We start from the raw sequence: 144,179 nt of genomic DNA, 5'->3' as shown, positions 1-144,179 counted from the left end.
GAGGAAGAATGGAACAATAGGTACACCTGGATGGGTTTCATCAATATATAGTGAAGGGGAAAAATGGATCAAGATTCTAATAAAGGTGTTCAATCATACTCAGTGACGAAGACAAAATTCCATGGTCAAATAATTAACATTTTTTTTATAAAAAAAACCTAATATTTTAATTTAATGATTTATTATTTAAATCTCATTTCATTGTTTAGTTATCGAGTATGAAACAGAACACACAAGATACGATATGAGACAAGATATATAAATATATTAATTTTAATTTTTTTAAAATACAATAACACAATCTATATATATATATATATATATATATATATATATATATATATATATATATATATATATAGTACTTTTTTAAAAAATTGTAATAATGTATTGATATTTTATTTAATATTAGAATTAAACTAGTATTTTCAAGTATTTCAATGACGTTTTTTATTATATAAATTATTTAAATAATTTTTAGTTTTAATAAATAATAATATATTATTTTTAAATTTATTTTAAAATATATGTTAAAAATAAGGTTAAATATATTAATACACAATAATATTTAAATATTTTTAATTGTATTTGGATTACTTTTTATTTTTTTTTATTAAGATACACTTGAATATAAAAGATATGCAATTATCAAAGTTGCAAGAACTAAATTAGTTATTAAATCAGTTAAATAAATGGTTTAATGGTTCAATAGTCCAATCAAAATTTAACAATGGTTGAATTGGTTTAATTAAATATATAATAAAATTATTAAAAATTTAATATACAATTTTAAATACACAAATTCAATACTTTCTAAACTAATAAAATTCAAAACTTTTATAATTTGACATAATAACTTATTCATATTTTATCATTAAAAATCTATAAAATCAAAAATTTTTAATTAACTTCTAAAACATAATAAAATAATCAGCAAGAATACTCATTGCAACAAAAATTTAAAATCACAAACTTACACTCACACAAAAATTAAAACAATCAACAACAAAAAAATTAGAATCACAACAAATTTCAACAAAAACTTTTCAATTAAGTATTCAACAATAAAAATTCAAAATACAGAAAACTCAACATCCTAATCCAGAGAATCCAAAAACAAAAAAACTAAGCAAACACAATCCAAACTAAATTCAAAATCACATAAACAACAACCCAACTCAGAGCACAATCCCAACTCAGAATCTAATACAAAAACTCAACTCAAAAGCCAAAGTCTTAGAAATTAAAACTGAAAATGTAGTGGCTTACCGGAAACACAACAAAGGAGGAACGATAGTGACAAAGTGAGCTTAGAAGAGGATCAGTTTGTAACGACGAGGCCCCGAGCAGAGATTCCATGGTGAGTCTCCGGGCAAAGACTCACGAAGGAGAGGATGCGCTTGAAGAGGATCGAGGAGGAGGGGGACGATGGCACCCTCTATCACTACCACCGCCGACGATCACAGAGGCAGGCTTTACGACGAGCGCAAAGATGGTGAGGAGGAGAACAGTGGCGGTGGCTGGTGGGGTTTCGCGAAGAGCACAAAGACAGTGAGAAAGAGAAGAGTGGCGGCAGCTGGGGGATAACGGTGGCTAGTGGAGCTTCACGATGAGCAGGCGGGTTGGGGTTGATGGTGGCGACAGTGTTTGTTCTGATAGGGTTAGGTAGTGAGTGAAATAAAGGATTTTGGTGAGAATGTGAGAGTGAGAGAGAAGGGAGAAGAGATCAGGTGTTCTGTCGTTTATGGGTGCTTTTTTTTCTTTATCAAAATGACACTGTTTTGATGCTGAAAAGAAGAATTAGACTTTCAAAAAATCCGGTCAGTTCACCAATTAACTATTGGTTCGATCAATTTTTTAATTAATTTTTTAAAAGATGATTTTGAGATCAATTAGACCAATTAAAAGATCGATTTTCAATTAATTCAGTCAAACTGATCAGTCGCATTCGATTTTCAAAAACTTTATCATTATATTATTGAATGGTTATCAAATAAGTATTGTACTTGAAATGTATGCAACCAATTACCTAAGTCTATTCTTGTTTACTATAAAAAATTATGAAGGAAAATTTCATAAAAAGATATCAAGGATAATAATATAATTAAGAAAGAATTGTTATTCTATTGTGACTTACGTGTGTAGCAAGAGTCATAACTACTTATTAGCAAGAATTGTTATTCTATTAATACATTTTTCACAAATTTATAAAAATTACAAGAGGAGTCCTACGGATTCTAAATGCACATAAATCGTTACATTCCTCTAACGATTTATATTGACATTCGAAATGATCGGAAATCGCAATAGGAGTCCACCAGTTTTTTCATGTTTTGGCAAATATGCATAAACCGCAATAGAGTGTAGTGGTTTATACTGTAGTATAAATATGCTAGAGAGGGTTGCAGTTTATTCACTTTGCACCATTTTAAAATTTTTAAAGAGAGAAAGTGACGTTTTAGAGAGAGAAAGAGAGGAAATTTTGGTGAGAAAGACGAAGTTCTTAAGGCTTAGAGGATTTGGCCATTCGAATTTAGTTGGACATGGGACCATGGTGGACGAACGCAACCTTTACCGATTCAACGGCATTGCGCACATTGCCGGCAGCATCAACGAAGAAGTAAGTTTGTTTTCTTTTAGTTATTGAATTTCATATAACATAAAATGTAGTATTCGAGTGCAGTAGTTAGAATAGAGAATTTAGGATTGGCCGGTTTAGGATTTCAAAATTAATACGTAAAATGTAAAGGTAGGATCAAATGTTTAAGTAGAATGGTTATCCTCTTGTATTTGAGATATAGGGTTCAAATTGTAATGCTTGTATGGTTGTTGTTTAAGTATCGAATTTAGAAATTAAGATTTAAAATTTTAACTTTTAAATATTTAAGTTTAAATTTTAATATTATAGTTTTAGTTGTTTAGTATTTAAAATTTAAAGATTAAATTTTTGAAACAAAACCTAATGATTGTATTTTATATCCTTAAATTTTAAAATTATAAGTTTTGTAATTAAAAGTTTAAAATTTAAGATTTAAATTTTAAAATTATAAGGTTAGTATTTGATTATTTTAAATTAAAGATTTGAGTCTTAAATTTAAGTTTTATTATTTTAAATTTTATATTGTAGGACATATGGCCCTAAAAGTTAGACATTTTTCACTTGTTGTAAAAAATTTTTAGATATGTTTCAAACTGAAATGTAGAAGTTTAGTAATTTTGTTTCTCCAACTTAATAAAATTAGTTTGAAAAATAATGGTAACTGAACTATATCTGAAATGTTAGTTAAGATTGGATAGACATGATACTTGTAATATTTGTATCCGTTTATAATTTATGGTTTAAACTTGTAAGTGATGGAATCTCATTTGGTTTGGTTATTTTTCTCACATGCTACAGTCAAGTAGGTGTATTTATAGTGCCCGGAGGCAACAGAACTTGCCTTTGCATGATAGAATCATCCCCTATTTGGAGAGAGCTGGTTTGTACCACCTGACCAGACTCAAAACTAGGTGGTTCTGGTTGGATGAGCTCCTAGTCAGTGCATTCATTGAGAGGTGGCCTCATGAGACGCACACCTTTCATATACCATTCGGGGAGTGCACCATCACGTTGCAGGATGTTGCATACCAGCTTGGGTTGCCCGTGGATGGTAAGGTTGTATCTAGGTGCCTTACATATTTTAAGAAGTTGATGGATAATGGCAGACTCGTTTGGGAGTGATTTTAGGAATTATTTGGCGAGATTCCGCCGCCGAATAAGGTAAAGCAGTTTACAGTCCACTTCACCTGGTTCCGTGAGAGATTTAGGGTGCTGCCGCCGATGCGACTGAGGATACCATACGCATATATGCACGTGCGTACATTATGATGCTGCTATCCACTCAGTTGTTTAGTGACAAGAGTGGAAATCGAGTTCATATACGGTGGTTGTCCTTTATGGCGAGGTTGGACGAGATGGACACTTATAGTTAGGGTTCGGTAGCGTTGGCATGGCTATATCGATGCATGTGTCGGGTTGCCAACAGAAATGTGATGAACTTGGCAGGCCCCCTCCAGCTATTGCAGTCTTGGATTTTCTGGCGATTCCCTACTCTCAGGCCGTGGGGATTTGATGACTTTTCTTTTTTGTTGGCTTCCAGGTATGGATAGATAGGCACTTAGACTTTCAGTTTTAGTTTCTAGTTATTAACTAAGTTTTTCCCGGTTTATATATTCATATAACATTATCTTTGTTCAGATGGGCCACTTATTTACCGACATCCGACTGCAAGGAGGAAAAATTTATCCAGTGTTGCCTTGCATTGGACCGCTTAGGTGATCGAGATGTAAGTTGTTTGTGCTTGTCTCCATGTTTCACTTTTTGTTTGCCTACATGTTTAGTATATAATGTATTAATGTAGCATGTTGTAATCATTTGTAGATTGTTCGGGAACCTTATGTTGCGCTCGACGTGCTTGCCGTTGTTCATCCAGAGATTCTAGCTGAGGAGCACAGTCGGTTATAGCACGTATGTACCAACCTGATTTACTTCGCTGTGATTGAGTGGTACCAAGTGGATATGGTGTTGCCACCGCTCGGTGGTGTGCAGCACGTGCTTGAACCAGCCTTGAACATACACAGACTTCATGGCAAGGATAGTAGGGGTGGAGATAGGTGGCTCCCGAGTTATTTTCAGGTATGGCATTTGAGCTGGAAAAATAGAGTTTATTCTATTTTGAGTATCTCCCGAGTGGCTAATCTCGGGCCATCGGCAGAGTTCCTGGATTGGTGGTACTAGGTAGCCCACATGTTTCTGTCACCGGATGCTGTATTTGCTAATCCTAGGGCGGAGGAGATTCTTGAGGATGCCATCCGGAGAAGGTCATCGCAGGCACCCGCTAAGGTACCAGTGTCGGATATGCCTGACAACAGGCGTGTGGAGAGGCGACAATGCATTGATAAACGAGCTACTGACTGGGAGTGGCGATGGCTGAATGAGATGATGCAGGTTGAGGAAGCTGGTGTGACGGAAGAGGATAGGTCAACCATCGTGTCCATCGTGGACGTGTGAGACGTCGGGGTGGTGGACCAGGGGTAGGAGCGGCTAGGCCTGGTGATAGCCCCATAGGAGAGTCGGAGGAGGGGACTCAGAGGGGTACGTTTACCCATGCTTCGAGCTCCCAGGTATTCCATGAGAGTGGCCATCATATGTATGCTAACTTGGCAAGCACGACATTGACCATGGAGATGAACAATTATGTCGACAGTTTACAGTTCTATGCCGACTTCGCAGCGATCATCGGGGATGACGATGCACAGCATTACCAGCATCTTCTTAGAGCATTTGGGGACGACGCCTATGACGACAATGAGGACCACCAGAATCAGTAGTTGCTTATTTATGTTTAGTTTCATATATTTATGTATGCCTTATTTATGGTTATTTATGTTTACATTCATGTACTAGTCCATTTAAATTATTATGTTTATTTCGGGTTATGTATCTCATGTACTTATGTGCCTTATGTTGTCGGTATGCTAACTCAGATAGTCACTATTTATATTTAGACGCCAAATCATACATTGATAGTTGGATATAATGAAGAAAGTTTTTTGTACTCAACAGAATCACAAATGTAATGACAACAACTTTACTCAAGAGAATCACAACTACATAGAAAAACACAAATAATAAACACAGAACAATAAAACCAATGCAACAACATGGACTAAAAAAAAACCAACAACATAAAATACAAAAGGATAACATAACAAATAACGATAGAATAATGAAACTTAATCATAACGATATCATGACAGCTATCCATCACCTCCGGCCGTGGAGCCTCACTGAGGGCAACTCCTACGAGTGTGTCCTGGCTGTCTGCATAGGCCATAACGCTTTGGCCTACTAGTATCGGCCTCATCTATGGTATTACGGATTCTGGTCGACCTCATCCATGGAGAGCCTGAAAGTACCCGCAGTCACATGTGCGATCCCTGAGGGAAACCCGAACGTACCAAGCGAGAAGTTCTCGGTAGGAGTCGTTGACGATCGGATTTCCTGTCGGTAAAGAAATTCACAAATATAATCGCGTTGTAAGTACAGCTTCTAAACCAACAGAAAATCATTTCGTACAAACATTTGGTTGTCACAAGTAACAAAACCCAATAAAATTTATAACCAAAGTATTCAAAACTCGGGTCGTCTTCTCAAAGAATTGCAGGGAAGTATGATTTATTATTGGTTATGAAAAAAGATATATTTTATTTTGGGTTTTTGAAATAAGGAATAAGTAATTTGAATGACAAGAAAAATAAAATAATAATAATAAAATCTCTTGGCAAGGTATGAGAACTGAAAATCCTATCCTAGTTATCCTTATCAGATGTGATGAGAATTGTTTATTGCTCCCACTTAGTTAACCCTTACTAAATAAAGGAAAGTCAAGTGAACTAATTAATTTGATCCTCAAGTCCTAGTCAATTTCTATGGAAAGACTAGCTTGGAGATATCCAAATTAATCAGCAACTCCCAATTTCAATCACTGCTTTATTTTGACAACTCAAGCATTACCAATTACTCAACCAAAGCCAAAAGAGAAAAATCTAACTTAAAACATCAATTGATAACAAATGATAGAAGAAGTAATAAGTCTAAAATACCTCAAATTGAATTAATAAAGATATCAAACATAACATGAGAATTCATAAATTAAATTGGGAAAATAAATAAAAGGAACATTGAACCTGAAAATTGAGAAGAAGAAATCCTAAATCCTTTAAGAGGAATCCTAATCCTAAATCCTAAGAGAGAGGAGAGAACCTCTCTCTCTAAAAACTACATCTAAAAAATAAAAAGTAAATTATCAGTCATCTCTCTTCATTCCTCCACTTTTCAGCCCTTAATCTGTGTTTTCTGGGCTTGAAACTGGGCCGGAAATAGCCCAGAAATCACTGGGGGCGAAATCTGCCACGCTGATTTTCGTCACTGCGACGCGTTCACGTGGAGCACGCATTCGCGTCACCTAGCTGTACCACCACTATGGCAAATTATATATCAAATCGAAGCCTCAGACGTTAGCTTTCCAACGCAACTAGAATCGCATCATTTGGATCTCTGTAGCTCAAGTTATGGTCGTTTTAGTGCGAGAGGGTCAGGCTGACAGCTTTGCAGTTCCTTCAACTTCTTGTATTCCTTCCACTTTTGCATGCTTCCTTTCCATCCTCTAAGCCATTCCTGCCCTGGAATCTCTAAAATCACTTAACACACATATCACGGCATCGAATGGTAATAAGAGATGATTAAATTTAATATTTTTAAAGCATAGGAAACATGTTTTCACATACATCATAAAATGAAGAAGGAATAGTAAAACCATGCAATTTACATGAATAAGTGGGTAAAGATTTGATAAAACCACTCAATTGTGCATAAGATAAACTATAAAATAGTGGTTTATCAGTCGTCTCAGCCACAGTATAATCAAACTAATGCTTGTCAAACAGAGTGACAATGAAGCACCTTGAATCTCTTAAGTTGCGCTCTATCGCCTTAACCAGAGCCTGGCAAAACTGGTGCCCAGATCCCAATTGCGCCTCTGTCGTCTGTCCTCGGATGACAAAAAGCTCTGCTAGCCTCCCGTATGTGGACTTCACCAATGCAGTGATCTACAGATTTCGTGTGCCCTTCAATATAGAATTAACACACTCGAATATGTTTATCGTCATGTGGCCAAATCGTCTGCCTCCATCCTAGTGCTAGGTTCACTTATTGTACTCCATTCGGTTCATCTAATCACACATGGCTAGATTCTCAGTCCTCATAATATCAAATCAATAGTCAAACTCTGCCTCAGTCTCGGCATAAGCTCCATTCACGAGTAGCCGCCTCACATTTTGACCCTTGAAATTGAGGGCAAAATTAGCTGCAACGTGTTGAATGCAAAATGCTTGATATGCACGAGGTGATAGCCAACCACTATCAAGTGCCTCTAGTGCAGCCTTAATGCTATTGTGCCTGTCAGAGATCACCAGAATACCTTCTTGTGGGTCACATGTTGACGTAAATGGGATAAGAAAAAAGCTTAGGACTCCGCATTCTCTCTTTCCACAAGTGCGAAGGCAATGGACAAGATATTCGAGTTTCTATCTTGCGTGATAGCCAAAAGCAAAGTTCCGCCATACTTCCCATACAAATGAGTCTCGTCGGTGATGACTAGTGGCTTGCAATGTCTAAATGCCTCAATGCATGGAGGAAAAGTCCAGAAAAGATGATGAAAGTAGGCTTATCAACCTAAGCACCGACACGTACCGGAGAAGTCTTCAACAACGCCACGGTTCCATCCATCGTGAATTTCACACCAAGGATCCAACGGAGCAACTCGGCATACGACTCTTCTGAATCCTTGTAGATCTGTGCAACTGTCTTCTATTTTGTCATCCACACCTTCTTGTAACTAGACTTGAATCCGTAGGTTGCCTTCGTAACTTCTTACAACACTTTTATCGTAACCGCTACATCTGCTCTAACGAACGGAAAGATTCTCGCACAAATGACATAGTGATCAAGCTGTCGGTGATCGCTCAAAATCGAAGTGGCCAAGCAAGTGTGAGGTCCGTTGTACCTTCTAACCTCCCAATTACCCTTACGCTACCGAAGTGTGATGCGAAACATCCACATGCAACCGTTTCCAAACTCCTTGCATCTTCCATGATACTTCAGATAATCTAACTCTATCACCTAGTACTCAACTCCACGACGGATGCTATAATCCTTAACACTTAACACAGCTTCCTCCTTAGTCTGGAAAGATTGGCCAATCTGAAATTTTCCAGAAGGATTCCCCTCGTATAATCCTTGACCTCCGAAGGTGGGATCTATACCCAGTTGTTGGCCGACAGCTTCCAAGTTCAGCGTTAAGAAATGTGGCAGGTATTGCTGTGACCCAGAACTTGATGGCCTCTGACGTGTTGGTGGGCTCCTAGGAGTATCCTCATCACCGTCCCCCAAGATGTGAGCTAACTCATCATTCGAATCATCCTATCGCATCGTATTTTCAACCCGATCCGGTTCACTATCTCCTAAAAGACCGAAAATCATACCGGGTGACCTAGCTATCCCAGCTGGAACAGATGGAGGTTAGCCAACAGATAACCAAGTGCAACAACAGGCATCAAGCTAGAAGCACCCCCCACCGTTATCGACTGAGAATTCGGCGCTGATGCTCTGGAACTGTTGACACCATCTTCCAACTTGGCATATAGCTCGTGTATTCTCATTTCCGGAAAACTGTGCCGATAGTGAAACAAAACATGCATGTCTTCGTCTGACTCTATCACAAATGTTTCATACTGCACATCAGTTGACACAACCGCAATCGAAATTTTGTAGAACACCTTCACCCACTTGGCCCAACACAATCCTGCCTTTTGCAATATACTCGTCTTTAGCTATGACAAAGTAGATGTTGACCGGATAAAAATACTCACTGGTTCTTTATCAGTGAACTTAACATCGTATCTTTTGCTTTTTTTATTTTTTTCACAGCAATGTACTAGCACCAAAAAACTCTCTTCACTATCTATTTGTGAATTTGTGAAAATGACCCTCTACCGTCACACCACTTCCTCTTGATTGGTATTTAAAGTTATTTTTTGTGCATGCATAAACCGTTACACTCCTATCGCGGTTTATGCACATTTGCCAAAACTTGAAGAAACCATTGGACCCCTGTCGTGGTTTTTGGCCATTTCGAATTTTAACATAAACCGCTAGAGAGGTATAACGGTTTACATACATTTAAAATCCATAGGACTTCTCTTGCGGTTTTTATAAATTTATAAAAAATACATTTGTGTCTGCAATCTCCAAAAATTATAATCTAGTAAATTTGATTGCCAATTAATTTGTTTTGGTTATTTACCCGTAAAATATACTTGTAACATTGCAGCATATATATCTATATATATATAATTCAAGAATGTTGAACTGTAATAATTTTTGTCACACACATAAATGACAACAGAATATCAGATTTTTTTTTAACTTTTTTTCACTAACTAATTTACTATTTAGTTACATTATTATCTTTGACAAAAGAAGTAAAGGAATTGAACTTATCAGATTAGTTTGAGATGAAACTTAAGGCCTTAAAAACTTAGGTAGTGTTTGGTGGAAAGACAGAGACAGAAAGATTGAGACTGGAGACAGAAATTAGGAGATAGAGACTAAAATAAATTTCAATATTTTGTTTGGTGCAAAGTAGAAGATAAAAATTGAAACAAGAATAAAATTCTAATTTAATTGTACAAAGGGTAAAATTGGAATTAATTAATTGAAATGAGGATATTTTAGGTATAAAATGTTATTAAAGTTTCAGTCTCCATCTTTAAAAATTTTAGTCCCCTGTGTCCTACTTTTTAGAGGTACTGAAATACTGAAATTTTAGGAACAGAGACAGAAATTTTAGTACCAGTCTTTGAATATCAGTCTCCCAGTCTTTGTCTCAATATCTCAAAACAAATGCTACCTTAGATAATTATATAGAATCAATTAATTAAAGCTTCTCATACCACATCCCCGTGTGCAAAGATCTCATCATTGGCAACATTATTTTGAGATGGTGATGGTTGCAGTAAATTAACAATACAATTATACAAAGATTTTATAAAGTTAGACAATACTTAAAACCTAGGCTGCCAATCAAGAAGACCAGATGCATCATATAACTTGCTGTTTTGTCAAAGCGATAAATCAAAAAGTCAACGCGTAATAGTTAGGTTATTTGCATGAAATCGAGGCTCTGATGACTGCAAATTAGAGTATATGAAAAAAGATATAATAATGAAATTAAAATCGAGTTACACATTGTGTCTCGCGCAAATCCTTCAATTTTCTAATTCCAAAGTTTAACACTTTAAATCCACCGACGCGTTACGTACTTACGTTGTTGCGTTTGGTTTCAAGTTTTTTTCCCCCTTTTTTTTTTTCCTTCTAATTCTTCTATTATGGCCTGTCAACACTGTTGTTTGTAATTGAATATATAATACGTTATACGTAACCTCATTCTTCATGCTACAGTTAGTTTATTTGTGCATCAACTTTCATTACGATTTATGAACGCAAATGCGTGCCGTCTCAAGCTTCAAGCTAAAGTTGATTGTACACCTATCTCTTAAAGTAATGTGAATTAACATTCAAGTTATAGCCGCAATGGAAGTGTTTGTTGGAATATTTATGGATAATTTATTTTTGATGTACTAATAATTTAAAAAATTTTATACGATTATTATTGAATTAAATTTATGTGTTTAAATTATTCTTAAAGTAATTAGTATATATATACGTATACGGAACAATATACCAAAATATATAAAATAATTTATTTTTGAATTTTTAAAATAAAAATACGTATAATAATTTTTGTTATAAATTTTTTATAAAATTAATTAAACTTAAAGTTACTAATTTTAATATTAAAAATAATGAAATCAATAAGTAATAATTTTATATGTTTTCAAAATATAATAATTTGACAGGGTGAGAGATAATAAGAAGAGGAAAAAATATGGTATGTATTTATATTTAATTGAAAAAATTTATAAGTAATTGGTAAGAAAGAGCATATATGAAAGTTATAAGTAAAAATGAAAAAATAAAAGGAAATAGTGCCACAGAAATACAGACTGACGTAGAAGGGTATAGTAATTTCTCAATTACTCCAAGCATTAACAATACTTAAAATATTGGAAAAGAATAATAAATGAGAAAGGGAACAAAGGGAAAAAGAATAAGGAAGCAGAGAAGAAGGGAAAAGAAATAGCACAAGAAAGAGGCAAATGTACTAGCAATCACTACAGATCATAACCAACCAGCTTTTTGCTATTAATTCTCTCTCTAGTGCTTCTTCTTGGATCCGTATCATATTGATTGAGTGCCAACTGTTCTTCTGTTGTAACAATATTTTCTTCTAAGTTAAGTTTTTTAATTACGTGCTCTTTTTCATTCATGTGCTTAACATTACTCTCCTCATCAAAAGCAATCTTGTCCTCAAAGTTGAATTCGGGAAAGAGCTTGAGGAATTGATCAACATCTTCCCAACTCGTTTCTGTGATAGCACCGTGTTCCCACTAAATTTGCCACTATAAAACTACCTTGTCACCACGTAAGATGGAGCGTTGGGATAAAATCCGAGAAGGCTTCAGGATTGGTCTGAACTCCGTTGTAGTTAAAAGCAGTGGTAGATACTGGGATTCTTGATCACCACGAAATTTTTTGAGTGCCGATATATGAAAAACATTATGGATATGGACTTCTGGCGGTAATTCCAACTAATAGGATACCTCACTGGATTTTCTTCCAATTCTAAAAAGGCCAAAATAATGCAACCCAAGCTTCTGATGCTTCCACAATACCACCGAATATTGGTGATATGGCTGGAATTTGAGCACTAAATCGCCCTCCTGAAATTCTAAGTGGCGTTGATATCTATCCGCAGAATGTTTCATGAATTATTGGGATCTGCTAAGATTGAGTTTAAGCTGATCAAGAAATTTATCTCTAGCTAATAATAGTTTCTACAAGGATGCCTCATCCTCATGAGAGAGTTCATATCTAACAAGGGAATGAGGGTCTCGATCATAGAGTGCTTTGAATGGAGTCATTTTGATACTGCTATGCCAAGGAGAATTATACCGAAATTCAGCCCAAAAAAATAACTCTAGCCACTTCTTAGGATTGTCAAAATAGAAACACCTCAAATACATCTCCAGAGTTCGATTACATACTTCACTCTGGCCATCCGTTTGAGAATGGTAAGGCGAACTCATAGCTAAGCGAGTGCCCTGTAACTTGAAGAGATACTGCCAAAATTTGCTAACAAAGACTCTGTCCCTGTCGGAGACAATTGATTTTGAAAATCGATACAACTTCACCACATTAAGAATAAAGGATTCAGCCACTGATTTACTAGTAAAATCTAATTTTAGTGGACTGAAATGAGCATATTTGATTAAGTGATCAACGACAACCATGATCACAGAAAAACCACATGAAGCAGGCAAAGAGACAATAAAATCTATGGAGATATCCTCCCACACCTGCAAAGGAATGGGCAATGGTTTGAGCAGTCCTGCTGGTGCTTTAGCCTCATGTTTAGGTTGTTGGTAAGTATAGCAAGTGAAAACATAATGTCGAATGTCCCTTTACATGTTAGGCCAATAAAATTGAACACAATTTTGTTCTACTGTTTTTGCAATTCCCGCAGGGCCTTCCACCACACTATCATGATATTCACGAAGAATGAGCTTGATCAAGTGGCTATTTGGCGGAATAACCAAACAGTTCTTCCACAATAGCAACCTATTGTGACAAGTATAATTGGGATCCTCAATTGAATTAGAAGCACATTTTTGCATCAACTCAGAAAGAGTAGCATCTTTCTCAATTGCAACTCGAAGGTGCTGCAAGAAGTCAACATGAGGTATAGATCAAGCACCAGAAAACTTCTTGGTAAGACATCCGCGACCACATTCTTGATACCGGCCTTGTAATGAATTTCAAAATTGTAACCAAGGAGTTTGTGAAGCCATTTATGTTGTTCAGGTGTGTGCAAATCCTGCTCCAAAAGAGATTTCAAACTCTTGTTATCAGTTCGAATAATAAATTTCTTGCCCAAGAGATAATGTTAAAACTTAGAAATTTCTTCAATTGTTACATAAAACTCTCTAATATAGGTAGATTACTTCTGCAAGGTAGGAGGAAGTTTCTTTAAGAAATAAGTTATAGGATGGCATTGCTGAATCAGAATAGCACCAATACCCGTACTTGACGCATCGGTCTCTACTTCAAATGGAAGGTTAAAATTAGGCAGTGTTAGCACTGGTTTAATGGAAATCGCTTGCTGTAATTGATGGAATTCCAACGTAGTTTGATCAGACCAAACAAAAGTGTCCTCTTTCAACAAATCAGTAAGAGGAGCAGCTAAGGTTGTATAACCTTTAATGAAGCAGTGATAATATTTCGTGAGGTCTAAAAAGGAACGAAGCTGCTTAACACTACTAGGTTGAGACCAATATTGAATTGCTTGCACTTTGGGAAATTCCATGAGAACACCACCACCTGTAATCATGTGACCTAAGTAATCCACCTCATTAGTTCCAAAAAGGCATTTAGAGAGCTTGACGAAGAGAGTCTCCTATCTTAGAAGCTTCAATACCAATTCCAAATGCTCAAGATGACTATCAAAAGAACTATTGTACACCAATATGTCATCAAAGAACACCAACACAAACTTACGTAAGTATGGTTTGAAGACATCATTCATAAAGCTATGAAAAATAGCAGAGGCATTAGTGAGGCCAAAAGGCATTGCTAGCCATTTGTTCAAGCCATGATGAGTACGAAAAGCTATTTTAAAATGGTCCTCAGGCTTAACCAAAATTTGATGGTAGCCAAATCATAAATCCAACTTAGAAAAGACAGTGGCCCCAACCAATTCACTAATAACTCCTCAATAGTTGGGATAGGAAAAGTGTCTTTAATAATGACACTATTCAATGCTCTATAATCAGTACAAAATTGTCATGTGCCATCTTTTTTTTTAACCAAGAGGACTAGTGATGAAAAGGGACTCTTGCTGGGTTGGATTATCTCTTCTTGTAACATGTCTTGCACTATCGATTCAATTTGCGATTTCAAGCTATGGGGATACCGATAAGGACGAGCTTTCACAGGTTCAGCCCCAGCCATTAATGGAATGCTATGATCCTGAGTGCGCTATGGAGGGAGACGTGATGGCGTGACAAAAACAGCGACGTACTTATACAACAGGAAAGCCAAAGCAGGGTTTAAAGAAGTAGAAAGTGGTAAGCTGGGCTATGAGATATCAGCTGGTGTTTGAAATTCCAGAGTGAAGGCTTTGTCAATTGCATATGTAGAGACCAGCCTTTGAATGTGATGGAATTGAATCTGAGAAGCTACAAAGTTCTTCTCGTCCCAAATCGTTACAAACTTTTCTTGGTGCAAAAAACGCAAGAATGAGGCATCATAATCCACAATATGTGCTTTTAAAGTCATCAACCAAGTAGTCCATATGACCAAATCATCACCTGCCACATGAAGGACATATACCTCAGGTATTGAGATGGTACAACCTATCGCATTGATGTCTAGATTAGCAATTTTTTCTTCTACTGTCAGAAGATTGAAATCACCAACAATCACGTTAAGTTCCGGAGCAAGTTCGATAAGAAGAGTAAAAAACTTAGCGATGTGTGGTTGGATAGAGCTATCAGAGCTACCACCGTCAATTAAGGCATGCACCTCTAAGCCATTTATGGAAACTTTGACAAGAATGGTAGATAGTCCCGGGGTACCATGCATCGCATTACAGGACAAATGGTGGTCCAGCACCTGACATTCCAAGGACTCAAGTGTGCTATCCGGTAACACCGGTTCTGCAAGATCGCAAAAAGGGGTCATATTCTTGTCCAATTCTAATTGTAGCAACATGAATTGACGATTTGTGCAGCGGTGGCTGGCGGAGAACCATTCGTCGCACCAGTAACAAAGACCCTTCTCCCATTTACTCTGAATCTCAGTGAGGGTCAACCTCCAAACTGAATTTTTGAGTGGTGGAATGGGAGAGTGTTGTGATGCTGTCGGAAGTAATGTGGGAAGAGTGTTGCAATTGGGAGGGTGTGTGGGTGGAGAAGAATTGGGAGTTGTGAATTGTGGTTTGTGAGCAGCAGGGCCATATGTGGTTCTTGGCAAAGAAGACAATTTTTCTTCATAGAGTCTAGCTAAGGACATCGCCCTCATCAAAGATGTAGGACATTGAGCTTTAACCTCCCTTCGTACCTCAGGCTTCAGTCCACTAACAAAATAGTTTCGAAGCGCCTCAGGAGGATCAATGTGAGTACGATTTGCCAAAGCAACAAATTCTGAATAATACTCACTTACCGTACCACCTTGCTGCAATTTAAATAATAATTCTCATGGTGACTCAAAAAATTACGGGCCAAATTCGAGCTCAATCGCCCGCTTTACTTGGTTTCATGAGCAAAACTGAGCAAAACAATGGGACATTTGAAACCAAGGGATGGCAGCACCAGTCATATGAATCGCAGCAATTCTGATTCGTTATTCTTTGGGAACTCAAAAAAAATCAAAATACTTGTCCATTGAAAAAATTAATACCATCGAATTTTGACAAATCGAAATTCACCTGACGAAGTTGTAGAGACGAATGATGCTGCAGAACAACGCTTGAGTTCGAACCATGGGAGAGCTCAGGTATTTCAGATCGATGCCTGTGCTAGTCATGAAGGAGCTATGTAAGAGAATCCTGGATGGCGTAGATTTTGATATTAGTGGCTTCAAAAGCACAAGCGCGTTCAGACCTGTTCTCCTCCGTAATGGATTCAAACATCTGGAATAGCTTTTTAATGTCGGTCTCCATGCCTTTCATCTGCGTGTTGTCAGCTACGACCATTGTGATGAAGCACCAATTGATAGGGTGGAATTTAGAGATAATAAGAAGAGGAATAAATGTGGCATGCGTTTATGTTTAATTGAAGAAATTTATAAGTAATTGGTAAGGAAGAGCATGTATGAGAGTTGTAAGTAGTAGAAATGGAAAAATAAAAAGGAATAGTGCCGTAGAATGATGCAGAAGGGTATAGTAATTTCTCAATTACTCCAAGCATTAACAGTACCTGAAGAATTAGAAAAGAACAATAGATGAGAATGGGAACAAAGGAAAAAAGAAGAAGGGAGCAGAGAAGAAATATGAAGCATGAATTCTCTCATGGTGCCTGCGTATCTGTGTCGGACACGAATCCGACACCGACACTCGGTGGATACTTCAAACGAGCGTATCGGCGGCGTGTCTTCTTGCGGTGCAAAATTTTGGTGGAGCGGTCACGAATCTGAACGAGTCCGACCCGAATCTTGGTGGAGCGGTCACGAATCCGAACAAGTCCAACCTGATTCAGATGTTCATGAGACGGATCTTTCTGCTGGACTGCAAATCTTCAATTGATTTTGTGATTTTATGGCCTGATTAACTAATTTTTTTTTTTTATAATTGATTCATGATGGACTTGGAGGAGAAAAATTGATACATTTTCTGTTAGCGAGATGGCAAGAGTAGATTAAAATTTTTTATTTTTTTAATAATGGCATAATTTTAAGACTTTTTTATGCAATTATATTTACTCTTATATTTACAATATGATATTTTACTAATTTAATATATTATTTAAATTTTAATTCACAATGTATCCTAAACATGTCGTATCCAATTTTTTATAAAAAGAATGTGTCGGCGTATCCGTGTCGTGTCGTGTTCGTATGGTGTGTCGTATCGGTGCTTCCTAGGAGAAGAAGGGAAAAGGAACAGCACAAGATGGAGGCAAAGGTACCAACATTATTGTAGATCATAACCAACCAGCCTTTTGTTATTAATTCTCTCTCTAGTGCTTCTTCTTAGGCCTGTATCATGTTGACTGAGTGCTAACTATCCTTCTGTTGTAACAATATTTTCTTTTGAAGTTGCAAGTTTTTCAATTACATGTTCTTCTTCGTTCATGTGCCTAACAAAATTACTCATTGATAATAATATATAGTCTGTGATTAAACTGAAATATTTATATTAGAATTTTATTCTTTTAAAGATTTTTTAAATAATATTAGTGGTTGAATTTATAGATATTTTTCATAATTTATGAGTAAAACTTTTAAACTCTCTTATTCCTTTGTTAAAATTGATTTGAGCAAATACAATCTAACATAAAATAAAATTTGTCTTTGAATTATTTTTTTTATTATCATAACAATCTATATATATATTATGGTGAATTATTTTTGGTAAAATTTATCTAGAGAAATGTTTTATATTCTGATATCAAATTTTATTTTAAAACAAAAGTAATATGACTAACGTTGTTTTACCTGCTAAAATTTATCAATATATTTTATCGTTAAAATGGCTGCATTTATACTTAAAAATGGTTTTATGTTTTTTTTTCTTAGTTTAAATATCTACTAAAATTACTAAAGATAAGATGATTATTTATTGATGATAGCTTTTATATTTGACTTAAATCCACCTAAATAATATATAGAAGATAATTATTAACCAATAACCATTTTTGTCTTATGGTTCTTTTGATGAGTTTATATTATGGTTCTAATATGATAGGTTATGAGAAATCTGGATTTGATATCATGGACGAAGCTACCTATTATGGATCTTCTAGTTTAAGCAACAAAGTCTCTATTTTATTTATTTATTTTTGGTATACTTTGGTACATCCCATTGCAAATCTGCAATCTTCTACTCAGGTAAGGAAATTTCTTTACTTTAAAAGAAGCCAAAATTTAATAATTTTTTTTCAAAAATTAATCTTATATATGAGTAATCGATTATATGATATTGCTGAAAGGAGAGAAGTTCTCCAGTATAAAAGAGATTGAGCAAGAAAATTACAAGGGAAGTATTTTTTCGCACTATAAAGACATTATTCTCTATAATTTTTAATAAAAACACACAGCATTTAAACCTTTATATAAACCAAAACATACAGTAGAGGTATCTAAAAGGAATATTCTGATTTCGGCTCTCTCTTGACAAATTAAATTATTTGTGTAATTTTTTAAAATAATATACTAAATATACGTAATATCACATAGCAAAGAGTTTGATTGTGATATAACAACAATTGGAAATATAGAATAATTCCTTTAAGAGTTTAGTTAGTTAATCAATCTTTTTTAACTAACAAAAAAAATAATATGTAAATATTCTTTTGCTAACGAGAGAGAGAGAAAGATGAAAAAAATTAACAAATTAGTTCAATGGAAGTTAAAAAAAAAAAAAGTTAAATTTTCATTGTAATATTGCGATTCGTGCTTACATGCATGTAAGCATATGATAAATTATTTTAATTAAACTGATGTAAATTATATATTCATAGTGAATGCTGTATCATGCAAATGGAAAATAAAAATTGCAAAAATAGTAATAATAAAGAAAAGGGAAATGTACAAAAATAATGTCAAGAAATTTAACCTGTATAGCAATTATGAAATTCAATCATGATTCATGAGTGTATTAGAGAGAGGAAGCTAAGGTACAAAATTTGGTGGCGTCATGCGTACGTTATAAAATAATAATAATTATAAAATAATAATAATAAAAGGAAGAAGCGAAAGAAGTAATGGCCAAAATCCGAAAGAGCTTAGGAAGCCACCGACGAACAAAAGGGAAACATCAGTCCTTCGCGCCCACAGAAAATTTTATTCAATGTTTAGCTAATACTTTGTAATAAAACTATGAAGAATAAAAAAAATAAAGGATGAAATTTTTTTTATCGTGTGTTGTTATTGTATTATGAAAAAATAATATTATTTATTTATAATAATTATTAAATTAATTTTAAATTTTAAAATAAACTAAACCAATTAAAATTTTTAGATAATTTTGTTAAAAAAATAAATATAACTAACTTAAAAAAATAAATATAACAAATTTTATTTAAAAAAATAAAATAATAAATAAATATAACATAAAATTTTAATACTTAATAATAATAATAATTTATTTTTGATTAGTATGATTTAACATGATAAAGTTAATACTCAATTCAGTCTTGTACATAAGATTTTAATTTAATCTTTAAAATTATAATTATTATTATAAAAGTTTAATTTTTGGCATACAAATATTAATAGAACACTAATATAGACAATCAAATACCACACCAAAATTTTTAAAATAATGCAATTTTAATTTTAGTGCTCAAATATTTCAAAAACGATACTAATCATATCGTATCACTTGTTTTACGAGAAAACATTTTTATAAGCATCGCTTACCATATTATTTTTTGGTTATTTAAATGTCAAAATTCAAACGACGACATTTTACATAATTCAGTTTGACATCTGACTGTCTATGTAAACATTCTATTAACATTTATTCGTCGAAAAATATTTTAAGAACTAATATGAGTTATATTTATAAAATTTAAAGACTAAAGGCAACTAAAATTTTAGAGACTAAATTAAAATTCTTTTAAAAACTAAATTTAATATAATCTCAAGTATGTGTTTAAATAATTTTTTACAAAATAAATTAAAAAAGTCGTTATTTTTGTAACTGTGATCATAAATAATTGATCATATAAATTATTTTTTATTGACAATGTATAAAAGTTAAAATTTAAAATTAAAATAAATTAAATGTTAAATATTTTAAAAAAATTTTAATTGTTTTTAAAATAATAAAAGAATTTTAATTTTAATATATTAAAAATATAAAAGAAATTATAAGATCATTCAATCAAAATTTATATTAGTCACCAAAAATATCAAAATTTATATTTACATAAATTTTTAATTAATAAATTTTAAAATAACTATTTTTATTAATACGATGAAAATTAAATTCTAATAAATATGCTTTAACTTTAAAAGAAAAGTAATTTTAGGAAATCCCTACAGTTGATTACGTGGAAAATCATATTATTAAGATAAGATAAAATATAAAAAGTAAAATGAGAGAAAGAAAAAAGAAGGGAAGAAGAGCGTTAGTTAAGAAAAAAAATGATTGGGTGTGGGTGGTTGGTATATATAAAGAAGATTAGGAACATGAATGGCATAACTGGCATTACAACTCACTCAGTAACTTCTTTTTCTTCTTCTCCTCCTTCTCCTTCTAGACTCGGACTCGCCCGCGTTGACCCGGTCCGGGTTGACGCTCTTTCTTTCCCTGCTTAACTGTTTCTCTTTCCCTCTCTCCGGTTTTTATCTCTTTCCATCGTTCAACCTTATCGCCATCTTCAATTTCTTCATCCGAGGTAACTCGTCCATGATCCAATCATGGTTTTTCTCTGTGCTTGAATTTTCATGTGGCTATGGCAATGTGTTTCTGATTTCGTGAAATTCCTGCTCGATTTGTAATTCCTTTGTCTCTAGCTCTTATTTTCTTTTCGTAATTCTGAATTTCCGATCGAGTAATCACAATGTTGTTATCTCTGGGGAGATTTTTTTTTTCTTTCTGTTGTTTCATTTGTGATCTGAGTTGAATTTCTGCTTAAATTTTCCATTTTTTCTGTGTGCAAGTGAGATCTGTGCCTTTTATTTATCTATCTCTTTTTTTGGTATTTAGTCCTTTCTTTTTTTCTCCGTCGGATTGGTTCATCTATTCACTGATTTTGAGTTTTTCAGCAAATAATTCAATGTAAAATAAGTAAATAGACTAATGTGGACTAACGAAATTTGTTTTTTTCATTTGCAATAGGTAGGTTCAGCTGGAAAAATTACTCAACTAGAAAAATATGTTATTCTTTTGTTAGATTTATTGAAGCAAACAATATAAGTCAGAGCTCTTTTCCTCTGTTCTGAGATAAGACTCAATACTATTTGTTCTATGAATGCATATCAGCTCACTGCATGAAATTCTTGTTTACAGAGAGAGTTTGTTGCTCTTGCTCTGATCCATTGATTGCATACCAGATCAGCATTGTGGTTGTTAAGAATTTGAAGGTGGCTTGAAAATGTGGATGGTTAAGAAAAATAAAGCCGATGCAGCATGTAGTTGATGGATCTGAGCAAGAGCAAGAGCAGTGTCTTGTTCTCATAGTACAGAAGAATTTTTACACACTTCAGCCCTTCATTTTTCACATATTTCATCTTTTTCCTATAAATTTTACTTTTTTGGTGGTTTCACATATTTTTGTCCAAGTAAGTACTGGAAAAAAGGAGATTGTTGAACCAAAGCAAGGTGCTTTACTTTGAAGGGTTCCTAAGCATAATTCTTTTAATAAAAGCTACATATGCAAAATTACTCCATTTATGAAAGAAACAGCTGCATACTTTAAACCTTGTAGTCATTCTTATTAAACTCTAGTGCTTGCATATAGCTGGTTTTTGTCTTTTCCTTTCATATGGAGTAAACTATTTTTGCGTATTTTCACTTGCCTTTCTAGCTTATGGTTCATATGTTGACATGTACTGAATTTGAATCCATGTCTCACTCAATAGAACACACCATGGCTCACTTTCAATTGATTTGCCAGATGTTAACTTACATGTGTTCAGTGCAACTTCGTTCTTTCTTTCTTGGATGTCAATATTTATAGGAGAGGGTGGGATCTGTTTGCTCACATTTGAAATTGTTAAGTTTTCTCGATCTGTTTCTAAATTTATAAGCTTACAGGAAAAAGCAAAGGGCATATTACAATGAAGGCACTGATTCTGGTTGGAGGGTTTGGAACACGGTTGAGGCCATTGACATTGAGTTTCCCTAAGCCTCTTGTTGATTTTGCTAATAAGCCCATGATTCTGCATCAGGTAAAGGTTTTGGTAGCCTTTTTTTACTCTTCAAGTTTCACATGTGTTATGTATAGACTTTGTTGTTGGATGTCTTTTCTTCTCTTTGCAATATCTGAGTCCATTTATCCTACCTACCGAGACTTTGTCAACATTTTTTAAAATTAAACATTCTCTTATTTGTATTTTCTAGATATGTGATAAGTAACCTTTTTATGTATGTGTGTGAGTATGTATTTAGTTTGCATATCTCATACATTTCACTTAATATGGCTTAATAGACTATATTCCTGATTTACCTTTTGACTTGACATGCTTTTCAGATTGAGGCTCTTAAGGCCATTGGAGTTTCTGAAGTAGTTCTTGCTATCAATTACCAGCCAGAGGTTCCTTTCCTTACAACATTTTGTCAATGTTGAAAGTGATTTATATGGCTAAAGTTTCTCTCTTTTAACTTTGGTAATATTTCGTATTGCAGGTTATGTTGAATTTTTTGAAGGATTTTGAAGAAAAGCTTGGCATCAAGATCACATGTTCTCAAGAAACTGAACCACTGGGAACTGCAGGCCCCCTTGCTCTTGCTAGGGATAAGCTGATAGATGAATCTGGCGAGCCATTTTTTGTTCTCAACAGTGATGTTATCAGTGAGTACCCACTTAAAGAGATGATTGAATTCCACAAATCCCATGGAGGAGAGGCTTCTATAATGGTGACAAAGGTACCAATATTTATCCCCCCAAAAAAAAACATATGAATGTAAAAGCTAAATTCCATTGCAAGAATATGAGACTATACATTCCAGTTGTGGCATGTAATATTATTTTCCATGTGCTTGTGTAGGTTGATGAGCCATCAAAATACGGTGTGGTTGTGATGGAGGAGAAAACGGGGAAGGTTGAGAAATTTGTGGAGAAGCCAAAGCTCTTTGTTGGTAACAAAATCAATGCTGGAATCTACCTGTTGAACCCCTCTGTCTTGGACCGAATTGAACTGAGGCCCACTTCTATTGAGAAAGAGGTGTTTCCAAAGATTGCAGCAGAGGAAAAGCTATATGCAATGGTTCTGCCTGGGTTCTGGATGGACATTGGACAACCAAAGGACTACATTACCGGTCTGAGACTCTACTTGGACTCATTGAGAAAGAAGTCTTCTCCTAAGTTGGCTAGTGGTGCACACATTGTTGGGAATGTCATTGTGGATGAGACCGCCAAAATTGGCGAGGGATGCCTCATTGGACCTGATGTCGCCATTGGTCCTGGCTGCATTGTTGAGTCGGGTGTGCGGCTCTCACGCTGCACGGTAATGCGAGGAGTCCGGATCAAGAAGCATGCTTGTGTATCCAGCAGTATTATTGGGTGGCATTCCACAGTTGGGCAATGGGCACGAGTGGAGAATATGACTATCCTTGGAGAAGATGTCCATGTTTGCGATGAAATTTATACCAATGGTGGCGTGATTTTGCCTCACAAAGAGATCAAGTCGAGTATTCTGAAGCCAGAGATAGTCATGTGAGGTTAATGTTCAAAAGCAATATGATGAGGAGGCAGTAAGTTATTGAGTCAAAATTCTGTTGGTTTGTTTCATCTGTTTTCCTTTCATGCCTTCATTCCTTTTGTTTTCTCTTGCCCTGCATAGTGTACAAGTCAGTTCTTTGTTTAGAATGAATGATGCCATTGCGATGTTGAAAGGCCACAATCTTTGTAAATGGCATAAGTTTGGTCTTTTGTGTAAAAGTTGTCTCATTTTAAGTGTAAGTATAGAAATAAATTATTAATTAGTTGTTTATTTCCATCTGTTGGTAGCAAGGATCAAGAAGCCAAGGTAGAGTTCAATCATCTTTATAGGGAAATCTAAGGGTTTTAATGATTTGCATTTATGTTTTTATTTTTTTATTTTTTTTTTTGCTTTTAGAATTTTGTAAAATGAGAAAAAATAAGACAACAGTATAGACAACGAATTTTGTTTTTTGTTTTATTTCATTTTTTTTTTTACAAAATCTTACAAATGGGAAATATTTAAAATTAAAAGAGAAATTAAACATGGTAACCAAACTCGGGCAAAGTGGTTGAGAGCATATACTTTGCAGATTGGAGCGATGAATGCTAAATTAGAATATCAATATATCCTGCTGTTGGTGAACCATCGTCATCGAATACAGGTAAACTTCTATATTATGGGGCCTAAGGATTGTGGATCTTGATGTAGTTCCTGGATCTTGTATCATGACCATGTGAAGGAGGGGTCATACAAATGAAGTTGCTTAACAAACTATTTTCATCACTACTTTGTAAGCATGATTTTTACACTTCTTTTTGTGCAATTTTAAGTTGACTTATCTGGACACAGGTCTCAAGTTTTATCCAGTAAATTGCCAAGAATATGGTCAGGTATCAATTTTGATTTTTCACAGAGGAAAAGGTGTAAAGCTATTTTATCTTGAAATCTAAATTCTAAGAATATGTGAGTCGTACATTTGTGCATACAATGCACGTGCATCACCCAGAAATTCATCTGATTGCTTCTCAAATAGTTGTATATCACATGAGAAGTTGAGAAGAACAGAACTTTTGGTTACATGGCTTTTCCTTTTTGTTTGTCTTATTGTGTGTATAATAAGTGCCCCAACCAGATGACAAGACAAGAGGTGGGGGCAGGATTTAATTGGTGCTGCAACTGTTGGAGTTGGAGACATAAAGCAGCAAATTAGAAAAACGGTGAATTTGGTTAACTAATATGAGGCACCTAAAAAATTTTAGAGGCAGATAGATGATTTTCGGCCGTTGATAGAGTTTTCATTTTCTTATGATGCAACCTTAATAAAATCGACGGTTAAAATTCATGGTGAATCCATTATCCAGTATCCTCAACCTCCACATTTGTAGGGGCATTTAAGACAAGCATTCAATAATGGAGTTAAATGTGTCGCTTCATCACTTTATTTAATCCAAATCTGCCAAAGATTTGATGACAGCTATGTATGAAAGCTTCCTACAAGTTTTTTAATTTTTTAAAATAAACATTTAAAACAATACATATTGGTTATTCTATAGTAATTGACAAAACAATGAAATTTGAATAATCTCATATTATCAAAATATTAGGTAGTATAAAGTTATTTTGCTTTTTGTAACCGACAACAGCAACAACAACAGCTGTTAAGAGAAACTGCTTTAGAATATTCTTAACTATCTGTCCAAACATGTGGAAATGAACCAGAAACTGAGTTCTGCAACGAAGTCTTGGCTCTTGAATGTAGATAGATCTAGTTGGACATAAATGTCATGCCCCCTAGATGCAATCCAATTTTCTGTGGTTAATCTGAATCATCATAAGTTCATAACACTACTTCACAGCCTAAGATAAAAATTTTCCAACTACATCACTTAGAACTAAAATACAGCGATACTTGTGCTTTCAAGGAGTTTCTTTGTTTGGCATTGCTAATATCAAGAAATGATTACTAAGCAGTAAGCAATCTATATGATTGTCCCAGAAGACACAAACTCCATTATATCAAAAGAAAATTAATCAAAACAAAATCCTAATCATGTGGTCTTGTCATCTCATGCAATCAATAGCACTTGTAGGTTGGCATGAGCTGGGGAGAATGCATTTCCTTCAATAGCTAAATCTGCTTGCTGATTGGAATCACAAAAGAATTCAAGTTGGAATCCATAATAAATTCAAGTAAATTGAATACAAGGAATTCCATGCATAGAAAAAAAAAAGGTTGGAATTCATCCTTTTAACAACGATATGCATCAACAAGTATTAAGATTTCATATTTCCATACATTTGCGGGGCTATATATAGCAAAGCATCGAACTCAATAAGCTGAGCTAACCAGCAGCATCATGACACAGTTATCGAAATTATGTATACTAACGGCTCATCAGGCACGTTAACAGGCACTAACGTGCCTATTCAGTCTTTTTTCTATTATTTTTAAAAAATTAATTTTATTTTTTTATTAATATATTATTCATTCTTTAAATTTGTTAGATAAATATTTTTTTATTTTAATGTTGATCTGATTTTATTTATATAATATTTTATTAAAATTAAAATTACTATGAACCAAAATATAACTCAAAAAATAATGATAATAACGTTATTCTGATTCAAAAAAAGTATATATGAATCAAAATATATGTTATTTATTTACAAAAGATCACTTTTACTTAAATGACATGGATATTTATATTTGTCTTTTTTTTTTAAGTAGTAGACCAAAATATAAATCTAAATACGAAGAGGTCTTCATTTTTTTATAAATAGTGAAAAAATAGAATAAATGAGAATGCTTATTTTTTTCATTTTTAAATATCAAAATATAAGAATAATTAATAAACAAAATAGGAAAGTATAAAAATTGTGTATCTGAACAAAATTTTCGTAATTCAGCATACATCTTTTTATCAATAACTTCTTTAGTATTAAAAAACTGTCAGATTTATTGACCATAAAAATAAATATATAAACCCTTCAAGACTATTCAATTAAAAATTATGTGTAACAAAATCAAAATAAAAATTTAGAAACATTATTTACAAATTAACTATTTATAAACATTATTAAGTTTAATTATTTATTTTTAATTAGTATTTAATTTAAAGCCGAGATAAAAATTTATATTCAAAGCACTTTCTATCTTCATGCATAATTTCAATTGTTAAAAAATATTTTAATTTTTTTAATTTTATTTTTAATTTTTTAGATTATCTTTAATTTTATTATTTTTCAAAATTATTAATTTATATTTTTATTATATCCCTTACTATATCAAATACTATTTTTTCTCTTGCTATTATTCTCTATACACATACCTGTTATTGTCTCATCGCCATTATTATTATTATATTACCTTATTCTCCTTTCTCTTTTTTTTCCCCTTCCATCTTCTCTTCACTCGACCATCTGTAATTAATTATCACCAAGTATTATTATCGCAACTTTTAATCTTGTCTATCACTTTGATTTATAACTATCTATTCTGTTAACTTTTATGAGTTGTTGAAGTTTCGTTAAAAAAAAAATAAGACATAAAGCATTTAAAATTGTTACCCAAATTATCAAATTAACTTTTAGAATGTATAAAATTTATAAATTTAAATTAAATGAGATATTAAACAAATTTATTATGTTGTTATTATACATAACAAAATCAAAATAAAAATTTAGAAACATTATTTACAAATTAACTATTTATAAATGCTATTAAGTTTAATTATTTATTTTTAATAGTATTTAATTTGAAGTTGAGATAAAAATTTATATTCAAATGACTTTTTATCTTCATGCATAATTCGAATTGATAAAAAATATTTTATTTTTATTTAATTTTATATTTAATTTTTTTAATTTTTTAATTTCATTATTTTTTAGAATTATTAATTTATAATTTTTATTATATCCCCTTACTATATCAAATACTAGCCTTTCTCTTATTATTATTCTCTATACATATATACCTGTCATTGTCTAATCGCCATTATTATTTGTTACTTTGTTCTTTCTTGTTTTCTTCTTTTCCTTCCGCCTTCTCTTCACCCCACCGTAATTAATTATCACTAAGTATTTATATGTTACATTTTTTATATGTTAATCAAATAATCAGTGTCATATGCCAAACAACTGATTTTATAAAAGTCAAAATAAAATATATTTTTGTAATATAATTCATTTATTTTAGTTTAATTTAAAAATAAATATTCATATACTCAAAATTTTAAATATAATACTCTGTATAATTAATAATTTAAGAATTAAAAAATAATATTATCCCATATAAAGTAAGTTTAAAAAAATGAATTTAACAAAATATTAGACTATTTTAATTCAACCCTGTCACAATTCACACACCTTGTTTACTTGCAATAGAAGAGCATCTTGTTTGCTTGCAACAGAAAAGCATCTCAGCAATACAGTTCCTTCTCAGCCTGAACTCTTTGGGGCAATCAGAAGCCACCACCATGATTGTATGGTCAATTATCTCAAATTCTTTCCGTGATCGAATGACTTCATGATATTCATTCCTAATCAAACTCTTTAAGAGACTTCAATAAAAAATATTAATATTTATATATATTTACCGTATATTTTATTATATTTGTCCTAAAATAAAATATAAATGATTTTCTTATATTTTTTTGTTAAATTGTTTTTGTTAAACTTAACATATAATAATAATAATAATTATATTATTAAATTTGAGTTAGTATAATAATAAAAAATAAATAAATAAACTCAAAAAATAGTAATAATTTTTATTATATTAATTAATTAGTTAATAATTAAATTAAAACTTAATTTTTTAATTAAATATTGCTTAAATTATTAGTAATCTTTTAAAAAATTAATTAAGATAAAAAATATATTATCTATATATTAATATACTATGTTAATATTCATTATTAAAATTGTCTTAATTATAGTAATTACTCTAGTTAAAAATTTTATTTATACCATAAAGACTATAATAAATAGACTTAACAGTTAAATATGAGATAATAAAAATAAAATAATTATTTAAGAACATATATAGAAAAATAATATTATCATGTTATAAATAAAAAGAAAGCCATTATAAATTATTATTTTTATTATTTTGAATATTATACTATATGTGTGAAGTTATCTTTTTATTATTTTAAATACTATAATAAGTGATTGTGTGTATATTTTTAGTTTTTATCAACATGTATAAATAGCTCTAATTTAAAATATTTTAAATATATCTAAACCAATTTGGGTTGGTCGAATAAATAGCTTAATCGTCCGCTTAAACAAATGTTAGGAGTTTGAATTTTATCTCATATGTATAACAACTTATTAGCTGATTGCAGACTCTTAAATAGAACTCAAATTCATGACAGATTAGTTGTTAACTTGTTGGGTATTATAGAAAGCCAAAAAATTATCTATACTTAAATTTTATTATATTTTTGTCTCTATTGTAAAATTTTTCTAAGTCCGTCACTACTTACAAAGTGGCGGCATGGTAGAGCTTCGGGTAGAAGACTAAGAAGCTGCTGAATGTGAGAAGAAGGAAATCCAACTCCTTGTTTGGTTTGGGTTTGATTTGATGCGCATAAGATCCAGGTTTGAGTTGGGTTGTCAAGCTAACGTGTTAGCAAAATTTAATGTTGTTAGTGATAGAATAGATGGAGAGATAACGTGATTAATTTTAAATTTTTCGATAACGATTTTGATTAATTTAATTTTTTGGAGATCAATTTAAAAATCGAATAATCTTTAAGAACTAATTTGACTATTTATCCTATTTAAAAATGATAACAACAAAATTGTCAAACTTTTTGTTTAATATTGTTGTCATATAATTGCTTAATATATTTACGTCAAATATTCGTATGTATAAGATATAAAAGAATAATAAAAGTAATAATATTATTCATTCCATTAATTTTTTTAGTTTATATATTTAAAAAAAACTAAAACAATTTTTACTTTTAGCTATTATTAATAATAAATTAACAGTGAGATTTAAATAGTGTGTGTTTAATTATCATTTTAAGGAAGATAATAAAGTAGTCTCTTTTTTATTCTCTTTGAGAATTTTGACTAACTCTGAGAATAGGTTATCCCAAAACAAAAACCCAAATTCAAGTTCTATACTTTTTTTAACTAAGTAGTCTGCACATTTGTTGTCTTTCTTATAAGTATGTACAAAAAGAGTTCTCTAATTATAATTTTTCAACTCATCAATTCTCCTAATTAGAGAATTAGGGTATTTTTTCAACTTTTTTTTCTATTCAATAATTTCACCACTTTTTAGAGTTACATTCCATCAGCATTTTTTTCATTCCCATTCTCCATGCCAAATTTTGTTAGAAAACTCAACAAAAATTTAAACAAGAATTTGTTTAACAGTAAAGGCACCAAAAATAGTTTTTTTACAACTTGTGCGATTAAATAGGCAATACTAAAAATACTCTAAACAATAAATATAATAGCAGAAATTAAATAATCAGACACCAGAATTTTAACGTGGAAAAACTACTAAAAAGAGGGACAAAAAACCCACGGGACCTAGTCTAGTAAAATTTTTCACTATCAAAATAATGGGTACACAAGTAGACTTCCTAGTGATATTAGGGCATCTCAACAATCAACAATATACATCATCAAAACTAATGGAATCAACATAAATCCTCCACTAAGTGGGTATCTCAAATCAGACAAAAGAGAAGACAATACAACTAACAAGTTATATCCTAATGTTCATCTCTACACCAGAAATAACATACTAAAATTTCATAAGAAATGGAGTAAGTTTACCGGTTCAATCGAATAAAAAATGACTTGTCTTTTTCCCCCAAATTTTCTTCTTCTTCTCTGTGTCGAAGCGCTGCTTGTTTCCTTTCATAGTTTCATTCAAACTGAATGAAACTCTTCTCTCTCTCCCGTGGCTTATTAGCCACTTTCTTTTTTTTTGTTTTTAATAGTTGTGTGGGTCCCACTTGAGGTTGGAGACCCACCAACAAATCTCTCCCTCACCAACTCAAGTGGGGATACGCTGCTCTACCAAGTCTGCCTTCTCTTTGTAAGAATCAAATTTCACGGCAGGTAAACTCTTAGTAATCATATTTGAACCATTATCATCAGTATGTATATTCTCAAATGCATATGACTTCATCTCAAGTGCTTGACGTATCTAATGATACATCACCTCTAGGTGCTTCGATCTAGAATGAAACGTTGGATTCTTGCTGAGATGGATCGCACTCTGACTGTCACAGAATAATACAAACTTCTCTTGATTGATGCCTAACTCTTGTAGAAATTTCTTCATCCACAAGAGTTCCTTAGAAGCTTCAACAACAATAATATATTCTGCCTATATGTAGACAAAGCAACACATTTCTAAAGTCGAGATTGCCACGACATAGCTCCCTCTACAAAATTCATCATATAACTAGAAGTAGACTTCCTTGAATCCAGATCCCCAGCCATATCTGTATCTGTGTAACCATCCAACACAGGTTAGCCACTCCCAAAGCATAAACAAACTCTGAAAGTACCATTAAGGTATATGAGAATCCACTTCACTACTTGCTAGTGTTCCTTGCCAGGATTAGAGAGAAACCAGCTAACAACTCCAACGGCATGAGCAATATCCGGCCTGGTGCAAACCATAGCATACATCAAACCACCAACTGCAGATGCATATGAAATCTTCTTTATTTCTGCTTTCTCTTTCTCACTTGTAGGACATTGCTGCGAACTCAGCTTGAAATGACTAGCAAGTAGAGTACTAACAAGTTTGAAATTACTCATGATAAACCTCTCTAAAACATTCTCAATATGCTTCTGCTGTGACAACCACAGTTTCCATTCTTCCTGTCACGAGTGATACTCATGCCAAGGATTTTCTTTGCAGGACCTAAATCCTTCATAACAAAAGATCTGTTCAAATCTTTTTTAAGACTTTCAATCTTCTTAGTATCATGACCAACAATCAACATGTCATCAATATAAATCGAGAATTATAAAATCACCACCAGAGAATTTCTTAACATACACACAATGATCAGAAGAAGTTCTACTATACCCATGACCTTCCATGAAGGAATCAAACTTCGTGTACCACTGTCTTGGCACTTGCTTCAACCCTATAAGCTCTTCTTCAACTTGCATACAAGATGCTCCCTTCTTTTAATCTCAAAATCCTTTGGTTGCTCCATATAAATTTCTTTATCTATGTCACCGTGAAGGAATACAATCTTCACATCAAGCTGCTCAACCTCTAAATTCAAGCTAGCTGCCAATCCAAGCACAATTCGAATAGAGGACATCTTCACAACTGGTGAGAAAATCTCCTCAAAATCAATACCTTTCTTTTGCTCAAAGCCTTTCACAACCAATCGAGCTTTGTACCTTGGCCGTGAGACATTTTCATCTGCTTTCAATTTGAGCACCTATTTATTCTTGAATGCTCTCTTACCCTTCGGTAGCATCACCAATTCAAATGTATGATTCTCATGCAAGGATTTTATTTCTTCTTGCATGGCCTTCAACCAATCTTCCTTATGCTCATCAGACATAGCTTCCTGGTAGTTCTCTGGCTCCCTAGCCTCAATGTTCATCACATACTCATGAAGAGAGTATTTCTAAAAAGGATAAGGCTCTCTAGTAGATTTTCTCAATTCAGGCTCAACTGGTGGTTCAGGTAGAATTTTAACATCTGGTGGAACTTCTGCATCTGACACCTCAAGTTGAGGTGTAGGTTCATCATGCAAATCATCACCATCATTATCAACTTGTACATCTCCGCTATCAATAGGAGGTCTAGTGGAAAGACTAGGTTCATCATTAGTAGAACGTCTAACAGTTATTGTTGGCTTATCTATCTTATCAAGATCTTCAATAGTTTGGTCTTCAAGAAAAACCACATCTCGGCTTGTAATTATCTTCTTACTTACCAGATCCCATAATCTGTAACCAAATTATTCATGACCATAACCCATGAAGATATACTGCTTTGACTTTCCATCCTATTTGGACCTTTCATCTCTTGGAATATGAACAAAAGTTATGTAGCCGAACACTCGCAAATGACTATAGGAGACATCTTTTCCTCTCCAAAATTTCTCTGAAACATCACCATTTAGTGAAACTGAAGGAGAAAGGTTGATCAAATTTACTGCAGTTCTCATTGCTTCACCCCAAAAGGATTTATGCAACTTTGCATGAGAGAGCATACACCTGACTCTATCATTGATAGTGCGATTCATTCTCTCTACAACTCCATTATGTTGAGGAGTTTTAGGAACCGTCTTCTCAAACTTAATCCCATGTCCTTTACAATACTCTTCAAACGGACCCCGTATTTGGTGTGGTGTTTCTAACCACAAACTAACCGGCAAGTGCACCGGGTCGTAGCAGGTAATACCTTACGTGAGTAAGGGTCGATCCCACGAGGATTGATGGATCAAGCAACAATGGTTGATTAAATTACTTAGTTAGATAAACAGAATAGTATGTTGAGTGTTCAAAGAGCATTAAATAATCGTTCAGAAAATAAAATAGTAAAGTAAATAAGTTGGGAATAAAATATGGGAGAAAACAGTTAAGGCTTCAGAGTTATCTATTTTTCTGGATTAACTTTTCTTACTAACTATTTTAATCATGTAGAATTTAATTCATGGCAAACTATATGTGACTAGACCCTAATTTCTTAGACCTTCCTAGTCTCCTCTAAAATTCATTAACTGCCAATTCCTTCGTCAATTAATTCCAATTAGAAGGTGATGATTGAATTCCAGTTTATATGCCACAAAAATTCTAATTACCCAAAAATAAGAGGATTGTATGTCACGTATCCTGTTAAATCCAAATAATTAAAATTTAGGAGAAATTGTTTTCAAGCTGTTGTTCAAGTAAAGAGCTTTTCCAAGTTTTACAAGAACTCAAATAGAAAGAGGGTCATACTTCCGTTCCACCCAAATTCATGAGATAAAGAGTGAAAACAATTCTTAAATTATAAATCCACACATGAATTAAAATAGAAAAAGCAATAAAATCAATCCATACAAATAGACAGAGCTCCTAACCTCAACAATGGAGGATTAGTTGCTCATGGAATGTGGAATGTAAATTTGTATAGAATTCCCTAATGGAATCCCCCTAATGGAATGTAACCTTAGAAGAGAAGTCTCTCCTTTTTATAACTAATCCTAATTAATTTAAAATCTAATATCTAAAAGTAAGATAATATATTTTCCTATTTTCAAATTCAAATTTGAATTTAAATCAGAATTAACTAACTACTTCGCGTCTTGTAACGTGGGGACCACTTGGCTTCACTGGATCCGCGCCTAACTTGGGTTCTAAAATGGGGCCTAGAAATCACCCGAGTGTTTTCTACATTTTCTGCATGTGGCACATGTCACGCGTACACGTCAGTTACGCGTATGATGAGCGGATAATTTGTATGCTTTTTGGCATTATTTTTAGTATGTTTTTAGTATGATTTAGTTAGCTTTTAGTATATTTTTATTAGTTTTTAGCTAAAATTCACTTTTCTGGACTTTACTATGAGTATGTGTGTTTTTCTGTGATTTCAGGTATTTTCTGGCTGAAATTGAAGGTCCTGAGCAAAAATCTGATTCCGAGACCAAAAAGGACTGCAGATGCTGTTGGATTCTGACCTCCCTGCACTCGAAGTGGATTTTCTGGAGCTACAGAAGCCCAATTGGCGCGCTCTCAACGGCGTTGGAAAGTAGACATTCTGGGCTTTCCAGCAATATATGATAGTCCATACTTTTCCCAAGATTTGATGGCCCAAACCGGCGTGGCAAATCAGCCTCAGAAATTCCAGCGTTAAACGCTGGAACTGGCATAAAACTTGGAGTTAAACGCCCAAACTGGCATGAGAACTGGCGTTTAACTCCAGAAAACGTCTCTACACATAAAAGCTTCAATGCTCAGCCCAAGCACACACCAAGTGGACCCAGAAGTGGATTTTTACGTCATTTACTCATTTCTGTACACCCTAGGCTACTAGTTTACTATTAATAGGATCTTTTGACATTGTATCAGTACCTCATGAGACTTTACACGTTTTCTTTGTGTACCTTCCACGGCATGAGTCTCTAAACCCCATGGTTGGGGGTGAGGAGCTCTGCTGTGTCTTGATGGATTAATGTAATTACTACTGTTTCTCATTCAATCATGCTTGCTTCCATTCTAAGATAACACTTGTTCTTAATCCGGATGAATGTGATGATCCGTGACAATCATCATCATTCTCAACTATGAACGTGTGCCTGACAACCACCTCCGTTCTACATTAGATTAAGTAGTTATCTCTTGGATTCTTTAATCGGAATCTTCGTGGTATAAGCTAGAATCGATGGCGGCATTCAAGAGAATCCGGAAGGTCTAAACCTTGTCTGTGGTATTCTGAGTAGGATTCAATGACTGAATGACTGTGACGTGCTTCAAACTCCTAGCAGGCGGGGCGTTAGTGACAGACACAAAAGAATCACTGGATTCTATTCCGGCCTGACCGAGAACCGACAGATGAATTCCGCGTGCTGTGACAGAGCATATGCAATCGTTTTCACTGAGAGGATGGGAGGTAGCCATTGACAACGGTGAAACCCTACATACAGCTTGCCATGGAAGGAGACTTGCGTGTTTGAAGAAGAAGACAGTAGGAAAGCAGAGATTCAGAAGATGGAGCATCTCCAAACCTCAACCTATTCTCCATTACTGCAAAACAAGTAATCATTTCATGTTCTTTAGCTTTTCACAATCAATCCTGATAGTTTCTGATATCCTGACTAAGATTTACAAGATAACCATAGCTTGCTCCAAGCCGACAATCTCCGTGGGATCGACCCTTGCTCACGCAAGGTATTACTTGGACGACCCAGTGCACTTGCTGGTTAGTTGTGCGGAGTTACAAAAGTGTGATTGCAATTTCGTGCACCAAGTTTTTGGCGCCGTTGCCGGGGATTGTTCAGTTTGGACAACTGACGGCTTATCTTGTTGCTTAGATTAGGACTGTTTTATTTTTGTTGGTTTAGAGTCTCTTAGTTGAGTCTAGTTTCATATTCTAAGTTTGGTGTCAATTGCATGCTTTTGTTTTTTTTTTTCTTTTAAGTTTCGATTTTTGCATGTTCTTAGTCCCTTTTTGATTTATAAAAATTCTAAGTTTGGTGTCCTCTTTGTGTTTTTCCCTTAAAAATTTTCGAAAACTGTGTGTTTGATTTTCTAAAAATTTTAAGTTTGGTGTCTTTTTGTGTTTTTCTCTTTCCTCTTTTCAAAATCAAATCTTTTTCATAAAAATTTTTCAATCATATCTTTTTAATTGCTGTTTTCAAAATCTTTTTGATTAACTCATTGATTCAGTTTTCAATTTGCTTTGATCTTATTTTCTTTTTAATTTTTGAATTTTTATTTTAATTTTATTTTGTTTTATTCTATTTTTTTCGTAAATTCAAAAAAAAATAGAATTTATCTCCTTGCAATTATTATCATTTCCCTTTTGTCCATTATGGACTTAAGTGGGATCAATCAGTCCAAAAGGACTCTGGGGTCATATGCTAACCCCATTACAGCTGCATATGGGAGTAGCATCTGTACACCTCCCATCAAAGCAAGCAGCTTTGAACTAAATCCTCAACTCATTATCATAGTGCAGCAAAATTGCCAGTATTTCGGTCTTCCACAAGAAGAACCTACTGAGTTTCTGGCACAGTTTTTACAAATTGCTGACACAGTACATGATAAAGAGGTAGATCAGGATGTCTACAGACTATTACTATTTCCATTTGCTGTAAAAGATCAAGCTAAAAGGTGGTTGAATAACCAACCTACAGCAAGCATAAAGACATGGAAACAGTTGTCAGACAAATTCCTGAATCATTTTTACCCTCCAAAAAGGATGACACAGTTAAGACTGGACATCCAAGGCTTTAAACAAGAGGATAATGAATCCCTTTATAATGCCTGGGAGAGGTATAGAGGTATGTTAAGGAAATGTCCCTCTGAAATGTTTTCAGAGTGGGTACAGTTAGACATTTTCTACTATGGGCTTACAGAAAAAGCTCAGATGTCTTTAGACCACTCAGCTGGTGGATCTATACACATGAGGAAGACAATTGAAGAAGCTCAAGAGCTTATAGACACTGTTGCTAGAAACCAATATTTGTACTCTAGCAATGAGTTCTCTCCAAAAGAGGAAGCCATGGCAGTAGTCACTGACCCTAGTCCTCAAGAACAAATAATTGAGCTTAATCAACAATTGCTCCTGATGACAGAACAGTTAGCAGACTTTAAAGAGATGCTCCATGAAACTAAAGTTGCTAACAAGAGCATAGAACTGCAGTTGAATCAAGCAAAATAGCAATTATCTAAACAGATAACAGATGAATGTCAAGCAGTTCAATTGAGGAGTGGGAAGACCCTGAATAACACTGCTCAAAAGAGTAAAAAGCCAAACAAGGAACAATTGACAGAGGACAACCAAACCACTGTTCAAAATCCCTCTGAGGACAGTAAGAGCCCAGAGAGGAATGTCATTGGCGTTCAAACGCCAGAAAGGGAAGGAAAGCTGGCGTTTAACGCCCATTCCTTGCCCAGTTCTGGTGTTCAAACGCCAGAAAAGGGGGAAAAGTTGGCGTTAAACGCCCAGTTTCCACCCAATCCTGGCGTTCAGACGCCTGGGGAAAATCAGACACCCGAAAGTGCTGACAGTAATCCCTCTAACAAGGCTTCTTCAACCACTTCTGTAAGGAATAAACCTGCAGCATCTAAGGTTGAAGAATATAAAGCCAAGATGCCTTATCCTCAAAAACTCCGCCAAGCGGAACAGGATAAGCAATTTGCCCGCTTTGCAGACTATCTAAGGACTCTTAAAATAAAGAGTCCGTTTGCAGAGGCACTTGAGCAAATACCTTCTTATGCTAAATTCATGAAAGAAATCTTGAGTCACAAGAAGGATTGGAGAGAAACTGAAAAAGTGTTTCTCACTGAAGAATGCAGTGCAGTCATATTAAAGAGCTTACCAGAAAAGCTTCAAGATCCAGGGAGCTTTATGATACCATGCACATTAGAAGGTGCTTGCACCAAGACGGCTCTATGTGATCTTGGAGCAAGCATCAATCTAATACCTGCATCCACTATCAGAAAGCTTGGGTTGACTGGAGAAGTCAAACCAACCCGGATATGCCTCCAACTTGCTGATGGCTCCATTAAATACCCATCAGGCATAATTGAGGACATGATTGTCAAGGTTGGGCCATTCGCCTTTCCAACTGACTTTGTGGTGCTGGAAATGGAGGAGCACAAGAGTGCAACTCTCATTCTAGGAAGACCCTTCCTAGCAACTGGACGAACTCTCATTGATGTACAAAAAGGGGAAGTAACCTTAAGAGTCAATGAGGATGAGTTCAAGTTGAATGCTGTAAAAGCCATGCAGCATCCAGACACACCAAATGACTGCATGGGCGCTGACGTTATTGACTCTCTGGTAGAAGAGATCAATATGACTGAAAGCCTAGAATCAGAGCTTGAGGCCATCTTCAAGGATGCTCAAACTGATCAAGAAGAACTAGAGGAGGCAAAGGAATTTTCGAAAATTCCTCAGGAGGAGGATAAGCCTCCCAAGCCTGAACTCAAACCACTACCACCATCCCTGAAATATGCATTTCTGGGAGAGGGTGACACTTTTCCAGTGATTATAAGCTCTGCTTTAAATTCACAGGAAGAAGAAGCACTGATTCAAGTGCTAAGGACACACAAGACAGCTCTTGGATGGTCCATAAGTGATCTTAAGGGCATTAGCCCAGCTAGATGCATGCACAAGATCCTACTGGAGGGTAATGCCAAACCAGTGGTCCAACCACAGAGGAGGCTAAATCCTGCCATGAAGGAGGTGGTGCAGAAAGAGGTCACTAAATTACTAGAGGCTGGGATTATTTATCCTATTTCTGATAGCCCCTGGGTGAGCCCTGTCCAAGTTGTTCCCAAAAAGGGAGGCATGACAGTGGTTCATAATGAAAAAAATGAACTGGTTCCTACAAGGACAGTCACAGGGTGGCGCATGTGTATTGATTACAGAAGGCTCAATACAGCCACCAGAAAGGATCATTTCCCTTTGCCATTCATAGACCAAATGCTAGAAAGACTAGCTGGCCATGATTATTACTGCTTTTTGGATGGCTATTCAGGCTACAATCAAATTGCAGTAGATCCTCAGGACCAAGAGAAAACAGCATTCACTTGCCCTTCTGGCGTATTTGCCTATAGGAGGATGCCTTTTGGTCTGTGCAATGCACCTGCAACCTTTCAGAGGTGCATGCTCTCTATCTTCTCAGATATGGTAGAGAAATTTCTGGAAGTCTTCATGGATGACTTTTCAGTATATGGAGACTCATTTAGCTCCTGTCTTAATCACCTAGCACTTGTCTTGAAAAGGTGCCAAGAGACTAACCTGGTTTTAAACTGGGAGAAATGTCACTTTATGGTGACTGAAGGAATTGTCCTTGGGCACAAAATTTCAAGCAGGGGAATAGAGGTGGATAAGGCAAAGGTAGAGGTAATTGAAAAATTACCACCACCTGCCAATGTTAAGGCAATCAGAAGTTTTCTGGGGCATGCAGGATTCTACAGAAGGTTTATAAAGGATTTTTCGAAAATTGCAAAACCTCTGAGTAACCTGTTAGCTGCTGACACACCATTTGTGTTTGACACACAGTGTCTGCAGACATTTGAGACCCTGAAAGCTAAGCTGGTCACAGCACCAGTCATCTCTGCATCAGATTGGACATTGCCATTTGAACTAATGTGTGATGCCAGTGACCATGCCATTGGTGCAGTGTTGGGACAGAGGCATAACAAGCTTCTGCACGTCATTTACTATGCCAGCCGTGTTCTAAATGACGCACAGAAGAACTACACAACCACAGAAAAAGAGTTACTTGCAGTGGTCTATGCCATTGACAAGTTTAGATCCTATCTAGTGGGGTCCAAAGTGGTTGTGTACACTGACCATGCTGCTCTTAAATACTTACTCACAAAGCAGGATTCAAAACCCAGGCTTATAAGATGGGTGTTGCTTCTGCAAGAGTTTGATATAGAAATAAGAGACAGAAAAGGGACAGAGAACCAAGTAGCTGATCATCTGTCCCGAATAGAACCAGTAGCTGGGGCGTCCCTCCCTTCTACTGAGATTTCTGAGACTTTCCCAGATGAGCAACTCTTTGCCATTCAGGAAGCTCCATGGTTTGCAGATATTGCAAATTATAAAGCTGTGAGGTTCATACCCAAAGAGTACAGCTACGTGCAGAGAAAGAAATTAATTTCAGATGCCAAGTACTACCTCTGGGATGAACCATATCTCTTTAAGAGATGTGCTGACGGAGTGATCCGCAGATGTGTATCCAGAGAAGAAGCACAAAGGATCCTATGGCACTGCCATGGATCACAGTATGGAGGACATTTTGGAAGTGAGCGAACAGCCACTAAAGTCCTCCAATGTGGCTTCTACTGGCCTACTCTCTATAAAGATTCCCGAGAGTTTGTGCGTAACTGTGACAGTTGCCAAAGAGCTGGTAACCTGCCTCATGGATATGCCATGCCTCAACAAGGGATATTAGAGATAGAATTGCTTGATGTATGGGGAATTGACTTCATGGGGCCATTCCCACCATCATACTCAAACACTTACATTCTGGTGGCAGTGGACTATGTATCTAAGTGGGTAGAAGCAATTGCTACACCTACTAATGATACCAAAACTGTGCTGAAATTCCTCCAGAAAAATATCTTCAACAGATTTGGTGTTCCCAGAATATTAATCAGTGACGGGGGCACTCATTTCTGCAACAAACAGCTATACTCTGCTATGGTTAGATATGGAATTAGCCACAAAGTGGCAACTCCGTATCATCCACAGACAAATGGGCAAGCTGAGGTCTCTAACAGAGAGCTAAAGAGAATCCTGGAACGGACTGTGATAGCCCAAAGAAAGGATTGGGCAAAGAGCTTGGATGATGCTCTGTGGGCATACAGAACAGCATTCAAGACTCCTATAGGAACCTCCCCATACCAACTGGTGTATGGGAAGGCCTGTCATTTGCCTGTGGAACTAGAACATAAGGCCTACTGGGCAACCAGATTCCTAAACATGGATGCACAGTTAGCTGGTGAGAAGAGATTGCTCCAGCTAAATGAGCTAGAGGAGTTCAGACTCAATGCCTTTGAAAATGCAAAAATTTATAAGGAAAAAGCAAAGAAATGGCATGACAAGAAGTTGTCAACCAGAGTCTTTGAGCCAGGACAAAAGGTTCTGCTCTTCAACTCTAGGCTCAAACTGTTTCCAGGAAAACTCAAATCCCGGTGGAGGGGTCCGTATGTGATTACAGGAGTGTCACCATATGGATATGTTGAGCTTCAGGATACTGATTCCGACAAAAGGTTCATTGTTAATGGACAGAGAATCAAGCATTATCTTGAAGGAAACTTTGAGCAGGAATGCTCAAAACTGAGACTTGAGTGATTCTCAGTGAAGGTCCAGCTAAAGACAGTAAAGAAGCGCTTGCTGGGAGGCAACCCAGTCATTAGTAGGTTGTATGATTTGTTCTTACAGAGGCAAGTATCAAAAATGAAGGGATTCACAGAGTTACAGAAGGATTCAGCTCAAAAAGCAGAGAAAAAGAACTTACTGGCGAAAAAACGCCAGTAAGGGGCATTTTGGGCGTTAAACGCCAGAATGGGTATCATTCTGGGCGTTTAACGCCAGGAATGGTGCCATTTTGGGCGTTAAACGCCAGAATGGGCACCATTCTGGGCGTTTAACGCCAGGTGTGCAGCATTCTGGGCGTTCAGAAAAACGCCCAGTGCTAAAGGATTTCTGGCGTTTAACGCCAGCCAGGGCACCTGGCTGGGCGTTAAACGCCCAAAAGGGGTGCCAATTGGGCGTTAAACGCCAGAATGGGTGCCATTCTGGGCGTTTAACGCCAGAAAGGTGGGGGGACCACAATTTTGTTTTCAACTCAGATTTTTTCAAACTTTCCTTTTCTTTCCCATATTTTCCTACAAAAACACATTTCAATCTCTCATCATTCACTTTCAAATTTTCAAAATCATTCTTCAAATCTTCCAAATCATTCCCAAATTTTGTTCAAAAAACTCACCCTTCTTTCAATTTCTTTCCATATCTCCTCAAATCTCCTTTCAAATTTTTCTTTTTTTTTTTTCGAAAATCTCTTCCCCCCCCCCACTCTATAAAATAAACGTTTGGCACCCTATTTCCACCACACCATTCGAATTTCCTCTTCCTCTCTCTCTCTCCTCTCTTCTTTCTTTTCTTTTTGCTTGAGGACAAGCAAACCTCTAAGTTTGGTGTGCTTTTCCGTGATCACTAAGCCAAGATTCATCAAGATCATGGCTCCTAAGGGAAAACAAACCAATTTAAGAGGAAAGAAAGAGAATAATCCAAAGAATCTTTGGAATCAAGAGAAGTTCTTAACCAAAGAACATGAAGACCATTATCACAAAATAATGGGTCTGAGGTCAGTGATCCCGAAAGTTAAATTTGATCTGAAAGAAGATGAATATCCGGGGATCCAAGAGCAAATTCGAAACAGAGGATGGGAAGTTCTGATCAATCCTGAAATAAAGGTTGGAAGGAACATGGTTCAGGAATTCTACTCTAATCTGTGGCTAACAGATAAGCAAAGAATGACTGGAACTGCTTACCATACCTACAGAACCATGGTCAGAGGAAAAGTTATGTACTTCCATCTGGACAAAATAAGAGAAATCTTCAAACTACCTCAACTGCAAGATGATCCTGATTCCTTCAATAGGAGGATGGTGAGAGTAGATAAAGGGTTGGATCAAGTTCTAGAGGACATATGCCTCCCTGGGACTAAGTGGATAACCAACTCAAAGGGTGTCCCAAACCAACTCAAGAGGGGAGACCTCAAACCAATTGCAAGAGGTTGGCTAGACTTTATTGGGCGTTCCATATTGCCCACTAGCAACCGTTCTGAGGTCACCATCAAGAGAGCAGTGATGATTCATTGCATTATGCTTGGAAAAGAAGTGGAGGTCCATCATGTGATTGCTTGTGAGATCTACACAATTGCAAATAAGAATTCCACTGAAGCCAAATTGGCTTATCCAAGCCTGATCTCCTTACTCTGTAAAGAGGCTGGGGTGAAGATGGGAGTAGATGAGTTCATACCCATTGAACACCCAATCACCAAGAAGTCAATGGAAGGACAAGTGCAAGACAACTCTATCAAGAGGAGGGCGCAGGAATTCCTCCCTGAATTCCCAAGAATTGACTACTGGACCAGCCTAGAAGCATCTATTACCAAGTTGCAAGAGACTGTGGAGCAACTGAAGGAAGAACAGCAAAATCAGAACTGCATGCTCTGCAAATTGCTGAAGGAACAAGAGAAGCAGGGGCGTGAACTCCAAGAGTTGAAACGCCAAAAGCTCTCCTCTCAAGCTGAGGGAGCATCCACTTCTCAAAATCAAGGTTGTTGAGTCCTAACTCTGTGAAAACCTCTATCATTAGGAGCCTATGTTTTTGCGTTTTTATTGTCTTCTGTTTTGCTTTTATTTTTCATTTTTCTAGTCTCATTTTATATCTATTTTTGAGTCTTGTTCTTAATTCATGGTTAATAAAAATGGAAATTTTATGCCTTAAAGTTATGAATGTCCTATGAATCCATCACCTCTCTTAAATGAAAAATGCTTTAATCACAAAAGAACAAGAAGTACAGGATTTTGAAATTTATCATTGAAACTAGTTGAATTAGTTTGATGTGGTGACAATACTTTTTGCTTTCTGAATGAATGCTTGAACAGTGCATATGTCTCTTGAATTTGTTGTTTTGAGAATGTTAAAATTGTTGGCTCTTGAAAGAATGAGGAAAAAGAGAACTGTTATTGAGGATCTAAAAAATCATTAGATTGATTCTTGAAGCAAGAAAAAGCAGTGGATACAAAAAAAAAATATTTCAAAAAAAAAAGAAGAAAAAAAAAAGAAAAAAAAAAGAAAGAAATAAAGTTGTGATCCAAGGCAAAAAGAGTGTGCTTAAGAACCCTGGACACCTCTAATTGGGGACTCTAGCAAAGCTGGGTCACAATCTGAAAAGGTTCACCCAATTATGTGTCTGTGGCATGAATGTATCCGGTGGTAATACTGGAAGACAGAGTGCTTTGGGCCACAGCCAAGACTCATACACTAACTATGTTCAAGAATCATTATGCTTAACTAAGAGAATCAATAACACTATCTGAGTTTTGAGTTCTTATAGATGCCAATCATTCTGAACCTCAAAGGATAGAGTGAGATGCCAAAACTGTTCGGAGGCAAAAAGCTACTAGTCCCGCTCATCTAATTGGAGCTATGTTTCCTTGATATTTTGGAGTCTATAGTATATTCTCTTCTTTTTATCCTATTTTGATTTTCAGTTGCTTGGGGACAAGCAACAATTTAAGTTTGGTGTTGTGATGAGCGGATAATTTGTATGCTTTTTGGCATTGTTTTTAGTATGTTTTTAGTATGATTTAGTTAGCTTTTAGTATATTTTTATTAGTTTTTAGCTAAAATTCACTTTTCTGGACTTTACTATGAGTATGTGTGTTTTTCTGTGATTTCAGGTATTTTCTGGCTGAAATTGAAGGTCCTGAGCAAAAATCTGATTCCGAGACCAAAAAGGACTGCAGATGCTGTTGGATTCTGACCTCCCTGCACTCGAAGTGGATTTTCTGGAGCTACAGAAGCCCAATTGGCGCGCTCTCAACGGCGTTGGAAAGTAGATATCCTGGGCTTTCCACCAATATATGATAGTCCATACTTTGCTCAAGATTTGATGGCCCAAACCGGCGTGGCAAATCAGCCTCAGAAATTCCAGCGTTAAACGCTGGAACTGGCATAAAACTTGGAGTTAAACGCCCAAACTGGCATGAGAACTGGCGTTTAACTCCAGAAAACGTCTCTACACATAAAAGCTTCAATGCTCAGCCCAAGCACACACCAAGTGGACCCAGAAGTGGATTTTTACGTCATTTACTCATTTCTGTACACCCTAGGCTACTAGTTTACTATTAATAGGATCTTTTGACATTGTATCAGTACCTCATGAGACTTTACACGTTTTCTTTGTGTACCTTCCACGGCATGAGTCTCTAAACCCCATGATTGGGGGTGAGGAGCTCTGCTGTGTCTTGATGGATTAATGTAATTACTACTGTTTCTCATTCAATCATGCTTGCTTCCATTCTAAGATAACACTTGTTCTTAATCCGGATGAATGTGATGATCCGTGACAATCATCATCATTCTCAACTATGAACGTGTGCCTGACAACCACCTCCGTTCTACATTAGATTAAGTAGTTATCTCTTGGATTCTTTAATCGGAATCTTCGTGGTATAAGCTAGAATCGATGGCGGCATTCAAGAGAATCCGGAAGGTCTAAACCTTGTCTGTGGTATTCTGAGTAGGATTCAATGACTGAATGACTGTGACGTGCTTCAAACTCCTAGCAGGCGGGGCGTTAGTGACAGACGCAAAAGAATCACTGGATTCTATTCCGGCCTGACCGAGAACCGACAGATGAATTCCGCGTGCTGTGACAGAGCATATGCAATCGTTTTCACTGAGAGGATGGGAGGTAGCCATTGACAACGGTGAAACCCTACATACAGCTTGCCATGGAAGGAGACTTGCGTGTTTGAAGAAGAAGACAGTAGGAAAGCAGAGATTCAGAAGATGGAGCATCTCCAAACCTCAACCTATTCTCCATTACTGCAAAACAAGTAATCCTTTCATGTTCTTTAGCTTTTCACAATCAATCCTGATAGTTTCTGATATCCTGACTAAGATTTACAAGATAACCATAGCTTGCTCCAAGCCGACAATCTCCGTGGGATCGACCCTTGCTCACGCAAGGTATTACTTGGACGACCCAGTGCACTTGCTGGTTAGTTGTGCGGAGTTGCAAAAGTGTGATTGCAATTTCGTGCACCAGCGTACGCGTCGATGGCCTTTTTCGCGAGTCACGCGGACGCGTCACTGTGCAAATCTTCAAATCATGTACTCGTCACGCGCACGCGTCGCCATGGAAAGCTCCAAATCATGCGTATGCGTCAGTCACGCGTACGCGTCGCTCCTCGCTGCCATCTCCTTTGATTTTTGTGTTGCAGAAACTCCATCAAATTCCGCCGAATGCTACCTAAAATAAACAAAATTGCAAAAGACTCAAAGTAGCATCCATATTGGCTAAAAGATAATTAATTCTTTATTAAACTCAACAAATTAGATGCAAATTCACTAGAAAAAGATAGGAAAGATGCTCACGCATCAGTATATTCACCACCATTTTCTGCTCGAACACATTTTAATTTCCTTCCTGTTTCTCTTTCAACACTTGCATGAAAGTGTTTGAAGATTTCGAGCACCTGGTCTTTAGATTTCAAAACAAAAGCCCACACTTTTCGAGAATAATCATCAATAAAAGTAACAAAATATGATGCATCACCTAGTGTCTTAGCATCCATAGTGCAAACATCAATATGAACTAAATTTAGAACATGTGATCTCCTATGAGGTCCAGAACTATGAAATGATACTCTAGCATGCTTTCCAATAAAATAATGAGTACAATCATTTAAAGTTGCACCTTTCACGGGAAGTGAGTGCTTCTTGGCTAAGACGCTTAGTCCTTTTTTCGGTCAAGTGACCAAGACGTATATCCCACAAATCAGAATAGGAATCATTAGCTACATTCATCTCTTCTTTGCACAACTTTACTTGCAATCGGTAGAGAGTAGTAAGACTATTGTCTTCTTTAGCAACAATGAGAGCTCCTTTGGTAATCTTGCATTTTTCACTATCAAAGAAAGTGCAATACCCTTTTGATCAAATGCCTTCACTAAAATAAGATTGAACTATATATCTGGCGTATGCCTAACATTCTTCAACTGCAACTTGCATCCCATGCTAGTTTCAAGCCACATATCACCCATACCAATGATATCACACACTCCTCTATCTCCCAATTTGATCTTGCCAAAATTTCCAGTAGTATAGAAAGTGAAAAATTCATGTCTCGGAGTGACATGACATGAGGCACCAGAGTCCATAATCAAAGTGGAATCACCACAGACAAGATTCACATAATTTTCATCATATGTGATAAGAACATCTTCATAAACAATAAGCAGCAGTTTTTTTTATCACTATATTTACCTTTGTCTTTATTTCTTCCCCTTGATCGTTCTCTTTTCAAGAACTTACAATACTCCTTGATATGCCCCGACTTGCCACAATGGTAAGAAATGAACTCATTTCTTAGCTTGTACTTTCCTCTTGACTTGCTTGGACTCTTTGACTTGTCAGGACTATGAGGTTTTCTACTTTGACTTCTCCCATGTGACTCTGAAACAAGTGCTTCTGACTGGGAGGAGGCATTAGTCAAAACTCACTCTCTTCTTCTGGCTTTTTCATTCAACATGCTCTCTTTAACCATTGCTAACGTCAACTTTTCTTTTGGAGTTGAGTTAGTCAGTGTCACAACCAGAACTTTCCAACTATCAGGCAAAGAGCTCAACAACAACAAGGTTTGCAACTCATCATTCAAAGTAATTTCATTATTTGTCAGTTGGTTCACCGTCTCCTAAAATATGCTCAAGTGCTCCAACATTGATTTACCTTCAATATACTTCATATTGTCAGGCTTCCTAATCAAGAATGCTATGTTTTGTACATTCTTCCTCTCATATAACTCCTTCAATTTGTTCCACATCTTTTCGGCATTTGTTTCGGTGTCAACATGTGGATACACGCTAAGATCAAGTCATTGTCTAATTAAAGCAACTACCTTCCGATTCAGCTTCTTCCATTCAGCATCGGATTTGGTACCTTTGGATTTATTCCCCTCCACAGGATCATACAAGTCCTTGCTATACAACATATCTTCCATGAGGGTCTTCCAAATTGAATAATTTTGGGAATTCAATTTTACCATATTAGGTCCATGAGTATAATTTCCTCCATTTAATCAACACAGAGATAAACAACCAAAGCTCTAGATACTACTTTGTTGGAAAAACTCAACAAAGGTTCAAACAAGAACCTGTCTAACAGCGAAAGCACCAAAAATAATTTTTCCACAACTTGTGCGATTAAATAGGCAATACCAAAGATAATCCAAGCAGCAAATATAATGGCAAAAATTAAATAATCAGACACCAAAATTTTAACATGGAAAAACCCCAAAAAGAGGGACAAAAAACCCATGGCACCTAGTTCAGTAAAATCTTTCACTATCAAAATAATGGGTACACAAGCAGTCTTCCTAGTGATACTAGGGCATCTCAACAATCAACAAGATACATCATCAAAACTAATAGAATTAACATAAACCCTCCACTAAGTGGGTATCTCAAATCAGACAAAAAAGAAAGCAATACAACTAGCAATTTACATCCTAATGTTCATCTCTACACCAGGAATAACATGCTAAAATTTCATAAGAAATGAAGCAAGTTTACCAGTTCAATCGGATCAAAAATGACTTGTCCTTTTTCCTCAAATTTTCTTCTTCTCTGTGTCAAAGCGCTGCTTGTTTCCTTTCATTCAAACTAAATGAAACTCTTCTCTTTCTCCCGTGGTTTATTAGCCACTTTATTTTTTATTTTTTAAGAGTTATGTGAGTCCCACTTGAGGTTGGAGACCCACCAATAAATTTAGCCCCTGAACAACTTCTCAAATTTCAGCCACGAACCTTGAGTAGCACCCAAGATTGTGCATGAAGCTCGCAACCCAACCCCATCCTCGTTAAGTAGGAGACTACCACAACCTACCCTTTGAGAGTTTTCCAATGATGCCGCATTAATGTTCAACTTCACCCATCCATGCGGCAGACGCTTCCATCCTATCTCAGCAGTTCTTCTCGCTCGTCTTCTCTATTAAGTAAGCTTTTTCATAAGCTTGGTAAATTTTTTGAATATGCTTTATAGTTTTCTTATGTGGTTGAGCTGGTCTATTGTAAATTTGCAATTATGATCCTGATATTTTTTAATCCTCCAAATCCAAATTCTATAGCAAGTAATAAGGTACATATCATTTCAATCCTATTTTGGCCTAGCTGATTTTGGAGGTTCAAATTCATTGTCCATTTCCAACAAGCTTCATCGAGTTTTCCTGAAAGATAGGCCACAACTTAAGAATTTTTTTTCTAGAGGCCCGAGTTAGAACTGTTACTTTGTGTGCTATCATCTATAGAATTTCCATTACAATATTTGTGCTTCAAAACTTTAACCTACAAGTGCTCAGAATTTTCATTCATTTACCAAAGAATTTTGATGAGAAAGATGTCATTCATGGAGGATTACTTTCTAAATCCCAACCCCCTTTTATGTTTTGGTCAACATAAAGTCTTCCAACTGACTACATACATCTTTTTTTATTGGGTTCATCACATATTCTCTTAGAAATTCCCTCATGTTAATTTGGTAATTAAGAACTGGGCTGATAGTAGATTGCACTAGCATCATTCTTCTCGCCAAGGACAAATACTTACTCTTCTAACCTTTCAGCTTACTCTGAACTTTGCCCATGACATTCTTTTACTTCTCATTTTCTTTTATCTTGTTTGTGACAATAGCTCTAAGGTATTTTCCTAATTCTTTTTTGTTCTTTAAAATTGGTCAAACTTAAGATATCCTTTCTAGTATTTTCGGTCGTAACTTTAGGGAACACAATCGAAGACTTTTCTTCATTTATTCTTAGCCCTAAAACTTGGCGAAAAATCTATAGGGTCTCCTTTATTCTTTGCTTCTGGTTCTAAGTAGCTTCCACAAAAAGAAGAAGGTTATTCTGAAAGATGGGATATCTTTGAACCTTCACTACCTATTCTCATCGGCCTCCACTCCCCCATCAAGCACTTTTTCCTTAATGAGGTGAGAAAGCTTGCCTATGCAGATCACAAAGAGATAAGAAAAATGGGATTCCCTTGCAGTAGACTTTTCTTTAGGATAAAATCTTCTGTTCTATTCCCATTCTAAATCACATTGAAAGACATAATACTCACATAGAACATAATTATCTGAGTCTTCTTATTTGATAGTCCAAATTCTTGTGATCTCAACTTGACAAAATTCCAACTCATCTTATTATAGGACCTTTTAAAGTCTATCTTGATTGTCATAAATTACTTACTTTCTTTCATTCTCTTCATTGTGTGCATGTGCTCCTTTGCAATTATATTGTTATCTTAATCCTTCTACTTGATATAAAGTTGGATTGGTGTGCCGCGATTTTGTCATTCAGGTATGGCTTAATCTTTTCGATAAGAACTTTTGTTATAACTTTATAGCATATATTGCAAAGGGCTATAGGTCTGAACTAACTGATGAGCACCAGATTTTGTCTTCGGCACCAAAATTATGAGGGTAGTATTTTTTTGTCTAATAGTCTCTAAATTTCTTTAGCACATCTCAATGAATTATTAAACTTTTCCTTTTATGTTGTCCCATTTGTTCTTGAAGACAAGCGTAGGAAATTTATAACTTTCAGGAGTTTTTAAAGAACCAATGCTGAACATGGCTCTTCTAACTTCTTTTTTATTTGGTAGGGCTGAGAATTTTTTGTAAATATCAGAGTTAAAGTCAGATAGTGCATAATATTTTAATATAAAAGGAATAGTAGTTACATCTTCTTGATAAATTCTTTTGAAGTAGTTAACTATGTGGCTGTCTAATTCTTCTTTTTCTTTTATCCACTCTCCATTTGTGTTTTTGAGCTTCAAAATTCTATTTTTTCTTCTTTTGATAATAATTTTAGTGTAATAAAATTTAGTATTCCTAAACTTTTTGCAGTCAGAACACTTTCTTTTTTTTTCTAAAATGTCATCTAATTCTTTGTTCAAATTTTGTTCTAGCTCATCTGAGTAAAAATTTTTACTATAACTATTGCTCCTTTGGATATCTGCAATTCTATTAAGCAATCTCCTTTTGATCTTGAAGATGTTCCCAAATTATTTTTATTCCATTCCAAAAGGTCCCTTTGGAGGATGTTAAGCACAATCCAAAAGAGAAGTTGATTATTCCAACTAGCATTTAAATAAGAAAAAATAATCATTTGTACTCTTGAACTTTATAAACGCAAAAATATCCATCAAAATAGAAAACCAACATTGTACTCACAAAAGATGAGTTTCACGTAACAAAAATACTTAAATTCTAATTTTTTGTTAATTTTTTAATTAAATTTTTCAAATTATCTTCCGTTATCTTCAACTTCAACTCCAACCCCTCTCTTTTCTCACTCTCTTCGTCTTTCATGTATCCCAAATTTTTGCAATCTTCCATTGAAAATGAACTTAATGTAGATTTTGATTCAATAAGGGATTTAGCACCATATGCAACAACTACAACAGATCTAAATATATTATCTCTAAAGCATTCTCAATTTCACATAATCATTAAGACTCCAATAAATTAAGACACAGATACTCTAGATCTATAATTGGAGGAAGATGGTGGAACGCGACGCATAGCTAATAACAGCGTTGTTGCGAAGAGGAGGAGAGGTAACGCGACCACCACCGAATTGAAACTTGCACACGGTGGTCTTGGGAGACATAGAGGAGGTTGGGGTAGAGGTCATTGTCGATTTTCTTTATGTGGTTGTTGATGAGTTTGAGATGGTGCTTTTTGCTGTGAAAGCAGCACCAAGATTTATATTTTTGGAGGAGTTTTTTGCGAAAAGAGTGGAGGGATGGAGGTAGTAGGTGGTGTTGGGAATAGGGGAAAAAGCGCATCTGAGCATTGGCGAGGTGGAGGAATTGGTACTTGCGTTGGTTACAGACGTTATTGTTTTGGAAGTTGAAGAAGAGGGAGAGCCAGTTGAAGAGGTCCATGTCGGAGTGCCTTCGGGGAGAGAGGCGGAGGTCACCGATGGAGCGTAGGGCTGAGATGGTGATGAGACCTCCGGGTAACGTAGGAAAGGGTGTTGGTCAGAGAGAGTGGGAGAGAGAGATGATATTGAAGATAAATGGTGAGAATAATTTAAAAATTTTATTAAAAAATTAACAAAAAATTAAAATTTTAGTATTTTTGTCACATAAAACTCATTTTTCATTATTGCAATATTAATTTTTTTTATTTGATGAGTACTCTTCCTCTTGTCAGCGTTTCGCAAAGTTTATGATAAAAAGTAAAAACATTTGTTTTTCCTTTTTTTTTTGTCATGATTTTGGGCCAGAGAACTGACCCAGCAACACAAACAGAACAAGAAACCCAACCCCCCCCCCCAATGATCTTGTCTGACGGTGCCCGACCCGACGCAGTTAGTGCCCGCTTCTAAGGATGGAACTCGTGTTGTTCAACACTCTTTGATTGTGGTTGCCAATATCGCCGGGATCTCCATTGCGGGCTGAAGGAGTTGTTGCATGAATCTGAAGACTGCAGCGTTCGTACATCAATCGATCTGCATATGCCCGTAGTGAGCATGGGATATCCATTTCCGCCACCCATCGCCGACCGCCGCTGTTGACGCCCCTGGTAGTGGATCCGCCGTGAGGAAGTTCCTTCTTCGATCGTGTTTACCTCGCCGTTAATCCTCTGCCTCGCACTCGATTGCGCAGTTCTGGATCCGTCAACGATCCCTCTGTATACTCCTCTCCCTGAATCGAGTTTGTGGTTGCTGTTCTCTGAGGTTGGCTGGAGCACCGCGGTGGATCTCTGCTGCATCCCCACTTCCTTTTAACAATTATGGAAATCCGGATATGTTGGCTAAAAGTTTATTGTTGGCTATGTTAATACTCCTTTCCGTTATGGACCGGTCCGAAAAAGAGAATGGGCCGAAAACAAGAGAGCTTTACTTGCGTAACATTACTACAAATTTTAGGGTTTGAAAATTTCCCAATTCTCTTAAACCCTATTAAAACCTCATTCCCCCTTCGGCTGTTTTTCTCTTCCCCTCAGTTTCGGAAATGGCGTTCAGCTCGATTCTTCGCAGGTCTGGATATCTCGCAAGGCCTCTTGTGATTGCAGGCCAATTGTTGAAGAACACTCAGCGGCAGAGTAGCTACCGCACCGTTTTGTTGAGCGCCATCAACCAGAACGTGCAAAAGGACTCAGCGGTTCCAAAGTTCGGTTTTTCTTCTTTGGCTTATAAGAACAAGCCCACCTCCGACGAGAACCTTCTCCGTGTCATCGAATCGGAGATCACTTGCGCCCAGGAAACCGACAATCACACTGTAAGTTTCTTTGCTCTTCTTTCTTCGTCATTCTGTGAAATGATGATCTTGATAATGAAAGGGATTCGGTAATCAGCTCAATTCAATGATTATTATGATGGTTGATTATTATTTCTAGCTCCCTCTACTGGTTTTATGTTTCGTTGACTCAAAAATGTTGCTATAGCATTGTTTCACATAAAAACTTCTATGCATTATTTAATTTTAGTAGTGTCATTTTTCTTTTGAAGCGTGTATCGTAAATTTAGTGTTTTTTTTCTTCTTTCTTATATGTGATGTGCTTTACTTTTTTTATTTTGTTCTTGCCATTAAATACCAATATTGTGTTCTTTTCACCACTTGTCCCTTGAATTGTATTTTTTTATAATTAATTATTCATAATTTTATGAAGTATTGGTCCTTATAGTTTTATTTATTTGTTTATTTGGTCACTAAAGCATAAATTGTAAGAAACTATGTGGACTTGTACGAAAATACTTATGTTATCTGGACAGATCAAATTTGGATACAACTATAGGTACAAAAATTATATTTAAACTATGATTTATTTTGGGAGTTTCTTGTTGAAATTCGAGACAGTAGTTGTATGATCACACCTTTTTTTGGTTTTATGGAGACAGGTTGATGAGGCTCCAAGTAATTTCCCTTTTAAGATACTTGATCAGCCGGGACAGCAGACTATAATGCTTGAAAGGACATATCAAGGTGAGGAAATTAAGGTTGAGGTGCACATGCCTGATCTGGTCACCGGGGAAGAAAATGATGATGGTCGTGACGACGACGATGAGAGTGAGAGAGCATCTCAGTCAAGCATTCCGCTTTCAGTCAGTGTTTACAAGAAGGATGGGCCCTATCTGGAATTCAGTTGTGTGGCTTACCCCGATGAGATCGTCATTGACAGCTTGTCTGTTAAGAATCCCGAACCCCGCGAGGATCAGATTGCATACGAAGGACCAGACTTCCAGTAAGTCTCCACTACTTGCGCTCAGAATCTTTTCATTTCACAGTTCAATATTCTGGTAGTGTAATTTCTAGACCCTGTCTGAACTTCTTTTGTGTTCCTGTCTTACAGGGATTTGGACGAGGGCCTCCAAAAGTCTTTCCACAAGTACTTAGAAATTAGAGGAATCAAACCTAGCACAACCAATTTCTTGCATGAGTACATGATCAACAAGGATAGCAGGGAATACTTGGTCTGGTTGCAGAAGCTCAAGCAATTCGTTGAAGCATGAGACGTTATTTTAAGCAAGAACACGCAACACTGAAAATTTGTCTTAATAACCTGATTATATGCGTTGATGCCATACATTCAGAGGGAAATATAATTAGATACCCTGTCACTGTGGTTTAGTGATAGTTCCTATTAGAAGTAGGTAATGTCTCAAAAGTGCTTGGTTAATATTGTTTGTGTATCCTCTTTGGCGCATTTTCTTGTATGAGCTTGACAACTTTTTTTCTTTTTTGGGAAAATTATAAAGAAAGCCAAGTATTAGTCGTTCATTTCTTAGTTAATGTTTCATGCGTGCCTTTGGTCTTCCATCTTTTTATTACCAGAGAGCTCGAGTTAGAGATTTTGTCGAGAGTCGAGAATGAGAGCACTTATGGCTTTCATTAGTCTTGAAACTAAACCCTAGAAGTAAAAGATATGCTTAACGGAAGAATTATTATCGCTTGACTAATGGATCAATTAGGATTTTTATTCTTCTCTATTGATTTCAATCAAAGGGTTTGTGTTTACTTTCTGTTTAAGGTCTAAAAATTGTGCAAAAGCAAACCTATTTCAGATCGAAATGGATACATGGGCTTGTGCTTACAATTATATATATATATATATATATATATATATATATATATATTGTTAAGGAATTAATAAAATACAGCAAATATTTTTTTTTCTTAAAACATTCTATGAATCTCTTTTTGCCTGTGGCATCACCACTCCTTTGAGGAACATCCGCTTTGAGAATCATTTCAACCCGGATGTTCTTATACTCTTACAAACATCATTTCCATTCTATAGTAAGAAACCTAAAAAGTGATTTTATAATTGGATGTAACAAAAGGGAGAATGTAATAAATTAGGCGTAAATGTTAAAATACTCATTACAGCTTCAACTGGGAAAATCAACCGTGTCATGAGAGAACTGGGACATTACAATATCATCTTCAAAACGGAGATAACTTGGCTTTGAGCAAAAGAACTACAAGACTAAATCCCCTCCAGAAAAAAGAGAGAAGGAAAGATTAAACTGATATAGTATATTTACATAGAAACACGAGCTGTTCAAACATTACACAAATGCTACAACCTCTGATCCTTCTCGACTAGTAAATCCGAAAAACGCAAACCAGTTCTTCTAGAGACAATTCTGCTCGCATAAACCAAGCCAATGGTGTGCACCAGCAATAACTATGCAAAGAACCAAACCTTGATGAAGACTGCCAAAGCTATTTGCAAGAAAAATGCGGCAACAATAGCCACTGAAAGTTCATTGCCTTCTATGCAAGACTTCAAGTTTAAGGCAACAAAGCTAGCCGAGGCTACACCAGTAAGGATTATTATAAGCCACCGAAGAGCCTCAACCGGAATCAACAACAGAAACTGAAATTATCCCAAAGAACAATATGAATTAGATAATGATATTATAACAATACAAAATAAAAAATATATTATATAGATAATGATGTAGTTTTCCTATCAATTGATAGAAATTATGTATTAAGTTCGAAAAAAAATTGTTTTAACTTTTAATCATAAGAGAACTGTTATTTATGCTTAACGGCCATCTGAAACAAAATTTGTTGAACATGGATCCATCCTTTGCTATCATATTATCACCATGACCTTGGTTCTAATGGTTAGTTGCATGGTAAGAGACGCAAGTTTGAGATCCATGGCCTTATTTATGATGGTTAGTTTTGTATGTTGCATTTTGTTGAGATAGTTTTTAGCAGATCGCCCACATTGCAGATATGCACTTCATAATAAAAATAGATTTATGAATGTATTTATATAATAATTACACAATTCATCACAATGAAGAAATCAGAAACTTACAGAGGATATTATGAAAATGGAGAGGGAATATCCCCACATGCACCAGAACCTAATGAGGCTAGCATTGGAACCCATATACTGAAGGAAGAAGTAGTATGCGAGAGGGACCACTATTGCATAGCCATAGATTGCACATGCAGCCACATTCATATAGCCAACATCAAAGCTCCATGATGTACTGGTACCTGTATGTTTTTGCATAAGGTATGTAGCAAGATTCCCAAGTGCGGCAAGTACAAAAACCAATGTTGTTGAGACCCATATAAGGCCATATCTATAATAACATAAAAATAATTGCAATGTTAGGCATTAGATGCTGATTAATATGCATAATTTATGCTGTTGGGATTGGATGCTGAAAATGGAGAATAAATTCAGGAAATGTATACAAATAATAAGCCAAAAAAGCCAAGGTATGTTGGCAGGAGTTTAACCATAAATGTTAACATCCAATTCAATTGCAGTTTTGATCCAAGTATCATATTACAATATACAATCCAAGTAAGTCTCTGCATCGATGATAGAAAAATAGCAATACAAGGAAAGAAGTACGTACAGATCAGGGTTAGCATCTATCTTGCTGAAAAAGTCTCCACCGTATGGATTAAAGGAACTTATCAATCTGAATATGACAACATCTGTATCTACATTGAAATACTGTGTGTAGGATGAGACACTAAAGACTCCCCTCCAATTGTTTGCTGACTGTTGTTCAAAAGTTTCTGCAAGGATGAATAAACAAAATATTAATATATGACTCATTATACCAGCAGGTGCCAACGAAAATACAACTGGAAGTTATTCTAAAATATGGTGTAAAACTGGAATCAATCAGTGTTGTTGACTTGGTTAAAGATAGGAAAAAAAAAACAATCAAGATCATTCAATATCCAGAAAATAATTAAGTTAGCTGCTATTCAAAGAACAGGCAATGGAACAACTATATCTTTTCCGCCCGCAATTCTGGAAACATACCAGGTGGATTCTCAAGAGTATGATATCCTCGTCCTCTGTCTCCTGCATGGTTGGGAGGGAATGTTTGCATATTTGCATCAGTAGCTACAAGTAGGTTCATAAGTAAAATTAGGAGGACCTAAAGTAGGAAAGAATAAATATCTCGCAAGCAGCAACAAAATAAAAATCAATTTTATAACTCCATACCCTCTTGTTTTGCAGTATTATTTTCATCATTTGTGGCAGCCTGAACAACAAACACAAACAAGCACACACGCAAAGTTAATAAAATAAATTTAAACCAACTAAAATATGAAAGGGAAACAGAATAATTTTGATCAGTCAAGTTTGTAATCCAAATAATTATTCCTATGACACTAATCACACTATACAATTTACAAGCTAGTGAGACCAATTAAATGCTAAAGTCATAAACAGGTCAAAATTATGAAATCCATTAGACCTAGTCTAATCTTTGATTTGAGTCAGATAAGCTCACTACAGGAACAAAATTCTCTTTTAACACTAGTTTCAGATATTGAGAGTGAGTAACCTATTTTGAACAATGGAAGTGTTGGCAGTGTCCAACTTATTTTAGCAATGAATATTAATCTCCAGAATTCTTCAATATTTTCCCTAAAACTGGAACCACTGTTACAACCAATTTTTATATTTGTCTCTTTTTTTTCTAGAAATTCAAACATAATTCCCCCAATTTCCACAACGAGCCAACATAAATTATTAAATTCAAGAAATCAGTTTTGTGGCGCACATTATGCATCTAGCTAACAAGTATAAACTAAAAGCAGAAACGTAAAATCAAAAGCATGAATTAAAAGATTCAAAGAAAGTAAGAGAAAGAGATGCGTACAGGAACTGAACCGAGCAAGTGACTAGTTGGGAGACCGGTGTAAGAGTCCTCCATGGAACGCAGAATGCACCGCAGAGAAGCTAAAGAGAAGTTGACTCAAGTCACAGTGGGAGAAGAAGCATTGGAAGCTTCGGAGGGAGAATCTTGAGCCCTAGATTGGAAAATGGAAACTAGAAAGAAGAAAAAGAAGAGAGAAAAGAAACAAACCAAGGTTGTTGCTTTTCGTAGTTCGAAAGGAACGTGGGTGCAGGTGCAGGTGCAGGTGCGAGGCTGCAACGAGGACAGCGTGGTCTCTGCTGCACAGGATTTGGACCCGGCACCCTTCAATTTCACTCCCCTGCCACACGCGTTGCGTACCTGGTCTTTTATTACTTTTTTGCTATCTAATTCAAGAATAAATTATTATTTTAATTTTTTTAATATTTTAGACGTTTTATTTTAATTTTAAAAATTTTTAAATAAATTTTATATAGTTTTATTATTAAAATTAACACTAATAATTAATAAAATGAGTGATATAAATTTGATATTACATAACTAAGTCAATTTGATAATTAAATTTAATTAAATTAAAAAATAATTTAAAAATTAATAATTAAATATTTTAATTAAATAAAAAATATAAAAAATTAATTAAAGTTGATTGTAAAAATAATATATACAATTTACTTAATATTTTTTTTTTAAATATTATCTAATTTTTTTTATTATTAGCATGTGAATAACACTTTTTCTTTGTTCATGTTTCACAATATGCTCAAGAATTTTAAAAATTATATCTCAAATTAACTCTTAAAAAATTTATATTTGATATTTTAATCTTTAATAAATTTTAATTATTAAATTAATTTTTAAATTTTTATTTTATTAAATAAATTAATTTTCCATCGTATTGTTTGTCTTTAGACTTTATGACTATTCTAAAAATTTAAAAAATTCATAAAAATTATTAGATCTTTTATTAAATAAATAATAATTTTTTATCAAAATTTGATAAAAAATTAATTTGTTTAACAAAATAAAAAGTTAAAAATTAATTTATTAATTAAAATTTTTAGATAATCAAATTGTCTATTAAAATTATCTTGAGACAAGTTTGGGATATTATTCGACTTTTAATTTAAAGTATCAAAAGAATTTTTTTTTTTTTTGGTAATTTAAAATAAAAAGCCAAGTCTCTCGTGGCTATGGCTATGGTAACTAGTGGTTGCTAAGGTTACACTTTTAACTTAAAAGTGTAACCTTTCACAAAGAAAAGCGTCACCTAATGGAAAAAAGTAAATTAGAAGATTTAAGAGAAGAAATAATTAAGTTATCAAAATTAATAGATCAAAAATTAATGATTTTAACTAATGTCAACTGTAATGACACCGAATTCTTAAAATCAATACAAAATGATTTTTCTCAAAATCTTTATTTTACTATAAGTTTTATTGAAGGACTTCAAAAACCTGAAAAAACTTATTTTTCACACGGAATTTCTAAAAAATGTTACTATGGAAATGATTCCCCACACCGATATCATACTTTTAACCCACAATTAAATTCTATAGTAGATATGCTTGAGGAAATATTAACATCCATAAAATTTCAAAGAAATAAGGAAAAAGAGAATCCCAAGGAAGAAAAATTTCAAAACATAATTAACATAACAGATTTAAAAGTAAAACCACCACTAAAATTATGAATATTGAAGAAAAATTAGAAGAAGTTACAATGCTTTTTAAACAATTAAAAATGGCTCAAGAAAATAATATTATGGAACATGGTTTTCAAATAGAGGAAGAATTAGTAAATTCCGAAAATATAGAAAATGAAGAACACATTCTAGATTATTCAAGTGACGAAGAACCAGCTATTCCAATACAAGTAAAGAATGAAGCTGGAACATCTAAGGATAATCAATCTCAATTTAAATGGGAAACAGGTTTTGATAATTATGCTTTTAAAAAAGGGTTTATAAATAAAGATTCAAAATATGCAAAAATACCATCAAAATACGTTCCTAAAATCCAGGAAATGGAAGGAGAAAGAATGCTCGATTTAGACTGCAAAAAGAACGAAAAAGAAATTTTCGAAAATTGGTTGAATTCCTTCTTATTAGAAGCCTTTACTAATCCAAAACTTGGTGAATTATCTGGAAGGGATATTTGGAATTACATAGGGTTTCATACTAAAGGAACTATAAGAGATTATATGACATCAATAGAAAACCAAATAATAGAAGAATTAGAAACAAAAACAACACCTTATGATAAGATATTATATATAATGATGATTCTATATAAAGAATTTTTTGAAAAAAATATTATAGATCATAGACAAGAAGTCTATAATAAAGAATATCAAGAAGCAAAAAATCATTTAGCTAATATTCAGATATATGATTTATGTAATGTGGAGTCCTATATATGTGAATATAGAATACATTATTACAAATTAAAAGAAGAAGATAAAAATCATTATCTTAGTATGTACCTAACAAAACTTCCATATCCTGCTAATGAATTTATAATGGGAAGATTTATAAGAGAAATAAATAGAGGAACAATTGAAAATAATTTTGGTGGAGCAACCTCTGCTATAAGAGAGGAAATAAAAGAACGTTGTATGCAAGAAGCAACTCAAAAAAGATTTGCAAATATAATCAGAATTTGCTGTCAGGATAATGAGGAGATACCTCAAAAATATGGTCTTAATAAAAATCTTCAAAGAAAAAGAAAATATCAATTTAGAAGAAGAAAATACTATCCAAACTGGAGAAAAAAGAGATATTTTAGAAAAGAAAATAACAATAAAAACAAAAGACAAAGAAATAACTATTGCCCGAATAAAAAAGAAAATTGTAAGTGTTGGTATTGCCAAGAAGAAGGACACTACGCAAATGAATGCCCGAAAAAGAAGGATAAAAAGGATCTTACTAAACAAATAGAAATTGCTAAGTCTTGTTTCATGGAACCATTAGAAGAATCTGATGATAACTTAGACTATATTTTTGAATATGTCTCGGAAACAGACTCAGAGACTGAGTAATAATGCTACATTTATTACTATAAAAATAACAGAAAAGTTTATAAATGCTTTCATAGATTCTGGGGCAACACAATGCTTTGCTAGTTCAAGTATAAAACTTGATTGGAAAAAATTAAAGAAACCATTAAAAGTTAGAATAGCTGACAAATCAATACATAAAATTGACCAAAAAGCAGAGATGGTTGAAATTTTTATTCAAAATTATAGGTTCATTGTTCCATCTATATATATGTTAGATTCTGGAATGGATTTTATCATAGGAAATAACTTTTTAAAGCTATATCATCCATTCATTCAAGAATTAACATATATAGTTTTAAAAGCTCCACACGATTCTTTAATAAATCAAAAATCAAAACGTATAAAAATACCAACTACTACTATAGATAAGATCTTAAAGTTTAAAATATTTTCTATATTAGAAACATGTTATTTAAACCTATACTTTCAGATAAATATTCCAAAAAATAATCTTGAAATAAAGATAGAAGAACTCTTGGATGAAATTTGTGCTGAAAATCCTTTAGATATTAAAAATACAAATAACGAATTAGTAATCATTAAATTAAAAGATCCCACAAAAGAAATAAATGTCCCAAATAAAATTCCTTATTCTGCGAAAGATAGAGAAGAGTTCTCATTAGAGTGTAAAGACCTTTTGGAAAAAGGAATTATAAGATTAAGTAAAAGTCCTCATGCGGCTCCAGCTTTTTACGTTGAAAACAATAATGAAATTAAAAGGGGAAAACGAAGAATGGTAATAAACTATAAGAAAATGAATGAAGCAACTATTGGTGATGCTCATAAACTTCCAAGAAAAGATTCGATTTTAGAAAAAATCAAAGGAGCAACTTGGTTTTCATCTCTCGATGCAAAATCAGGATATTGGCAACTTCGTTTAGACGAAGAAACAAAGAAATTAACTGCTTTTACTTGCCCAACAAAGGAATCAACAAGTGTGTTGCTTTATGAATGGAATGTATTACCATTCGGATTAAAGCAAGCCCCAGGTATTTATCAAAGATTTATGGAAGAAAATCTAAAAGAGTTAAATGAATTTGTTTTAGTATACATAGATGATATACTAATTTTTACAAAACAGGATAAAGAAGATCATCTTCAAAAATTATTAATAGTTTTAGAAAGATGCAAGGAAAAAGGATTAGTTCTTAGTAAAAAGAAAGCAAGAATAGCAAAACAAGAAATAGAGTTCCTTGGATTAATTCTATCTACTCAAGGAAAGCTAAAACTTCAACCAAATGTTCTAGAAAAGGTAAATCTATTTCCTAATAAAATAGAAGATAGAAAACAATTACAAAGATTTTTAGGGTGTATAAATTATATCTCTGATCAGGGATTTTTAAAGAATATAACAGAATACACTAAAAGCTTATTTCCAAAAATAAGTACTAAAAAAGTATGGAAATGGGATGAAAAAGATAGCATACAAATTCAAAGAATTAAAGAATTATGTGAAAAACTTCCAGAACTTTATATTCCAGAAGAAAATGACTACTTAATAGTAGAAACAGATGCTTCAGACATAACCTGGTCAGGATGTCTAAAAGCTAAGAAAGCTATAAAAAGTTTGGAACAAGAAAAAGAATCACTAGATTCTAAATATCCCCCAAAGGAATTACTTTGCAGGTATATTTCAGGGACTTTTACTCCAACGGAACAGAGATATACTACTCATGAAAGGGAAACTCTAGCAGCAATTAAATCTCTTAAGAAATGAAAAATTGATTTACTATCTAAAGAATTTACATTAAGGACAGATTCAAGTTATTTAACAGGTTTCATACGATATAATTTGAAAGTAGATTATAATCATGGACGATTGGTAAGATGGCAATTATTTTTGTTACAATATCCAATAAAAATTGAATATATTAAGGGTGACAAAAATGTTATTGCAGATACATTAACAAGAGAATGGAGTTCGTCTACAACGCATTAAATCAAGAAATTCAAAAATACGAACAAGAACTCGAAAAATGCAAGCATTGTCAGCAAATAAGAACACAGATCCAATCCCTCAAGAAGGCCATCGAAGCAATAAAATCAACACAACAACCAAAACCATCAGAGTTCAGCCAGCTAAGCGTGGTGGACAAATCAGGTGAGGAAAAAATTCCAGAAAATAAAACAATTGCTGAAATTATCAAAAAATCCACCCAAGATAAAAAATATTATGTAATTTATAATGGTCCCATGAAAGGAGTATATGATGCCTGGGAAAAAGCAGCACCATTTACACAGCAATCAAGGATAATTCATAAAGGAGGGTTTTTAACACTGGAAGAGGCAAAGGAATCTTTTAGAGAATATGAAGCTCTTCATCCAGAGCAAACCCTAAAAAGAGCAGATAAAGCTCCAATTCAAACCCAGAGAACAGGGATAATAAGAAACATTCCTACAAGGGCTGAAATCAAGGAAAAGAAAAGGGTTTGTAGATCAAATCTCAGAGAAACCCTTAACATAGTCTTGAATTGGACTGAAGAAAAGAGGGCGATCTTGGGATATTATCCTATTGCCAAAGAACAGCTAACAAAGCTGGTTATATTTCCAGAGGCTTCTCCATCTGACACCTATCAGTTTTTCCAGTATGGATTAATTGATACAATCTTAATTTTTAATGATTTGAAAATTATTAGTGAGTTTCCTGCATGATTTATTGATGCAGTAAAAAGATTTAAAAATATGATTGACAACGTAAATCCAAGGGATATATCCCTAAAATTTACGAATAGTCAACCTATTTTTAATGAAGAAGAAGAATGCTTGGTTCCAGCACATCAAGTGATCTTCATGTCCGTCTTCCCAGGAAATTTTCAACCAATTGATCAAGTTCAAGATTTAACAATCTACAGTCATGAAGGAAGACTAGCCAGCACACTAGCAAGGGTCTTCGAAAGAACTCAAAAGATAACAAGGGAATCTCACACAAGAATCAATTATAAAAGCAGAAATACTTTGCTTGTGTCCAGTAAAAAGAATGAAATTGAAGAAAGAGAGACGAGACTCTTAGTGGAATTTGAATCAGCATTCTACAACTTATCTGGACTCTTAGAAAAGCTCCCCGAAGGGATAAAGAGGAATCTCTGCTATTTGATAAAAGACAGAGAAGACCACAAGTGCCAGCTATGTGTTTCAGAGTTATCTGAAGAAAGCAATAATAAAACGGAATCAACCCACATGATAAAGGAAGAAGACAACACATCTAAAGGTCACATGATGAAAGAGGAGGACAGCACATCTGAAGCATCTCTCAACATTATTGCATAGTGACGTAAGCGCTTAGGTCATAGAGCACCAACAATGTAGCTGGTGCAAGATAATAAACAATGACGTAAGCAATGACGTCATAAGAAGGGTAAGGATGGGAATTGTCCATCAGACCCAACCATTATAAATAGGTTGCTTAGGCAATTGTAGAAGGCATCAAACAATAGAAAGCAGAAGGCTAAGAGTACTCATATGCTAGGAGAGCAAGGAGGAAGCGGCCGAGGCGATTCTATAGTTTGAAGAAGAATTCCCTTAGGAAAAACCAATTCTAAACTCCCTTCTGGAGTTAGTATCTACAATCTCCCCTCTGGAGATAAAAACATCTTATGTAAAATATTCTAAATAAAAGGAGTTTTTCTCCAGAAAGGTACGCCTTTATCTTAATCTCATAGCCATGAATTATTTAGAAAGTTTAGAATTAACGGAAGAATCTGATTATTATAGATTATCTGCCTTATTAGATAATGAAAAACAGGCTGTTCTAAAAACAGAATTAAATCTCAAGTCAAATGAAAATTTTAATAAACAAAATCTTTTAAAAGAAGTTTTTAATAGAAAAAATATAATATACTATGGAAAAATTCAACTTGAAGCCCCTATAAAGATAAAATCTGCTAATGGAGAACTTGAAATAGCTCTGATAAATGATGAAGAATTGAGTAAACAGATTGAGAAAATTAAGGATCAACAAAAAAGATCTAAAATTGGATGGATTCATATTAGTACTATACAAGTCTTAATCAAATCTACATATATGAAAGGAATTAATTCACCAATAAGCTTAGCAATCTGTGACAAAAGAATTACTGATGACCCAATAGATCAAATAATTGGAATTGTTCATGGAAACTTGGCAAACGTAAATGTTAAATTCAATGCCCATCTTGGATATGCTATACCTTTATCAACTGAAAATCTTGGAAGATCTATAAGTTTGGCTTATAAATTTCACAGAAAGAATCTAATGGAACAAGACGATGAACCATTTTCAATTACATATGCAATAAATTATGCTTTAACAAATAGCCATCATAGTATAATATTTAAAAACAGAGAAAGAATTTATGTCGATGAATTATTTCAGAAAATTGTAAAAACAGAAATACCAAAATATAAAGCTATTGAAAACCCAGTTCTTTTACTAAAAGAACCATCAGGAAAATTAGTTTCATCGAATTTTCAAATAAGAGAATCCAAAATTAATAGCCCTTTAAGTTTATCTAAGTTAAAGATTAAAGAAGAAAATTCTGAAATAAAAGAATTAACAAAAAAGGTTGAAAAATTAAATGAAACCCTAAACACTAAGTTATGACAATAAATAAAGAGAAAATATATGTAACCTATCAAGACAAGAAACAAGAGCTCTTTGAAAGAGAAAATCGGTTGAATTATTTACAGTTTTCTGAAATAAATCAAAGAGCATTTGAAACTCTAAAAATAATCTATGACAAATTGAAAGGAGAAGTTGAAGAGTTAGAAAAATTAATAGAATCTCTAGAAAATAGTGATGAATCGATGATAGAATTTGCAGAAATTCTAAGATAACTAATGAAGTATACAAAGATTGAAAGACCAGAAAATAAAATAAAAAGAAAAAGGGCGAAAAAATTAAAAAGTAAAATAAAGGAGTATAAAAGAGAATTAAATAATCTTCAATTCGAAATTAATGACCTTATAATAAAAAGGATAGAAATAAGAACAAATATAAACAAGTTGGAGCTAAACTTAAAAAATTTATAAATGCCTGGAACACCATATTATGATTTAAAAGAATTAAAGCTGTTAAAGGAAAAAATGAAGAATGAAATTGAAAAATTAAATAGATATTTAGAAACAGGAGAAAGTGTAGAAATAAAAGAAGTTATTGAGGATTTGAAAAATTATATTAAAGAAAAAGACAAACAGATAAAAAATTTTATATACAATAATCCATGCAAAAAAAAATATTATAAACTAAAACAAGATTGAAAAGTTATGGTCAATACTTTTTATAAAGCACCTGTACAAATAGAAATTTCGAAAAAAAAAATTAAAAGAAAAATCCAAATTAAAAAATTGGTATAAGAGCCAAGTTAACGATTAAGAGTAACACTTTTTCTTTAAGCAACACTTTTAGTGATACGCTTTCAGTTGCCAAATGTCCACAACTAGTTGGTAAACCTATTTGTAGTCACCATAGGTACAATAAGATGATGAAGGCATCAAAATAAAATATTTATTAGACAAATTTTTTATTCCTCGTTTCCTACGCAGGCCTTGATTTACAACGAGGCTCATGTGATAGAAAGGGGGAATGGGCTCTTCTGATGGGCCCGGAACAAGAGGTCATGTGATGAAGTGGGTTATATTATCATAAAGGATCACGGTGGGGACAATTAACAGGCCCGTTTATTTGGGGGAAAAAAATTAAATAAATAGATATGTCTATTTACTAGAAAAACAGATATGTCTGAGCCCGGGTTCGAACCAAGGACCTCTAGTGTGTGAGACTAGCGTGATAACCAACTACACCACCCAGACAAGATAGAAGAGCTTTTCAGATGTCATTATATCATAACAAAGTTGTTATTAGTTATTGAAAATAAAATAAGAATACGTACACTTCAGTTAAGTTATACCATATGTTAAAATAACTTTATTATAAACACTCATTAATAATTTATTATTCAATTAATATATCAATTTAAGATTTATAATTTACACCAAAAATATCTAATAATTTTTCATAGTTATTTACTATGAAACACGGACACTTTGCTGAGTTGCCGTGTCTGCGTATCGGACACATTTCGGATACGACACTCACCGACACTCGTCCGACACGCGTGTCTGTGTCCAAACCGTGTCTCAATAAAAAATAAAAAATTCTTCTCCGGACACACTTGGACATACCTAAATATCATCACGTGTCAGCGTGTCCAATCTTATTCTTAATATATATTCTTAAAATAAATTTAGATATAGTATATATTATTATTTATTAAAACAAAAAATATTTTCAATACTTAATATAATTAAAATAAGACATTAAAAATAATTTAAAAAATTAATTTATATTTTAATATCAATAAAATATTAAAATATCATTACGGTTTATCTAAAAAATACTTTATATTTTATATGTATGCGTGTCCCCGTGTCATGTAAGATTTTAAAATTTGCGTGTCGACGTGTCCCGTGTCGTGTCATGTCCGTGTCCGTGTCAGTGTCCGTGCATCATATGTTATTTAAGATATCAGAGGATTTTATGTTTAGGTATCTCCATCTCCCCAAATGATCATATGCTGCAGGAACACGATGTTGACATTGTGTTACACCAAAAAAATTATATGACAAGTTATGGTTATCCAAATATTTAAAAAATGCAATGTTATACAAAGTATTAATCCCAATAAAATCTTAAATTACAAGTACTGAAGTACATGCCTCTTTTCTCAAAAACTACTCTAAGTTACATATTTTTTTATAAAGAAAATGATGTTTTCTACTTTCTTGTTTCCTACTAATAGTCTGATAGAGCCAAATTTGGCACATCAGCTAAAGATCAGAAAGGTGGATTGAATTCTTTTTGACACAGTATGAGTTTTGTCTTTTTCTTTTTCTTTTTTTACAAAAAGGCTAATTTATAAGTACTTTTTAAATATTTAGTGAGTTTAAAAATATGTTTTGCTCTTAATGAATTGAAGATGTCAGAAGAAAATATTACATAGTGTTATTTATAGTATTGTGTGTTTATACTAAAGTCAAAATAAGCAAATTTAAGTAAATCTCACATAAAGAATCAAAACTAAAAATAAGAAAGATCCAAGTGACTTATTTATGCAGTTCTCCTTTTTTTTTTTTCTTTAAAGTGTGGAAATGGAGCAGCAAGAAAGTCACCATCCTGAGGATGAACCAATGGACTTGGATGTATCATTTTTGTTCTTGGCAACAAAATATCAATATCACTTCAACCAGTATTAACTCCAGAGAGAAATCATCTTGAATATTAGCACCACATGTATTTAGAAATACCTTTGAAGGAAGCCTTCAAATTCATCCAATGAATCACTTCTTGACTAATTTCAGCACATCACCAACAAGATGTAAAGAACCAGTCACAAGGACCTGTTGTATCATCAACCACAAAATTTTGATCAGTTGGAAAATTGCAATCATTTGTAACAAGCGTAAATTACATTGACCGCTCCCTAAGATTCGGCGATATTAAAAATGACACTCTTCGCTTTCCAAAAATATGCAGTGACTCGCTTTAATATTTGAAAGACATGACACTCCCTTACCCTAATATTGTGAGCTTCAAGATTTCAAGTATGGTGAAGATTCAGATGTTGTTGTCTTCATTTGAAGTTGATAGCTGAGAACTGTTAGATGATTTGATATGTTGGACTAAATTACCATTTAATGATTTTTAATTATCAACTTGACATGAAGACAACTTCACGTGAATTTTCACCTTCAAGTATAACAAAAAGTGATTTAAAAAAGTGAGCTAAATGATGAGAATAACATGGAATAAAGCATATCAACTATCAAGGGAAACATTACATTACATTCAAGTTTAGTCATTAAATTCTCTTATCTTATGATAATTCTCCTTACTAATTTGTGTTACCTGAAAACGAACCGACTGATTTTGTTGCACTCTGTCTCTAAGCCATTTGAGAGCCACCGGCAATGACGGAAACACTGCGCTATGTTCACAATTACTAGCACTCATTTCCATATCTTCTTTTAGTTCTACCGAGGCTACATCCGTAATTTTGCCTGCCAAGATGTAGTCATCATGCATAGATTAAATTTCCGATAATTTCATAAGCTTTGCATAAGATTTTCCCACACAGGAGAAGAAAAAAGATTAACACCTTTGTTGACTTGCATAAGATTTTCCCACACTCTCTGGAGAGTTAACTGCCATGACAGATCAACATTCGAATCAATTGGTGCCATAGCCTGGGATCCAACTTTGTTATATACAGATACACTTGGAACGAAGAGGGCCTTCTTGAAGTAGACACCTAAAATTTTAATGGGAAAAAATTATGGATAGGTAAACAAATTTGCATTATTTTATTTATCCCTGATAAGACATAAATGTCTCAGACTTAATGCTGCCACTTATTTGCTAAACATTGTTAGTCTCCGGAATTATTTCTATCAATATTGAATTAGGATTCTGACATTATTGTGAAACTGTGATGTTAGAAAATCTATAGAGTATGGACTACTAACCATGATCAGCACATGTTTTCATCAAGCGAGGAAGAAGCAAATCCGGATCTCGTACGGTCAAGCAATTGAATAGCAATATCTGCAAGTAATTCAATGACTTAACCCAAAAATTTCCATGACATCTTTTGCAGTCTTATTTCATGAGCTTTTAAATATTCGAACAAAAACCGGCTTTCATGTCCAACTTTAACTGCTAATTTCTGAACTTCTATGAAATGATATTCCAGGAATAGCTTTTATACCAAGATATAAAAGTTGGAATTCTACCTGAGTGGATTTTCTGTCGCCATGATGCATCTTCACTACTTCAAGTGAGAACTTAGAACTATCTGGTTGCCGATTAAACAAGGTTTGGTCCGGGTTGTATTCTTTAATGGCAAGAGAAAACCAACGTGCACATACTTCCATGCTTTCAGGACTATGAGCCCCGTCTAAAAAGAAGACAAGATCATTTGATCTATCATTATTGATGAGTTGATCAGGAACAATCTGAGCCCTTCCTTGCAAACTCGCACTTGTTAACCCTTTTACGAATTGCTCCGGCAAAGTGTTCTTCTTGCAGGTATATATGTACATGTGAGGCACTGAAGGAAAAGAAAAAGAAAGAGAAAGAAAGAAGGAAACAAAAGCACTACTTTAGAACTTACAGATTGCTCCAAATTAGTGTCTCCAAGATGGCCAGTCCTTTTCAGCCATGTAGAGCACAGTGCGACAGCAAGACTGGCATTCAGATATTGGTGCTCACCTTCAAGACCAAGTCTTAAACCATTTAGCAAACTCGGTTCTAATGGGGTCACAACTTGAAGGGGTACCTGCAGTTACATATACCCGGTCTTTCAGATAGTCATTGACAAATGGAAAATCGCATGAAGATGAAAGCACAACCTGATCAAATGAAGAATGTATATGATAAGATATGCATAACTCCTTTCCAAAACAATGCAAATATTCATAATGATGATCTGGATATAGCCTCAACAAAGTAAATTAATGAACTTGTACATGTTCAATTGCTGCTGAACTCATCACATTGACACAAGATATTTCACTCTTAAAACAGAACGAACACATGGAACGTTGTATCATGTTACTTGATTTTTTATGTGCCAATGTTGTTATACGATTATGCCTACTGATGAGTTATTTAGATTCTTTTCAGGAAGCTAAGAACAAAATAGCCTCATGAAAGAACACAATTACATTCAATTGAGAAGCCTTCTCCTCAAGCACACGCATTGCTTCATCAGGCTGAGGCACTGTAAAAGCTGGGATTTGATCCTGCAGTGAGAAAAATAGAAAATATAGATTCCAATTGATGGATTTAGAAAGAAAGGACAGACAGAGAATTCAAAAGGCATTCATATTCAAAACTAAGAGAATATTTTAATCTAAACATACCTTAAATATACCAGCCTTCTCACCAGCAATTTCTCCAAGAGTATTCCCTGTTAACAGAATCCAATAGAAATAAACTGAATGAACAGTATCATTGGCGTTGCAACATCATGTTAGATATATTCTAACAATTCATGAATTTTATAAGGTATTATCAAGAATACAAAGATTGAAAACTAACCAAGAATCTCCATGTGGTCATACCCTAGGGAAGTTATACCACAAACAACAGGTTCTCGAACCTGAGGAGTCAACGATACTACATGAGCTTGTTTCAAGATATGAAATATGTTGAGAACATCGATGGAAATATCAAGAGTCAACAATCAAACAGTCTTTTAATCTTGTAATAATAGTGGGACAACAAATTTCAGTCAAAATGAAAATAATACGTACCACATTTGTTGCATCATACTTTCCACCTAATCCAACCTCCATTATTGCAACATCTACCTGCAAAGAATTTTGAAAAGAAGAAACCTCTATTCATTAATAACACAACATCTAACACCACCAACATCGCCCCCCCCCCCCCCCCCTCCTTCTTTTCTTTTTCCCAAAAAAAGGGGTTGTATCTATACCTACAAACTTGCATGGGAATTCAAAGCATAAATATCAAACCTGTTCTGCTGCAAATATCTTGAAGGCAAGTAAAGCAAGGAAGCGAAAATAGGGAGGCATTGGAATACTATCATCAGTTTTCTCCTGAGTACCACCAGAATAAGAAAACAGTTTTGTTAATATTATGAGCAAACATCAACAAATACAATAATTGGAAGTGTTCACTAAAGTAACCAGGCTTGCACACCATACATTACTATTATAATACACCAGAATTGCAATTATTATGGCTTAATAAAGTGTTATAAACGTACCTTTAATCTATCATAACACCACCAGAAATATGCTAAAAACTTCTCTTTACAAATTTCCATACTGCGTTAGCAACAAGAATAATGTTAACGAATCAAGGAACTGCAGATATATTTTAATTAATGGCACCATATAATATAATATATTTCATTAGGCCTAAATTTAGCTAAAGAACAGAGGTAAAACTACGAGGCGATTTCAGTAGCTACTTTACTAAAAGAATAAATTTTTGTCACAAAACAAGTGCAGTCCAGAACTCATAAGCTAAATGAGTGTGCACTCTTGACTAAGCAGCTGGAAACAAAATTTCAAATTACCTATTCCAAAAGATAATGAACTAAAAGATGATGCAACTTGATGGATGAAAAGTAGTAAAAGGAAATAAAATCAACAAATGAATGAAAGACTGACCCATCTAAACGAAATCTTTCTCGGATATCAATGAGGTGAGGAGAAGTGAAAAGGCCAGTGCGAAAGCCACAGTTACGTAATATAGATTCAGCAAAAGTGCATGTAGATCCCTAAGCAACGAAAGTTCAAAGAACAATTTCCATCACTAAAATAAGCATAGAATTACTAACTACAACATAATCAAAGTTTTAAGCGGAGATCCATAGCTACACTTTCTGTCTTAATTCTAATCTAACTTCCCAAACTACTAAATCACATTTGAATTCACTTAAAGTTTTGAATTGAACCTCTTATGATAGCTTCATTTCCAAGCAACCACCTGAGTTAAGAGACAGTACCTTCCCTTTGGTGCCAGCAACATGGATAATCTTCATATTTGAAATAGCTTCCTCCAAATCAAGCATCTATAGGAATTGCACACCATTGTTAACATGAGCAATCTCAACAAAGCTAACCCAAAATTCTCTAACAAAACTCAGAAACTTTGTTACCTTTAGGTACTCAAAAAGATGACTAAACTGATCCCCCATATTGCTACTATCAGCACGAGTGCGCCTAGTGATTAAAGATGACAGAGCATCCAATGCTTCTTCATAAGGGGTCAAAGATGAAGCTTTTGGGGACCCATTTCCACCTTCTGCAAAACCCAAAATTAAAAATCAGATTTTTACTTAAGCTGAAGCATCCCAGAAGCTGGAAAAATGAAGGAGAGGTGTTTGAGTATATGCCTTGTTCAGCCATGACAATTAAGGCTTGAATTCTGAATGAAACAGAAAAAGCAGAAAGAGTGTGAGAATTTGCGAAGTAGATAGACGATTGGTTCCGCGAAGATAGCAGAGAAAGGGACAAATGAGTTAAAGTGGAAGATGGGTTTGAGATTGAAGGATAAAAAGAAGTTATCTTTTTGTGGTATCTTTTAATTTGATTCCATTTATTTGGATTTTTGGTAAATTGCGGCTGTTGGACAGAAGAAGAGAGAAAACAATGAGTGAAGTCTCGAATCAGTTCTAAACTCATAGACTCTGAACAAAATCAATTTCTTTTGGACTAATCTTTTGAAATTGATTTTACAAACTTTTTTCTTTTAGACCAAATTAATGTTTACTAGTTACAAACTCTTTGTGGACAATGTAATGAGATAAATCTTAAATTGGTCTCTCTCATATTAGTAGCGTACATTAAAATAGTCTTTTAAATTTTAATTATATTTCTAAGTCCTTTTTTATTAATGAATTCATCATGTTGTTAGAAATTAAACATTATATACTTTTGTTAATTTCAGACTTTTTTAGTACAATTAATATCTCAAATACTATTTCAATCTTAAGATTACTTTAGAATTTAACTTCACTGTAATTGAAACTTAAAAAATGCAAATTCTCTTTAAATTTATTTTTAATTATCTCGGTGAATGGTGATTGTTAAAGGGAAGGATATGAAATGCATTAATTTTTGCACACTCACATATAGTCACATGTTTTATTCCTGTTAACTAATAAATGTATCAATTGAAAATTTTGTTTGGTAGTACATCAAGTGTGAATTTTCATCTTTATTAATGGAATATTTTTATGAGATCTAACAGCATAATATCATAGGGTATTTGAAAAGCCGTTGTTCCCGAATTCCTGTGATGCTGCTGTCTAACATTTAATGTTTCATCATTAAACACTTTCTGTCTCGTTAGGTCAGGACTGCAATGAAAGTGGCAACTTTTCTGTACTTGATCCATTCCATTTCTTCACGTTATGCTGTTGCCTTTTGGTTCTAATGGTTTTCAAATCCCACTAAATTCAATAAATTGGATTCCATAATTTCGGTTGGTTAAAACATTAGTTATGCCAGTAAACTATGTCAACCAATTATTAAATACAACTATATCAAACAACTCATTTAACCTCCAACAGAATTCAATCAGCTACCATTATAATCAAATTTGGAAATTCGCAATTATTCGTCTTTTGTTAACCAAGTTGGTCTAACATAACAAAAAGTAATTATGGCTAATATTATTACAAGCCTTATTGTTTAACTTGGTTAGACTTAATTCATAAAAAAACTTGAGATGAGCATTATTCTTGATAAAAACCTGGTACATCTGTTGAGCAGTTAAATTGTGTAGCTTTAAAATATTTCAATTGATTCATACATTATTTGCCATTATATGAGGTGATTGTCTATGTCTATATCTCACGCACCTTAACAAAATATCTCACATTATATGTACAAATAACAATTTCAAAATATCAAGCCTGCAAGCCATAGATAGCCCAACAAAGAGATTCCATTCCATTTTTGAAAAACTATCATCTCTGTACATATATTGAAAGCCTTCTCTCTCTTCCAGTAACAAGCAATTCAAACACCACCCTCTAAAAGCTAATACACAATCAAGAAGCCTATAATAAGACATACAATAATTGCCAATTTGTAAAAGAAATATCACAAAGGCAATCAGCAAAAACACAACAAAAAATGATTCAACTGTATTCACATCAATCATAGCATTTGTCTGAGCTGCTGGTTTTCTTTACGAAGAGACTTTACTTCTTTCATCAACTCAGCTTGGATTTCCAGAATGTCATTCATCTTGTTTGACATTTCCATCTGTCGAATTTGACAATTAATAAAAATGGGTTGGAAGAAATAAAAGAAAATCAAAATGACTGATTAACTCTAGAGGCAAACCTCTTGCAGATGGAACTGTCTTAAAATTTCGATATGAAGGTTTCTCATATCCTCGTGTATAGATTTCTGAAAGGAATCTAGAGTTTCTTCAAGAGTTCTTTGAAAGAGTTGAAGCGTGAATGATGATCCATGTCCATCTGACTGAGATGCTTTCGGTTGTGAGCTTATTCCCTATCATCAAATTTCATAACTCAATAAAGATAAGAAAACTAAAACAACTAATATAAATATGTATTAACATACTATCATACTGGGTTCAATGAATAATTTACAGTCAGAAGCACAGTAGCAGAAGATTCTACAATGAGAAAAATGTTCTAAAAGCACACATCAATACATGCAGTAGATGAAATCATCATATCTAATTATCTTGTATGCATAACTTACATTTGCAAGGGGAAGAGAGCCAGATTCTGTTGGAGCAGATATATCAGTCTTCATCAGCAAGGTATTTAGAAGTTCTTCTCTAGTTTCTGCACCCGATTTCTTAATCTTGGGTGAACCAGATACTCCATCACTGAATGCAGAGGTAGTGCTTATCCTTTCTGCATACGTAGAAAACCTCCGAGTAAAGGATGACATTTTGGGGAATCAAGGATTCTCGGAGAATCGCTATTTGCCTGACCAAGGCTAGATTTTGTATTGATAGACAGAGGCAAAGAAGTAGGGAACATGTTATCAGAAAATCCCAGTGAAGTCTCTTGGCCTGTAGAGACATCCTTTGCACGTAAATTGGCAAAACTTAGGCTTGAACTTGTATAGGAACTGAGAGCTGATGATGAGGATGGATCATGTAATGAAGATAATGTTGACCCTGCACTTTGACTACCAGAAGCCAACATCCCCAAACGAGATGGAGCATTGACAGGCTGACGTACGAAAGCGTATTTATCAGATAACTTCTCACCACCCCAAGCTTCCGGAGGCGTGATAGAAGATGAATCTTCATTCTTTGAAGATGGAGGAGTAGTTGACCCGACAAGTGGAAAGGAAGGTTGAGTTATATCCTACACAAAATTAGTTTGCAATATGATCAGTCAAACTAGGATAATCTACCAGGCAAAAGCTAAATATTAAACCGAACTTCCGTGTGGACTGAGTAAGTGCAACAACGAATTAAAGTCAGACAACAATTTATGAACCACTTTATAACACAACTAATTGATATTCTTACATAGTAGAATTTCATTATTTTTTTATGAATTCCGGGGGGAGAGAGAGATAGAGAGAGATGCGAATAAAGACTGAATATTAGTATGATCTGATGTGACTGAGAAAGATAATGTGTTAAATAGACAAAATCCTAAGTCATATTTATCATAGTACTATACTCTTAATCCTAGCTAAATACGAAAAATCATAAAATTAAAATAGATATTAGAATTGATTCTATGCTATCATCGCAGATACGTTTTGATATTCTAGGATATGTTATATTATATGATAATTGATATCTTATTGTCTTCTTTATTTCAAAGAAAATAATTACAATCTTGCCTTTTTTCCCCCTCAACAAACCAAGTTCTTCCGTTGCATGTTAGCAAATTTAAGTGCTAGTGTGCTACACATTAACAAGTTCACTGATGGCATGGAAGATGGAAGGCAGATTTTAAATAAAGATATGTTGGACCGTGAATTGAAAGTATATAGATTAGTGGAGCAGTTAAATTCAAAATAAGGGCAATGAGAGAAACGAACCTGCTTGGCGGTTGAGGCAGATTTCCAATCTAATATTGGATGATCACTAATTCCTTCCTCTGAATTTGGAAATTTTCGACTGGACGATGGAAACAGTGACGATGAAGGTTTCTTATCTCCAAATGGGCCATCCTTCTTTGATCCATTGTCATCCCATAGTGAAGATGCTATTGGCTGAACATCCACAAGTGGGGAGAATACCTCCATGTCATCCTTGAAGTTATAACTAGAGCGTGTAGCTTGCAACCTTGACAGGTGTCCACCTGGCCATAAAGGGTTTCGTAGTGGTGTTTCTTCTGCCGTAGATGAATTCAGTATGCTTGATGTGAATCCACCGCTGGATGCTGTAAATGATGATGTGTCAATGGAAGCACTCAAACGACTTGGATTCCTTGTAGTGGACACTGATGTTGACAGAGAAACACTCGACACAGTTGCAGAAGGTAAAGGATCAGGCATAAGGATTGAATCTTCAACTGCATCTCCCACAAGAGCAGTCTCAGCAGAGCAATTTTCGTTAACAATAACTGGTTTTGACCTTTGCCAGCACAAGCTTGTCACAGCCTGTTGCATGCCATAATAATTTAGAAGAAAAAGATGACACTAAGTTTCTGAAAATAAACCAGAGAGCAAAAATCAGGAAATCAATGCTTTTAAAAGATTTCTATATTTTGATTATTTCTATATTCTTGAATGACCAAGGAACATGGGAGCACCTTAGGACATCATTAAAAGACTCCCATTATTTAAAAGATTTTTCAATTTGCATTTTTCCGTAAACATACAGACACGTTATTTGACAGATCATGAGTATATTTAGCATAGATAAGGTCACTTGTTAACCCAGATCATCGCATTAGGGAATTAAAAGAAAAGGCACAAATAAATCCATCTAGTATAGAACATTATTCATATTGCCTAACTTGCCTCATTCAGGATTGAGACAAAACTCTATATGTAAATTGGAAAGCTTATGCTAGCTTAAATAGTCCCATTAGTCCATGTCAGCATAAGATGAAAAATGCATCAGCAGCACCCAAGTGCTTGCGCTTCCTTAAGTCAATCTTATTGTCAGGTGAGATCTAACAAATCTTAAATGGATTAAAACCAGCAGATGTAGATGAGGCAAAAGATTACCTCTGAACTACCATAAGCATGAAGAACAACAAAAGGTTGTGGTTTTCCCCGAACGTCATAGAATGCCACTCGGCCATTGCTAGTTCCAGCAGCCAGCATCCAACCATCATCTCTATAGGCCAATGAGGAGAAAGGTGCTTCATGGGAAATGCAAGATGAGGGTTTTCTAGAACTGGAGTCATAAGTATATAACTTTTTGTCAAGACCCACACTAGCAAAGATCTGTCAAAGAGAGAAATATGTCAAAAAGCAAGATCATCCCAAGTTCAAGACATAAAAGAAAGGCAACAGTTTCACTGTATATATCATATAAAATTAAAACAAGCCATGAAAAATGAAACCTTGTCGTTGGATGGAGAGAAGCTAATACCAGCAGTTGGAGCAGAATGCTGCTTCATCCACGAAACCTTTTTTCCCCCCAAAACAAAGGGTAAAAGAAGCATAAAATGAATATGATCAATTCAAATAGATCCATTTGAAATAATAATAAGAAATAAGAAAGAAAGAACTTGCTACAGAAGACGGTAACTCTGTGAACGACAACAATATTAAGCTGTTGATTAAGACATGATTTAGAAGATCATATAAGAGTGCATGAGTATGTTATTCTCTAAGACTATCTAAATAGACTGCACCTCCAATTGTAAACCAAGAAAAATGGCTATTCATATATATATGTATAACGTTACAGCATGCTATACAATTACAACACATGTCATACCTTAGGGCTACGACCAGTAGTATCCCACAAATGGACTGTCCCATCATCACCAGCCGTGACTAGAAGGTGACGACTAACTCGTGAATAATCAAGAACTCTCAACATCTGGTCTTAACATTTTAAAGAAGAGAGATTAGTCTGCAAACATTGATGCAATTCCAAACACTAAGGACATAGAAGCTTCAACAAAGCAGAGAAACCTGTTGATCGGGATCTTTGAGTTCAGCAGCCCTTGCCCCAGAGGCAAGGTTATGAAGTATAAGGTCCCCACTAAGGCTGATAGAAGCCAAATGTTCATCTTTACAGTTGTACATTACACCTGTGATAGCATTAGTATGACCCCGCAGCCATTTGATACAGCGTTTCTTTTGCAGATCCCATATCCTTACAACTTGGCCACTTCCTCCAGAACAAATATATCTGGATGCCTTATTACTGAAGCAGATAGCCGATATAGACTCCTGGTTTAAAAATTAAAGGGGAAATATCAGCATGATAAAACCCCAACAGAACCAAATGAACATGCTTGATTCAAATCAAGTTACTATCAGGACCAAAACAGACAAAAGGGAGCAACCATATAATAGTAGCAAATAAATTAATATAAACCAAATACTGTATGCATCTAAGTAAGCCTAGATGCAATACAATACAACACAGACAATCTACAGTCTTGCTCACCTCGATCTTAAAGAAATTTAGAATAGATACACCAAATAAGTAACACAAGTATCTTACGAAGATGCCTCACTGCCTTTGTCATTCTTTTCATTCTTTTTATTTTCTAAAAATGCAACAAAGGGCAAGTTCAGACAAGGTAGTCTTTCCCCTGATTCATGAATCTTTTTTATCAAAGTTTCCGTTGATTTTAACATTCCACCTAACGGGTCGTTTTACTCTTAGTTATCAATGTGTCCGATGCACAAGCATAACATGACTGATATATTTAATTCTAAGGGACTACATTATAGTTTCCCGCATTGATAAATGCATGGACAAATTTAGGACTTAGGAGTCTGCTCTCTCAACCTCAGGAACTATAATGAGGATTTAAACACAAGGGCAAAGTTGGTTCTCAGTGTTATGCATATATGGGAATTACATTCTCTAAGCCCTTAACAGAAGAAGATTACCTCAATGTTATCTCCACTATCAGTGCCAGAAATGGGAATGGTCCCCATGCTTTGCCCATTCTTCCTCCACAACGAGATCTTCTTATCATCCCCAGCACTTGCCACAACCAAATCTGCAAACAAAAGACCAAAATTCACTCAGAAACAAAAATCCCCTCAATTCTATTGAATCTTGAAATTTATATGCAAACCTGCGCAAGAAGAATCAGAAAAGGTTCTAAATTTTTTTATGAGAGAATTTTAGGGACTCACTGGTGTGGTTCCACTTCACAGAATTGACTTGTGAACCGGGAGAAGGGATGTAGCTGAGGGTGCAAGGGTCGCCGGGCTTCACGGAGCAGTCGAACAGCTTCACGGTGTCGCCGCCGCTCGCCGCCAGCAACGACGCCATTTCACGGATCCGCCCCCCCAAAAAAAAGTGAAAATAAAAAACCGTTGCTTTTCTGGTCACTGTATTTTGTTAAGAGGCTTTTCTGATTTCTTTGAAGGGTTTTTCCGTTTTGGGGGGGGGGGGGGGGAAATGGGTGGGATTTATGTTTGTTTTGCGATTTGGATTTGGAAATGGTGAACCCTACAGAGAGCGAGGAGAGAGAAGTTGAAGAGAGAAAAAGGAAGGAAAAATTTGAACGACAAATAAATAGAAAGTGAGCGCCTTTTATATTATGGTTTCCACTATTTGCGACTCTCAAGTGTTGCCTTTGCTTCAAACTTCAAAAAATAATTGATATGTGTAAATTTAAAATGGAATAACTAATTAAAATGAATAAAAACTAAAGATAATGACACAACCAAAGTTGATGGAAATATATATATATATTAAGTGTAAAACGTATTTTTCTAATCATTTAACCTACAATATGTGACGATGGAAATTTTGACTTATAAAATTTTTATGTTCAATTTACAGTAATATTAAACTTTAGAATTATGATCATTTTTTATTGAAACACAATGTCAGAAAGAGTTGAGCAACATTTGCTTTTATATATATATAAAGGTGGATCTCTATTATTTTAGGAGATCGATGTTACAACACATTTTATTTATCCCTATCGATTATCTTATCAGGTGAGATTTAAAGGGTTCGAACAGAATTTGTTATTATAATATTGAATCTTTTTTTCACTATGAAAAATTTTCGAAGATCCTATCCGTACCATATTCTGATGAGCAGGATTCTCTAAAAACAGAGACAAGCTCAGAGCATACTTAATTACACTGGATAAGAAAGAAGGAAATAACACTAGCTAAGCTTTCAGATAGAGAATGGAGATTTAGAACATTTTGTAAGAAAAAATGGATATATTACAATGTTCGCTGAGATTTGAATACGACTGAAGTGAGCTCCTCTTTTTATAGAGGTCTCTGAAGGACAACAATATTTTACAGAATTTAAGCAAGCCTATTAAACAATGCCAGCCGAAAGATAAGGATAAGCCTTATCTCTTTCTGACTTTACCTAGACAAGTGACAGAGATCACTTTATTTTAGTGCACTTAATAATTGTACATAGTGGGGCATTTGTTTTAATAAATGGATGGCTAAAAATAGTCTTCTAGAAAGGTCCCATCACCGTCTGAGAAGGATGATATCTCATCACAAGCCAAGTTGACTGCTCTAAAGTCTATATCCGGGTCTTGTAAATAGGTAAGTGGATCCTCAGTATTCGCTTCATTAGGATCTTGGCCATCTTGAAAATATAGGTCATATATGTCTGAATTTGGGCCTTCAGCATCATTTGGTATCCCTGCATAGATTCTGGTTGGGCTTGGTGGCAAGGCTTATACTCTAGAACTTAGATCTTCAGAATTTAGATCTTTATTATTTGGGAGATGTCTGGATGTGCTAAGTTTGATCAGGAAAGTTCTGCCTTGATCTTGGAGTGTAAAAAGAGTACTGTCTAAATTGATTAATTATCCCTGAGGCTATGAATCTGGACTAAAATTCTTGGAGTGTAATTGGCGGAACATCTGATCGGAATGAGAGTCCTTCAATTACATCTTTATCTCCATATATTCTAGGTTGCCAAAGTTGACAAAAGTATTTGGTTAAGGCATTCAAGATTGACTTTTCATATGTAGGCCATATGGTAGAGTATCCAACAATATCAATCCTGTTCATGGTGTGTGGGTTACCACCAGTGAAATAACTTCTCTGTAAGGTGACAAAACAACAAAATTTTTGTTTTGTCTGGGAAGGTTTGTCCCACAGTTGATGGCGGTCAAGCATGTTGTATAACATTCCTCTCTATGCGTCAAGTAAAGCATACATGGAGAATAATCGAACCAAATGGGATTGCGCTTGAGTGCTATTACACAAAATATGGTATATGGGGAAGATTGGCACTATGATGGAACATGTAAATATGGAAGACAGAGTCCAGATATACCACATCATTTCTTCTGGTATAGGTCCCTGGATTATTGGGATAGTGCAGAAAGGAGTGTCCATGTTGAAGTACCTAGAGTTCGGATGGATTTGGGTTATGACAAGAAGCTGGTGTAGCCAGTTGAACATGGTTTGTCTGGCTAGGCAATCTATTTGAAACTCTGTTTGGAGTCTTGCTTTGAGAGAAAAATGGTCAATCTTTCTTCTGTATGAGTTTCTGTGAAGTGGCAATCAGAAAATGGAATGGTGTATGGAGAATTGTGTGTACTCGTGGTGCAAATGTAAAAGACTAGTTTTGGGATTGGTTCTTTGGTAGGCCTAGATAGGAAATCATCAAGTGTGTTTTGGTGTCGCTTTATGTGTTTTACCTTAAATTTATAACGGAAAAACCAGCCTTTTCATTGCAAAAGTTGAGAGTCTGGCAGGATCTTTTTCTTTATTTCCAGCATTGATGAGAGAGAAGTGTTATCCATCTCCACAGTAAAATGATAAGAATTGAGGTGGAAATTGAATTTTTCTATCCCACGTTTAACAACAAGGATTTCTTTGTAAGTGGCATGATAGTGTTTTTCTAATTCTTTGAACTGTCTGCTAGCATGCGCACATCCATCAAAGATTATGTTGAAAGAACAAGTGGCTCTGTACACAAAGAGATTATGTGGTAGAACAAGTGGCTGAACTCAGAAACCGGCTCTCTACACAAGCTTTTCAACTTGACCAAAAACTCAAAACCTATATTGACAATAGGTATTTTGGCCCAAAGCTCTATAAGAAAAGTAGAGAACTATACCAAGTTAAAGCCCAGCTCCGCCAGATTGAGATGGACAAAGACAAATTGGGTGTACCTCAGGCATTGGCTATAGATCCATTATCCATGTACCCTAAACCATATCCATCATATTCACCTGTCCTATTTCCCTTAACATATTCACCACCTAAAACTCCAAATTATGAATCCATCTTTAAATCCATTTATCATTTAGCCAGACAAGGCAACACCAAAAAATCTCTCTCCTCAAGGACGACGTTATTCGTCTCAGCCACAGCTACCTCTCCAACCCAGACCTTATCCTCCCTGAAGTCCAAAAAATTTATTAGAAAAGATACACCCTTTGATCGCCTACAAAAGATAAGGGCATCAAAAAAGGATCATCTACCCCAGGCCGAACAATTAATACCCTTACTCTGAATAATTAATCAGACATTGAAGAAACCACTGATGAATCTGCAGAAGAAACTGCTGAATGGTCAGAAGAAGATTATGTAACAGACCTTTGAGCAATATCCATGGTCAATCTAGTAGAAGAAGAAGAGGTAGAAATAGCCTCTGAAAAAGATGAACCAACAACTTCAATTGATCCTCCACAGACAGGATCTTCTGAATTAAAAACTTCCAGCAAATGGTTTACCTTTAATGATATTCCAGCTTCAAGATACAGAGAAAGGTTAAATAAATTTGATGCTTGGATTGAAACCAACATGGCTAATCCAAATTTTTCAAGTAGACAAGTCCTTGCAGATTTCATAAATCGGATGACTGGCAACCTCCGAGAATGGGTTAATAACCTTTCTGAGTATAAAAGACTCCAACTCATCAATAGTACTCCTCCTCGGTTTTTGGGAGTACTATACCAGGAATTCTTGAGAGATATTACAATTATCCAGAAAAGAAATTTCCAAGAGTATTTTGAAATGAAGTGTTGCTCACTCAATAGGAAGGACTTAGAAAAACATTACAAAAGGATGGCTGCTAAATATTATCCCCTTGGAGGAAATAATAATCCACCACTCAAACAAGTCTTCATGGCATCCCTGCCAAATGAACTCTAGCCAGAACTACAACGGATGATGATGACTCTTCGTAAAGAAGTAGCTACCACCACCATTGGAGAAATATACCAACTGGCTCTAGCTGTCTTGAATAAACTATGTGAACAACAACAGATGTTCAAACGGCTCAATCAAAATTCAGGCAAACTCAAAGGGGCATGTAATAAATCCTACTTGAAGATCAAATGCAAAGAACCTGGCCTCTGTGAATGTAAGCCAAAAAAGAAGACAAATTGGCAGCAACAATCCAAAACAATCCGACAGGAGACATTCAAAAGGGGTAGAAGAAAGGAAAGATCTTTCCGCTATTTCAAAAGAAAAAACCTCCATAGCAAAAAATCAAACAAATGCTTCATTTGCGAAAAACAGGGTCACTTTGCTAAATCATGTTCCAACAAGAAAAAGAAAGAAATAAAAATGCTTCAGGCTTTGATGGATGTAACCTCCATAAAAGATGAAGAAGATCTTGAATCAGTATTTGAAGAGCAAGAAGACAAAGATGGTAATACCCAATATGTTTTTCAAGACTCTGGCTCGGAAGAAAGTAGTTTAGAGGATGATTTCTCACCAAAGAGATCAATCTTTACAATAGCTTTCGTCACCACAAGAATTCCTAAAGGATCAAAAATCTCAAAAGAAGAACTTGAATATCTTGGGTCTTTAGGAATAAAGCAGATTGATGGTACTCCCGGACCTTTTTTACTTAAAGGTCAAAACTTTCATCTATGACAAATCACTGAAAGTTGTTGCACTGATGGATACTGGATCTCGTACCACTGTCCTAAAACTACATGTCTTACCTAAAGAAATGTAGGCGCCTTTCCATAAGAGGTTTTTAGCGGCCAACAACGAAGTCTTCACCATCAATCTAATTTCCAAAAAACCTATTGGATTGGAAATATTCGTAGGTCAGACCACTTGGCTCAGGGTATTGGGAAGTTATCTCCTAGAAAAAGATGTCCTGTTTGGATTCGATGCTTTTTTTGAACCCATAAGCTACATATTAAACCCACTGGCCTAAGTTACAAAAGACAGTTCTTGCCTTACACAAAAATACAAAGCATCCTTGAAATCTAGAAAGCTCCAGATGAATATAAGGAGGTCCAGCAACAACTCCTTAATGCTTGTTGTGACAGTCATGATCAATTCAACCACCCTGCACCTTTGTGGAAGAATCCAGATTTTTATGTTCGCCTTCTTTTTAAAAAGAATGAGGACATCAACCCAACAAGGGCCACACACTCAGGGATGAATCTTGAAGATCTCAGGTTGGCAAGAGCTGAATGTGCAACTCTTCTTGTTCAAGGAATAATTGAACCAACCAATTCTAACTAGGCATGTCAAGCCTTTTATGTTGAAAAAGGGGCTGAGCAAAATAGAGAAAAAAAAGGCTTGTTATTTATTACAAGCCGCTCAATGTCTTTTTGCAAGACGACAAATTCTCTCTACCAAGAATCCTAGTCATTAAACAAAGGCTAACTGGAGCAAAAATATTCAGCAAGTTTGATCTAAAAGATGATTTTTGGCAAATAGGGCTTCATCTTGAAAATAGATAAAAGACAATCTTTTGCATTCCTGAAGCCCAATATCAGTGGATAGTAATGCCATTCGGACTCAAAGTGACCCCATCTCTCTTCCAAAAAACAATTATCAAAATCTTTGAGCCCATTTTACATTCCACACTCATTTACATTGATGACATCCTACTGTTCTCAAAAATAATGAAGCCCATAAGGCACTTATGGCCCAATTCACTCAAATCATTAAAGATCGGAGAATCATGATATCATAAAAAAAGAGCTCCCTTGCTTAAACAAAAATTGAGTTCCTCGGGATGGTCTTCAAAAATGAATTTTTTCAACCAGGAAATCATATTGCCAAAGAATTAATTCATTTTCCTGATGAAAATATGACAGTCAAACAAAGTCCAATAATTATTGGGAATTACAAATTACATTAGAGACTTTATCTATATGTGACCAGACACACCAGCCAGCTATCAAAACTCTTAAAAAAGAAAATCCCGCCATGAGGACTTGAACAAACCATAGCTGTCAAAACCCTGAAGAAGATAACACAAGATCCTCCTCCTCTAAAGATTCCTACCACAGGAAAAAAATATTACAGACAGATGTTAGTGATGAATTTTGGGGAGCTGTGTTGCTTGAATAAATTGATGGGACAAGACACTACTGTGTGCATGCTAGCGAACAGTTCAAAGAATCAGAAAAAAACTACCATGCCACTTACAAAGAAATCCTTGCTGTTAAATGCAAGATAGAAAAATTCAATTTCCACCTTAGTTCTTATCATTTCACTGTAGAGATGGATAACACCTATTTCCCATCAATGCTGAAAATCAAGAAAAAGATCCTGCCAAACACTCAACTTTTGCGATGAAAAGACTTATTTTTTCATTATAAATTTGAGGTAAAACACATAAAGGGACACCAAAACACACTTGATGATTTCCTATCTAGGCCTACCCAAGAACCAATCCCAAAACCAGTCCTTTACATTTGCACCATGAGTATACACAATTCTTCATACACCATTCAATTTCCTGATTGTTCGCTTCACAGAAGCCCATACAGAAGAAAGATTGGCCCTTTTTCCCTCAAAGCAAGACCCGAGACAGAGTTTTAAATAGACTGCCTAGCCAGACAAATCCTGTTCTACTGACTACACCAGCTTCTTGTCATAATCCAAATCCATCCGAATCCCAGGTACTTCAACATGGACACTCCTTTCTGCACTATCCCAATAATCCAATTCCCTATACCAGAAGAAATGATGTGGTATATATGGGCTCTGTCTTCCATATTTACATGTGCCATCATAGTGGCAATTTTCCCCATATACCATATCTTGTGTAATAGCACTCAAGCACAATCCTATTTGGTTCGATTATTCTCCATGTATGCTCCACTTGACGCATGGAGAGGAATGTTATACAACATGATTGACCGCCATCAACTGTGGGACAAACCTTTCCAGGCAAAACGAAAATTCTGTTGTTTTGTCACCTTACAGAGAAGTTACTTCACTGGTGGTAACCCACACACCATGAACAGGATTGATATTGTTGGATACTCTACCATATGGCCTACAGATGAAAAGTCAATCTTAAATGCCTTGGCCAAATACCTTTGTCAACTCTGACAACCTAAAATATATGGAGATAAAGATGTAATCAAAGGACTCTCATTCAGATCTAATGTTCTGCCAATTACACTCCAAGAATTTCAGTCCAGATTCATAACCTCAGGTATAATTAATCAATTTGGACAGTACTCTTTTTACACTCCATGATCAAGGCAAAACTTTCCTGATCAACCTAGCACATCCAGACATCTCCCAAATAATGAAGATCTAAATTCTGAAGATCTAAGTGCTAGAGTATATGTCTCGCCACCAAACCCAACCAGAATTGATATAAGGATACCAAATGATGCTAAAGGCCCAAATTCAGACATATATGACCCATATTTATAAGATGCCCAAAATCCTAATGAAGCAGGATCCATTTACCTATTTACAAGACTCGAATATAGACTTTAGAGCAGTCAACTTGGCTTGTGATGACACATCATCCTTCTCAGATGGTGATGGGACCCTTCTAGAAGACTATTTTAAGCCGTCCATTTTTTAAAACAAATGTCCCACTATGTATAATTATTAAGTGCACTAAAATAAAGTGATCTCTGTCACTTGTCTAGGTAAAATCAGAAAGAGATAAGGCTTATCCTTATCTTCCAGCTGACATTGTTTAATAGGCTTGCTTAAATTCTGTAAGATATTGTTGTCCTTCAGAGACCTCTATAAAAAGAGGAGCTCACTTCAGTTGTATTCGGATCTCAGCGAACATTGTAATATATTCACTTTTTCTTACAAAATATTCTAAATCTCCCTTCTCTATCTAAAAGCTTAGTTAGTGTTATTTCCTTCTTCCTTATCCAGTGTCATTAAATATGCTCTGTGCTTGCCTCTATTTCTAGAGGATCCTGCTCATCAGAATATGGCACGGATAGGATTCACGAGAATTTCTCATAATGGAAAAAAGACTCGATCTTATAATACCAAATTCTGCTCAGACCCTTTAAATCTCACTTGATAAGGTGATTGATAGGGATAAGCAAAAATTGTTGTAACATCGATCTCCTGAAGTACTTGAGATCCACCCTTGTGGTATTTTTAAATATTAAAAACGTCTTTTGTTTTTACTTTTTTTTTAAAATAAGATATTATTAGCTTTTAGAAAAAACAAATAATTTATTTTTTTAAAAAATACTTCTTAAAAAAAAACGTATCTAAATAGATTTTAAATTGAATAAAAATATTTTATTTTAAAAAATACTTTTTTCACTCAAAAAATATATAAATGAAGCCTAGAAACAACAAAACTAAAAAAATATAAACAAAATTATTTATCTATTTTTGATATTTATCGTCAACAACTAAAAGAATTAACACACCTCTCCTTGTAGCTATTGAATAAGGTATAGTATTTTTTAAAATTTTAATTTAAGTTTTCAAACAAATTGATTTTTGTTTTATTTAATATTTACAAGTGAAATTCATTCGTGCATGAATATAGGTAAGAAACGAATAGAGTAAACGCATGAGAGATTACACATGAAAACATCATTATATATATATATATATATATATATATATATATATATATATATATATATACACATTACGGTTGGAAACTATTTTTCATTCCTTTAACAAATTTTATATGCTCTAATTTATAATATCCGTCTTTTACCAAATTTTAAAAATGTCATATCCATCATGAAATTTAAACAATATGCACATAACAATTTTGTATTCCAACCATCAATTATCAAATTAGTCACTCATATAAAATATATATTTAAAATAAATTAAAATTCACCTATATTTATATACAAATAATACACAGATGCATGATAACTGAGTGAATATTATTGTTGGTTAATCTGGTATTTCTTTGGCAGAGTGAAAATGTAACATCTAACTTTTAAGTCTCAAAGTTGAAGCTCAAAAAATTAGAGAAGCTTTGAATCCATGCAAAGAACGGAACACACATGTTCCTAACAAGGAAAAAGTTCTAAATTTCCTTAACTAGCATAGGATCTTCAATGAACACCACACGAAATTACAAAACAATATAAAAACATTAAAATCATTAAACTAAATCCGACAATGGCATCTTTAGTGTGTCAATAAAATTGGGTAAAAAAGTTACCACATTCAGCTCTATCTTCGGAACAAAGGAGGCTATTTCCCTGACCCATCTACAACACATACATGTACATAATGGGTTGCAGAATAATTAGGCAGAAAATGAAAGAGAAAAATAAAAAATAAAAAAATAAAACAAAGCTTTTGCTTGTGACCATCCAAATCCAACTGTGATTAAAATCCTACAATTTGCACTTTATAGTCCCGCCTCCATGGATTGAATGTAGCATTAAACTCCATCATCGTCTTAAAATCGGATAGAACTGAAGACCAGGCAATCTACACCATCTTCTGATTTTAACTTAACCTAACCATTAGGAGAATTCATAATGTAAAAGTTGATGGATAATCATAATAATAAATAAATATATTAAAGAAGCAAAAATTCAGAACAGAACAAAGTTTTTGCTTGTTAATAACAAATATTGAACTACAAGTTGTGTCATAGTGATCCATCAAAAACTCATAATAGAATGACCAAGAAAACTAGTGCCACATGACATTCAAGAACAAAGCTAAAAGAATGGAAACAAAAAAAGCAAAGCTAAAGGAATACCAATGAGACGTGTCCTGTAAAACACATAACAATGTTCCTAACTGTGATGATCTAAGCAAATGTCAAGGCTAATCAAGACTGTTACATTCCCATGCAATGCTCACCAAACCAACCAAAAAAGAGGACCTCATTACGTAAGGATCTGACACGAGGAGAAGTATGTCTTTACCATGAAAACAGAGGGGTTGTATCTGTTGTGTAGAATTTGAACACTTACCTCCAAGTCACAATGCTTAGCAAAAAGTGTTTGTGACCAAGGATCACCATCTAAACATTTTAATAACAAATTAACGAGAGATCCAAAATTAATATCTATCATTTTAGAATACAAATGCTCTTGTAAAATCTTCAAACAAGTTTATTTGTTTGTTTTGAAGAACATAAAAAAAATGATGAAATCCCTAATTGACAAAAAGACCTCATGTGGGAACATCTTAAAAAGTAAAATAATAGGTGATCCCTTTAAATCAAAATAACAAAATCTTACTTGTGCCTTCAAACCATCAAGCAAAAGAAATCAAACCAAATACTATGCATTTAGAAGATTTAGACTTAATTGATGACATTATCTCAGATTATTATCTTTCTAGGGTAAAATAGTCCGACTTTAATGCATGTCACTATTAAGCCGCTTTTTTGTTCTATATAAACCCCTTTCTTGCTCGAAGGACCTTGATTAAGAGTGGTTTGGCAAGTTGAATGTATAGTCATTATTCTCACTCTATGTTTAGGTTCTAAAAGTTAACAATTAACTCTCTAACTAGCCAACCCTAATGAGCTATGGAGCTATAAGAATTGTGTCATTTAACTGGATTTGCTACATAAAGATTTGCAATAAAAACCATAAGATAAAAGATTTGATATTGACAATGTGAGAGAGAGAGTAACAGTTTGTAGCAAGAGTTTCTCCTTATGGTGTTCTGTTATTCGAGAAAACTATATTGAGATAAACCAACTAGATCACCCATGTTTTCTAAAAAATCTCAAATAAGCAATAGTTGTACCTTAATTAAGCAACACTTTTGTGCCAACCATCAAATCTTGTTTGCCATTCCGAACTTTATCTTTTTCTCTGCAGGCTTGAGAATTTGAAAGGAACACATCAAGTTTTCATCTACACTCATCATGGCACCAGCATTGTCAAACTCGCCACAGTAGTTTGGAGCCGAAAATATTGTAACAAGTTGCCTTTCAGCAAAAAATTCATATCCATCCTCTACAACCTATAGAAAAAGTCATATAATGTCAACTTCCAATAAACCACCAAATGTTCTAGCATTTTTATAGAGAAGATAAATGGGATTAACTAAAAAGAAGGACACAGAGGGTGACACGGGGACAAAGGTATACATCATGACCTGATGAGCACGACAAATAAGGTCCAAGTCATGCTTTGTCAAAAACTCCGCAACCTTATCCGGGCCAAATGTGTAAGAAACTCCTCTGTCATTCATACCCCAACCCTTCACATCTCTACCCGGATCAGACCAAAGCAGATCACAAAGCAAGCCAGTGTCTGGAATAGCAGTAGGACGCGGCAAATTCCTAATTTGATCCAAGTTTGTGAGTTCAGGGGAAAGGCCACCATGCATGCACAGTATTTTATCATCTATAAGGGCTGCCACAGGCAGACAGTTAAAAGAATCCGTAAAGGCTTTCCAGAGCCGCACATTGAACCTCCGCTTACATTCGTCGTAGAATCCATATATCCTATTGATGGAAGCACACTCATGATTTCCCCTCAACAAGAAAAAGTTTTCCGGATACTTGATTTTATAGGCAAGCAAGAGGCATATAGTTTCCAAGCTCTGCTTCCCGCGATCGACATAGTCTCCTAAAAAGAGATAATTAGCACTGGGAGGTAAACCTCCATACTCAAAGAGCCTCAACAAATCACTGTACTGCCCATGAATATCACCTGAAAGATGCAAAGTTCAACAAAACTTCTCTCAATTCTCAACAACAAATTAATAGTGTTCTAAACAACTGCAAATGAATATCTCGAACTGGAGAATGAGAATGCTGAAACACTGAAATAACAAGAAAACCTAGAGAGAAAAATAAAAATAAAAATTAAAAAAATCATATTTTGACACCACCCCACAATTTTATATCTCCCAATACAAAAAGGGTTGCCCACATTTTATTCACCCTTTCAAACCAACCAAGGATACCGTAAAAAGGTAGCAGCTTTAAACCCTAGACAAGAAAAAAAACTAATAATAACAACAAATAATGAAAATTAAAAGGGAATGGGGGAACAAAATACCACAAATCTTGATGGGGGCTTCGAGTTCTAACAAATTAGGCTGTTGAAGGAAGATATCTCTGGAAGCAACACAAAGCTGCTTGATCTCGGCTTCAGAGAGCTGAACCTGCTTTCCAGGTCTGGCCAATCGGACCTCCGTAAGGCGGCGGATTATGTCGTCAAGAATTGCTTCATCAATCCCTTGTTGCTGTTGCTGTTGTCCTGCGTTGCTCATCGCAGCAACAAGATGATCAATAATCCGAATAATAGCTGGTAACAAAAATTGAAAACCGCTTCAGTCTCACTCACTCACACTCTGTTCTTCTTCAGTTTATTTTTTTTATTTTGAAGAAACAAAAATAAAAAGAACAATTTTTTTTTCAGTTGTCGCCAAGAATCAAAGGGGGTGAAGTGCTTTTCCCTTTCTTCGTGTATACTGTTTGTTTGTTTCTGTTTTTGAGAATTTGAGTTGTGTTTGCTCTCTCCGTCTCTCTGTTTTTTTTTTCTCAATAAAATTTGTACATTTATTATTTAATGTTATTAATTAAATTATTTAGGTTTTATGGAAGGGATTATGGAAGCCCATAAAGCCCAATTTTATGCCCAGGTTTTTTTTAATACTAACAAATATATATTTTATTTTTGAAGTTAGTTTTATTTTGTTTTAATTTTATCCCAAAAAAAATTATTTATATTAATATATTCTCAGTTAAATTTTTAAAAAATTTAGGACTAATCTAACAATAATATATGACAACTATTTTTTATTTGTTTGTATTGATGTTGTTTTTGGAAAATTATTATTGAATTGATCCTAAATTTTTTTAAAAATTACCTATCAGGGTGTATTTGATGCAAATCAAAAACTTTTGAGATAGAATTGAAATAAAATAAACCTTAGAAATATGTTTTAAATTTTTAGCAAATTTCAAAAACAAAAAAATATACTTTACCTATTTTAATATATAAATTATAAAATTGGAAAATTTTTAAGATAATTGCAGTGAGAATTGAATGATTTTTAAAGGACTCAACTGTGTTTGCAAGTTTGGTTTTGAAAGCTTGTAGGGAGAAGGAAAAGGTTTTTTTTTTTTTTATATTGACTAGAAAGAAGGAAAAGGTTTTGGATCATCAAACCTTGTTTAAAAGTTTAATTATTGGAAAGGAAAGAGTTTTTGAGTTTTTTTTTTAACCTTCAAACTCTTTTATTTTTAAGTTTCTCCAATTTTATGAGATTTAAATTATATTTTTATTCCTAATAAATTATTATATCATCTTCTGTTTTTTTATTTCTAATATTCAAATAAAGGATAAAATTACAAAATTGTATAATAAATTATTAATTTATACACTAAAAATTAGTTATTATATCTTTATGTGTGTATTTTATACAAATAACTCATTTATTTTTATAGACGTATCATGATGTTAAATTAAATTATTGATCTTTAGTTTGCTTTTATTTATAAATTCTTAATTATGTGTTTCTATTTATGGTATTTCATGAAAAATATTAATTGTTTGAATTGGTTTTCTACTTGATGTGATAATGATAGTTAAGATAATCAAGTTGAGTTGGTCAAATGATTAGTGTTCATACACTGGCCCAACGCTATGGCCTAGGTCCAGATACGCCAAAAGGCCCAATGCAAAGATTGGCCTTTGTTATTCACCGACCTCTTTAAAAGAGGTCGGACTCAACACAGACTTCTCTCCAAAGAAGTTGGGCTCAAGAGATAGCTGGCAGATAACACTTATTCAAATAAGTAACTGCCCCTGAAATCTCTCAACCCACTTCTAGAAGGCATATCTCAACAATCCCTAGATAAAGGGACGGTTATCCACCTAAAAAGGTGGCACTACTCCAACGGTGGTTATTGGATCACCACTATAAATACCCTGACACTCCTCAGGTATACCCTGACACTCCACCCCCCATCTCTTGGAACACACAACTCGGAGGCGGCTCAACCAAGTCGGAGACCACACTCCTCCAGCGCTTGGGCCTCAAACAAGTCCAACCACCGTCCGGTTCTAGGTAAGCCCCGGAACATTGGCGCCGTTGCCGGGGACCCGGAGCTCAATCCTTGATAATGGCGGATGATCAACAAGATGGTCGGACAACCTCTCGACATGGATAAGATGAAAGCATGTTAAAAAGAAGCTGGAATACAGTTTCTATGGATACCAGAAATCCCGTAAAAACTTCTCCCAATGGGCAGAGGATATCAAATAGGGATGATGATTCTACTTCCACAGTTAAATTGGATTAAAAGAGAAGAAAGCACCGTCCCAAGGCCATTGTAGAAGGCAAACCAAGACGAACTCGAAAGCCAATTGAATAAAAGAATTTTCAATTCAGAAAATTCAATTGGCAAAAGAAGTTACGTGAAAAAAAAAAAGACGAACTCGAAAGCCAATTGAATAAAAGAATTTTCAATTCAGAAAATTCAATTGGCAAAAGAAGTTACTTGAAAAAAAAATGAATTCGAAAGCCAATTGAATAAAAGAATTTTCAATTCAGAAAATTTAACTGGCAAAGGAAGTTACGTAAAGAAAAAAAAAAAGAGGAAAAGGGAACGGGACTAATCCCAACCTCTTCGTATTGATAGGATGGACAATGACATCTGTGCCGACTTACAATCTCGGAAAAGTCCATGATACCCACTCATGGAATGGAGCAGTTGCATGTTCCAAATTCACAGGTTTTATAAATAAATAAAATATCCCATATTAGTCAGTAATTGAAGAAAGAAGGGAAAACGTTGTTGATAAAAACAATGAAACCTTTCTTTTCAACTCATGCCAAAAAGTGCAGCATCAATCCATTTGAATGCAACCCAATCCGACAATGAAGTGATGAATCCAGTTTTTTCCTCATTAGATTCACATATCAATTACAACAGAGCAGTGAATAACACGAAAAATTCACATGGTACATCTATCGTTGGTTGCTCAGAAATTACACCACTGCCAATGAATATGGAAAAAAATATTCCTGCGGTAGAATTTGATGTTGTTTGCACACCAATAAAGATGGATGTCTTCCAGGAAGAAAACTGGAATCCGATCCAAAGAAAAAAGAAAGTCGGAGCGACAAAGGCCCAGTCTTCATTGGAGGGAATGATGGTCAGACTTTTCTTCAAAGGTCGGATGAGTTGGGAGCTCACCAAAGAAAATCCGACCTCTTTCTGAGAGCTCACGAATAAAAGTCCGACCTCTTTTAAAGGTCAGACTTTACAACAAGGTCGGATGAGTTGGGAGCTCACCAAAGAAAATCCGACCTCTTTCTGAGAGCTCACGAATAAAAGTCCGACCTCTTTTAAAGGTCAAACTTTACAATAAGGTCGGATGAGTTGGGAGCTCACCAAAGAAAATCCGACCTCTTTTAGAGAGCTCACGAATAAAAGTCCGACCTCTTTTAAAGGTCAGACTTTACAACAAGGTCGGATGAGTTGGGAGCTCACAAAGAAAATCCGACCTCTTTTAGAGAGCTCATGAAGAAAGTCCGAGCTCTTTTAAAGGTTAGACTCTACAACAAGGCCGGATGAGTTGGGAGCTCACAAAGAAAATCCGACCTCTTTTAGAGAGCTCATGAAGAAAGTCCGACCTCTTTTAAAGGTTAAACTCTACAATGAGGTCTAAAACCTCATTGCTCAGAAGAATCCGACCTCTTTAGATTCGACAAGGAAAAAATCCGACCTCGTTTTGGAGTCTGTAAAAATCCGACCTCTTTCACGATCAACTCTACAATGAGGTCAAAAACCTCAAAGAATATCAGAAAGAGATTCTGACTTCTTTTAAAGATCAGAGTCTACAATGAGGTCGAAAACCTCCAAGCTTAGAAAGAAAGCTCGACCTCTTTCCAAGCTTAGAAAGAAAAATCCGACCTCTTCTAAAGATCCAAGCTTATGAAGATAATTTGACCTCCTCTGAGGATTCAAGTCTACAAATAAAAATCCGACTTCCTTTAAGAGCTTACAAAGAAAAGTCCGACTTCTTTCTTGAGACCAAAATCGGACGAAGAAAGGCCAACACCAAAAAGATCCCAACAAAGTCACTTAAGACTTGAAAAAGAACTACTACAACATACTCGACTTACTCGAAAACAATCTACCTAGATTGTGCCATGTCTACAACAAAAAGGGATACTACAGCTAAAAAGTGCACCTTACTTCCTGATGCACACCTTTTTGAAGTGACAAGATCCAAAGGGTGTAAGAAGTTATAAATACAAATCGTGGTCTAACCTCATTAAGCCACTTGTACTAAAACAAGCTGGCAAGGGGCAAACCTGAAACGAATTGCAAAAATAACTTGAGGACAGCGTGACCATAATCAAACATCAATACGAAGAGGATGTAAACCCGACCTCACAACAATTTGTTTAAAACAAATTGAAAAAAGGATGGCGATTTATAAGAATGCCTCCTCGAGTCAAGAGATAAGGATCTGACCTTACTAAGTTGACACAACAAGTATAAAACAAGTTGTCCGACCTCCCAAAAAGAGAGTCCAAAATAACTTGTAAAAATCACATAGCAACAAATAATAAGATTCAAGAATGGCATGACTGAATACTCGAGTCCGACTTTATGAAGCTCGATCTCGAGTAGGGGCACTGGCTTATCATGAAAGCTAAAGTCCAAAATTATTAAAAACTAAAGACAACATTCTACAATGATGCTAGAGCACGAAAGAAGAACGTGACCCCCTTCCAGAAACCTGAGAGCAAACTCAGATAAGGAAAGAGCTCTTGAAACAAAGGATGGCTACGAGATTCGCCGCAAAAGACCTCATCTTGATAAGAAAAAATATCAGGCTACTGAGTTCGGGCGAATGAAAGCTGACAACAAAAAGGATAGGACCCTACAAGATTACTGAGATCTTAGGAAAAGGTTATTACAAGGTGACTGACTTAAACAACACCGAGCTACCAAGGTCGTGGCATGCTTGTAACATGAAAAGGTACTAAAAACAAACTCTACTCCCTGATGTACTCTTTTTCCAACTTCATGATTTTTTCCCAAAAATTAAAGGATTTTTTCTGAAGAAGGGTTTTTAACGAGGCATCGTAGTAGAGACTAAGGGATCATAGATAGTGAAAAACCCTTAGTAGCAATAAAAGTACCTTCGCAAATAAATAAAGATCTTTTATCTCTTATAAATTCCTTCTCGTTTTTCTTTCTTTCTACGAAACGCACCGACTTAAGCTCGACAAAGCGTGAAAATCCCATGAACCGACCTAGATGGTCGTCAGGATAAAACGACGAGGTACAAGTCGGTGTAAAGAGGTTATAAAAGTCGATCGTAGTAAACTCGGAAATTATCTGACTTACAAGTCGGAAAAACCGAGAAAAAAGGAAACGCATCGCAAAAATAACCTAAATCATAAGAGCTCAATAAATCAAAAATTGAGTATAAGGAATACCAAAAAGAGATCAGGAAACCTATTGAAAGCACTAAGGCAAAAGGTTGTCCCGAGTTGTTAAGGAAAACTTAACTTAAAGAAAGGGACAGTCAGCCAAGAAAAAGGTTTTTCAAAACAAAGATCAAAAAGGTTTTTTCTAAGATTACTGAAATCTTAGAAAAGGGCTACTACAAAGTGTCTAATTTCGAGGGTGAAAAACTACCCAGGTCGCAACACACCTCCAACATAAGGAGATAAAACAACTCCTTATGAAAATTGATTTTCTACAATTAACACACACCAATTGAAGCTCGATAAACCGCCAAAATCACGGGCCGATCATATAGAAATCGCCTGGATGAAGCGACGAGGAACCAATTGATGGAAAGAAGTTACATATGTGAATTGGAAAGAAAACACCTCGAAACAGCTCGGGCCAAACGGGTTGAAAAAGTTGTGTTTAGAACAAGTCGCAAAAGTAACTTAACTAAATATGCCCCTTGAGGCATAAATACGATCTAACAACTCGATCCACACGGATAACAAATGGATCGTACAAAATCTCAAGCCCACAATCTCATCTCTACAAGTTCTAAAAATAAACGACCTTGTCGTATAAAATGGAACACTTTCACAAAAACAAGTTGTTCCAAGAAAACTTGTTCTAGCATTCACAACAACATAAGGATAACTTGGATTAAACGAGTTATGCCAGTCAACCATATTTTCAACGAAATTGTGTTAAAGTACAAGTCGTGTCTATCTAAAAGCAAAGCTTTAAAAGTGATTTGTATCAAAATGAATCACTCCAACCAAACGACTCGTATAGAAACGAGTTAAAAAGGAAGGATTGTAAACGTTTTTGAACAAAATCGAAACGTAAAAACTTCCTCCAAAACAATTTGGATAAAACAAGTTGTATCATACACAAGGACGACAACCTTGTAAAAACTAGAAAGGGGAGGGAATAAGCATATAATCCCTTCACCTAAGGCGCCAATTTATGCTCGACAAAGCGCAAAAATCACGAGCTGGCCGTTCCAATGGTCGCTCGGATAAAGCGACGAGGTATAAATTGGTGTCCAATGGTTATAATACGGCTTGATGATTTAAAACAACTCAAGCCCATGAGTTGAACAAAATCGAGTAAAAAATAACCATATGATCTAAGTAATTTGTATTAAAATAAATTGCGCAAAACAACTTGATATATAACGAGTTGTGCTTCAAAAAAGTGACTTGTATAAAAAACAAGTCATCTAGAAAACTCAGAATGAATGAGTTCAACAAAAAAAGGCTTCATTCGAAAATCCTTTCTGCTTGATTGCTCGAGTCCGACTTCATAAAGCTCGACCTCGAGCAGGGGCATAATGGATAAAGCAACGAAGTCCGATGGTTATAAAGATGATCTGATAGTCTAAAAGGACTCAAAATAAACAATTTGTACTTGAAACAAGTTGTGAAGTCCTAAAAAACAGCTCGAATTTAAATGAGTTGTATGAAATTAGATCAAGAAATAGCCACGTTTTAATTAAACGATTTGAAATGAAATAAATCGTAAGACCTTAAAACTACTCGCATCGAACGAGCTAGATGAGGTTATACTCAGAAATAATTACGAGTTTTGAAATAAATGATTTGTATTAAAACAAGTCATGTATCCTCAAAACAACTCGAATTGAATGAGTTGTACGAAACTAGGATAAGAAATGTTTTCTGGTTAAGCACGATGTGCTAAAACCAGTCATACAAAGCCTACAAGCCTTAAATAACTCAGAAAGAACGAGTTGTACCAATCAGTCTTAGAAAAAAGACTTGGCCAAAAACAAGTCGTTTAAAGAGGGAAAAGTATTTATAGCACGCCAGGGGCATAAGGGTAAATTGACGCGATCATTAAAGAAACGCGCTGTTACCAATGTAACTGCTCCCACGTGTAAATGCGAAAACCCCAATGGACGCGACGTTTGATTAGACTTGGCGATTAAGAAATTTAAAATCACGTCGGCTACAGACCCAAGTTCAATACTCGAATCCAACTCATAAGCAAAAGAGATTGGACTCGAGTAGGGGCACTGTTCATACACTGGCCCAACGCTATGGCCCAGGTCCAGATACGCCAAAAGGCCCAATCCAAAGATTGGCCTTTGTTATTCACCGACCTCTTTAAAAGAGGTCGGACTCAACACAGACTTCTCTCCAAAGAAGTTGGGCTCAAGAGATAGCTGGCAGATAACACTTATTCAAATAAGTAACTGCCCCTGAAATCTCTCAACCCACTTCTAGAAGGCATATCTCAACAATCCCTAGATAAAGGGACGGTTATCCACCTAAAAAGGTGGCACTACTCCAACGGTGGTTATTGGATCACCACTATAAATACCCTGACACTCCTCAGGTATAACCAAGTTCCAATACATTCTAAACCTGCTTAACCCCATGCTGACTTAGGCATCGGAGTGTCCTTGCAGGTACCACCCCCCATCTCTTGGAACACACAACTCGGAGGCGGCTCCCAGACGTAAACCAAGTCGGAGACCACACTCCTTCAGCGCTTGGGCCTCAAACAAGTCCAACCACCGTCCGGTTCTAGGTAAGCCCCGGAACAATTAGTTTATTAGTCCGCTTAAATAAATGGGATTTAAATTTCGCCTCATGCATGCAATAATCTATTAGTTAGCAACAAATTCTTAAATAGAATTCGATTCGTGATAAATTAGTCCTGCTGGACTGGAACTTGGGAGATACTGTGAGAAAAAAAATAATAGTTATAGATTTGTGTTATAGGATTTGTTTAAAATAATATTTTAAAAACATTATTTTAAGAAAAATAATATTAATAGAATATTTTATAAAATATATTTTTTTAAGGATTGTTATAATTTATTTTTTTTTATGAAGTCATATTTACTGGTTATTAATAGACCCTACTATACGGGAGTAGATCTTTTTTAATGGAAAAAAAATTGAATAGTGTCCAGTGTGTGGTCTTATCATTCATTGTTCTCTCTTTTTTATTAATTTCTGATTCCACTTATAAAATTAAATATGAAAAATTACACTTTATTTTCTCCAGTGAAAAAAAATGAAAAAGATCCATTTCCTTCACTATTTTATTTATTAAATTTGTATAATGTTAACAAATAGTAAATATTATCTTAAAAAGTCTTAAAATCAGGTTTTGAAAATAAAAATATATATTTATATACCTATTTTATAAAAAAATTGTAAACCAAATTTTTCCTTAATGCCTGTCATATAGATAGAAGATTTAATCATTTAAGATTTATTACAAAACCGGAATTTGTTTTGTGATGAATGAGATATTTTGTGAGACAGTATCGCGATTCCATGTAACGTTATTGTTCTCAATTTCTCATGCTTTTGAGTCCTTTAAAATAGTGCAATTGCAGTTTTGAACAAACTCTCAGTTTTCAAAAACTCTTATTCCACCAAGCTTTTTTTTTTTTTAAAAAATAAGACGTTATTTTATTATGACTGTAGAACTAAAATTACATCATAAGCCTATGTCTTTTAGTACTTAAAAGACTAATGATTTATTTATTCACTTAATCCACACAAATTGTTTAAATTCAGACACGTTACATTTGCTGAAACTTTTGGCAAAACAAAGGGTCTTTAGTCTTTACCCTACCGACCCAAAACAAAATCCACTTTGGATTATAATTACCCAAAAAACAGGGGCAGCAATATCTTCATGCTCCTTTTTATTATGATAGACTATTGTTTTTTTCTCGAGGATTTTAAACATTAGAAAAAATATTCATCATATTTAATTTATTTCAATTATTTTTTATTATTTTAAATAAATTTTAATTCTACACGAATTGATACTGAGAACTGAGAAGCATGTGCCCATCACTCCAGCAATGGCACCGAAGGTCCTCGGGAAAAGAGCTCAACAGCCTTAGATTTTTGTGAAGTAGATTCCAATTCCGGTGAAGAGAAGAGCCTTAGTCACAAATAAAGAAGATATTTTTCATGTAACTAAACTCAACTAATTTATGATATATATGTTTTTTTATTTTTTTATTTATTTATTTTTTTCTTCTCCTCTTCTTTTTCTTTATCATTATCATTATCATCGTCATCATCGATATCGTTTTCTTCTTCTTATATGTTTTTTTGTTCTTATTTATCTTTGTTTATTTATTTGTTTATATATTTTTTAAAATTTTATGAAAAAAAATACAAATATGATGATGATGAATAATACTGAAAATTTTTTGTATAAAGCATAAAAATAAAACAAAAATAACAACGAAATTTATTATATAAAATACAAAAATTTTATCACCATAAACAAAATTTGAATTGATCTTCATACTATATTGTAAGATTATTTATTGTTTAAGATTTAGGAGTATATAGTCCAATTTTAAAATAAATTTATTTAGATAAAATTTTCTATTTTTAAAATAAAACGTAAAAAGGTACCAAAAAAATAGTATCAATAACAAAATATGAAAAATAAGTAGAACATGTTAGGAGAAAGAAAAAGAAGATAAAATATGAAAAAAAAAAGTAGTAGAAGAAGATATGTTAGGAGAAATTTTGAATAGTTGAAAAATTTCGATGCTATTTAAGTTAATTCGATTTACTATACTGTACAACACATATATAATAAATCGAATCAGCTTAATTCGATTTACTACTAATGCTAATTATTGAAATTTCTTATTTTTAAGCTAATTGTATTAATTTTAAAACATAAATGTTAATAAAAATATCTTTTATTTGAATTCAAAAAAAATATCAAAAAAAATCAAAATAAATAATAATAAAAATCTAAATTTTATATTTTAGTTCGAATTCCAAAAAATTTACATTCTTACAAACTTATAAATTTAAAACGGAATAATAAACAATTTCTAAAAATTCGTTAAAAATCATTCTTTAACTCTTTATGCATTATTTGTGACTTATTTTATTAATTTGAACTATTTATTTAAAAATTATTTTATTAGATATAATTAAATTGATTTTATGATTATTGAAGTTTAAATTGATTAAAATTATTATATATAATTTTATTAAATGTGATCTTTTGCATAATTGAAACTAGAGTTTTAGTAATTTATAAATGGTAAAAATTATATCATTTAAATTAAATGATTGATATTTTGCTAAACATCATATTTTGAATTATTAATTATGAATAATTTATAATTTATTTTATTAGATTTTTTATATTTTTAGAAATTATTTTGTTAAAGGTATTTAAATTCATTTTTATGATACATTGAGTTTACATTAATTAAAATTATTATATAATTTTACTGTAATAAGATATTTTATATAATTAAAATTATAATTTTAGTAATCTATTAATAATAAATATTTTATAATTTAATTTTGGTAATTAATATTTCAAATTCAAAATCTGTCGGTATGAATAAATATCGGTAATCTTTGATGAATTTGGCAATACTAATATTTCATCGTATATCCTTTATCATTATGTTACTAATGTCATTTATATTAGTAACTCATATATATTTAACCATATACATATTATTACTTATATTTTAATATATCTATCTTTTATAATTATCCATTTAAAATATTTTTAACTTGAATCACTGACTCAACAGAATTATAACTTGACACGTGGCTTAAGTTTGACATCCAATCTCTTACGTGTCACTTAATCACTCGTTATCATCATCATCTATTACAAATCATCATCATCATTGAAACAATTAGAAAAAAATAGAAAGAAAGAAGTGGAGAGAGAACAGAAAAACTGTGAAACCTCTAAGCTTCCAAGTTTAATTTCTTAAGATTTATAATTCCAATAAAAAATATAATTTGATTAATGTGTTTGTATATTCCACTTCTTTATGTTAACGTCATTTTTGTTTGGGAGAAATTAACGGTGACGCTACTAATCTTCTAGATTTGGTTTGGTCAAGTAAGAGCCCTAGAGGTGGAATAATTGATTTTGGCGTTTTCTTCTTCGATTTTTTGTTTAGAAAGCTTTCTTGATGTTTCAATTTGATGGCTGTCATACAAAAGTAGGGTTAGATAAACTAATTACGAATTAATTGTGCTCTTGATATATGATTGTTGATTGGATGTTTGTGGCTTAAAATGAATGATTTTGTGTTTGAATTTTGATAAAATATTGTTGATTTAGTGTTTTATGTTTCGGTTTTGATGAGGCTGCCAAACCAGCCTGTTTGTTAGGCCTAATTTGAGGGATGTTGTTAAACTTGAATATTGAGAAAATTGATGAGGTTTGATAGCCGCGAAATTAAATTAAAAGCCGTGAAAAATCGGTAACTGAAAAGTTCGAAAATAAATTTAAAATTAAGTATATATTTTGAAAGATTACAAAAGAAGATTTCGGCTTTAAAAAGAGATGTTATTACCAATACAAAATTTATTTTGAGTATAGAAATATAATTTGATAAAAGATCGGAGTTAAAAATAATAATAATCATATAAATTTTGGGATATTTTGAGTAGAAGATAAAAATTTTGGAATAAACCAGATATTTTATAAAAGATTAGGATTATTTTTAGAAATATGAAGTTAAATTAGTAATTTTATAAAACGTTGTATTAAAAAAATATTTAAAAGCTTGAGATTTAAAACAGAATTTCTAAAAATTAAGAACAAAGTGCTACAAACTAGTTTTTTATATTAAAATAAAAATATTAATATTACTACTCTTTTTTTATTATTATTATTATTATTATTATACTCATACTAATTTTATTATTATTCATTTTAGTAAAGATATGATTTTATTAAATAAGAAAAGAGGTAAAATAGTTATAATCGCTAAAAGTTTTAGAAAGATAAAGTTAAGTTAAAAATTTTATGATTTTCCTGTCATAAGAGATTTAGAAAAATGCGAGAGAAGAGTGTGAAAATAATTTGAGATATTGAAAGAAAGAAAGTAAGTAAAAGAATGAAGAAAGAAAAGCATGTATTAAATAAAGGGATCTCTACCACAAGAGAGCATAGAGCAAAGACTAAAAAAAATCTAATGAATCTCTGTCATAGGAGATCAGAGTAGAGCACAGAAAAAAAAAAGAATGTATTAACTAAAGAGATATCTGCCACAGGAGAACAGAGGGTAAAGATAAAAAGAGTAATTGATGGTGAATAATGAAAAAGATTATGTGAGAATCTACTGCAAAAGAGCAATCAGATAGATGGTAGTGCAACCACTAAGATTTGCTTTCTCGAAAACCTTCAGCCTAGGGCCGGAGCCTATGACGATAGGGGGTGTTCATAGAGATTTTGTTACTGGAACCGCAGCCTGTAACGACAGGGGTGTTCACAGAGGTATGTCAGACATACGTTGGCGAGGAAAAACTACCCTGTATTGACAGAAGATATGCCAACTGGAAAGCCGTATTCGGATATGATTATCGAATATTGTCAAGAGCGGGTGTGTAACCTATAAATGAGCTCACCTGCACTAGAAATAGACATGCATTATACTTGTTTGCGCATATCTCTGTATGTGTATCTCTGTGAATGTGTGTGTGCTTTCTGATTATTTGCTTCGTTGTACTTTTGTATATTTAAGTTCATATATACTATGTTGTTTGTCTGCTGTTAAAACAAGAATAAAATGAACATAACTATCCATCCCAGTCCAGCTAAGGACTCTCCAGTTCTTACCCTCTATTTTCACCCTTTTTAGCTACAAGTATAACGCTTATTATGAAACTGCGAAAATATGGAAGAATTTATTTGCAAGTTGAATTGTTGTTAAAATTTATTTTCCCATCATCTTGTTAATTGAAATTTTATTCGAAGAGTAGATTTTGTAATTAGTTTTGTATGTAATACTATAATGTATTATTAACATTAAGTATGTGAATATGTGTTAATTATTTCGACAAATTAACGTGTAAAGACTCAATAAGAGAATTTTTATTAAGTATGTACAAATAATTATGCATTATTTTTTATTATTCTAGATTTTTATTTTATATTTAGAATTTTTTAGAATCAGAAATAATAGATTTTTTGGGTCGTTACATACATTATTTCTGACTCTAAAAAATTCCAAATATAAAATAAAAATTCAGAATAATAAAAAATAATGCATAATTATTTGTATAATATTAATATTATATAAAATATTAAAATATAACAAGAACTATAATTAAAAATATTTTAATTATAATTCAAATTATATATTATATAAATATAATTAGCCATTTTAGGTACCATTTGGGTGCCAATCATCAATCTCAACATCATATAAAAAAACAAATTCCCACCACTGGTGGCATTATTATTTGTTCTTCCATAAGAGGATCACAGTACACAAGTATTTTCTATTGATAAAGATGATATTTAAAATGAAACGCACCTTAAATCCATTGTTAAGTGTCAAGTGTCAATAACTGTTAGTTTTCAAAATCTTATAGGCTCGCAATGCTTTTCACGACTTGAGAAGATTGTAAGCCACAAAACCTTATGTTTTTCTACATTTATTGAATAAAGATGTGATAACCAATATTGTACTCTAAGATTCTATCATTAAGTTAGCATTTTGGTTTTGATAGAAATTTTAATCTTCCTAGGTGGGCCCAACTTAGTTGCTTTGATTGTAGTTTTAACCAACTTACATGAACATAAAACTGTTATATTTGTTATCAAAATTAGCTTTTATAGATATTTTTTATTTTTTTATAAACACTTTCATGCATGTCAATACAATAATAGAATTATATCATTTCTTTAAAAAATAAAAAATCTCTAGCCTCAACCTTTTTGTTAGTGGTAACTGGTAAGTACTGTTCTTTCATCTCTTCCCATATATTCACATATGTAGAAGACTTCGTCGATACGGATAGATAGAGAGAAGGATCAAAAATTCGCTGACCTTACACATTGTTTAGATGGAAGGATTTGGAAGAGAAAGAAAATGAGAAGAAAAAAAATAAATAAAAAAGCAAGTTTTTTATTATTTGAATGAGAAAAGAAAATAGAAAAAAAATAATGTGAGATTTATTAAATTATTTTCTCTCCACAAATGAAAAGAAAATAAAGAAAAATTGGGACAATATGAATAAAATTACATATTTATCTTTTATTATTAATAAATTATAATTTACATATAACATATATAAAGGTATTAATGTAATTTTATATTATTATAATTTTCTTTCTTTTCATTTTTCTTTTCATCCAAACAAAAAAAATTTTCTCTCTATTTTCTTTCTATCTATTTTCTTCTAATCCAAACAACATACAAATAACTCTACTTTTCCTTTTATTTTCTTTCCACTCATTTTCTTTTCTCTCATTTTCTTTCTTTCTATTTTCTTTTTTATATCCAAACAAAGCCTTAGTGATAATGAGAGCAGACTTTTAGAGCGATAAGAGATGATATTAGCAAAGACACTCCGACATTATTCAAATTAAAATGAATCTAAAAGATATTGATAAAGATTAAAATTGTGTAATGTATTTGAAAAATTTTTTGATTTTTCTTATACAATTTTTGTTGTTATTTTATTTTATCTTATTAGTTAAAATAAAAATATTTAAATTTAAATATTAGTTAAAATTTTGTGATTTTTTGACTAATTTAAACTGTAGTAAAAACCTGAACCCGAAAGACCAAGTCGTTATTCAGCCGTTATTCGGCCGTTTAGAAGACTCAGAAATTAAGTCTGGAACAATATACATCTCTAAAATTACCCATTAAGCAAGACATGGATTTTGTCCAAAACAAAACCAAATTCAAAGATCAATTAAATACTATATACATTACGTAAGTTGTAATAATTCATCCCAAACAATGGTTTAAAATTAAGATAACGAGTGTGAATAAAAAATCATATGAAAAATAAGATAATGCTACAGTAAAAAATAAAATTAGGTGAAGAGAAAATATTATTATATTTTTTATAATAAAAAAATAAAAGAAATTAGAGATATCATATATAGGATTTTTTATTTTAATAAATTAAATAAATATAATAATTATCGAAATAAATAATTTAAAAAATTATTACTGAAATTTGTTCTTCTGTCTTATCTCATTTACATTTTAAACGAGATAATTTTACACGTATCTCATTTACAGTGTAAACGAGATAAAACAGGTGGACGCGACACGTATATATAGTGTAAACAAGATACGTGTATTTATAAAAAAATACCCTTTCCGGCCTCCCTGATCTTTACTTTTATGGGATTGATTAGCCCCTGTACCAAAAGAAATCAATGTTTTTTTTGGCACAAAGGCTAATCAAGCCCATAAAAGTAAATATTAGGGGGCCGAAAAGGATATTTTTTGTTTGTTAAGGGCCTTGTTGTCCCTTCGAGATAATTGTCAGGGTATTCACTCTATAAAAAAATATATTCAGAAAACATATTCACAAAGACACTTCCACAAAGACACTTAGCTTCCATTAAACACAAATAGAATTGCATGCAACAATAAATCTATGCTCAAATAAAAATTAGGACAAAACTGTTACTCAAATTAAAATTAGGAAACATTGCAAACCCTAAATAAAAATTACCAAGAAAAAGTAGTGATTTGCAGCGGACTCACAGGGTACGGCGACGGATTCACGCGACGGCGACAGACTCACGGGGACGAATGACGGAGGACAGAAGACGTCAGCTAAGTTCTGCGCTCGAATGGAGGATGACGGCGGCGAAGCTCTGCTCAGCTGCTCTCAAACGGAGGGTACTGCGACGGACTCACAGCGACGGCGCTAGACTCACGGTGACAAAGGACGGAAGACAAAATCTAAGTTCTGCGTTCGGACAGAAGACATTGGCGGCAAAGCGCTACTTAGCTACTCCTGGACGGAAGACGGAAGCAAGAACGACAATAGCCGACGAGTAGGTGTTGGAGAAGAAGAAGACAAGAAGTTCGATGCTCTATTGCTTTCAACCTCAGCCTCTCACTGTTTTCTGAAATCTGGAAAAAAGAAGAATTTTAGGATTTTAATGTTACATCTGAGAGTGACTGAGTGAGGTTGAGGCACACCCTCACTCCACACAAAAGTTGTTTATATATTTTTTTATTTAATAATATTTATAAATTTTTATATATTTATATTATATGTTTTATTTTGTATTATAATATATAATATATACTCCGAGACGATTCTCCCTAACCCGTCCTCGTCCCGTTTCGTTAGTGAATCCGTCCTGATAAAAATTTGTCCCTGTATTTAGAATGGGTATCCGCAGGTTCAAGTACTCTTATCATTTTTAAACATATTATAAAAAAAAAATTATTAGACACATTCATAAAAATATTTTAATCAAACACCGTCACAAACAAAAATTAACAAAAATTGGTAAAATTTTTGTTAGTTACTTAACAAGATTGTTACAATATTCATTCTTCATCCACTTCACTCTTCACAAAACATATTCGCCTGACAAATATGCATTACCTTATATTAAGGATTCCATTCTATGCCACATCATTAAGCCAAAGTTCTCCACTAACTAACGACCTAACCTAATCATCTATCGCATGATTATTACTTATTATTTCCTAATAATACGTAGTTCTCTAAAAATCTTTGTCATCAAAGAGTTGAGAATGAAAGATGTTAAGAAATATTCCCGATACATTGCATTACATTATTATTATTATTAACTGCAGAACTAATACCGTAAGTAAGAAAGACTAATATTGACGGAATTGAGAACATATCACGGTTTTAAGAACCAGACTGAATCTTAGTCACTAAACTAATTCAGTTAAAATAAAAAATCAGTTAATAACAAATTAGTTAAAAAATAAAAAATTTGATCAAAAAATAATTAATCGAATGAACCGTTCAATATTTTATGATTTTATCGATAAATTGCTTTTATAATAATAAAAATACAAAAAAATCATTTTTTAATATATATATATATATATATATTATACATGAATATATTATTTTATTATATTTATTTTAATTTGGGTTAAATTTGAGTTGAATCTTTAAATTTTTAAGCTTTTGATTTTATTGGTTTAATATCCTTAATTATAATAACCGATTTTGTTTTCGGAATCTTAGACATAGCACACTCCTTAGCTTCGGAATGAAGAGAAACAAAGCTTAAAATTAAAACAACTAAATCAGCGTCATGCTGGCATAGCCATCTTTTGTCTTCAACAAGAAACGTCAACGCTTTCTTTAAAAGTTTAGAAATTAGAATAATAGCAATAATAATAGGATAAAAATTCACGTATAACCAGGGTGGAGCTAGGATACAATTTAGGAAAGGACCAAAGTTTAATTTTTTAGTATAAAAAAATTAAAATTAAAATTTTAAGAAGGAATTAAACCAAAATTTATACATAACTTATAAAAAAAATTAAAATTTAGGTGAGATCGATCATTGCCCATTTTATATATATTTGACTTCGTCTTTGCGTATAATTATCTCTTTACATAAAGTTAATAATTAAAAATTATTAGATGATAATTTAGTTAAATTTATTAAATTATTTAATAATTTTTAATTTTCAAATTTAAATATATACAACGGCATACAAATTTTTTACCTAATAATAATAATCCATGGTTATTAAGAACTGAAGGTTGATGCAGCATCCTAATTGTTAAGGTGCCTCTAGCATTATAGATAGTCTACTGAATTGGCTTTTTAAGTTCACAATGCCCAAGTATATGGTCGTCCAAGTATCCATAATAATACCTTAAACGATTAGTATCACCCCTTAATTTATTTGTATTTGTATGGTTGAATTTATGTATGTCCACTAAATTATAATATGAAATGTCAAGGCATATACCGTGGCGATGTTAGATTATTTCTATCTAGATTTTTATTCTTGATATTTGATACACTAATTAAATGTTTACCGCAAATCTAGGCGTAAAAACTAAAGGCATAAATAATTATAAACCTACTACATATACAAATATTTTTAACTTATAAATCATATAAATTAGGCCAAACTCAATAAAAAAGACACTCACTTATATTAGTGTATTAGCACGCGCTACTTACCATTATAAAAAACGCTTCTTCTTCTTTCTTAATCAAAACCACAACCGTCATTTTTTTTCGCGTTCTTCCTCTTCCTTCTATTCCTTCTTTTTTTCCTTTTTCTTTGCCAGTACTAAAAAATTAATTATTACAGGTAGATATTTTTAACAGATTTTATCCCTCAAATATACAGATAGAATTTGTGAGGGATTTTTTGTCGGAAACAAAAAAATGAATTAGCATAAATTACAGACGGAAAAAAAAATCTGTCGATAATTCTATCGAAAAAATTAATTTTTTTCATAGAAAATGATTACTGACGAAAAATCCGTCTGTAATTAAATGGACAAAAATGCTGCATTTTATTAAATTATTACTGACAAAAAATCTGTCTGTAATTTGCTGTTATTAGAAGACTATTCAATGAAATTATCAACAAGATTTTGAGATTATGAAAGTAATCATAATAATCAATGTGTCTTTGCTTATTCGTCTTTAATTTTATGCTGCCAAAGTCTACAAGATATTGTTTAGAGCAAAGTCAAATGCTACATTTAGAATTCTAAACATGGGACTGTTGTTAAATGTTAACAAATCCAAGTTGCTTGTAATTTTACTTAAAAATGCTACTGTTGGTCGAATGTACAGTCAAGCTCGGTATCAGGGGCTTCAGTATGGACCGGGTGCTGCAACTGCACTTCATTCAGCTGTCTGCCATGTTTCGGGGCGCTACACGAATGGAAACATTTACCTTATCAACTTAAATGCAATTGTTTCATTAAGTGGTTGGTTTCCTTGCTCAAGGTTTGGTTTCTATGCCACTTATAATTTCCTTTTCTTTATGCTGATATGAACTGTTCTAAAGTTTGTTTTTCCCCTCTTTAACTGACACAGTGGAAACATGAGGCGTGCAGCGTCGCTGCCTTTGTTTCTCTGCCATGGCAGAGGTATTCATACCTGCTATTGTTACTTTTTCCCTTTCTTCTAATTTAGGATATAGAAGAGTTTATTATTTTGTTCATCTAAATTGATGTATATGAAAGTTGAGATACTAGTTTGGTTGAACTTCTTTTGGGCTGAATTTGACTGAATTTTTAAATCAACCATTTTAACATTTTCATTTTGGTTGAACATCTAAAACAAGTGTTCATTACTTGATTACGTATTCATCAAGTTTTGTCTAAAAAAGGGTTGATTTTCATACCTGATGATATCACTAAAACTATATCGAATTCCTTTTCGCAGGGGATGATGTGGTTGCATATGAACTCGGAGAGAAATTCACAGGGGCCTTAAGTGCAGCTGGATTCCGGAATCTTATATTTAAGAGCTATAATCGGAGAGAATTATAGTTGATGATCAATACTTATGTTTTGAATTATATTGACTTGATTGTTTATAGTACTTTTCATTTAGTTTGATAATACGATGAATTTGTTTATTTTTTGAAATATTATCAATATTCGGATACAAATTAGATAAAAATTTGTATTAAATTTATATTTATTTTGTATGAAAATAAGTTTATTTTGCAATGGAAGAATCTAAAAAAAAAATCTATTTTACCTTACTGACGAATTTATAGACAGATTTTCTGTCTGTATTCAGAGTTTGGGATGATTTTCTAAAGGTTCCAATTATAAACAGAAAATCTGTCAGAAAATCTATCTGTAATTACTGAGAAAAATTTGTCAGAAAATCTGTCTCTAATTATCGTCGGAAAATCTGTCTCTAATTACCGACAGAAAATCCGTCGAAAAGTTCGACGTTCCAGGGAAATAGAGGTGAGAATTTACCGAGGGAAAATCTGTCGGTAACTGGTAAGAATCTGTCGGTAAATAATTTTCGATGAGGCTTTTACAGAGGGATAAAATTCGTTGGTAATTTCGTCAGTAACCAAAAATCCGTCTGTAATAAATACTAAATTTATCTGTAAATCTGTCTGTATTAAGCAATTTTCTAGTTGTGTGCGTTTCTCCTCCTTTTTCTTCGCGTGTTTCATCTTCATCGTCATTCTTTTATTACTATTGTTGCTGCTTTTTTTCCTCCTTCTCTTTCTATTGATTTTGCAACATTATGTATTTTTTTCTTCTTTGTTTAATTTTTTCCTCCTAAGAAGAATTACGAGAATATGAAATAAGAAGATGAAGAAGAAGAAGCAGCAGAAGATGAGGAGGAGGAAGAGGAAGGGTTTTGAATTATGCAGAACTTATCAGCACACATACACCGAAAATTCTTAAATAATACACCTAAATATCTTTGTATTACACCTAAATTTGATGTAAATACATAAAAATATTTTCTCTAATGCTGCATTTTTTGTTCTTTTTTTTATTATTTCTTTCTTTCTTTTAGTTGAACGAATGTAAGTTCATCCTATTCCAAGTAATTTTGTACCATTATGTGTTTCTTCTTCTTCTTTATTTATTTTTTTATTCTTGTTAAAAGAATAAAATAAGAAAAAACTTAAGAAGATAAAACACGAAAAAAATGAATAAGGAAAAAAAAGATAATAATGATGATGAAAAAGAAGAAGAAGAAGCAGCAGAAGATGAGGAGGAGGGAGAAGAAGAGTTTTGAATTATACAGAACTTATTAGCACGCATACACCGAAAATTCTTAAACGATACACTCAAATATCTTCGTGTTATACCCAAATACAGAAAAATATTTTTTTTAATGTAGAACTTTTACATTACATTCAATTCAAACCATCAACGGTGAATAATAATTTTCACAAACAAAAATATCATTATTCACCTAAGGAATCATAAACTATTAACGAAAACATTAACTAGAATCGAACCACATCTCAACCACTTGATTTTGGATTCAAAATAATCAATTTTGTTTTGATTCAATTGATAATCTGAACCTGAATTATTCATTATTTTCAACAACAAGATAACTGATGATGGAGGAGAAAGAGGAAAAGAAAGGAGGAGAAGAAATTCCAATGAAAAAAGAAGGAGGAAGAGGAGGAGGAGGAGGTGGTGTTGGTGAGAGAGTAAAATAAGAAGAAACTTGAGAAGGTAAAATAGAAAGGAAAAGATGAATAAGAAAAAAAGAAGATGGTGACGATGATGAAAAATAAGAAGAAGAAGCAGTAGAATTGTAAAAGATGAGGAGGAAGAAGAGAAAAAGTTTTGAATTATGCAGAACTTATCAGCACACATACACCGAAAATTCTTAAACAATACACTCAAATACCTTCGTGTTACATCCAAATATCTTTGTGTTACACCCATATTTGCTGCAAATATAGAAAAATATTTCCTCTAACACTGTATTTTTTTCCTTTTTTCTTTTTTTCTTTTAGTTGAATGAATGTAAGTTCATCCTCTTTCAAGTAATTTTGTACCATTATGTGTTTCTTTTTCTTCTTTGTTTGATTTTTTTTTGTTTTTATTCTTATTAAAAGAGTAAAATAAGAAGAAACTTAAGAAGATAAAACAAGAAAAAAAGATGAATAAAAAAAAAGATGATGATGATGAAAAAAAAAGAAGAAGCAGCAGAAGATGAGGAGGAGGGAGAAGAAGAGTTTTGAATTATACAGAATTTATCAACATACATACACCAAAAATTCTTAAAGAATACACTCAAATATCTTTATGTTACACCCAAATTTGCTGTAAATACAGAAAAATATTTTCTTTAATGCATAACTTTTACATTACATTCAATTCAAACCATCAACAATGAAACATTATTCACCTACAAAATCATTAACTACTAACGAAAAAATTAACTAGAATCGAACCACACGTCAGCTACTTGATTGAATTTAAAACAATAATTAATTTTGTTTTGGTTCAATTGACAAATCGAACTTGAATTATTCATTATCTTCAACAACGAGATAACTGATGATAGAGGAGGAAGAGGAAAAGGAAGGAGGAGAATAAATTCCAATAAAAAAACAAGGAGAAAGAGGAGGGAGAGGAGGATGAAGAAGTGATATTAGTGACGATGATAACGAAAGAGAAAAATAACGAAGAAGAAGAAGAACGTGCAGTAACAGTACAAAAAAAAATACACACGTGAATATAAATGACTTGTATAGCTTATATGGAAAAAACGCTTGTATGTGGAGAATAATTAAAATAATTAATAAAAAGATTTAGTCACTATGAGTCTTTTATTTAAAACTTTTATTTTAATTAATGTCCAATAAATATATTAATATTTTAAATTTTATTACTTTTTATAAAAAAATTTAAATTAATAACTGTGACGTGTCCGAGTAAGTTTAAATTTAGGATAAATTACAAAAAATATATTTAAATTATTTTATTGTTGATAAAAATATTTTAAATTTTATTATTAACAAAATATCTTCAAATTATTTAAAAACATAACAAAAATAAAAAAATTATGTGATAAAAAGAATTTTTATGTGACAAGTAAGATTTTGACATTAACAGGTGAATCATCGCGACATAATTTTTGTTAATAGAGTATATCTCTAAATATAACTGGATATTTTTATATTTTTTTAACTTATTTAAAAATATTTTTATTAATAACAAAATTTGATAATATTTTTGTTAGTGCCAAGATAATTCGATTGTATTTTTTTTAGTTTTGCCTTAAATTTATGAGTCTAACTACACATCTAAACATTTTTGTATCAAAGTCGAATCAAGTAGGCCTAAACTCAATAAAAACCACTTTCATTACACCCGCGTATATACACGCGCGTTTCAATAACGCTTTTTCATCTTTGTCTTCAAGTTCTTCCTTCTTCTTCTTCGCTTTTCTTCTTCTTTGTCTTCGCATTCCTTCTTCTTCTTCTTCCCATTCTTCCTTCTTCTTCTTCGCCTTCCTCCTTCTTCTTTTTTGCGTTCATTTTTCTTCTTTGCGTGTTTTCTCTCAATCGTCATTCTTTTACTGTTGCTGTTGTTGCTGCGTTTTTTCTTTTTCTTCTTTTAATTGAGGTTCATTTGGATGCAGAAATGAACCAAATTTGGTTTAGATTTGGTGAATACTTAATAGTAGAATCAAGTGAACCTAACTCAATTTCTCAATGAACCGAATTCGATTCAGATTTGAACAAAAGGTGATAAACATTCAATCAGTAAGAAAAACACATTTTAATTTATTTCTACATGCAAATGAACTCAATTAAACTAAAAGATGAACCAAATTTTTTAAGGAATAACAGATTTAGTGAACACTTAATAGTAGAGTCAAGTAAACCTAACTCATTCCCAAATGAACCGAATTCGATTAAGATTTGAACAGAACATGATAAATATCAATCAGCAAAAAAACACATTTTATTTCATTTCTGTATGCAAATGTACTTAATTAAACTAAGAATTAAACCGAATTTCTTAAGAAATAACAAATTTGGTGAATACTTAAAAGTAGTATCAAGTGAAGTTAACTCAATTCACAAATGAACCGAATTCGATACAGATTTGAACAAATAGTTAAAAAATTACTTAAAGAACAAAAAAATTTGGTCAATACTTATCAGCAGTATCAAGTGAATCTCAATTAACACACAAATGAATCGAAATAAATTAAGAAATGAACCGAAATTATTTAACGATTGCATAAGAGAAAATCAAAATTAATAAAAGTATTAGCAAAATATTGTTGTTATTGGTGATGATGATAACAAAAAAAAAAAGAAAAAGAAGAAGACGCAGTATTGAAAGAGGAGGAGGAGGGAAGAAGAAGAAGCTGCGTGTGCGAATTTAGAAAAAGAAGAAGAAAAAAAAAAGGAGGAGGGAAGAAGAAAAACCTGCACGAATTTAGAAGAAGAAAAAGAAGAAAGATAAGGAGGAGAAGAAAGAGAAAGAAACAGAGAAGGAAAAAGAGAAAAAAATAGAGAACGAAAAAAGAGAAGGAGAAGGAGGCGCGACTTTGAAAAGTTGTTATAATAATTTAGTTAGATTTAGTTAAATATTTTGCTTAGATAATTAGATGTAAAAATTTATTTTAAATTTATAACCTCATAAATTATACCAATTCACTACTAACCGCTTTAAATGTCTTAATCATCCCTCTTACAAATAAAATCAAGACTCGTTATCAATTTTAATGTAGATAAAAATTAGTGCTACTTATCGTAGTTTTTTACTTTTGGATGACATCATGGTGCCAATTTTGATTCAAAATAATTTTTTAATGTATTTTTTAAAAATACTATTTATACATTAAAATTAGTTATTAATATTAATTATTAATATATTTGTATATAATATATATAGTTTAATTTATTTTTAATGTATATTTATATTTAATATATATTTTATATTAATAATTAATTTTAGTAATTAATTTTAATATACACATAATATAATTGAATATTTTTATGATTTTAAATTAGACATTTATAAAAAATAAATTATTTTCAAATTTTGTTTTACATTAAAAATGATTAATAACACACATATCTGAAATCAATCACTCAAACTAATAAAAAGTTCTTTCAAATGACAAACAACTCGTATTCAAGCACGATTAAACTAAATTAAATTGAAACCAAATATTAGGATGACAAATTTTATATTTAATTTTTAATTATAAAGTACGGACACTTTATTGAATTGTCGTGTTTATTTTTGGACACGATATTTATTGACACTCGTCCGATACACGTGTCTATTGTGTCCAACTGTATCTTAATAAAAAATAAAAAATTATTCTCCATATATATTTAGACACCCCTAAATACCATCACGTATCAGCGTATCAAATCTTATTCTTAACATGTATTTTTAAAATGAGTTAAAAAATAATATATTATATTTATTAAAACAAAAAATATTTTAAATAATTTATATAATTAAAAAAAGACATTAAAAATAGTTAAAAAATTATTTCATAATTTAATATCAATAAAATATTAAAATATTATTATAATTTGTTTAAAAAATATTTTATATATATGTCGTGTCCCTGTGTTTTATAGGTTGTGTTTGTTTGTTGAGACATGGATACTAATTGTTAGACACGGTGGTACACGTCCATCGTTTGTTTGTTGAGACAGATTTGGATGGACACGGTGGTACTCAGATACACAAAAAATAAATGTATTTAGTGTTCTTCCTTAAAGTTGAGACACGAAGACACAATGCATAAAAACACAAAATTTGACTTTTTTATTTCTAATTTTTTTTTAAAATTACTAATTTTTATCCCTGACTAGTTGTGGCAACGATGAAATATATTAAAGAGGATAAAATTGACATTTAATTTATACATGTGTGTCTTATACATTATTACCAAACACATTACAAAATTTGTATATCTTTATGTCTCTATATTTTTGTGTATTTATCTCAAAGACACTAACCAAACCCAGCCATAAAATTTTAAAATCAATGTGTTCGTGCGTCATATCGTGTCCTTAATCTATATCAATGTCCGTGCATCATAGGTTTTTAATGAATATTTATGACATATGATTTCATTTTGGGTCTCAAAAAATTTTATAGAAACATTTGTGAAACCATATATCATAAATAATGATTTGAGACTAAAGGTGAAAATTATCTCTCAATGTTTGATATCAGTTCAATTTGAACTTTATTATTCTTAATTATTCCAAACAATTTCAATTAAATTATAAAAATTTAACTAAAATTAAAAATATAAAATTACACCATTAATAATTGTATACCATATTTAAAAGATAATATACATTAATGATAATAGACTTTAAAATATTACATTATTAAACATAACAACATTGAAAAGAATAAACACAAATTCACATCATTAAGCATAACTTCCTTTTTGCATAACCTATCTCCTTGTCTTTCACAATATTCATGAATGAGAGAATTTAAAATATTCAATCACCTATAAATAGTTTTTTTCTATAATAAAAAAAATTGTTTCTAAAGAAAAATAATTCTCACTTTAATGGTAAGGATCCAATTTTTTCTTTTTACACCTGGAGCAAGTTTGTCGTCCCCTTGTCGAATCTTGTAAAGTTTACAAGGTTTGTCATACTCTTCGACGCATTTTACAAAAAACGTGAAATTCGTAATACCTTCGATAAACTTCAAATACCAAATCTAATTATGTCATCTTGTTTAAGCTTTACAACCATTTTGCCATCTCTACTATATTATTACTCTCAGCATGCATGTGTCATACACAATTGAATAAGTAAAAAATTTGAAAATGTAATTTCATCTTTTTTTTCTATGGATTTTCAAAAGTACGTATTCTTAAAGAAACTAATGTAAAAGTGTAAAAATGTAATACCATTTTTAAATATGACTTATTTCTGTATATTCCAGACGAAGACAATAATAATGATAAGTTGCCGTCGGCGGAGTTTAAGAAGTCATGCTTGTTATTTGCATTGTCTAATTTGTACCGTCTAGTATTCAACTCTGTAGCTTTCTTTCTCACCCAAATCAAACTAGGTTTTTTCATAATTAAGAGTTTTGATCATATTCTTCCCAAATTGGAGATACAGATGCCTCGAAGTTTGCCGAGAGGTACTACGGACTTAACATTTTTTGTGAAGTTCGCCGAACCTTGGCCAATATGTTGAGGTTCGCCGAGGGGTATGATAAACTTATCTCCAATGCCCAAAAAAAAAATTCTAAAAATAAAAAATAGTTTGATTTTTTCTTGGTATTAAAGATTTTTTTATTTTATTTCAAAAGAATGCCTACGTGAGTCTCTCGCTTTTCAACTATACATGTCAGAATCTTTAGTTTGGGACAATCTTTCATTTACTGTGGTCTCTTACACATAAAACATTTTTCTTTGAGCATGAAAATCTTCTACATTCTCTCATACTACTTTGATGAGTATTTTTGTTTCTTTTTTAGATGAGTGATTTTTGTCCTTGTCTCTCTCACCTTTAATAAAATTAGATTCGGAGGAATACTTAGATTTAGAATCTCTCCAACGATACATCGTGAGTGATTGGCCATCATGATAGCCTCATCAAAATTTTTAACATTTTTTTTTTGCAATTCTTACTTTGTCTAATGTTAAAGTCCATCAATAAAAAAGAACAATACATCATCTGATTCTAGGTTAAGAATTTGAACCATAAAAATAGCGAGCTCCTTTACATAATTACTAAGTGTGCTCATGTACTTCAATTCTCTTAATTTCTTTCTTACTTTATGGATCATATTCTCAAAAAAGATATCTTTTCAACTCATTTTTAAAATCTTCTCATGTAGTTATATTATAAATAACATTTTTTTTATATTCATGCACTTTTTTTCTACCATAAAGTAGTATTATCATAAATATAGAGAGTTATAATGTATACCTTTATTGATTGTTTATTCTTTGACTTTCCGAAGTATCTCTATCTCTCAAACATTTTTTATGTTCTTGAACTCCTTTGACTTTGAGAGATCAATCCTGGTCATGTCTCTTATAATTGGTGGTTGAGATCTCGCCTCTTCAAATTAAACTCGAGCATTCTTAAATAGCTTTAAGGCAATTTCAAGCTTGTTTTCTATTTGGATCATATTTTTCTTGAAAGCATTTAGTTCCCCAACACATGAGTTTTTAGGGTCTCATTGTCATGCTCTATCCTTTGAAAATACACATCTATAGTGGGTAGAACATTCTCCAACCAAAAAAATCCTCTCCTCTAAGAAGTTAGAATATTTACTTCTTGTCTCACCTAAAGAATGAACCTTTTTGTTTGTTTATTGAGGAGGAATAGCATTCCTTTCTTTTTGGGTCTCACCATTCTCCATGGGCATACTCATTAAACACTTGTGCTCCATCTCGAATTTTGTTTTGATGTCAAATTGTCACGGCTTTAGACACACTTCAATGCTATTGTGTCGACATTTGAACTTACCCAATCTCTTAAGTTAAAACCAATTCAGCCTAACTCTCAATACTTAAGAAGAAAGTTAAGAACACAAGAGAAAAAATATTTTACTTCATTACACAAGTGTTTGTTACAAATAATTTGCATACTTAAACTCAAAGTTCTCACCCTATATATATCAAAATGGATTCTCTTAATTTTTTTTTTTAATTATTTGGTAAAGTGTGATCTCTCATCTTACATTCTTTAAGTAGGACCAAAAAAAAATATGTAAGAAAAGATATTGAATGGTTAAATATTACACTTTACTAAATAATTAAAAAAAATTGAAAAAATCCACTTTCTATATATAGCCATCCACCTCTTAAATAAATGACTAGAACTAAATCTAATTAATGATTTAAATCAAATGTTTCAAATTTTTATTATAAATATTTAATATACTATATTTTTTAAATATTTTTAACTTATTCTACATCACTTTTCATATTTTTACAAATATCTATATTCTTTTAAAATATTTTATGAACTCCTAGAATTTTTTAAAACTTTTTAAAATATATATTCTAAAATTTTTTAAAATTATCTAAAATAATCTCAAACATCTTAAAATTTATCTAGATTTTATACAAATACCATTAAAAAGAACACTCTAAAATTTAGAGTGACACACCAATTTAAATTACCTAATTTGTCAGTCTCTTTATCCATTTATCCTTTTATCTTTTTAACTTAATCCATCTCTCCATTTATCTAGGATGTTCTGCCTTTCTTAGTTTTCATTTTTGCACATCCTTCTCTCCCCATCCCTCGAAAGTAAAGAGAAAAAAAAAAAATGAAAGAACTAAAGAAGCTTCAGTCATATCTTTGTATTTCTCTTTCACCTTTTTTTTTCTTCTTTTGTAATAAACCGTAGTCTTCCTTTTTTATTGTTATTCTTTCATTTTCTAAATCGAAGTTCTTTGGTTTTTTGTTTTTTTCTTTTTCCTATAGAAAAGAAATATGAAGAAATTAAACAAATAGTAAATCCTTTGAGAGACCAAATAGTTATCATGAACTCACTCAATTTTCTATATATGAATATAGATTTCTTTAAAAGTTTATCTTAAAAATAAGAGACTAATCTGAAGAAAAAATTTGTGTATTATTGAATATATTTAAATTGTCTAAAATGATACAATATAAAAGAATATTTATAGGTGTTAAAAAAATCGTAATAATAAAAATGTAATATTCTATAATAAATATTAAAATATATTAAATAATTTTAATGAATGCTAATTGATCCTAATATATTCTAACATCCTGTCATTTGAGTTAGAAACTTATTTAAAATAAGGAAATAAAAAATGCATAAACTGATAGAACGGGTGCAGACGAAACTGTCAGAAAGAAGCACAGATGGAACTGTCAATGTCTGAAGGAAGCGCAGACAAAACTGCCGTTGTCTGAAGGAAGTGCAGACAAAACTGCCGGAAAGAAGCGCAGATGGAACTGCCGTTGTCTGAAAGAAGCAGAGACGGAACTGCCGCTGTCTGAAGAAAGCGCAGACGAAATTGCCACAAAAAAACGCAGACGAAACTGCCACAAGAGAACGCAAACGTAACTGTCAGAAGGGAACAAAAACTATATGATTTCTCCATGAGAATAGGTAAACAGCAGATAACAATGGTGTTTGATCATTCAACTCGAAAAGACACAAGACGAAAAGAATATGCTAGTCGATGAGGTGAAAAAACATGAAAGAAGTGACAAAAGACAAGAAAAATGGAATAGAGAAAAAATGTGAAAAATATGGTGATTTCACCAAAAAAAAAACAACATATCCTCTTCAAAGAGGTTACCATGTTAGAAATAAGAGACTAAACTAGAGAAATAATTTGTGTATTATTGAGTGTATTCAAATTGTCTAAAATAATACAATATAAAAAAATATATTTATAAGTGTTAAAGAGAATTATAATAATAAAAATATAATATTTTATAATAAATATTCAGATATATTAAATAATTCGAATGAATACTAATTCATCCTATTATATTCTTTACCAACTAAACCATTAAATTTGTATTGAGTAAAGTATCGTTTTTATCCCCAACGTTTGGGGTAAGTCCTATTTATGTCCCTAACGTTTAAATCGTCTTATTTGTATCCCTAACGTTTATAAAAGTGATTCAATGTTATCATACTATCAATTATACTAACAAATCAGATTATATTTTTCAATTATTCTCATTTAGATGTATTTATTTTCAATTAAGTCTCAGTTAGATGTGTTTGATTTTAATATTATACTCACTATTTGTGTTTAGATTCAATTATGTCTCTAAAAAAGTGAATTATGTAAATGTTGTAGGAATTAGTTTCAACTTTTGATGAGTTATTTTTTAGAGTGGATCATCGATTCTATCCCAGACATTTGTATTCTAATTTCAAGAAGAGATTTTCAAAACTCAAACTAAAACGTTCATGATGTGTAATTAACGGCAGGATAACATTGAATCACTTTTACAAACGTTAGGAACACAAATAGAACGATTTAAACATTAGAGATATAAATAGAATTTACTCCAAATATTGGAGACAAAAACATACTTTACTCGATTTTTATTTTTAGTCTATGTATTAAATAAACACACCACTAGTCCACTACCTCCGATGTAAAAACAAGAGTCAGTGATAAATAAGTTTATGTTAAATTAATTTGAAATTAAAATACTTATGAGTGAAGGAACATAAAATTTGCATCTATATATATTATTATATATGTTAGGATGAAAATCGAACCACAAGCAGTGGACCAAAAGCTAAAAGTTGAGGGCGATGGCATAACACTACTACACTGCTTTAATTACTTTTTTCCATTTGACTCTCAAAAAGTTAAAACTCAACCCCTATTTCTAATCCTGCTAAGCATATCATTCTTATAATTTACTCACAAATATCATAAATATTATATAAATTAATAGTGAAGTAGTCATCGAACCTCTGTGTAAATGGTTTCATTTCAGAAATAGTAAAAGACCGTCTGCAAATTGTCCAATTCTAATAATTAATGTGAAAGTTATTAATTGGTAAAAATTAAAGAAGAGTGAAGAGCATCTTTATTGTGTTTCAGTTCACGTTTTTATTATCTGTTATTTTATTGACAAATATTTTTTTAAGATTTTGTGAAAAAAAAAACAAAAAATAGAATTATATCTTTTTTTCACAAAATTTAAAAGAAAAAATATTAAAAAAATTTAAAATAAAAAGGCAAATCAAATAGACTTTACATACTACTATCAAACAATGTTAATAAAAGGATCCTAAAACTTTGGCTGCAAAGTTAAAAGCATTATATTCTTCCTTGAAAACAATAATATTTGTAGGTTTTATAATATATTTTTTTCCATGTATTGTTTGTTATAAAATGTTTATACAAATATTTAACTACATATTATCATATTTTTATGTATATCATTTAAAAAATGAGCAAAATAAATTAATTTTGTTAGTTGACAATGTAAAATTTTTAAAAATGGATCATGAATCACCAAATATGACACATGAGCATAATAGTTAGAATTTTAATTTAATTTTAAATTTTTTTTAATATTACAATTTTAAATATATCAATCAATTTTATGAAATTTACACTAAATTTAATGATTTTACGATTTAAATCTTATTAAAATTTTACGTTTTACGTATTTAATTTACTTTTTTAATTTAACATAAAATCTCAATTTTTTCTATCTTGCACATGAGCCATGTAGACATAGTTTGATTAACTTTTATGACCTAATTAATTACTACCCTTAATTGAAGTTTCAAGATGCTGCTACTAATTTAAGTAAAAACAAAAGACAAAAAAAAAAAAAAGTGGAAATTAAAGGGGTATCTTAGCATGAAGCTAAGGTGCTCTCTAAACATGTGGTCTGAGTCAGATATGATGTCTTTTCTAGTATATAAAATCAAAAGAAGAAGACTTGTGGATTAAATAGCATTCTTGTTGCACCTTTTGTTTCCATTTTTGATATTTATTAGCACTTTTTATTCTAGTTAGACACATAGGAAAAAATGCTTCAAAACTTTCGGTCATGGAACCATTCTATGGGCCAAAGAAACATAGTTTGAAGATGAGAGACATATCCCACTTTTGAGATCAAATTAAAGATAGACACATGAATATATGAATATATGATATATCCTCCCCACATTAAGCACAAAACATAAGCATGTGCCACATACATATCCATTTTATCCTTATGAAACAAATTCTTCGGATTAAAGATAAGATCAAATTGCCAATAAATTGTTACCTAATCCATTTCTGTTTGACAAGCCTTCAATCTTTCAGTCACACATCTTTCTACTTTCTCCATGTTTTTGCACCTTAGCTTCTAACGTTTTTTGGTACCTATGGTTTATCTATTTATTTGCATATTAGTTGAAAACTTCAACTAAAGAAGATTGAAAATTAAAGAAAAATCAGGAACCTTGCCTAGTGTCAAACTTAACTATTCATGTATAAAATACCCTTTATATTTTACTATAGGTAAATTCCAAATGATATAGCCATTGTCGTTTTTTTCATTTCTATACATAGCTTTCCACATGTAATCATCAAACTATTTTTTGAACAACAAATTCGAGTTGCACTCTTTTTTTTTTTAACCAAGAATGAATCTAACTTTATTACTAACAAAAAAAAAAAAACTACAAAGAAAAAAGAAAAAAATTATGAGAGTTTAAAACAATTTTATATCTAATTAAATTCTAATAATTTTCATCTCTTTTAAATGATGGGTAACAAATCTAGTATATTCAAATTTTGAAAACTTCGTTTATGTGTATTTTTGTTAAGAACTTAACTAGAGAGTCAATTTTTTTTAGCCAACATAATTTATTTTTTTAATTTTTAATTTTTAATTTTAAATTCCAAAATTTAATTATTAAATTTTAAATTCTAAATTCTAACTCTAAAGCCTAAATATTCCAAAAAAAAAAGTTAAAACATAAAAAAAATTATACTAAAAGATTTACTAATATTAACTTATACGAAAAAAGAGGATAAATAAAAAGACAAGAATTCAAACGAAATAAAAAGATATATTAAAATTGAGATAGAAACAAAAGGGATATATTGAAATTGAATACAAAGAGAATCACTCTACTTTTTACCCAATTTTTTGACGCAACAAAAAAGGGACTCCTTAACCTAATTTGTCTACGCCATAGTTTGGGAATTGAATCAAAGAGACTCTTCAACCCTTTATCCATTTTTTCGATGCAACCAAAGAGGAACTCACTCAACCTCACTTGTCTACATCATAGTTTTCTCACAAAACCAAAAAAGGAATTTCACACCTCTAATCACTGAATGACAACTACCATAATTTATGAAGTATTTATAACCTTTTATTAGGTTAAAATAAAAAAAAAAACTAAACCCACGACATAAAGCCAAATTTAGTAACTAATAAATAAAGAGAAAGTATAGAAGGACAACGCTCATACCGAATAAAGTAAACAACGAAACAAAAAATTAATTTTAAATTAAATGTAAAAACCATATTTACATTAATTAATAGCAATTAGGACTTGATTTTAAATTATTAAGATTACATACAATGTAACCTCCACTATACACTCTCTCATAGTATGTCTCCATTCTGACTCAACCTTCCTCCGCTCAGGCTGCTGGTGAGAGCTCTGACATGAGGTGTGCGTCCTTTCCTTCTCGTCATCTACGTCGCCAGTGCATGAACAAGCCAAGGGAGTGATGCCATCGCTACCGATTCTCGTGACACTGTTGCTGTTGTACCGCGATTCTCGTGGCACCACCATTGATGTTCTGTAATTTCTGTGGAAAAGAAACATCCACCCAAAATAAAGAAACATCCATATAACTCAGAAAAAACATCCACAAGAACAAAGAAACATCTATCAAACTAAAAGAAACATCCCTTTAATCATTATTAAACACCATTCAAAGAAAATCTCCAATTTTTTTCCTCCAATATATAGTCTGAAAAAAGAAACATATACAAACGTGATAAAAATAGGGCACAGGAAATTCACTGGTGGGGAAGGTGGCGGCACAATGACGGACTGGGTCGGACTTGGCCGTTGAAGTCGCGCAACAGAGAGGACGATCGGCGTTGGTTTGAGGCTGCAACAGTGACCACGCTGGACAGGGATGTCGCTTAGAACTCGCGTCCTCAGTGTGGTGGCAGGGGCAGAGGTGTGGCGTCGGGGCAGCGATAAAACAGAAAAGGAGAAGGTGGCGCTGACAAGCTTCGTGTCGGCAATGGTGAGCGGCGTCACAGGAAAGCGGCGATGAGTGTCGTCACAGGAACTGTGGCGGTGGAATGGTTATGGTGAAATTAGGGTTTAGGGTAGGTAAAGGTGTTATTGGGTCTTCAGGTGCAGCCCGTTGTTTACATTGTTTACAATTTTCATTGTCTATCTAACGGAATTGTTAAACAAAATCAAAATATATCAAACTAAATTGAACATTCTAAAAATATAACTTAATAACTTCTAAATCATTCTTGATCTCTTTATATCACGAACATCTGAAACATGTATCATTAACTAGTCAAATTCAAAAATACTATTTGTATACTAAAATCAGTTACTAAAATAAGTTATTATTGTATTTATGTATAAATACATGTGCAATTTAATTTATTTTTAATGTATATTTATATTTTATACTAATAACTAATTTTGATAGCTGATTTTAGTGTACACGTTTGATGACCCATTCAAATTTGATTCCCAATCCTTCCTTTTGTTGGAAAGCAATTTTTTGTATTTGTATTAGGCACAATATAATTTGGCTGGGTCCAAACTTTATGGGTATGTCCCTACGTAGCTGGCTTAATTAAGGACATGTCCGATGTCTTGCATTGCTATGAGTGCCCAATGAATTGAATTAGCTGGTTATCGAATCTAGCAGCTCATACATATATAAAACAACTAGTAAAGGAAGATGGATTGGTTGTAAAATGCTTCTTCTTTACTACTCAATTGGCTTTTCAGCTTCCCAGCTTTCAGCGTCTCTTCTACAAATATAAAAATGGTTATCACATTTTCTAATGGCAGAGAGTAGATTCATAATAATACTTTTTCCTCCCTTTACTTTTTTCTTTTTCTTTTTTTTTAGGGTGTTAAATTATAGAATTCAAATAATGGATAGATTAAAATGATAAAATATGTCTGGTTATATATAAAAAAAATTATTTTTAAAATTTAAAAAATAAATTTTGTTATACTATTATTAGACCAATTATGTTATATGAAATGAGTATCGGATGACCAAAAAATAACATAAACATAGTTTAGTGTAATAAAAATGAGGATATCTAAATAAATGAGTGGTCAAACACATATGAATAGAATAAAAAATAATGATATAAGAAAAAAAAAGTTAGAGTAATGCATTTTATTAAAAAGATGGTAGAGTTTTATTTTAAATGGTTTTGATGTATGTGGAGAAAATAAAAAATATTTAATTAAAAAATAGATAAATAAAAAATAGACAAATAACAAAAAATAAAAGAATTATATGATAAAACACAATACAATCATTTGATCTATATATTTGGCCATCTAACTCGACAAGTCTGTGTTCTTGTTGTTATTTTACCTTCTTGCAAATACTCTAAAATGAACTGATTTGTCTTTAGTATATGTTATATGTTATATATCAATTATGTTATTCAACATATATTATTGTATATAATATTATACATTTTTTATTATTTGTTTTCACATTTTATTGAATACTAAATAGTGTGAGTTAACGTGGTATGTGATATAAGATATATAAACACATAGTAGTTTTCATTTTATATAAGTGAGTATAGCATGTCAAGATTCTTTTCTATAATTTGGAATAACACTACTATGCATCTGAGCATTATTTGGTTGGGATTATTAATATACTTAAAATTGAAAGCTTTAAAGTTTAAAGTCAGCTATAGTGCTATACGACTTGAAGAGTATAAAATCATTTATAATATATATTTAGCCGTCCAAGCTTTAGAATAATCTGATCTTATTTTTCACTGGCCTAACATTATTAGACATTTTTTTTCTTCTTTGATTAAACCCTACTAAAGTAACCATGATGCTTATGCATCAGATTTTAATGGTATAAATCAACACGTTACAAATACAATATACATCACTAAAAATTTTGAATTTATCTTGAGAATTTTCCCCTTTTTAATTCAATTTGTCAAGTAAGGCAGCGTTTGTTTTTCTTTTTAATTAATATTTAGAAAAAAAAAGTATAAATCCAAGCAACAGAAAGGATGATTCCCTGTGTTGTAAACTGCGTATACTATGAAGAGATTAAAACGTATCCTTTTCAATTTTAATATATATATATATATATATATATATATATATATATATATATATATATGTGAGTCATTTTAGTATAACTATATTTTAGTGACTATTGTAATTACGGTATTTAAAAAAGTATAACTTAAAAAAATTTATCAAAATATAAAAAATATGATTCTAATTTTAATAATATTTATATATAATTATACAAAATTCACATTATATATATATAATGGTTGTGTCACGTCAAAGGGGAGACAAACAGCACAAAAGCGTTTGCTTTGGTGGAAAGGACAAGAGAGAATAACCATTTAACAAATAAATAAAATAAAATCAGAATAAAAAATAAAAAACATTGAATCAATACAATAATGGCAGATACATATAATTAATTTTTTGTTTTTGGGTTGCGAACATAGAGTTCAGGATATGGTTGTATTTTTGTGGGTGAATTTTTGTGTTGTGAGTCTTTGTCAATGCTAGAGGTGGTAATATGTATTTATCTGCGGATATTTAATTCGATCTAACCTGATTGATTGAGGAGGGTTATCAACTTGATTCGTAATAGATAGGATAGGGTGTAGGTAGAGTTTTTATGCGAGTTGGATATCAATTGGATAGAGTTATCAATCTGATCCGCAACGGTGGGATAAACTGTAGGTAGAGTTCTGGTGCGAGTCAAGTAAGGTACATGTTGAGTCTCAATTCTATCCGATTAATCCGCATTCTATATATATATTAAACCAAGGACATCTCATTAAATGCAAAAGATACTTAGCCACTAAAGAAAGATCACTAATTCATAATTTAATATTTTTTTTACATAAAAATCAATTTTATTTTAAATTATCATCAAGTTATATAATAATATCGCATCTTTTTAATAACTTGCAAGTAGGATCGGGGTATTTACGAATTAAGAACAAGTAGAATTATGATTGAGATATTCTCAACCCGTGTAGAGAATTAGAATTGAATCCAAACCCTATCCTACTTTATCTATGGTCACCCCTAGTTAGTGTAGTGATTCTGAATTTTGGTTAAAAAAACATTGTTGAGTGATAGATAGTAAAATGAAAGGATTCATGAAAGAGGAAGAGGAGTGAGACAACCAGGAGACAGAGATTTTTAATTCTTTTGGAGGGATAAATTAGTTTTTATATTTAAAATTTATTTGTCTTTATTTCGGTAAATTTTATACCCTATATTATTTCTACTTAATATTTATACATTATCATATTTGATATAGAAGATTATCATTTTACAATTAGTTAAAAAAAATAATTTAACTAATAAGTTTAATAAATGAAGATCAATATAATATTTTAGAATGATTAGAGTAGTTTGTGTTTTGGATAAATGATTATATCTGTTATTCATGTGTATAAATTGGCATCCACTTTTGTCCTAAAAAAATGAACAATGTTATAAGTCATTCTAAAAACAACTTAACATTGTTGTGTTCCAAATAAAATTGGGCACATAAAAGACATGGTATTATTCTATGAATAATCACAAAAATGGTTGAAGTTGACAGTTACAAAAGAAGGAAAAACTGAAACTGAAAACTGTCTCTATACTCTTTGTTACCCGGCAAAAGTTCTTGGAAACCCAAGAAGAGGCATGTGAAAAAGCAACAAAGAGAAAAGAAATTAAAGTACAGTTAGTTAGTTATAAACACTACAACTACTTTCAAGTTTCAACTTCTGCTTCTGCTTCTTCTGTTTCTGTTTCTGTTTCTGCTTCATGCATGCGTGCAAACACAGCACTTCTTTTTCTTTTCCTACCCTTTTTCTTTTTTTTCCCACATTTTCTTTCTCTCTCTAAATCCACTTTGATTCTCTACAATCCACATCAGATTCCCCCTCCTCTACAACCCCATCTTTCTTCCATCCTCTAACTTTCTCTTCATTGCTTTCCAAGCCAAGAATCTCACAGATTCCTCTCCCTCGTCACCACCCTTCAACTACTACTACTATTAACCAACCTTCCTTCTTTCTTTCATTCCATGGAACTTGTTTCCTACCTCTCATTCTCCAACCTCTTTCTTCTTTCTCTCCCTCCTGTCCTTTTCCTTCCTCTTTCTTCTCTTTTTCTTCACTCAAAGTCTCTATCTCATATATGGCTCCTCCTTCAGATATCAATCACTTTTCTCATCCATGTATATATGGTATGAAGCTATTAATTGAACTTTCAACTACTTTCTGTTGATTTAATTGATGGGTATTCTCAAAGTCTTTCAATTTAGTTACACTTTTCATATGGTGGTTCTAATTCTGATTGAAACATTTTGGTTGTAAGCAGGGGATTATAGTTCTTCACGCTCAGAGAGAAGGCCTAGTTTCATGAAATGGTTAAGTAGGCTTTTCAAAGGAGGGTCCAATAGAGGAAGAGGTGGCCGTCGCCTGCAAGAACCGGACGAGGAAAACATCGCTTGGCGCGCACCCCCTAGACCATTTGTAAACTCTAAATTACCTATTCTCTTCAATGATGTCTATTGTTGCTTTCCTCAAAGTAAAGAATGCAAGTTCTTAGTAGAATCAAGCACTTACCACTAAGTCAAAAGTTATAGCTATTAGCAAAATTGAATTTTACAGACATATTTCTCCTTTCTATGATTCAAATTATACACTCATGTTGCATTCTCCTGATGCTTAGTAGTTCCTTAAAAGTTAGAACATCTGAGTGACTTCTTCTCTTTTTATCAATGCATAACTTGTTTTGTACTAATGTCAATTTGAATTCTCACTGTGTTTTAACAACAGAACAGTTTCATTGGATTTCAATGAAAAAAATGGGAAAATTTAACTCTTAGGTGGGAAAATTTGAATGTCATCATCATGCTTCCCTACAACTGTACTAATAGATTTCATATCCAAATCCAAGTGATGACATTTCATTCAATGTCATAAATCCTACTTTGTATCTTGTGCACCAGAAATTTATGGATTTCTTATGATTTATGAATCATGTGCATCCTTTATTGATAAGTCATGTCAGCTCTTTCTGAACAATTGTTTTAAGCATATGCCATATAATTATGCCCCCTCTAGATTGATTATTCAGCTTTGTGAAACCGAAAATTATTATTCACTTCCAACTATCAATTGCTTTGATGAAGAACTTTATTGAATTTATTTACCATTACATGCTTGATTAAGGACAAGAGAATATCTTGAATAATACTGCTGATGTAACTAGGATGATGGTTCTAGAGCTCATAACAGGGAGAATGATGATCTCGGCCATGCGATGTCACGATCTTCAGCAGAAGATTTAAAGCGACCAAATGGTAGGTACTTAATTTTCAAAGAAATGTTTAGTTCCATGCTATCATGATCCTTCTGACCATAGCTTTTTAAACTTTGATTTTTTTTTTTTTTGTTAGCACATGAAGGATATAATTGGGGGACAGACAATGATGATTATGGAAAAGCACTTCAAGCTGCATACCCTCCATATAATGCTGCTCCATATTACCCCAGAGATTATAGGTAAAACTGAATCTTTTACTGAAATATGGATGCCATAGTTCAATTGTTTTATTTCACTTTAGTCAATATCAAGGGTTATTGATATTGGTCATATAGAACTAATTGAAATAACTTTTTATGCTTTTTCCACATCCTCAAGATTTTTCAGGCATTATATATATATATATATAATCACTTTATCTACATGGAAGCATCTAACCAGATGTAAATGTAAATACTTTCATTGATCAAATACTTTCAATGTTTAAGAAAATTTAGATGAAGATAAAAGACTTTATATCAATAAATGATGGATTGATGGTCCTGGTGCATCATTTCTTGTTTTTTCGAATGAACCAAGTTGCAAAAGGAATAAGAATCTGTTCTTTCAGTACCCTTTTCAAACAAATTAAGAAAAGTTGAAAAGAAACTAGATGCATTTGCTGGCATACAGTCACCACCTTGCTTCAACTCCTCAACCTCTAAAGAAGGCCTTAAGAGGAATTTTGAAAAGCATAAACTTGCATCAAGTTTCTTACATCTAACTCCATCTCGTTCACAAATCATATTGTGACATGTGAAAGTCTGTTTTGAAATAACTAACAAAACGGCATATACTTATCTCAGGAAAATATCTATGTATTATTATTTGATTCAAGAATCAGATAGAATAAATATAAGGAATCTATTCTAATAATCTAGTTTTCTCTGAAATGAAAAATACAAGGGGTAAGAGGACTATCTAAATATATAATCAAAATGAAACTCATATTACTACCATTTATATCTTTGTAATGAGTATTTTGCTTTTGAATAGAAAAATATGTGGAGGGTGTAACCAGGAGATACTCTATGGAAATTGTTTGGGATGCTTGGATACTTATTTTCATCCAGATTGCTTTCGTTGTCACGCTTGTCAGTATCCCATTACCGAGCGCGAGGTAGTTTGATCTTGATCCTCTGATACTTGTTGGATGTTTGGTTTTGTTTGTTTATAGTTTTCTACACATTTTTCAGACACAGCTTGTGTAAAATACTTGAGATATTTCCCACAAATGAATATTGTTTTGGACTGTCACCAAAGTTGTATAGTGCTGCAGAAATATTAGTTTTCATACTTGTCTTTCATCATTCTCTTACTGTCTCTTTTTTCTTTTGATGCAAGTTTTCTTTGTCAGGGAAGCATCCATATCACAAGTCCTGTTTTAAAGAGTTGACTCACCCAAAATGTGAAGTTTGCTTCCAATTTGTAAGATCATTGAGCCATTACTAGTTCAGATATCTCTACCTTATCATTGTTATATTCCTCTGAGTATGGTAGTCAATTTCTATGCATTCATATACCTCCTAGTAATCTTCATGAAAAAGGACTGTTAAAATTGTTGAAAATTTGCATTCATGTTTTATGATTTCAGATTCCTATAAATGCTGCTGGATTGATTGAGTATAGGTGCCACCCCTTTTGGTCCCAAAAATACTGTCCATCTCATGAATATGATTATACATCTCGCTGCTGCAGTTGCGAAAGATTGGAGGTACAATACAGCTATAACTATTAATCTTTATATGTTCAATAATTTCTTTTTTCTGAATCTGTGTTTTCTTTGAAGCCTCGGAATGTAAAATACTATAGACTTGAAGATGGAAGAAGTTTGTGCATGGAGTGCATGGAATCTGCTATAATAGACACTGGTGATTGCCAGCCTCTTTATCATTCTATCAGAGATTACTATGAAGGGATGAATATGAAAATAGGTCAACAAATTCCCATGCTTCTTGTGGCCAGAGAAGCACTCAATGAAGCTATTGTTGGGGAGAAAAATGTAAGAAAAGTTCCATCCAATGTTTTTTTTTATATATACCTTTCCAAGTCACATGTCATGCACCAAATCAATCCCTAAAAAATTTTTAGTCGGACATTTTGATTCTCAACAAATTTTAATCCCTAAATTAATCTCCAAACTTTTATTTTGTTGGACAATTTAGTCCTCATATTAGATTGTTCGTAACTTTGTATACATGGAAGGACTAGTTTGAGAATTTTAAAAATTCTTATTGCTGTTATATCTATTAAATAACGACAGGACTAATTTGTCTAACTTTTTACCAAAATTTGACGTAAAATAATTCAGTCAATGATGTCATCGTTTACTATGTATGGCTTCTTGCAGGCTGTTCATCACATGCCAGAAACAAGGGGCATATGCCTTTCAGAAGAGCAGACTATCACCAGTGTATGAAATTAGAAACATTTTTCTTTAAAAATACATTGAACATTTGTCTGGGAATTACAGTATCTTGCGATTTCATGTGTCAGATACATAGAAAGCCAAGACATGGAGGCCATCGACGAATGACGAGAACGCAAAATCAAATGCTGGTTAGAAGATGTGAAGTTACAGCAATTCTTGTCCTATATGGTCTTCCAAGGTAACTACAAGAATAAATGCTTATTCTCACTCAAACACAAATACCATATATAATTAAAAAAGTGATTTTAAATAAAATTGATTTTGAAAAACAGTACCGATTTAACTAATTAACCGATTTTTTAATCGATTTTTTAATCAATTTTTTGTCAAACTATTTACCTTAAACCTAACCGATTTGATAGTCAATTTTTCTAGTTAACTAAGTCGAACCGGTCAGTTTGGTCCGATTCTCAAAACCATGTTTTTATCATGTACATGCTAGGAGTATTTGATATTTGTATCTGATGCAGGCTACTCACAGGTGCCATCCTTGCACATGAGTTAATGCATGCATGGTTAAGACTTAAAGGTGACAGACATTTTCATCGTTATCTTTGTATTATACTTAGTATCCGTAATAACATCATATTTATGTTGAACAAAGCAGGTTACCGCAACCTTAATCCTGAAGTAGAGGAAGGTATATGTCAGGTTCTCTCATACATGTGGCTTGAGTCAGAAGTAATGCCATCAACATCTGCAGCAGCAGCATCATCATCTTATCCTTCTTCATCCTCCTCTTCCTCAAAGAAAGGAGCAAAGTCTCATGTTGAAAACAAGTTGGGAGAGTTTTTCTTGAATCAGATTGCAAATGATTCTTCCCCTGCTTATGGTGGTGGCTTTAGAGCTGCAAATGAAGCTGTTAATAAATATGGTTTACGTGCCATTCTTGACCATATTCGTTACACTGGTCTTCTACCAGAGTAGTCAAAAGTCAAACTGAAAAGTGAGAACACAAGTTCATCACTTATTATGGGTTGGAGAACTTTCTTTTTTATTTTGATTTAACAAGTGATTGGTCTTGTATGGTTTAAAACTCAAGACACAACCTTGTAGGCTTGTATTCAACAAGTTTTACTTCCATTGAGCAAAAGAGAAACAAAAATGTTTCTTCATCTATGTTGACAATGTTGATCAACATTTCTCTTATAAATATATTCTGCATAAAATTTCTAATTCACAACAAATTTGTTCCCAACTAAGATTCCACTTGAGATTAATTGTTATTTGTAAGAAAAAGATTTCCTCTAAATGACAACTCTTGAAACTACTCATAATATGAATGTAAGACAATGTACTCTAACTAAAATGACATGTAACTACTAACTATAACTACTCTATTAGTAAGAATAGGTCACTTCTGAAATAACGATCCTTCTTGAGGGGAAAAACAGCAATGCTGCACAACACTGAAAGCCTACAGTCACATGGATATCTTCAACTTCATCTGGTGAACAAAGACAGTATATAGATTCCATGTGCAAAAACTGTCTCCTTAAGGCATTCAGTTGCTGATATTATAGTTCATTCCAGTACTCTGTCTTCCAGAGAGAGCAAGCGCAAGACAGAGAAGACCACATGAGAATACAAGACTGCTAACGGGTAAATATTAAATGTTCTTGATGATCTGTACAGGGAAAAAATGCAATCCCCACAGCAGCATCACAAAATTGCCACCATGCGAACCCATGAAATATAATGAACTTAAATCAGTATATAACTTTATCGACTTAATTGTATCTCGGAACTCCAAAGCAGTATTGTGCGATTATGCAGAAATGTCGGCATATAACTTTATCGACTTAATTGTATCTCGGAACTCCAAAGCAGAATTGTGCGATTATGCAGAAATGTCGGCTAAAAGCTTCTTCAGTGTATCGTAGGTCATAAAGCAAATGCCTACACCAGGCACCACCTTGTAGTATTCAGGCAAAATTCCTCTGTATAGACCTCGCAGACCTTCAGTCCGAATAATGTGTCTGAACATACCAAAGAGGCCCATTGTATACACACGGGCTCGCCCACCAGCCCCTTCCAGTTGCTTCCGCCGCCTCACAAGATCCAAGGGAAATGTTGCTGCATATTACATAACAGATGAATTGAACCAGATCCATTCTTGTAAGAAATTCAATTTAGCACAGGATTGTATTGTAGATGAGATCATAACTTGTTCATATTAGTCATCAAATTTGATAAAATCATAAAACAATTGTAAAGAAAATAAGCATTCAACAAATCCAGAACATAAAAAATGCAAAACAAAACACAGCCTTAGTTATACAAAGACAAGAAATATATAAGATTTAGTTTACTCCCCCACAAAGAACTGTAGTGAGATTTCCTTTAATTCATTTACTTTCATCAGAAGGAACTCGATTATACTATGTTTCCTTTGACCAAAATCTCCTTCATTTTGGACTATGCTGAAAGGAACACTATAAAAGCAGCAAGAACAGATTCCTCAGAAACATATCAACAATGCTTGAAGGATTCTGATACCAAACCAAGCATCAGGTGATAGTTAAGCCTAAGTGAGAAGCATACCTCAAAGAGGACGCCTCTCACATTTGATAACTCAGGAAATTTTCATCAGTAATGCCACCCCATGATAGAATTCACTGCATAGGTTAGCTTGGGGAGACATGTCAAGTAATAAAACTTGGAAAGATGATTACTTGAGCTTATATAATAATAAAGTTAATAGAGAGACAGGAAAAGGTTTGGTTTGCTGTCTTCCTTACTAACTTCTCATATGCCAGAGATAAAATAACAATTCCAACCTGGTCTCTGGTTCTAGGGGTCAATCTGGTTAGATACTTGGTGCAGTTCCTGCACCAAACTCTCTTTGTCTGCATCAAAAGCATAGTAAAGTACTACAGACATTAACTCCTTTAATATTCTAGGGTTTAGCAATTCAATAGTTTTGAGTGAAGGATTCTTAACTGTAATTGCAAATTTAATAATGAGATAAAACAGAACTATATTAAATGCTCCAATGGCATACTACTTAGAGACGTAGGAAAAAGGTAAAATACCAAGTTGCAAGAAACATCAAAACTGCAAATTGTCAAGATATTAGTGTAACAAGGCACAACAAAGGTTCAAGATATCAAGAATATTTGTGACAAGGATCACCTTAGTTCAACTAGTCAATTTGCCTTTAGATCACTCACCTGTTGACGATGCAATGCCTGAAAGACTGCCACAAGCCAGACTGACAACAGCAGCTGAATCATTGGGTCTGATGTGGGACAGATAGATAATGAACATCAATATCATGCTGGCTATAGAATATATCAAATAAGGCAAAGGTAGAGGTCATGTTAACACTATATTAATTTTTGGACTGATTACCTATTTGATTGCCAATAAGATCTCATGCTTTCATATACAGTGAAGCTTATTGCTATACTTGGTCCTACAGTCTGCATTAACACCAGGAGATGCATCTTACTAACAGAAAGAAACAAGCTTTTACAAGTAATATATTAAAGTGCTAAGTTGTTAATAACGGCATACCAAGAGTGTAGTTCCAAGTCCCTTGTAAAGGCCAAATATTCCCTCTTCCTTGCTAATAGTTTGTAAAGCATTAAATATACCACTATAGTATGTGGTGTTTGTCTGCATTATTTTAGTATCAGCAATTGATAATTTGATATTAAGCACATTACACATCAAATTCACCAACACTAAATTAACATCAAAGATATATAATCTGACTTCAAGATAAGGCAATAAGCGTTCAGATTTGCACAAAGCTCGTTGCATACAAGTGACTAAGGTGCAACACAGACTACTTATGCAATTGATTCTGATTATAAGGGACAAAATTAAATTGACTGGGATGACAACTCAGGCACAAAATGTTGGATGAAAATCTAGAACTTAAACCATACATATTGGCAAAATTTACAAGGCCAGGCAGACTAAAGGAGTGAATGTTAAATAAGACAGAAACGCTAAATATTTAAATCTCACCTGAGCAGCAAGCCGTGTTCTTACAAGATCCAATGGATAAGTAGATGCAGAAGCAGTTATTCCTGCCAGACCACCACCTACAAACTGTATGCAAAGATCTGCGCTGACATTATCTGTATGACTTTGCAATACAGGAATTGTCTTCAATAACTGCACAAAATAACCAATCTTAGAACAATAAAAACTTATAAATAAAAAATTTCTCTGTAAGATAGTCCAATGAAAATAAATATATGCATCAGAATAGGAATAACCTTCTTGTAGTGCTCATATGCATAAAAGTTAACAGACGAATAGGGTAGGCGGTGAGCAATTGTAACCAGATTTCCTTTCCAGAAAGCTCGAAATCCCTCTTCATGAATAATTCTTGAAGCCTCACTCCATATGCTGAGTTTTCTCAAAGTTGCAACATTAGAATGCATGCCTTGAACCTAAAAGATGGCAAAAATTAGAAAAGTATGGTACGCTAGACATAGATCAGATAATACAATAGAAAATGAGCAAGATTGAAGTCATTGAAAATATATGCATCCTCTAAAACGGGTGCCGCAATGTAACATGGCAAAATTTCTGGCAAAAGAATAAAACTAAATAAGGAAGGAAATTGTATTCAAACACCCAACCCCTCAAAATCAATGTGGAGCTAAACAGAACATAGCTCAAACTATACTCAAAAGAAGTTCGAAGTTCATTATTTTCGCTTCCCAGCTTATCATTAATCCACCATTCCCTTTTTCTTCCAATTTAATAATAAAAAAAACACTGAAATTTTGGACCAAAACTAGTTCGCTAGTTCCCAACTGAAAATTTCTTTCATGACAATAATAATACAGAAAAAAATATTCAGAAAAATTGTGGCAAAATTTCAGTAATAAGCACCAAAAAGTTCATTTTTTTTCTTAAAAAGTAGTAATTAATGAAAAAAACAATTGACCATAAATTTGGAACCTGAAAGAGGATGGTGAGTCTCGCAAGCGGCGCCGTACAGGTCTTGGCGAGGGCGCCGGCGACTCCTCCTGCAAGAAGCTGCGACACCGTCCCAAGCTGCTGTGGCTTCTGCTGCGGCGGCTGAACCAGCTTCCTCACACCTCCCTCCACCGCCACGCCAACCCTAGCCTCCGTTTGCATCTCCAATTTCTATTTTTTTTTCCTTATCGCTCAAAAAATTTCACAAACCCTTCCCTCACTAAACCGAATCCACACTAACACCAAAACTCCAAAACGCAACGTATCGCTTTAAAAAGAATCAAACTTCAACTATCAGAAGATTGAACCAAAACTGAGTATCAAGCATTTCCTTTCCCCCATTCCACACTCTATTTGTTCTCTTCTTTACTTCGTCGACTTAGCTATGGGAAATTTCAAAACAAGGTTTTCCCTTTCTTTTTCTTTTTTTTTTTTCTTTTTCCTCCTCTCTCGCCTTCACTTAATTGCGACGTCGTTTTTGTGACGTGGCTTGTGTGAAACGATGCCGTATTAGCCTAGGTTGGTTTCACGAGGAAAATTAGAGCAAAATGGTGGTTGTTCACTATCGAGGGTTGCACAGTAGTTTGGTGTTCCGCGTCAGTAGATGGTAGAATAGATTTTAAAATAAAAGATCGACGGTGAGAATTGATTTTACTTTGGTTTGAAGGAAAGGTCTACCGTGGTAACAAGTGTAGGAGAATGTTACTGTTTGGGAGAATATGTGTGCCTTTGTGGGGAATATGCGAGTTGCTGCCAATTGTGATTTTGAGAAATGAGACACTCAGAAGTTGTGGCCAGCTATCAGTATTTAACCATTTATGGTTAGGGTTAGGGTAACGTCGGTTAAACCAAAGTGTCCTATCAGAAGTAGACACGTGTCCTTGATTTTTATCATATATCAAATTTTAAAAGATAAAAAGTTTGCTAATTAAATGCTTTTTAAAAAGTTTGCTAATTTTGATTTTAATCATTTTAATAACAACTTTTTTAAACATAGTTGGATTAGTGAGTTAAATTCTTGAAAGATCTACTTTAATATTAAAGATAAAATAGTTAATATTTTGATTTAATCTTTTAAATTGTTGAATATTATAATTTTAAATGAATAAAATTAATTTAATAATTTTATTATATTAGAAAATTTTGATAAGGAGATACTAGTGCTGAACAAAGAGAATGTATGTATCATAAGTTACTAGTATTTATTTATTATAAGAAAAAAAGTTAAATAACTAATTAAGAAATTAAAGTAAATGTTACTATCGACCTAATTTGCTTTTGTCTTTTGCTGGTGCTTTTCTTTCTTACATCTTGGAATCTGTTGGGGATTGGTGGCCGAAATTGTAAAAGAAAAGCCATTGCTATTGTTTATTTAAAATTTTAAAGTTTAGAAGGTTAAGCTTTAAAGCAAAGACATAATTAAATTAGATACTAAAAAAAATTGTCTCCGAAAAATCATCTAATCTTTATTTTGGTTTTCAAAAAATAAAATTAATCAACATAATTCTTAAAAGATTATCGCATTGGTCGAATTTATTCTTCCGTAATCTTATATTAACTGAACTGACAGTGTAGCACACTCCAAACTTTAGTCACGTTGATGTTGAGTAGATAAATTTATTAAATTAACTCAAATCAATCCCAATGTCAGGAACCTAATTCTAAATTCATCACCATTTTCTAAAATTATCCCTCATTCAATTTTATTTCCTTACGCTAGGATTTTTCACTTTTTTACCTTCTATACAACAACGTTTTGAGTTTCAACCAATTTTTATGTTATTCTTCTTCTTCATTGGCAAAACAAAGAAGAGAAAACGTGTGTGAATGGCTACAGCACCATTGAAGTCTCAGCCTCTTCACAACTTCACTTTACTGTTTTTGAAATAGGGAGGTACCGATATTGTCAAGAGCCACCACGTAACCATCTCCAACAACAACCACCACCACCACCGCTTCGGCCATCTTGTCTTTGATCACGAGCATGACTCTGACTTCGATAACCGCCTACCATGTGTCAGATCGCAACCACCGAGAACCAACCGCTATGCTGTTTTTCCTTCCAACCACCACAGCAACAGCCACAACCAAAACAAAAACCACACTCCTTCACTTCATAACCGCATCACCAACACCAATAACGAGCATGAGGACAAAGAGGAGAAGAAAAAGCAAAATGACGCTAAGATAGCTAAAGTAGTCGGGGCAAAAGAGGCACTACAGAAGCCGTGGAGCTTGAGGCCGAGGAAGCAGACAGTGCCGGCAATTACGGGTAGAACGTCAATGAGCAAGAATGGTGAAGGAGTGGAAGCGGCGAATGGCGAGGGAGGTACAATGCTCGAGGAGGTTTTAGATCGCACTTTTAAAGGAAGAAATCGAGGAGTAGTGATGGGGAGAAACGTTTGAATATCCATTATGGAGATCAAATGACGTCGTATCACAACTTGTGGGGAAAAAAACAAAGCTATGTCATTTTTGGGATTGCTACGCTGTCAGTTAGTGTTCCAAGTCAGCAAATATTAGCCACGTCAGCTATTTAGATGACGGAAAGATGAACTTGACTAATGCAATTATCTTTCGGAGATTACTTTGATTATTTATCTTTTGGGGACCAAAATGATGATTAGGTAATTCTTTAAAGACGATTTTGACTATTAACCCAATTTTAAAATATAAATTTTAAATTTATGTAAAATAGGAATGTTTATCGAAAGAGCTTAACTTCATCAATAAAAACATTCAAACGGAATCAATAAATTTGGGTTGAATTAGTTTAAGTAGTTAGAATATTCAAATTTATGGCACTTTTTAACATGTAAATTGCATATTTAATACAATGACCGAATTAATTAAATTTAAATAGTATCCAAAATTTAATGGTTTATATTTACGTTTTATAATCAATTAGGTGTCTTGTCTTTTTAGAAATTGTCTTATATTGTGCTAGAAATTGTGTGAAAGTTCAGATTGTTTGACAAAATCTACAAATTAATTTTCAGCCTCAAAATATGTATTTCTGGTTCTTGAAAAATAGTAAGGGATAAGCTTTTAAATTTTTTGTGGGTTTTTGGTGGATTTGACGATCAAGGAATAATGATATTTTCAATTCAGACAAACCGTGGTCACTGAATAAAATCACAGGTTTGGCTCTAGTTTCAACGTAGGAATTTAGGTCTCTTTTTTTTTAGATGAATCGTGTTTCTTTGCCTCTCTCTTTCTATTAGTAATAGTTGGATATTGTCTTCTCATGATGATACGTGTGAGATTACTTGTGATGCCAATATTTGTAGTAGTAGAGACAAAATTGACTTTGTTTGTGTGAGTAAAAAGTGGAGTGGTAATTGGCAACGAGGCTGCATAGGAGTTTTAACTAGTATAGTGTTTTTTATGGAAAATTATTTGCCATTTAGAGAGATTTTGTTCTTATTTGGGATAGTGGTAATAGAGATGTCATATGCGAGACTGCTATTCTAAATTAAGTAGTTTGTACAATAATAAGGATAGCTCTGACTCACGTAACTTGCCAAAAAAGATAGGTCGGGCTAAAGTTGTGAGACCGTTATAATAAAAAAGTTCGTCTAATTTGTGGATTTTGGCAGGTTTCGGCAGAACGGGGCGGGCATGCCTAGCAGGCCCATTATTTTTTTATTTAAGTTATAATTTAGATTATGTTTTATGTTTAATTAAGGTTAAATTACACAATTGGTCCCTACATTTTCAGTGAAATTACAAATTGGTCCTTACACTTTAAAACTTTGTAATTGAGTCTTTAAAGAGAATTAAAATTTGTAATTTAATCTTTATCGGTCAAAAAGTGTTGATTTAATAGAATATTCTCAAAATATACTGAGAATATTCTGTTAAAATAGAGAATATGCTGAGAATATTTTATTAAATTAAACACTTTTTGAACGATGGAGACTAAATTGTAAATTTTAATTCTTTTTAGAGACCCAATTACAAACTTTTAAAGTGTAGGGGCTAATTTACAATTTCACTGAAAGTATAGTGACCATCTATGTAATTTAACCTTTAATTAATTAAAGAAGACTTGAAGATGTTTAATTATATATTTTAAACAATATTGATTTTATTATTTTGTTTCAAAAAATTTGGTTGATAATTATGTTTATTAGATATTTAGAATTATAAATACTTTAATGTTTGTGAATTTAAAAATTATAATTTTTTTATTTTTTAAAAATTATAAATTGATTGAAATAATTATAAAGATATATATATTATTTAATATTTAATGATTTAATAATAAGAAAAAGAAACCCGCCAACCTACTAAGTGAAACGGGATAAAATTTTGAGATTGTCTCACTAAACAGAACGAATTTTTGGTGGAACAAGACGGACTAACCCATTTGTCACCTCTATACAACAATAATTTTTTATTAATTATTTAATTTATTAATTCATTGTAATAATGACAAATATGATTCTGTGAATGTATTTTCACTTTTCACTTTGGTTCTGACTCGATCAAATATTCAAAACTAACATTTGAACACTCCTGAAATATGTAAGTTATTGTTCTTAGAGAATTGAAGGGGGATTCAACTTAATTGGGTCATCTTCCACGCGTATAGCGTAACACATGAACGTGAAGGCTTGAACTGTTAAACAGATTCTTATTTTCATTGAGACGGGGACAATGTGACACTCAGAGATTCATTAAACTCAACTTAAAACCCAATCATACGGTTATTATTTATATTATATACAAAAATGTACCCAATGCATTTATCTTGAATATTCTAATATATTATGCATTTCGTTGTCTTTGCACTCTTATCAAGCTGACTGGTAAGCAGCTTTTGCTGACCATTTGTCCCCGAAGAAGAATTTCATCTTCATTTCCAAGTTGAAAGAAAAAAGAAAAAACAAAAAATCAAGTTGTTATATAAAATAGGAAAAGAAAAAAAGCGTTGGTGACTAAGTTTTTAGCCAAGATATATTTAGTCAATTCATTTTAATTCCTTTTATTTATGAAAAAGAGAGAAAGTATAGTTGCACTTTTCTATGCTAATTACATTTTTTTTTTGGAAAAGTTATAGTGTGTATCATTCTTAAAAAATAATATACAACAATAAATTAGCATGTTTACAATTATTATTATTATTTTGTAATATTATTCAAAACAAATTAATCTAATTTAAAAAA

At 33.1% G+C, this 144,179-nt stretch overlaps 8 protein-coding genes, 1 long non-coding RNA gene and 1 other non-coding gene across 30 annotated transcripts; 4 read left to right on the top strand and 6 right to left on the bottom strand.

Moving 5' to 3' along the window:
* The first annotated feature begins 20,560 nt into the window (after positions 1–20,560).
* LOC112702472 (mannose-1-phosphate guanylyltransferase 1) lies at positions 20,561–24,107 on the top strand. The gene is made up of 5 exons (XM_025753518.3): positions 20,561–20,844; positions 22,206–22,339; positions 22,642–22,704; positions 22,797–23,036; positions 23,159–24,107. The coding sequence occupies exons 2-5, from the start codon at positions 22,229–22,231 to the stop codon at positions 23,828–23,830; spliced, it is 1,086 nt and encodes a 361-aa protein (XP_025609303.1). The 5' UTR covers positions 20,561–20,844; positions 22,206–22,228; the 3' UTR covers positions 23,831–24,107.
* Positions 24,108–48,436: 24,329 nt separating this feature from the next.
* LOC112702471 (uncharacterized protein At2g39795, mitochondrial) lies at positions 48,437–54,579 on the top strand. 11 transcript variants are annotated; one of them, XM_072199125.1, is made up of 5 exons: positions 48,486–48,788; positions 50,116–50,147; positions 52,805–53,079; positions 53,700–54,043; positions 54,152–54,579. In XM_072199125.1, the coding sequence occupies exons 3-5, from the start codon at positions 52,813–52,815 to the stop codon at positions 54,309–54,311; spliced, it is 771 nt and encodes a 256-aa protein (XP_072055226.1). In that variant the 5' UTR covers positions 48,486–48,788; positions 50,116–50,147; positions 52,805–52,812; the 3' UTR covers positions 54,312–54,579. The 11 variants fall into 11 exon arrangements, with proteins under 11 accessions (XP_025609300.1, XP_072055226.1, XP_072055223.1 ...); XM_072199117.1 differs by having other exon boundaries at positions 48,544–48,788; positions 52,083–53,079; XM_072199121.1 differs by having other exon boundaries at positions 48,591–48,788; positions 52,168–53,079.
* Positions 54,580–55,133: 554 nt separating this feature from the next.
* Positions 55,134–58,321, bottom strand: LOC112702470 (uncharacterized). Of its 2 annotated transcripts, none has more exons than XM_029287884.2 (6): positions 57,963–58,321; positions 57,299–57,338; positions 57,113–57,196; positions 56,694–56,859; positions 56,138–56,411; positions 55,134–55,681 (listed from the first exon to the last, which is right to left on the bottom strand). In XM_029287884.2, exons 1-6 carry the CDS (start codon positions 58,014–58,016, stop codon positions 55,490–55,492), a joined length of 810 nt encoding a protein of 269 aa, XP_029143717.1. In that variant the 5' UTR covers positions 58,017–58,321; the 3' UTR covers positions 55,134–55,489. The 2 variants fall into 2 exon arrangements, with proteins under 2 accessions (XP_029143717.1, XP_025609297.1); XM_025753512.3 differs by having other exon boundaries at positions 57,113–57,154; positions 57,963–58,304.
* Positions 58,322–66,729: 8,408 nt separating this feature from the next.
* On the bottom strand, positions 66,730–66,803 carry TRNAV-CAC (transfer RNA valine (anticodon CAC)). Its single transcript has one exon. It is a non-coding gene; the product is annotated as a tRNA-Val (tRNA).
* Positions 66,804–67,931: 1,128 nt separating this feature from the next.
* Positions 67,932–73,315, bottom strand: LOC112702469 (folylpolyglutamate synthase). Of its 5 annotated transcripts, none has more exons than XM_072199115.1 (16): positions 72,923–73,315; positions 72,686–72,831; positions 72,482–72,598; positions 72,195–72,304; positions 71,786–71,846; positions 71,532–71,615; positions 71,307–71,363; positions 71,092–71,152; positions 70,914–70,960; positions 70,716–70,793; positions 70,163–70,327; positions 69,783–70,067; positions 69,516–69,594; positions 69,149–69,301; positions 68,899–69,050; positions 67,932–68,390 (listed from the first exon to the last, which is right to left on the bottom strand). In XM_072199115.1, exons 5-16 carry the CDS (start codon positions 71,843–71,845, stop codon positions 68,331–68,333), a joined length of 1,281 nt encoding a protein of 426 aa, XP_072055216.1. In that variant the 5' UTR covers position 71,846; positions 72,195–72,304; positions 72,482–72,598; positions 72,686–72,831; positions 72,923–73,315; the 3' UTR covers positions 67,932–68,330. The 5 variants fall into 5 exon arrangements, with proteins under 5 accessions (XP_072055216.1, XP_025609294.1, XP_025609293.1 ...); XM_025753509.3 differs by having other exon boundaries at positions 72,533–72,598; positions 72,923–73,280; XM_025753508.3 differs by having other exon boundaries at positions 69,783–70,070; positions 72,533–72,598; positions 72,923–73,243.
* A 1,145-nt stretch (positions 73,316–74,460) lies between these two features.
* On the bottom strand, positions 74,461–80,202 carry LOC112702468 (protein NEDD1-like). Its single transcript, XM_025753507.3, is given in 11 exon segments — positions 74,461–74,801; positions 74,883–75,053; positions 75,270–75,464; positions 75,467–75,889; positions 76,581–77,144; positions 77,718–77,939; positions 78,059–78,124; positions 78,439–78,543; positions 78,639–78,899; positions 79,572–79,684; positions 79,824–80,202. Coding segments are annotated over 11 exon segments (2,367 nt in total). The 5' UTR covers positions 79,963–80,202; the 3' UTR covers positions 74,461–74,693.
* Positions 80,203–88,720: 8,518 nt separating this feature from the next.
* On the bottom strand, positions 88,721–92,358 carry LOC112702467 (serine/threonine-protein phosphatase PP1 isozyme 4). Its single transcript, XM_025753505.3, has 4 exons — positions 91,847–92,358; positions 90,936–91,495; positions 90,582–90,800; positions 88,721–89,328 (listed from the first exon to the last, which is right to left on the bottom strand). Exons 1-3 carry the CDS (start codon positions 92,058–92,060, stop codon positions 90,612–90,614), a joined length of 963 nt encoding a protein of 320 aa, XP_025609290.1. The 5' UTR covers positions 92,061–92,358; the 3' UTR covers positions 88,721–89,328; positions 90,582–90,611.
* An 18,521-nt stretch (positions 92,359–110,879) lies between these two features.
* Positions 110,880–111,673, top strand: LOC112701133 (uncharacterized). The gene is made up of 3 exons (XR_011863432.1): positions 110,880–111,015; positions 111,106–111,158; positions 111,457–111,673. It is a non-coding gene; the product is annotated as an uncharacterized lncRNA (long non-coding RNA).
* An 18,236-nt stretch (positions 111,674–129,909) lies between these two features.
* Positions 129,910–135,251, top strand: LOC112702465 (protein DA1-related 2). Its single transcript, XM_025753496.3, has 12 exons — positions 129,910–130,509; positions 130,644–130,798; positions 131,541–131,631; positions 131,728–131,833; positions 132,630–132,753; positions 132,978–133,061; positions 133,228–133,347; positions 133,423–133,635; positions 133,984–134,046; positions 134,130–134,242; positions 134,535–134,593; positions 134,672–135,251. The coding sequence occupies exons 1-12, from the start codon at positions 130,461–130,463 to the stop codon at positions 134,989–134,991; spliced, it is 1,497 nt and encodes a 498-aa protein (XP_025609281.1). The 5' UTR covers positions 129,910–130,460; the 3' UTR covers positions 134,992–135,251.
* Positions 135,252–139,798, bottom strand: LOC112702466 (uncharacterized). Of its 6 annotated transcripts, none has more exons than XR_011863665.1 (9): positions 138,991–139,793; positions 138,297–138,473; positions 138,043–138,192; positions 137,584–137,685; positions 137,419–137,489; positions 137,238–137,305; positions 136,845–136,913; positions 136,609–136,682; positions 135,252–136,499 (listed from the first exon to the last, which is right to left on the bottom strand). XR_011863665.1 is itself a non-coding variant. In XM_025753504.3 (8 exons), the coding sequence occupies exons 1-7, from the start codon at positions 139,168–139,170 to the stop codon at positions 136,858–136,860; spliced, it is 804 nt and encodes a 267-aa protein (XP_025609289.1). In that variant the 5' UTR covers positions 139,171–139,793; the 3' UTR covers positions 135,252–136,140; positions 136,845–136,857. The 6 variants fall into 6 exon arrangements, 2 of the variants coding, with proteins under 2 accessions (XP_025609289.1, XP_025609282.1); XR_011863664.1 differs by having other exon boundaries at positions 135,252–136,140; XR_011863663.1 differs by having other exon boundaries at positions 136,609–136,913; positions 138,991–139,798.
* Positions 139,799–144,179: the final 4,381 nt, after the last annotated feature.

The sequence above is a fragment of the Arachis hypogaea genome, chromosome 7 (assembly GCF_003086295.3).
Source record: "Arachis hypogaea cultivar Tifrunner chromosome 7, arahy.Tifrunner.gnm2.J5K5, whole genome shotgun sequence".
Taxonomy (NCBI): domain Eukaryota; kingdom Viridiplantae; phylum Streptophyta; class Magnoliopsida; order Fabales; family Fabaceae; genus Arachis; species Arachis hypogaea.
The sequence above is the reverse complement of the archived record's forward strand: the minus strand, read 5'-3'. Positions and strand labels throughout refer to the sequence as shown.

What these genes read in the sequence shown, in the direction of transcription:
- LOC112702465 (XM_025753496.3), top strand. Translation starts at nt 130,461, where the DNA reads ATGGCTCCTCCTTCAGATATCAATCACTTTTCTCATCCATGTATATAT. An exon ending in GCGCACCCCCTAGACCATTT is followed by an intron (nt 130,799 to 131,540) that starts GTAAACTCTAAA and finishes TGATGTAACTAG; the next exon opens with GATGATGGTTCTAGAGCTCA. An exon ending in AGATTTAAAGCGACCAAATG is followed by an intron (nt 131,632 to 131,727) that starts GTAGGTACTTAA and finishes TTTTTTTGTTAG; the next exon opens with CACATGAAGGATATAATTGG.
- LOC112702466 (XM_025753497.3), bottom strand. Translation starts at nt 139,170, where the DNA reads ATGCAAACGGAGGCTAGGGTTGGCGTGGCGGTGGAGGGAGGTGTGAGG. An exon ending in GAACACGGCTTGCTGCTCAG is followed by an intron (nt 137,686 to 138,042) that starts GTGAGATTTAAA and finishes AAAATAATGCAG; the next exon opens with ACAAACACCACATACTATAG. An exon ending in TCTTATTGGCAATCAAATAG is followed by an intron (nt 137,306 to 137,418) that starts GTAATCAGTCCA and finishes GTCCCACATCAG; the next exon opens with ACCCAATGATTCAGCTGCTG.
- LOC112702472 (XM_025753518.3), top strand. Translation starts at nt 22,229, where the DNA reads ATGAAGGCACTGATTCTGGTTGGAGGGTTTGGAACACGGTTGAGGCCA. An exon ending in AGCCCATGATTCTGCATCAG is followed by an intron (nt 22,340 to 22,641) that starts GTAAAGGTTTTG and finishes CATGCTTTTCAG; the next exon opens with ATTGAGGCTCTTAAGGCCAT. An exon ending in CTATCAATTACCAGCCAGAG is followed by an intron (nt 22,705 to 22,796) that starts GTTCCTTTCCTT and finishes TTCGTATTGCAG; the next exon opens with GTTATGTTGAATTTTTTGAA.
- LOC112702470 (XM_029287884.2), bottom strand. Translation starts at nt 58,016, where the DNA reads ATGGAGGACTCTTACACCGGTCTCCCAACTAGTCACTTGCTCGGTTCA. An exon ending in ACTTGCTCGGTTCAGTTCCT is followed by an intron (nt 57,339 to 57,962) that starts GTACGCATCTCT and finishes TTTGTTGTTCAG; the next exon opens with GCTGCCACAAATGATGAAAA. An exon ending in TAATACTGCAAAACAAGAGG is followed by an intron (nt 57,197 to 57,298) that starts GTATGGAGTTAT and finishes ACCTACTTGTAG; the next exon opens with CTACTGATGCAAATATGCAA.
- LOC112702471 (XM_025753515.3), top strand. Translation starts at nt 48,731, where the DNA reads ATGCGGCAGACGCTTCCATCCTATCTCAGCAGTTCTTCTCGCTCGTCT. An exon ending in TCGCTCGTCTTCTCTATTAA is followed by an intron (nt 48,789 to 52,804) that starts GTAAGCTTTTTC and finishes TCTTCCCCTCAG; the next exon opens with TTTCGGAAATGGCGTTCAGC. An exon ending in AGGAAACCGACAATCACACT is followed by an intron (nt 53,080 to 53,699) that starts GTAAGTTTCTTT and finishes TTATGGAGACAG; the next exon opens with GTTGATGAGGCTCCAAGTAA.
- LOC112702467 (XM_025753505.3), bottom strand. Translation starts at nt 92,060, where the DNA reads ATGAGCAACGCAGGACAACAGCAACAGCAACAAGGGATTGATGAAGCA. An exon ending in AGCCCCCATCAAGATTTGTG is followed by an intron (nt 91,496 to 91,846) that starts GTATTTTGTTCC and finishes TGCATCTTTCAG; the next exon opens with GTGATATTCATGGGCAGTAC. An exon ending in TTATTTGTCGTGCTCATCAG is followed by an intron (nt 90,801 to 90,935) that starts GTCATGATGTAT and finishes CTTTTTCTATAG; the next exon opens with GTTGTAGAGGATGGATATGA.
- LOC112702469 (XM_025753508.3), bottom strand. Translation starts at nt 73,211, where the DNA reads ATGAGTTTAGAACTGATTCGAGACTTCACTCATTGTTTTCTCTCTTCT. An exon ending in TTGCTGGCACCAAAGGGAAG is followed by an intron (nt 72,305 to 72,532) that starts GTACTGTCTCTT and finishes TTCGTTGCTTAG; the next exon opens with GGATCTACATGCACTTTTGC. An exon ending in GCGACAGAAAATCCACTCAG is followed by an intron (nt 69,595 to 69,782) that starts GTAGAATTCCAA and finishes AATTACTTGCAG; the next exon opens with ATATTGCTATTCAATTGCTT.